This window comes from Triturus cristatus, chromosome 1_2 (genome assembly GCF_964204655.1).
Source record: "Triturus cristatus chromosome 1_2, aTriCri1.1, whole genome shotgun sequence".
Classification (NCBI taxonomy): domain Eukaryota; kingdom Metazoa; phylum Chordata; class Amphibia; order Caudata; family Salamandridae; genus Triturus; species Triturus cristatus.
In genome coordinates, this window is record NC_140580.1 from 52,657,675 (window position 1) to 52,801,853 (window position 144,179).

The 144,179-nt window shown below is 42.6% G+C and overlaps 1 protein-coding gene across 2 annotated transcripts; it reads right to left on the reverse strand.

The window, feature by feature from the left end:
• Positions 1–7,291: 7,291 nt before the first annotated feature.
• LOC146866754 (uncharacterized) lies at positions 7,292–110,203 on the reverse strand. 2 transcript variants are annotated; one of them, XM_085601193.1, is made up of 8 exons: positions 110,041–110,203; positions 100,659–100,785; positions 78,541–78,651; positions 48,864–48,977; positions 38,480–38,569; positions 38,098–38,208; positions 29,360–29,455; positions 7,292–8,075 (listed from the first exon to the last, which is right to left on the reverse strand). In XM_085601193.1, the coding sequence occupies exons 1-8, from the start codon at positions 110,062–110,064 to the stop codon at positions 7,450–7,452; spliced, it is 1,299 nt and encodes a 432-aa protein (XP_085457319.1). In that variant the 5' UTR covers positions 110,065–110,203; the 3' UTR covers positions 7,292–7,449. The 2 variants fall into 2 exon arrangements, with proteins under 2 accessions (XP_085457319.1, XP_085457325.1); XM_085601199.1 differs by having other exon boundaries at positions 29,360–29,452; positions 110,041–110,189.
• Between the last annotated feature and the right edge of the window lie 33,976 nt (positions 110,204–144,179).

Here is a 144,179-nt window from a genome sequence, read left to right on the forward strand (position 1 = left end):
CTGTTGCGCCCACTGGCATTAAGTCCCCACCTTACTTCAGGAAACACAGCACACCTACTGCATCCTCTTTTGAGTAGGAAATCGCTGGGATGAGGAATACCCATGGATCAGCAATGAGACCACCACCAAAACAGAAGCAGATGACTCTCAGCAGTGCTGTGACTACAGTCATGGCTGAGAGCAGTAAATCCCAAACTGAAATCTCCACGTGGAAACTCAACAACCACTCAATTCTGCAGCACCTGAACTTCTGGAGGTAGGAATAGAGCAGAAGGTTGAACTTGCAGCAGGAGAGCAGGATGTCATAACTGCTGTTCCATTGGACATATTGTTTTCACTAACTCCTCCGAGGAAAAGAAGGAGTACTCCTCAAAGTCCCTCCTCCGATGATTAGGACATGGATTGGACCTCTAACCCTTGCCATGGGAGACAAGGTAAAAGGAAGGTTACCTAAAGCCTTGGAAGTGAGGAAAATGCACCAGTGATTGTTCATGTGAATTGATGTACAGAGGAAGTGCAGATCACCTCTATTCAAAGAGCTCCAATTCATATCGTACCACCAACACTATATTGCAAGACTCAACCACTAAAGAGATAGTGAATTTTCTCCAGCCTGTCAGCGAAAAAGACTTTGAGGGTAAATCCAGTTCTCAACAGTAAGGTGTTTATTACTATTCCAGAGGCTCAGAATCCCCCTAGCCAATAAAATTGCCTTTCTTACAAAGAATTTCTGATACCAAGAAAGTGTTTCTATATTCTCATCTAGACTAAGAATAATAATTTTTAGAGGTCAGACACATGCAGCTAAAATAAGAATTGCTTTACAAGTTTATAGTCTGAAGAATTCATGTTTATTAAGGTGCTTCTGGTGCTTATATATTGAGAACATTTCTACTTTGAAACCTATGTTATTCATTGAAGACTATTTACATGCTGTCTGGATTTCTTTTTCATAACTTCACTGGTAAAAGGCAAAAAATTAACAGACACTAAATAATAATTTGAAAAGATTTGACGATGACTGCTTCTTGATAATTTTGAATGATGGAATATTATATTTTAGTTCTGAGCTTTCAAGTTGCTTTTCAAAAGATACTTTAAAGACAAGGGATTATTGAGAAGTTGAAGATATTCACTCATCATTGAGTGAGCTATACTCAGGGTGGCTAAAAAGACTGCTCTGAGCCATTCATTTACCTATGCCCTGATCTCCTTTTCGGCTTCTAATCTTCCCACCCCTCCTTTTTCTTACTATATGCTTGCTGGGACATCTAAATTTGTTAAACCCCAGTTAAAAATGTAAAAACTAAGTATATACAGTTTACCTCCAGCTAAATTACCTGTTAATAAATTGCCCAGGAACCATTCCAAATGTAGTGTGATGTTTTTCTCTGGTGGGAGGAGGAAAATGGATGTAGCCTTGACCTTCTCTGATAATAGTATAATTAGTTTAATGTTATGAATTTTGATGCGCATTGCATCAGTACTAAAAAACAGTGAATGGCTAAGTTTTGTTATAACCTAAGACACTATGATGCTTTTATTATTCCTTCATCTCGATGGTTACTCTTGTGCCATTCCAGCGCTGCCATCTTCTTTTGGTAGAGGCCGGGATGGGCTATTCATTTGGATTTTGCTCTCCTTGTATTGTAAGGCCTACATGGTTGCCATGTGTGGAAGTGCTATGCTTTTCAAATTTCGGTTCTTTAGTTCTTTTTCATTTCTATAATGATAATTTTAAGGCCTCCGATTGCTCTAATATTACATGGCTTTCAAAAATACTTTGTCTATTAAAACACTATGTACAGGGCAGAAGCATATTGCTATTTTGGCAGGTGATTTCAACATAAACCTGAGGCCTCAAATTATAATCTTGTTTCTGAGGGATGAATTTTTCCTATGGAGGTTATTTTCTTTCTATCCCTAAACAAGGGGAAACTGTACTAGACGTTTTGGCTGAGTCCAATATGTGCAACTCTTGTGATAGCTTTAACTCTAATGATAGTATTTCAACCTTTGATTCTAAGGATTGATAGAGTGTTATAGACTACATCTTTGTCACTGCTAATTTCAGGGATTGTTTTATATTTTGCTCTGTCTCAATCAATCATTTTAGAGACCATTAGCCACTGAATTTGAAATATTATGACCCTAGGAAGTGTTCTAATAAGACTACTATTATGCTCCACAAGGGCTCTATTATTGAGCATGACAATATTGAAATAGGATTTGGTAAATTGTGAAAAATTATTAATACACTTATTCCAGCCTCTATGCTCTGCTGCAGTGCTGGGACGCCTCTTTGCTGAGGCAGCTGTGCGCTATACAAAACATGCTAACATAACATTCAAGTAGTGACATAATGCCATAGGACAGTTGCTATTGATTTACAATAACTGTTCTTGTTATCTGGATGCTTTTTACAATAATTGTTCACTCATAAATGACTTCTTGTGCATGAAGAACTATAGTACATCCCCAGCGACAATGCATACATTGTTTGATAGCTTTTTTTCAAAGGCCTTGTCTAAAATTACACTCAGCATTGAAATTGACCTCTGGAAATATTGAGGCAGTTGCAGGGTGTTGAAGGAAATTATTATATGGCAATCAGGGTTAGAAAAATAGCCATTCAGGAAAAAGCTTGCAGGTACTTAGGCACTGGCAGTTTTTCAAATGACCAACGTTCTTTTCAGAATGTGGTCACTGTCACCTACTTTTGTTCTGTTGACACAATCAAACTAGACTCTTTTATTCCTGTAAAATCCTGGCCTGTTAATTTTAATGCAATCTATTGTTCCAAACCTTCTGGTCCTGGTGGAGGTTCATGGATCTTTATAAGAATAATACAGTGCTTTGGGTCCCTTTGGCCACATATTTGTTGAATGTAGCCAGTAATTTGGATTCACCAAAAAACTGAGTCGTTTATTATTTATAAAGGGAGATGGGTGGATCTGAGGTTAACTCCCAGTTTCTTTAATTGACTCAATTGTAAAGCTAGCATGTCAAGTTATTATGGAGACTACTTATTGGGTCAAAGACAAGAATGTTTTGGTGGAGAGACATATAGCTTTAGATAAGGGCTTGGTATGAAAGAACAGTGCATTGAACTTCATTTAATAATTAATGGGTATACTGTGGCTACTGTTGTATCTCTATATTAAGCATTTTTAGACTTAAGCTCAGCCTACAAATTGCATTAACCGGGCCAATCTGTGGCCCATCATAGCATTAATCAGTATTGATGGTGACATAACATACTTTCGGCAGCAACTAGCGGATCTATTTGTGAGAGCTCAATATAGGGCTAATAGGGAATGCTTTTGCACACAAGATTAGGCAAGGGGATCTTGCAGAGTTGTGTTCCCACCCCACTCCTCTTTTTACTTAATATCAATGATCTTGAGAGGCACCTAAACAAATTGAATCAGGATACTCCAAATATTTGTAATGAAAGACATTGGTATCTTACTTTATGTGGATTAAGCTGTACTTTTATCAAGGACTTCAATTGGCCTCCTGAGACTGCACTTTATGAGGTTGGGCCTTAGGAGATCTATAGAGGTTATTGTTCAGAACCAAACAATAAGCAATGTTACAGCTTTCAGTTGCTTGGTCTTATTTCCAAAAACCAGGCATTGGGGCAGAGTTTCTGAGAGAAGGAAGATTCATTTTTTGCAAACTTAAACTGTGGTCTTTAATTTTGCTAAAAATAGGCTCCAAACCGATAAAGTACCGGATTGATATTTAAAATAGTAAATGTATTGCTAAAGCTAGTTATGGTGCTCGTAATGTGGCATATTTTAATGGTAGAGGCCTTTACGTATCTTAAAATACAACATTTTTAAATTTTAAGTTAACCAAATAACATTTGTGCTCAGGGCACCTTATCTTTTACTTGTCTTAGCGAACTGGGCATCAAAGAGTTGAAAATCATTAGGGATTGTTTGAATCTTGATGGTTTCCTCAAAATTCAGTTTAAATATGCCACCGGATAGTGAGACAAGAAATATTCACACATCCTTGGACTCTTTAGCCCAAAGACAGGTCCTGGGTGAAAAGGAAACTGGAAATACACCCCCCCCCCCTGAAAAAAGAAAATGCATTGAACTTATTTAATCTTTATTTAGGGCCCATTTGTATAGAAGACTGATCCAGATTTAGACCATTATCTTAGGCATCAGCCCCTATAACCGTTGGTTATTATCTAGAGTGATGTTGAGTTCTATACATTTACTTTTTCAAATGGGTTAGATGACATTTTTTGTCATCAATCCTTGTGACTGCTCTTCTGCTTGAACACTGATGCATTTCTTAGTTTTTTGTAAATTTTATAAATGTATGCATAGGAAATACTTAGGGCCTGAATATGAGTTTGGCAGTCGGATGGACCGCTAAACCCACTGTGGCGGAGCGCCAACTGCCGCACCTGCTGTCTGACTGCTGCTTTATGACTTGGGCGGTAGGACTGCCATAGGACCGCTGCTACAGCCAGGGATCCGCGATCCCTGGCGATCTTGCAGCTGTCTAAGGCCACAATATGCTGGTGGTGCAGCTGCTGCACCGCCATGCATAGTATGAATTTCCTCACTGCCCTCCTATTCATGGCTGTGAGCCTGCCGCCATGAAAAGGGTGGTGGTTTGGAAACTAAGGCGACCCTACTGGTCCCTCTGGTGCCTCGGTGCATGGAGGGGTCACATGCTGTGCCCCCCGTCTTTCTGCATCCCCATGTCCTGCATGGCAGCTTTACAGTTCATGCTGCGGTGGAATACACTGTGGCAGTCCCACAGCGCTGCCTTTCATAGGCTTTCCTATGATTCTTTAAAAGGCAGCACCGTGGACCAGTCAATGCACGCCCATCCGCCCATATGAGAACTTGTAATCCGGAGGGCAGTCGGCAGTGGAGTTTGGCGTTGTGCCACCCCGCTCCCACACTGTCAAACTCATAATCAGACCCTTAGTCCCATTGTGGAGATCATGTGGTTTAAATAGATGCAGACCAGCATTTTTAGTCTTAGCCTTAATCGATACTCCATTTGTATGTTGCACTGCATGCCGTTTTTTAGCTGCAGATGTTAAGTACAGGAAGTCCAAAAATGTAAATGATGACTATATGTGACTATGCATCTATATTATGCTGATTTTGTTATTGCTGTTGTTTTGATTTATAGTTAAATTTTTAACCAAATAAACCTATTTCTGATCTTAACCCCTGTAAGTATTTGTTTGTAACGAATTATCATTCATACCTTTGTGAAAAAGTGTCCATGTTGACTCACTGAATTATTATTACATTCACTACATGCATATGGTTTATTTTAATGTGTCTTTAGGCGCTACCGTCTGCAGGTCAAATTGGGTTGTTAGTGTTGCAGGTAACAAGCATAGATTGGTTTCATTATGTCAGATTCTCTATTTCTCCTGGACCATGCAAATGGGTGGCAGTGCTGCAGTGGCACTGTGTCTTAGTATAAAACCATAGGATGTGAGTGCTGGTATGGAGCGGAAGACCAATAATGAAAACGTTAGTATGCATTAGTCCCTTTTTTTTTACCTGTTGCTACACTGGATCTCTGCTCTGTCAGTCAAGTTAGAGGCCTTACAGGCAATAATAAATCATACCACTTATCATGCTGCCATGGGTAGACGACACAGATGTAGGATAGGTGTTTTAGTGACCAAAAGCCCTGCTGTTGGTGGGGGGGGGGCATGCACATTACAAATTCTATTAGCATAGCACAACATAACATACACAATGCTATGAATATAACATAACATATGGCAAACTAGCAATTTTCTCACCACCAGGAGTGGAGCTGCTAAGGTCTGTGTTTTGGAGAGGTAGCTCTGATGTTTACAGTAACAAGTGGTGGGCCTCGGTAAGGTGCTGATAGTTCTGTCTTTTAAAACCTTTCTCAACTCGTTTCAGCTGACAGCTTCATCATAGTTAAGCTGCTTAAGCCTGTGACGTCTTGCAGTGGACTCTCCATACTTTTTCAGGCAAGGAGAAAAAACAGAGGGGGTTCCAGTACACCCTTCCATTCCTCCTTCCTCTCCTGTCTCCTTCTTTACTTCCTTTTACTGTGACCCCTCTTTCTATATGCTCTTCTCTCTGCAACACCCTTGCCAGAAAGAACAAATGTTTATAACTAATTTAAAGCATTGCTCTAAATGTCAATCTATATGGATGCACACCTAGGCCACACCATAAATTAATAAAACAGAGATGCGGCATTACACAACATTCACCCTTCTGAAAAATAGGAGATGATTCTGCTTGTCTAGTTTATTTTCCCTAAATAACACATGGGGAGCAGAGCCACCAATGCCACAACCTTTACTTATGTAATATTTGTTAATGTTGTCAGACAAGTCAGGTGGAGGCATTCAAATATGTGTGTATGTGACTGAGTGGCTAGCATTGCCTTTCCATTTTCATTTTCCTCACAGAGTAACAATACACCAAGTAGACGCTTGTGACCAAAACATTTAGCAAGGGGTTAAATATCTAGTGATCCCAGACCACAGCCATTTATGTACTGTTTATAAAGATCATTGTAAGGAAGCGTTCTGCTTTCTAGACTGTTGAATCACATTTTACTTTCATGTTTAGAATTTTGTGGTGTTGGAACTGCATCATCTGCCTCAACCATCAATGGAGTCGCTGCCAGCCTTGCCATTCATACATGCACTACTGTCCCCCTGAAGTACCTCCCTCACACCCTCGGTGGCTTCTATCCTCGGGTCCACCAAGAGACTTAGACTGCTTTGTGGGAGTGCATACTTGGATAGAATCGTTCCTACAGGTCTCTGCTGTGACTATGTATATAGTTATTTTTAATCTGTCATGGTACCAATTAGTTTCCTTGTGGGACTGGAGAACAAAGTTTCTTTGTATTTTATCCTAATTTTTATAGGGTACTGATATACGTCCATACCACAATAGGTTGCATGTTAGACATTCTAATCCTTGAGGATAGGCATACTCCCCCGAACCCCAGGGTGAGTATCCCTGCAAAAGCTTCCCCCAAGGCATTGCTTGGCTCTTGTCTAGTAAGGGATGTGTGACCTGCCTCTAGTTGAAGATGGCAAACAGGCCTTTGTGTCTTTCGACTTGCCATCCAGGGCAAACTGTGCAGTGTTGTAAATTAATTGGGTGTCTGCGTCAGGACATGGTAAAATAATGATATGCACTGTTAATAAAAGAATACTTATCTCTTGAAATCTCTTTCAATCACTGTACCCCTATAGCTTTTTTTAGTTTGTGCATTTGCCATCAGACAACGTAAACATGTTTCAGAATGAGCTTTAATTAAAAAGTGTGATTTATTTTTGAACTTCTGGTTCTGATACACCAAGCTATAGCACCTAGGTTGATGCTAAGTATATTTTCAGATTGTCTTAATGATGTGGCAGGCCAGTCTCTTTGACTTGCTTTGGAAAATCTTTCACAAAAAGTCCCACCTCTTGAAGGTATTCGACTCTGAATTGAGCGAGGAGACTATGTTCAATGGCTTTCTCAAATCAGAATGTAGCATATCACCTTTAGGGCTGTCTCCTTTCTCTATTCGGCATCCTATGTGTGTTCGCTGGTGATAAATTAATGCTGAAGACTGGGTGAAACACTTACCACATTCAGAACAGATATGAGGTTTCTCTCCTGTGTGCGTTCTTCTATGGATTGTAAGTGTGAATTTCCTACTAAAACTTTTTCCACATTCGGTACATGGATATGGTTTCTCTCCTGTATGAGACCTTAGATGCATGGTAAGTGTGGAGTTTTTCGTATAGGTTTTCCCACATTCCATACATGTGTATCTTCCGGTAGCTATCTGAGGTTTCTGCTGGTCAGAATACTTTTCTGACTTGAGTTCATCTCTTTCGGTGTCATTGCACTGAGGTGGTCTGTTTGCTCCTATGTTTATCGTGTTCAGGTTGGAGTCTTTGCTTCTCTTCCCTATTTCTTGTCTCTGTGAATTCTGGAGATCCTGTTCATATTCCATCTCTACTGGTTTTACAGTATCTGTGCATCTTTCCTTATTCTTCGTGGTATATTGCTCAGAGGGCTGACTACCTATTGAAATATAAAGGAGACCAAGCATTACATTCTCAATAGTACACACACTGACAGTAGAATAGACTTGTGCCGGTCCATTTACCATGGGAAGATAAGACCACTCACCATGCTTAAAACCTGGCGCACAGATGTACAAATAGTTATGCAAAAATGCCCACATATTCAAATTCCACCTGATCTAATTCACTATTCTAAGTTTGATAGGTGGATTCCCTCTTTACTAGGTCACATTAACTACTTTACTTCATCATCAAGAAATAATTAAAACAAAACAACAGATCTTTAGAGCCATAAAAATGTCCCTACACTACTACTACTACATTTCTGGATAGTATAAATATTGCAAACGTATGTATTTTAAGTTTGTGTTTGCAGAGGAATAAAGTTTTACTGTATGACCCTGCAGTCTTACTTTGCACCACTCACTGCAGCATGAACTGCCAGACGTCCAATTTCACATTTCAGAAATATAAATAAACAGTACATTTTAAAAGTCTAAACACACATTTTTCAAAGGCATAGGTTACAGAATACCAGAAGAAGGCATATTTCGAGTACAAAGTGTATCAGTTAATTGGACTTGCAAATTAGACATTTTTGCACCTTTCCCAATTAAACATTTAGGGGCAGATGTACTAGCACTTGGTGCTGCGTTTGCACCACAGAAGTGATGCAAAGTGACACAAAGTGTTGTTTTGGATTTTCTCTCTAGCACAAATCCTAATTTGTGAATGAAAGTAGCACTAAAGTAATGCAAAGTAGTGCTTTGTGCTACTTTGCATCAATGGGGTGGTCAATGGGGGGTACATGGGCCATCCCATGAAACCACCCATGGATTTTCACACAAATCCCTATTTTTTTAAAAAATAAACGGCTCCGAAAAGTTAGCTATAAAGTTTAGAAAAATATTTGTTTTCCAAAACGTCACACTTTTGCACATGTTAAACTGTACAGCACACAACGTTGAAAAAATGTTATACTATGTATAAGCATAGTATTTTGCACTTGAAGGGTTCCCTTCCAGTACAAAACCTATGCTTGGCTTCATGCACACACCCTTGCAAGGGTGAGTGCCTTGATGCAAGGTCAACCTAAAGTGTACCAGTGCAGGTGGGAAGAGAAACAGTGTCACATTTTAATAGATATGGCACTTTTCTGCTCTTTCTCTTCCACACAACACAGTGCAGCAACATTTATTGCTACACTGTCTTGCATAAAAACCTAGTAATATTCCTGTTTGGTTTACAAAGGGAAATTATATATAGACAAACACTTAGCCAGTATGTGGACTGGCGGGGCACAGCTTTTCGGTTGGGTCTGGTACCAGGGTATAACATAAGGTTTAACCAATAACCACAGCCATATATCATTCCCAGCTGTTACTTGGGAAAAGTGTGCACCAGTTATGTAATGAGAATTACACACAATTAATGGTCATGGCCATCCCCTAAGCCCAGGGTATTCGGGGCACAGATATTGGCTGTGCACCAATGGGACAGGGAGCAATGGGACTAGCCACTTGGCACAGTCAAAGGGTACTTAGCGAATGATGAGGCCAGCTGCAACACTCTGTGCCCACTGAGGCCCTCTGGCATAGCACTACTGGTACAGAGCAATGGCAATGGGTTGGGCTTTCCCAGTATTTAAATAGTTGGACAATATTCTGTAGACACAAGATACTACCGACATGTGCCAAAGAATGTAATTGAAAAACTAAAATAAATAGCGGAAACAATTTTCTTCAGCTTAGGACCATAATGCCCCATGCACTGCTCATTAACTGATATTAACATCACTAATGGCAAACAGATACATCAATGTTACAACATAGAATTTTCACATCAGTTTGCAACTAGTGCAAAAACAGCATGCTTCTAAATACAATCGATAATCGATGCTCTGACAGCAGTACATAGAAGCCTTTTACATAAAATGATGGTGAGGATACTTAACTATGCAGCATGTCTACGTATGTTAGTGAGGGTATCTACTTCCAGGCAGTGGCGCTATAACCATACATTGTTGTGTAATGTCTGTGAAGAATCATTAAGGCCATCTAGTTGCCTGCAGTACAGGTGGTACTGCAGGCTTTAATCTCAAGGTAATCTATAGGAGGACAAATGTTCAGTGAACTGCAACTTTTCCTCTATACGTCATCTCTGTGAGGTCGTCACATTGCTGACACGGATTGTCATTGTTTGAGACGTCATATAACTGATTATCTAAATTATGGTTTCATCTGTGATGGTATGTGAGCGGTCATGAGCAGTGAACTGAGAGGAATAAATGGGAGCAAGGATGCCTACCAAATGTAGGCGGTCTGTAGATTTTGTATTTCAATCTAAACCCCCTTGCGGCTCAAGTTTGTATGTAGGGAACCTATTTGCATACCTAGAGAAAATATTCAGTTGAAGGGCATGTGATGGTAATCAATCAAAACTGTAAAAAACCACAGAAATTCCCCAGTTGAAGTTGGAGTTGTTACTCTCCCATGACCTTACTGGCACCATCACTTGGTGGATTAACTGTCCCATGTACTTCTCCTACCATTCGTTGTCGTTACGCTTCTCTTTGAACCTGTACAGCACTCGGCTGCATTTTGGCTAGGTTTGTGCCATAGAAATACCATACATACATCACAGATGACATTGTAGATGGTATTATGATATGACACTTACCAGAATCACAGACTATAAGTCATCAAATATGTGGTATAGAGATGACATAATTAATTTAAGGCAGTGGTACCTCTACTTGTAACGAATCCAGAGTTGAAAGCAATTCACAACAGGCTATTCTTTACCAAGAATAAATTAATCACTTTACTTTAATAGGGTGATCTAAACATTTTGGAAGAAGGCTTAATAAAATGTATTTCAAGGGCATAAGTATATCCTTACAGATCAGAGAAATCATATTGGAAATCCTCAGATATCCCTTCTTCACGCTCAACTGTACCATTGGACTTCAAATTCTGTTGTATAGTTTGTGCTGCTTCCTTAGTCCATGATTTTCGTATGCTTCTCACCCACATCATAACATGCCATTTCATGTGGTACAATTTTGTTAATGCACCAACACTGATACACTTTGCCAAGGCTGCCCTTTATCAGTTGTAGTCTAAGCAATCAGTTTGCCATAATGAAGATTTGTTCATGTGTTAATTCAGTAACATAATCAGCAGCGGCCAGACCATTGGGGTGAAGGGGCCACGCCCATCACCTTTTGCCCCTAAGAACAGTGTATGTCAGGCTGAGCAAAGGTCAGTCTGACAGACACTGTTCATTTTCAGGTCAGGCAGCCAGGAGCTAAACATGTGTTAAATGCGAAGACTCCTGGCTGCCGAAGATGAAATTTGCTGGGCTGAGGATGTCACAGCTGCTGTAGGCATGACCTCCTCAGCTCAGCAAAGGAACTTGAGGCTGTCCCCCTCCTGAGGAGGGGAAGTGCCACTCATTGCCTCGCACCTGGGCGCTTCAGTTTTAAGCCGTGAAACGCCCAGGGTGGAGTACCAATCAGTGACACTTCATCACGGAGTGTGGTGGGGTCAGCAGTCTCACCGACCCCATCCCACTCTATGATGACGTTGGGACTCCTGCCTTCCCTTACTGGCTGACCAATGAGGAAAGGCAGCAGTCCCAAGCCTCCTGGGACCTCCAAGGCAGAGCTGCAGGTAAGTGTGATTTGTTTTTAAATTCATGTTTGGTGCGTGCGTGATTCAATATTTTGGTTGTGAGTGTTGTGAATGGATGTGTGTGTGTGAATGCATGGCTGTGAGTGCGTATGTGTGCCTATATTTCCTGTCCGCCCCCTCCCTCCTAAAATTACTGGCCGCCACTGAACATAATTAGTTTGTACTGCCCTAATAACAGATGTTTCTAGATTGAACTTAAACCTTTTTTTCCTCATTAAAAGAGTAGAAAGACTTGATTCAAATAATAACTGAAACTCCATCTATATGAAGTATTTCAAGAGATCCCAAGGATCAAAGGAAACCCTACTCTTCCCTAAAAGCCCTGACATTATAAGGTTGATATACAATTAAGACTGGTGCTAAGGAGAAAACGAGTAAATCTCAAAGTGTTTGGAGAATTTGCACTCAAGATATCAACCAGTCCCAGATTTCTCTTCAACTCCACAAAGACAAAACTATTTTTATTTCAGATTTGGGATTACCCTGTCTTCATAATAAATCTGTTAGCTGCATCTTTTGTGAGATTTAATTTCCTTTCTTAACACAGGGTCCAATTATTTTGACTAACTCTTGTTCTTGTCATGGAATCATACTATGACCATTTCAAAATATTTAGGAAGTATTTCCATGTGTTCCATAGGGGTCTGATGTAGAACCACATTTAATCAGGGCAGGTGCTCAAGCAAAATCACAGAACACATTAATCACTGATGTAAAAGCCACTGAGACTAATGAACATTTGGACTGCAGAACCTTTCTGCTAAATTAACTGAATGCATTGATCTGTCTGGTTTCTGAATTCAAAGTCAGTAGATATAATAGGTTTGGTGTGTAAGGACCAATGTAAAACAATGGAAAACTGTGCTCAATCTTTTTACAGCACCGTTCAAGACCTGTAGCTATCAATTAGTGTTCTTCACTCAGACAGCCAGAAAAGCATTACCTCCTTGTCCATCTTCTTCTCACAGTACTTCCATACGAGTTAATCTCCATTCATGAAGTACCTAATTACCAAACTTGACTTTTCTTTCCCAATCCAAGATGGCGCCCCATACTTATGAGTACAAATACATCATTTCCTGAAAGGGGTTCCTTTTTCTTTTTTTCTGCAGCTGATCACCATCTTGGTTATAGGTATGTTTTTCTATTTTTCTGACGTGCTACGGCAGCTTGTTATTGCTTTATATGGTCACACTCGTATGTGGGGCATGCAAGACCACAGGAGCATCTGTGGCCTGCTGGACAGCCTGTGATGGTCTCGGGGATATTAAGGGTTTGCTGCCTCTACACTCTGCAGTTAGTGGCGGCTCTGCAGGCTTTCCAGGGGACTGGTGTGTCTGTGGCCCCTCTGGCGGCGCACTTGCTGCACAGTTGTTTTCTGTGGCGTCCTATAGTTCATTCTGAAGGGTTTACAGGGTGCTCAGTTTGAGCCTTTGGAGTCTGCCTACTTTAAGTTTTTGTTGGCCAAGGTTGTGTTTCTGGTGGCCATTTCTTCTGGGACACGAGTGGGGGGGATTGGGCTTTGTTGTCTTCGCCTCCATGACTCAGGTTTTTCCCACACAAGGCGGTGCTGTGTCCTAGTGCTGCCTTTCTCCCTAATGTAGTTTAATCATTTTATTTAGATTCTGATATTGTTTTGTCTGCTTTTTATCCTTTTCCAGTGTCTGGGGAGGATGTGTGTTTGCATTCTCTTGATGTCCATAGGGCTCATTCTGTGCAGTTGCAGAGCACTGCCTCATTTGGCAAATCTGTTGCCTTGTTTGGCTCCCAGGTCTGGCGAAGAGGAGTCTCAAGCCTTTTCTCTCTACTTTGCCCCGCTGGATTAAGTTGGCCATTTCTCATTCTTATTCTTTGGCTGGCCAACCTGACCCAACATCTTTCCCTGGGAGGTCAACTGATAGTATCTCCTCCTGGGCAGCATTTAAAGGGGCTTCCATTTGAGACCTTTGTTTTGCAGCCACTTGGGCTCTGTCTCACACATTCATGCCCCATTAGTTTGCAGTTGGGAGGAGATGTATCCTCTGATTTTGGTACTGCTGTCCCGAGTTCTGTGGGTTCTCCTCCAGTTAATTGTTTTGTTTAATTTGTTTCTTTAAATACACCTGTTTTTGCTTATCTGTGATGTGGTTTGTTTCATACTCACATGTAAGGACTGTGAGAGGAAGACAGACGAGGAGGTAATGCCCAGTTACTTACAGGTAATTTTCATTACTCCGAGTCAATGTCTTCCTCATCACAGTTCTGAGTTCCCACCTGCCTCTTTCTGTTGTTCAACTGATTCCTTTCTATGCTTGATTGTTTCACGAAGTCCTTCGCAGGAAGTGATGTATTTGTACTCTTGAGTTTGGGGGCACTCTTGGCTTGGGAAAGAAAAGTTAAGTTTGGTAAGTATGGTTTGCCTGAATGGAGATAAACTCATAAGTAAGGACTGTGACAAGGAGTAATGAAAATTACCAGTTAGTAACCTGACAAGAGCTGCTTTAGACAGAGAGAAGACGTTGGAAAGGGCTTGCAAGACTTGCAGAAACAAGAAAGCCCATGCTCAAAAGGAGCAAAAAGCATACCATTGCAGCACCCCACTGGTGATGGAGGCGGTCCTCTATCAGAAAGGATGTCAGTCAGACAGAACAGAAGTAATGTGAGACCGAGAAGGGATTGAGATAAGATGGAAAGGGAGAGGAGTAAAGCAGGAGCAATCTCGTTGCATTTAACATTCCACAGGTAGTGTAAAACACCTGAAAGAAGAGTGTAGGTTTTATAAACTAAATTTGCATGTTTTACAAGTACTGGGTAAATCAAATATATATTTTATGAACCAGCAGGCAAAATAACAGAGAACAAGGTTGATAAATAGGGCCATGGAGTAACCATACAAATACTAAGGCATTTTCAAATAGTATTACATGTCTGCTTCCACTTTTCTCAATGCATAAAAATACTGCAAGTAAAGAACTGATGAAGAGAACAGTGGAGTAATTTACAGGCTTACCAACAACAAACCATTTTAAGGACAACTGATGTTGTAGCTTTCTTTAAAATCATCATGACGAATTAAATATACACCTGCCTTTTTGTTAGTGCTTCGTTTATCAATTCTTTTGTGAATTACATACCCTGAAATACATGGAAATTCTACGTATAACACCAACTACCGGGAAACAATCTATATTTTCAAGCAGACACTATTTGGCTACCTCTAGGCTACTGACGTGTGTTCTGGTTTCTGATTTGTGAGGAAGTGTGTAAAAAATGTTGTGGATGTATGGGGTTTGAAGGGTGCAGATGAAATGTTTCAGTAGCGGAAACGGAAAAAAAGAAGACAATCTGTATTCCTAATTATGTATGATGGAACTCTGAAGTATCCCTTTGGAGATCTTACTTGGGGGACAGATGGAGAATTTTGCTTTATGAACTTGGCCACATGTATTTACTCTTGGATTAATGTGGGCAGACTTGAAATAAGAAAAAACTCAGATATAAGGATTACTAGGCAGAACATACAGAGCAGCAGCACTAACACTTTCAGATAGCTTCTATGACTTGGCAGCAGTTTACGGCCTTAGGTTGTAATTAATCTTTTGTTGGCATTCAGAAAGGCAAGTATGGTGCCTGAAAAAAACTCCTTGTTCCTTATTTCATTCTCATTCAAATAGTTCAACAGGACTTTACACTTCAATGTAGCAAAGCCATTGAAAGTCATACATGTTTATATCACATTGATACACTTGATACCCCCACCTTACTCCATGTAGAAATTGGCAGACCATGATGTATAAAACTATCTGTGTATGTGTTTGGTATACACTCCAGATGGCTGTGTATCAGAAAGTTTTGGTGCATATTTGGAATGGAGGTTGGTGCAAATACATGTGCTTGGACATATGTGTAGATATTGGAAGGGAGGGATGAGAGGAAAGGCCCCCTTGAATATTACACATGCATTTGTTTCAATGACATAGTGCCAATACTGATCAGCAGTCTAAAGGCAGACAATTGATTATTTATCCATCCCAGTTACAATCCTAATAAAACAATCAACCAAATAGAGAGCCAAGAAGGTTAGTCAGATCAACTTGTGTCTGATTCTGCTACTGGTGTCAACTTTTGTCAGTTAGTCCTAGGCCTACAAATATCATGGAAGAGTCTTTCTCACTGCTAACAAGGATACAGACTCCAGCTTTAAAATTCTTTTATTACTGCAGTCATTCCACAAGAGGACCACACTCAGAACTACAGAATTGACAAAAACAGCTACTAAATTTGAAAATCTCTTCAGCTTTAACATCGGAGAAAGATATTACTGGACATACAAAGCTATGTGTTTAAAGTCACCATATTGAAAAATGGGAGTAATCTCAACAACTTGCCCCAGATTAGCACACGTGAATAAATAAATAACAAATCAAGTTCTCACAAAAAAATCAAAACCCTATCCCATCCTTTTCCGATCTGGTCTAGCCACGTCGTATAATGCCTCTCAGGACGGAAAATTATTAAGGCATATAAGGATAGCCCGTGGACGATTGTCAGCTTGCCCCCCTTTTTTGCGTTGATTAAAAGAAAACCAATGGGCCTTTTGCAACTCAATTTTCCAGTCCCATTGCTTGAGTTCTGGGAATGCCTCCTCAAAGAGTTCAATCACAAACTGCCGGGCGTCCGGACCCTCCATGCCCTCAGGAATGCCCAGAATCTGCAAGTTATTCCTCCTTGAGCGATTTTCAAGGTCGGTCAATTTCCAAATTGTGTCATCTTTCAGAGTTTTCATAGACTCGGTCAGAGTTTTTTGTGCAGCCAACTTATCTTCCAGCAGGGAAATTTTGGCTTCTGCTTCACCAATTCTAACTGCAAAATCAGAACAAGTCTTTGCAACCCTGCGTATAGAGTTTTGCAATTTACGACACGCACCTTGAGTGCGAGAGCTCTTCAACCTAGTCTCCTCACGATGAGCCATGATGCTCTGGTATATAGTGGAAAGTGTGATTTCTTCAGGTCCACTTGGATTTGCAGTAGTAGTTTCTGAGGGCCATCTCCATCCAATACTTCCTTCCCGTCCAATTTAGGTGAAAAAGAATAATCCCATATCATTGAACCGGCCGTACCAAAGATCTTCTCAGACATGATAGCTTGATCTTTCTGTTTGCGAACCGTTCCGTGAATGTGCGGAGTCTTATCTCCATCTTCTTCCCAGCGCAGGCTACTACCATCATTCTCTTCCTCAGCCCAATCTTTACCAAAACTATCATCACCTGAGGAGTTAGAGTGGTCCGTCATACAGTAGAATGTATCCCCTGAGTCCACCTCTTTTGTAAATCCTGAGGCTACACCCTCTTCTTGAGGTGCCTGCAGATCAACTGCCAAGCTGTCAGCCCCCTTATCGGTATTATTTTGATCCGCTGCCACTTTTTCCTGACAAGTGCTAATCAGAACTCCAGCTCCTATAATGCATATGCCTTGCTGTTTAGCTGCTATTTCATCTACTACCTCCGGAGGGCTAGCTGTGGAAATCAGGGTTTCTCGATTATCAACCTGCCCAGAGGTACTGGCAAGACTGTCTTCCCCCTCAAATTCACATTCACCCCCTCGACCAGATGCCTCCCCATTCAATTCTTTAACTGCAGTTAGTTCAATACCTTGAGTTACGTCTTCCTGAAGTGTAGGGGCTGTCTCAGGCATAGTATGAAGCATTCAAGTTTTATGGGGTGCCTTTGTACCTGCCGCCGGATCCCGCAACATCCTGTTCTTCCCACTCTGTGCTTTAAAGAGGGCAAGGACCGTCTGTCGGCCTCGAACAGAAGCGCCACTTTTGCCAGTTTGATCCCCCGCTCCTGGTAGTCCAGTCGACGTCCTCATGGCAGACCGGCGTCCTCCAACATCCGAGGACACTCCATCTCCGTCCGGGGTAGACTTCCCGGGACTACCAGAACCTGCAAGCGGCCCACGGTTCTTGGTGCCCCTGGTGGACGCCTTCGGCAGAATCTGTAAAATTGAGCAGGTTAGCGGAGCGGAAGTAGCTGTAAGAATGGAAGCCCTCGCACACGCCAATCTCGAAGGCAAAGGCAGCTCCCACAGCCAGAACCATGAGCACCAGATCATAGCAGATGCCGAGAAACGTTAACTTTTCTGCCGCGCTGCATAGCTTTGATCATAAGCGGAAGGGAGTAGGTTAGCAGGGAAGGAGTCATTCAGCCAGCTCACTCGGCCGATGTTGCGACAGTTAAGAAAAGGTAGCAACTTCGCCAATTAATTTCTCTGTTTCAGGCAAAGGGAGCTTTTCTTGCTCTACACTGCTAAAGTGAAGGGGGTGTCTCAGGGGCAAACGCATTTCTAAAGTTCAAGCAAAAGAGTTTATGCTATCATTGTAGGTGATGAAAGGATATGGGAACTGAAGGCTTTAGTATTCCTCCTTCCTTACTGGATGGTTTTGGGATGTCTAATCTATGGTTATCTGATCCCTGAGGCGGCTTTTCTTCTTTTTCTTTTCTTCGTTTTCTTGCCTATTTTCGACGGCTCTTTTTTGCTTTAGCATCGGGTTTTATAGTAAGCTTGATATTCTATAGGAAGGGGAGGTTAGCTTTGAGGAAGGGGTGGTGGCCAAGCTCTTCATCACCAGGGACCGTCGGTCCCTATGCCTCATGTGGTGGGTGGGGGTGTTTGGGTGGGATCAGGATGGAGGGATGGGGGTGGGGGGGTCACGGGGGTAAGGGTTGTTGGGGGGTGCACAATTGTCGCTTTACATGCAGTGTTTAATGGCAGTCGTTTGTATGTCAAAATGAAAGCATTTAACAGAGTTTCTTGTAAAGCTTATTTGAATTGTTTGTATTATTCTGTTAAGGTTTTGTATTTCACAAGGATGATGGATAGAAAGGGTAAAACTCGCATCTGTTCCAGAAATATTTGTGTTCTCAATGACAGGAAACTCGTCAAGGCACTACTACACGGGGGTAGCTATCTTAGTAAAGCATGTAGCTATAATATATAAATGCACCAAGGAGGATAAATCAATGGAACTCCGCTCTCAATTAGTTCTCTGTATGGGTCGCATATGGATGACCCAGAAGTGTTGAACTATTTAAGTATAGAACTGGCCTTATGGCCATCTCTGTTAGTCCTTTGCGATGATTTTAATATTCATCTAGATAGCAGTTTTAATCTTCTCAGTAATCTCCTGTATCAGGGAAGAAAGGGTAGGACTTTTAAGGAGTTACAGGGACTAGTTAGGGAACAAGGATTGTCTGATGTCTGGCACAGGGGATCCTGGTGTTACTTTCTTTTCGGCTCCCCATAAAATATTAGTCCGTTTGGACTATTTTTTTGTCATGTCAAACTGCCGAGAAAGTTAGCATCGAGCTCCCCCCTAGGATAATCTCAGATCACAATCCGTTAATAGTGGAATTATCGTTAAGTGGCTCCCTAGACCCCAGACAACATGAAACTGTTATTAAATCATTGTGTGCACATGGCTAAATGGATTATGGAATTCTTTAATATAAATAGAGGCACTGCCTCTGAAATTATAGTGTGGGACGCGCTTAAAGCGGCTGTACGGGGTGAGCTTTTCTTTATATCGTCAGATGATGGTACAGGAAAAGATCAGAGGGCGGGTTGAACAGCTTAGGCTGGCTGAGGTGGAACTCATGAGGAGAATAGGAGAGGCTCAAAAAACAGATGTGTGTCAGTAGCTCATAGCGATCACAAAAGTCAGGATACATTAACATTTTGGGGAAGAGCTTGCTATTAAATATGTACAGTACAGGGCTGATATATATGAACTGGGGGAAAATACGGGGAGGCTTTTAGCCAAACGTACACAACAGAGGGGAGTGTTGAATAGAATCTGTAGGATCAAGGATTAATTTGATCAGATCCAGGATTCTCCGGCAGAGGTTTTGGACGTATTCCAGAATTTCTACCAGCAACTACATACAGTGGAAGGTGATGTGGCCGCGGAATCTTTAGAAGTATGTTTTAGTGATCAGAAAACAGCGAAGGTCACATCCGAACAAAACAAGATTCTTGCGAATCTTGTGATCGGTCACATGGGATGAGATCGAGAATACAATAACCTAAACGCCAGTAAGGCTGTGGGTCCAGATGGGATACCTTTAGAATTCTTTAGGACATTCTGGCAAGCACTTCGAAGTGAGCTGGTGTCTTTATTTTAACTAGCCCAAAAGGGTCAAACGCCCAAAGTCTTGGCGGAAGACTACCATAGTAGTATTCGAGAAAAAAGAGAAACCCGAACTTAGCCCATCATCATATGGATCTATTTCTCTTATTAGTACATAACGGATCACGTTAGGCGAGTTATCCCCCTTTTTGACTGGGCTCAGGCCACTTGGGCTGATCCTGTTAGACGCAGAGAAAGCGTTTGACAGGGTCTCCTGGAGGTTTCTGTGGTCTGTCCTGCAATGGAAGGGATCATCTATTGAATTTGTCCAAGCAGTATAGGCACTCTATATACTACCTGAAGCTCAAATTCGTATATCTGGACAAGAATCGAAATCATTTGGTATAAGCAGAGGCACTAGGCAAGGGTGCCCTTGCTCTCCATTGCTATTTTCGCCATACATTGATCCTTTCCTTAATAAATTGGATGCGAATATGAATATTAAAGCTGTAAAGGCGCACAATATTGAAATAAATCATTGGCGTATGCCGATGACATTGCAAAACTTACGAGTGATATAAGATCAGCTCTCCCAGTAGTGAAGGATTTGACTGAACAATTTGGCAATGTCTCAGGGTATAAATTAAATATCGATAAGACTCAGATCTTGCATTCGGATACCCTGTTCCCGGTAGATATCCCAACCGTTCTAGAAGCTACCTATCTGGGGGTTAAGATCAGAGCAGCAGTGGATCGTATTCCGGAGTTAAATATCTTGTCAGTGATCGATACTGTCAATAAGACATTGGAGAAATTAGATCATTTACATCTTTCATTGCATGGACGAAGCAATGTTATTAAAATGTCGATTTTCCCCAAAATTTTATATCTGTTCCGGACTATACCTCTGGAATTTCCGGCATTTTGCATTGCAAAAGCTGAAAGCGCATGTTTTAGATTTTTATGGGGTATCGTAGATCTAGAAGGGCAATTAAATGGATGATTCTTCCAAGATTGAGGGGAGGGATGGGGTGTACCTAGTCTTCTCTTGTATCACTGGGCAGCACTCTTGCAACATATAGGGATACTTGTGCTAGGGGCATATGAAATAGCGCTCGGGGACGATGCTAGCCAATGCCTTGTCAAAATATTAGAACCCAGTTACTATAAAAATACCAGATTCAAAATAATTCAGTAAGTTTATTCGATTTGGAGAAAGATACGACGTAGATTTAGGATTTCAAATATAAATGCATATACCCCATTCTCGGCTCGTGTCCTTTTACCGCCAATATTCCAAGACCAAATCACTTTTAGCTGGGGGAATGTAGGAATTAATGCTCTGGGGGATGTATGTAGCGATGGTCAAATAGTCTCCTTTACGTATTTATAAGACAAGTTTGGTCTCTCTAGGAGAGATTTCTTTAAGTTTTTGCAGATTAGGAGGTTCCTGGGCAAAATCATACAAGGGCTGAATGTAAATCTGGGGAAAATTGCTCTGGTGGAAACAATACGAAATAGATCTCGTATTGGGAAAATATATCAAATATTATTGGAAGTTCTCCCTGATGATAAAAGTATCCAGAATGCTAGATGGGAGAGAAAGTTCAGGAAGATTTTAATAACAGGTAGCTTGTGGACCCAACATTTTATGTCCGTTTTTGATTTATATTACACTCCTGTAAAGGTATCTATATGGGGGTGCTCACGGGGTAGCTTATGTAGCAGATGTGGGATATGGGCTGCTGATACCATACATATGTTCTATGCTTGCCCTAGTTTAGCTAAATTTCTACAGGACATCGAATCCTTTCTGAACTCGATCCTTGTCATTCCGGTAATATTAACATCAGATTTAATCATTTTGCGTGTAGTTGCATTTTGTTTTGTGACCTAATAAAGTCTGTTTAAAAAAAATATATATCATTTTGGGTGTAGAATGTATTGAGGAGGGTAATGCTCGGACAAGATCTGAGATCGGATTTGTATATATAGCCATGGCCATTGTGAGACTATGTATAACCTCCCAGTGGGTCAGCCTGGATTCTCCCACGTTTATCAATTGGCGGTCTAGGATATTAGCTATACATAATATTGAATCTTCAGTATACTGGCTGAGAGGGTGTAGGAGACGAGAATTAGGACAAAATATATGGGCTCCTATTACTAGATGGATAGAGTAAACCGAATAAGGCAAATGGTTAAAGTCTATTAATGGTGTTCCCTCCTCTTTCATTTTCTATTTTTTCTTTTCTTACTCTTTTTCTCCTTTTTTGATTTTGCGGTCAGTTGTCAGGAATTGTATTATGCATTGACATGACTTCTGTCTCCTTTTTCTTGGTTCTTTTATAATGATTTGTTGAGACAATACAAAACTTGAATGTATTATTTGATGATGAATTTGCCATGACTTGTTGACACAATCAATACAAATGTATACAGAATAAAAATAAAAATAAAGTTATTTCTATTCATTTAAACTGCCAGTGGCAAAAAATAACCTTCCCAACACTGGCTAAATCATAGGGCCCACAATTATTTGGCTTGTGAAAGACAAATCTTAAAAGTACATCAACTAGCTGCAACAAGAGAAAGCTTAATTTCTCTAATTTCTCTTACAGTTTTATTCAAGTACTATTCCCCTAATGCAGCTGCTTCTAGGATTTTTCAGGTAGTTGAACAATGCAAATCCCTGTTTTCTTACTGTGTGTGATCACCGAGAAAATTTAAACTATGGAATCTCATTTTGGTGAAGCTTTTAGAACAAGCTTAATTCTGCAATTTTTTCCTAATGAATAATTTATCCAAATTAACATGGCGAATGCCTTTCATGTTTTCAGATCTCAATACTTTTTAAACAGCCCATAATGATCTTTCGTCCCTTTCTCCGTTGTGCGTACTAGAGCAACTAATACAATTTTTGTGTCTACATATCCACAACTATGGCCTATTTTCTGGGCTTCTGTTGTCCCCAGTCTCCTCTTCCACTTTCCCGACTCTTTTTTCAAACTGAATTTCCCTATAGATTTGCTTTCTGAATGTCCTCTCCTTCTGCACAACCCTTCATCCTTCCTCCCTCCCCATCTGTCTTTTTATCCCTGTTCCTCCGCTCTGGTTTAATTTATTTTTACATTCATCCTCCCCTTTCAAAAATATTTTATCCCCAGACCTTTTTTAGGTCTTGCCTGAGACTGCACATTTGCTTTCGCGTGCGAGACATTTTGTTAGCTTATGGTGGCTTAGAGCCCACCCATTGGTTGGCTTCATCATCACTTTCACTTCCTTGCTTTTCTTTGGTCGGCGCTTGCTGGTTTCACTTCCCCTTTGTGTATTTATCCCTCCTGTGGAGAATGGCTCAAGTACAGTTTCCTTTCCAAGTATCCATCCTTGTGCCACCTGCACTTTCAAGGCAAAGCTACGTGTTTCTTTTTGTGCAACTACTCATAAAACTAATTTGTTTGGCGGCTGTTTCCTTCTGTAGTACTGCTACTCCTGCCTTCATCACACATCCCAACTCTGCATCTTTCTTTGTATAGAGCAGTATCGGCCTGAGGGCGCAGGAGCATTTTACATGACCAATGGATAAAGTTACACAAGGTCAAATGCGTTTTTTTAGGTTGAATTGTTGCTTGTCACCTTCCTCTCCCACGTTATTGCTTGCCCGGCTACCCTGATTGTTACTTACCCACTTTGTGTTGCTTCTAAGTCATTGCACCATTTTGATCTTTCTGTTTGCGAACCGTTCCGTGAATGTGAGGACCTTTTGGAATCGATACGATTCCAGCGTGCACGCGGGGAGATAAACGAGACAAAAGATGTGCACGCGGGTATTGGCCCCTTTACTGGCGGCGTGATACCCTGTGGACTTTTTTTCCCGCCGCCAGTAAAAGCAGTTCCCGCGTGCACATCTTCTGTCCCCTCCCCCTGTTTTACGAGGCGACTTCCGACTCGCGCGAGTGTGTCATGGACGCGCGCGCATGATTAAAAACATCCTTCATTCTCTGAGAATGCGAGAAAGCTCCTTACAAGTGAGTCTAAGCGTACAAGTGAGTCTAAGCGTTCTCAGGCCATTTACCGTCTAAGTGAGCTGGCCAGAGCAATGCGAGCCTCAGTCTGGTTTGAGCCGCGCGGGGTCAGAGGTGAAACCACTCCATCTCGCCCCGATGTCTCGAGATGTTGTGGAGGAATAGCATGCGGAAGGCATGGCTCCTAATGAGGATAAACTACTGGTCGGAGCTCGCTCTCACACCTCATTAAATGGCGGGCCCGTAGAAGAACTTCAGCAGTGCTGGTTGTGCTAGCCTTTTAATCTATTAAGCTTCTGGGTCACCAAGTACCTTAAGGTCAAGGAAGGGAGAGAGAATTGACAGCATGGACAACTGTACAAACAAATGAAGTAGCGATTTTCATAGTGGCAAGACAGAAGGCGCCCAATGTGCTTTAAGTCTGTTCCTTGCCCCTCCGGCACTAGAACGAAACCTGACGCTTTGGCGAAAAAGCACATTTATTTGCTAATGTATTTGTTTTCTTCCGTAGCCCTGTACTGCTGATCAGCAAAGCCCCTGGGCGCATTGGCTAATATTCAATCAATGTTATTACACAAGGTCGGCGCAGGTCAGGTCACTATTCAGACTTGATGCTGTTCCTGGCCAACGTAGCTTCATGACTGCTGGACCTCAGGAGGCGCTTATTATTAATTTTCAATGTCCGTCCGAGCCCAGGGAGCTGCAGCCTACCTGCCAATTACTTCCACCTCACTGAATGGTGTGCAAACATTTAATTGCCTGTGCTTTGCTGTTTGCATGGAGCAAAACATGTCAGATTGGTTTTCAGTACGCGGTCGCTTGGTGAGTTTTTTGTCATTTTATATCTAGGTTTTCCTTTCTTTTGCTTTAGTTTTTGTAAATCGGCACCATTAGCCTTATTTCAGGCAACCGACTTTTTCTTGTAGTCTTTACATCGAAGTGTGTGGATCCCCTTTTCATGCTCCCATTAAAAGCGATGAGTCTTGGTGAGAGAAATAAATGCGCACTTGTTGAGAAGTGTCAAGAGTATCCCAAATAAAGTATTGGGGCTCAACGGGAAGTATGGGTATAGTCAGGGGTCAGGGCTTTAAGTGCGATGAAAAAACTGGGGGGGGGGGAGAGAGGGTCTCTCAAAGGGGCGTGGTCGATGTAATTAAGGGCGTGGCTTAAACACATAAGCTAAAAATCTTTGCTTGGCATAGTGCCAAGGAATTGTGTTGCTTCTGTCATAGCATCCAGATATATAAAACAGCAAGTAACATTACAACTACAGCAAGAGGTTGTGGCATTATGACTAAAGCTACTGACTCTGAAGCTGAGGAAGCAGCTTTGAGTCTTAACTTCCTCTCAATATCGTGTGATTCTAGTCAAATCACTCAAACACCCGTAATCTACCAACAAAAAACATAAAATGAATATGTACCTGGTGCTCATGTAATGTGATCTTTCACCAGTTCGCGCAATATAAAACTGCAAAAATGGAGGGCCCCATTGGCACCCATCTCAGCACCTGCTTTTTAGAACTGCCGGTGATGAGCACTGGCAGGACCCGGCCCACTTAAAGCCCTGGGTATAGTTACAAATTAAAGTGTAGGGGCCTTCAAAATAAGCGATTTTACTGTCTCATTGAAAGTACTGAGGGTTTGATGAGGAGAGCAGTGAACACACTGGAGACGTAATGTACACTAAAGGCAATGTCGCACTGAACTATGTTTTGTATTTGTTTTTTAATGCTGGTACTGTCCGAATTAGGTTATTGCACCCTTTTTGAGAATTGCCAGTGTTGTCCCTCTAAAATAAACAAAAGATGTGCTGCATTCAGAGCCACTCAACACATCTTTACCATCAGCTTTTTTTGGCAAAATATTACAGAGGGACAAAATATTTAATCCTGACAGGGATCTCCAAGTCCACGGGCATTCCCTTGTCCCTGTACTTCCCTATCTGCCCCCAATAACAAAGGCAAACAGTGTACACGCTGCTGGCTTCGCCCAGTGTGCTGTGGCTAGACTATGTCCTCATCTCCCAAGTATTGCAAAGATCAGACATGCTAGCGCTTTGACTCTTCTCTTCTGTCCTGCAGTGCAGCGTGGTACGTAGCACTCTCATCAGCACCTGGTGAAACTGCATATGATATTATTTTATATAGCGCTCAATATTGTGATTGAGCGGCTTTAAGTGCTTTTGAATTAGACAGATAGAGAACAGAAATACTAAATAATGGTTCAAGATCACACTACTTCCGTTAAGAGAGCAAGCGAAGATTAGACGCAGGTTATCACTTCCCACGTCGTGGGATTCGTGACAGCCTGGGATACAAGCCCCCCCCTTCATACTTTCAGACACCCAGCTGAATTATAACAAAAAAAAGCATTTGCAATGCAATAGGTCTCGCATTTGCGAGATTTTGAGCTATTGGCATTGTAAATGCCAGTGCCTTTTGTTTATGTGTTTTAAAAAAACCTGCAATATAAAAGGCAATGCCGATCGCTCAAAATTTTGCAAATGCGAGACCTATTGCATTGCAAACGCTTGCTGTTTAATAATATTTGTTCCAATAATAAGAGTTTCCTATAAGAGCTCTACGTTTGAAAGGGTGAAAAACCCCTTCGATGGTTAGAGGATGAAGTGAAACATAGCTGGGGCAAGGGGCAGTGGTAGCAGACTGCTCTCCATCGGGTGGAAACGATGCCGAGAAGGGGAACTGAGTAAATGCAAGTACGTTTCATGACCTGTATTCCAAGATCTTAAGCAATCCCTTTATTGGCTGAAAAGAACTGTTCACACGGAGGAAGAATGCATTCTATTACAAAATGCAGGCACGTGCACAGAAAGATTTTTCACCTACAGCAAAGTGCAGTCGACTGGACCGGTGCCCTGCCGTGTCCCTCCTGGTAACATTCTCGGTCAGCAGGTAGATTTCCGGACAAAGGACCAGGGACTTGTGAAAAAGATTCCTTCGGCTCTGCCTTGCATGGTTGACTGCATCTCATGTTTTAAGAACAGGGGGGTATATTTACAAGGACGGCGATAAATAAACGCAAAGCGTGCTTAGCGCTTTTCTATTTATCGCCGTCTATCGTCTGGAGCGATGTTCCCTGCAAAACGGCGATAACCTTGCTGATACGACCCTGTGGTCGTATCAGCACAATCCACCCCCATATTAGGTATGCCTAAGTCTGCATTTTAGCAGATGTTAGTTTTCGGCGAAAAGAGCGGTTTTTGCCCAAAACTAACGTCTGCTAAAATGCATTGGCAGCCTTGTTAATATAGCTAAGTGCACATCAGCGATATTTACAAGGTTGTACTGTCCAGTGACGCCCACTTTGCATCACATTAGAGATGCAAAGGGAGGCGTCGGGTAAAAGGGTGCTAACATGCATTAGCTTGTTAATAGGGCGATCGTTTTATCTCCACTTTTTTGGCTTTAAAAGCCAAAAAAGCGGAGATAAAGCCCTTGGAAATATGCCCCTATTTTTATCTCACTAATTATCAAGTCATAAAGAATTTAGCCTGTTGCCACCTTTAGGGTATTTGGGGACGGCTGGGGTGAGAGGAGAGACATACAGCTGCTCTGTTTCTTTCTCATTTTCTGATACCATACCCCCCCTCTCCGCCCCCCCCACACTCCCTCCAACGCCTGTGGGTTGGCCAGTGTAGAATGAAAGCATTGGCTTGGAATTTTCTTTAACACTTATTTGTATTATATTTCAGGGTTTTATAACCAGAGTGTTAAAAACAGTGTTGTTATTCAGAAGTATATTAATACCTTATTTTAAACAAGCATTGAAAATGCAATAGGTCTCGCCTTTTATTAAGTTAAAGCCATTTGCTTTGCTATACAATACCATTAGGAAAGCAAATGGCTTTAACTTAATAAAAGGCGAGACCTATTGCATTTTCAATGCTTACTAAATTGCAAGCGGTAGGGTTGGGCAGGAGGCAACTACACCCTCAATGTTGCACGCATTAAAATGCAATAGGACGTGGCCAGCGCTGGCTGCGTCATCGCTTTGCAACATAACTAAAACTATTTACAAAGCCAATATCTCACATAGGCCAAACTTATTGGCTTTGACATTGCTTGTTTACTGATGGTCCTTCCCTTTCTTGTCCTGTTTTTACCTGTTTCTGACCTCTTTTTGCCTTCCTTCATGTATCACAGCAGCTAGAGAAACACAAAATACAAAATCCTATTTTGAATCCCAAATTCTCTTCTCCTTGATTTTTTCAATGTATTAATCATTCAATTCTTAAAAGGTTGTATTGAAACTAGGATTTGTTAACAGGTCCAATATTTTCTTTTGGAGAAAAACATCAGATTTTGAAGCAAAAAGATTTTTCTTCATTTTAGCCATTCGCCACATTTGAGGTCCGGCTGTTTGGTATCATCAGACTTGTTTTCTACAATTTGGAAAACTGGTTCACTAGATACAACAATGTACCTCTCTCAACAACCCCCAAACCCATTTTAAAAAATACACTCGCCAATATACCAGTCAACCACCTTACGTCACCAGATTCAAAAGTTAATTTTTTTTTATTTCTTCAACTCGTCACTAGCAGCGGCCCATCTTGTTCAACTTATGATCAGGCACTGCAATGATTCAAATGCATCACCTGATCAGCAAGACATTTGCTAACTGATTAGTGATTCCCTGCTGTTTGGAGAAGTGCCATCCACACTTAAAGAGATTAACTAGTCAAATAGTACTCTTTCATGGTCTGGCAGTACCCAGGAGCAATACCTCTGACTGCAATTTGTCTTGTTCTTTACCTCCCTCTCTCTCTCTTGCTTTTCCTCTACAATTGATAAGTTTTTATTCATATATTAATGGATTAAGTATTTTTTTTAAGAGACGATACTTTGTTTCTAAAGTTCATATAAAAGTGAGGGATGTCTACCATTTCAGACCCGTATATGGGTCTACCCAGCAGCCTTTACCGCTAGAGTAAATTCTATGCAAACCTTTAATCGCTAGAGTAAATTCTATGCAAACTCTTTCACATAACACTTAATCTCACAATAGCTCTTCCAGCTGCATACAGCCACATAGGGGAATGCCAGAACGCTTGTTGTGCCAGCGCAGTCCTGTTCATTTACAACCTATGCAGCTTAGCACAGAACCCATTCTACTGATTCCGGTCACCCAGAATTCAGATACGATAATACGATTCTCTTTCGTCCATTCAGTGAAGACCAAAATAGGAATATGATGAGGTAATGAATTATCTCTATCTTGTTGCTCAATGATTTAAAGTAGACATAATGCAGATTCACAATCTACATGTGGAATACTTACCACTTAGCCAATTACTTCATGCCAGCTTACGTCAGTCTTGGTATCTGAATCCATGCCATAACTTGTAGCCTTACCTACAGTGCTCATCTTCAAATGTTGCAGAAGTCTACTCTGCACTCAAGCCTTTTACTGTGGCCATGGTGCTCCCTTACCTGTAGTTATTACTCTCGATTCTGGCTTTGTTTTTAAAGCGGACTTGTCTTTGCTGCAATGCCCGGGGAAAAACCTAGATGGGACATCTGGACCTGCTGGAAGTACAAACAAGCACTGGTAAATGCATTAGGTTTCGCTAATGTGATCAATAATAAGCCGCTTTTTGTTGCAAGTTGTAGCTGGCTGAGTAGTTGTACAATATTAGTTACAGAAAGTCTGTTAAATTGTTATGACTTGTGTAGGTACAAAAAGGCAATCTATTGTGCTGTTACTACAGGTATAGTGCGGGTAATAGCAACATTTTGAAAAATGAAATGAAAGGAGGAAAATAATACATTAATTGATAGAATAGCAATATTATGCGTTTAGAGGAGTTCTGACAACTTTTGGACCCGGTGCCACTCCACCTGCTGCACCATTCAAATCATGCCTCTAGTGCTAGCAAGATAACTGCAATTGTGACTGCCTGTTTAGTAGTAAAATATTGCAATATTTGGTGCTTAGAGAGGTTCCTAGAGCTTTGAGCCCCAGTGTCACTGCACCATTGAAACATGACCCTAGTGCCTGCAAGGTAAATGCACTTGTGACTGCTTATTTCGTAGTTAAATATAGCAATATGTGGGTTTTTAGAGGAGTTCTGACAACTGCTGGCCCCAGTGCCACTGCACCTGCAGAACCACTGGACTCATGACCCTAGTGCCTGCTAGATAACTGCAGTTGTAACTGCCTGTTTAGTAGTAAAAGTTAGCAATATTTTTAGTTTAGTAGGTCCCTGGAGCTATTCTCCCCGGTGCCACTGCACTTCCTGGCCCATTCATATCAAGCCCATTTTAACTGCAAGATAAATGCACTTGTGACTGTCTTGTTTAGTAGTAACATTTAGCAACAACCTAGGTTTAGTGAGGTCGCTAAAGCTTTTAACCCCATAGCCACTGCATCTGCTGCACCATTCAAATCAAGTCCCTTTTAACTGCAAGGTAACTGCAATTGTGACTGCCTATTTAGTAGTAAAATGCAGCAATGTTGTGGGTAGATGAGTTCTGACAACTTTTGGGCCTGTGCTACTGCACCTGCTGCACATTCAAATAATGACCCTGTTGCCTGCAATATCACTGCACTTGTGACTGCCTGTTTAGTAGTAAAATATAGCAATATTTGGTGTTTCGTGGAGTTATGACAACGTGTGTCCCCGGTGCCACTACACCTGCTGCACCATTTAAATCCAGCCCCTTTCACCTGCAAGGTAACTGCAATTGTGACTGATTAGTAGTCAAATATAGCGATATTATGTGTTTAGAGGAGTTCTCACAAATGTTGGGTCCGGTGCTACTGCACCTGCTACACCATTCAAATCATGACCCTATAGTTGACAACGTTTTGCCCGGTGCCACTGCATCATTCAAACCATGACCCTATTACCTGAAAGATGGCTGCACTTGTGACTGCCTGTTTAGTTGTAAAATATAGCACTAATCGTTGTTTAGTGGGGTGCCCGGAGATATTGGTCTTGTGCCACTGCACCTGTGCACAATTGAAATCCTGACCCTGTTTTCTGCAAGGTAACTGCACTTGTGACTGCCTGTTTAGTAGTTAAATATAGCAATCTTAGGTTTTTGGTGGGGTGCTTAGAGCTTTTGGTCCTGGTGCCACAGCACAAGCAGCACCACTGTAATCATGACTCTGTTGTCTGCAAGCTAATTGCACTTGTGATTGTCAGTTTAGTTTTTCATTTTAACAATAATCGGGGATTAGCTGGGTCCATAGATCTGTTGGCCCCGGTGCCACCACACCCGCTGCACCATTCAAATCAAGTCCCTTTTAACTGCATGGTAACCGCAATTGTGACTGCCTGTTTAGCAGTCAAATATAGCAATATTATGTGTTTAGAGGAGTTCTGACAACTTTTGGGCCCGGTGCTACTGCACCTGCTGCACCATTCAAATCATGACCCTGTTGTCTGCAATATGACTGCACTTGTGACTGCCTGTTTAGTAGTCAAATATAGCAATATTATGTGTTTAGAGGAGTTCTGACAACTTTTGGGCCCGGTGATACTGCACCTGCTGCACCATTCAAATCATGACCCTGTTGTCTGCAATTTAACTGCACTTGTGACTGGCTGTCTGGCTGTTCAGCAGTAAAATATACCATAGCAATGTTTATTACAAAATTTAGAATTCGATCATAATGACCAAATAGTTAAAAAATCTATCTGATAATGCCTACAAAGCGCAAAGAAAAGTACGGAGACATGAACAGAAAATGCAACAAATGTTCTAAGGCTAAAGTCTCTGCTTTACACAATAAAGTAATAAAAAGCAAGCATTCCAGCATACTGTTAGACGCTGTCTGCCTTTTACATGGAAAGAGATCTTATTTCGACAGTGAATAGCATTTGAGACAGTGTGAACAGTTTTAGCAGAAGTATCGTAAATGTGTGCAGCCAGAGGAAGTTACCAAAAAAAGTTCCACACAAAAGCGAATGAACACAGTAATTCAGCTATGGAAACTGATCAGAGCCCCCTTTCAAGATATAATAAATACAAGAGATTTCACAAGCACAGCGCGTACAGACGAAACCTAAAAAGAGGTCTGCCTTTAAGTTTCACATAAAGTATTATATGATAACCTTGATTTGTGGATGCAGCAAAGATCATTAATCTGGTATAAAGTCTTCACCTTCTATGCTACAGATTCATATCTGGACAAAGAACAGTATGAACTTCTGACGTTTCTAATAAACTAGTGCTCAACTGTCAGTTTGAAGCTCTTGGAATATTGCCAAGAAATGGGCACGGCTGGGGCAAATAAACAGAGAGCAATATGGGACCCGGATATAAGTTGAAACATAAACTTGTTAACTAGCCATTTCACTAGGGCCAGGTGAAATCTTAATTATGAAAGTGTAATTGGCCTAATTTCTGGCATTTTGCGTTACGCTTTTAAAGTGAAATTACACAAAATTATGTCATTGTGCCAAATGGGTAGTTTGAGTTTGTTTAGGTAACAACACAAACGAAGAAAAGACAAGCGCCTCTTGTTTGCAGTACTTGTGCTTAAGTGTGCTATTTTTTTTTACAATTAATTCCTCCTGCCAAGATCCACTTGATACCTCCCTAATTTATTGACTTGTGGGGGCAGGTATTGCATCAGCCTTTTTGGCTGAATCTCTGCCACAGTCGTTGGGTCAGTTCACCCTGAGAGGGCAATCCCCACGACTCCCACGGGTCCAGAAAGAACAGGCAAGAGTGCCTGACAGAACGATACCTTGGATTTAACATTTGTTTGGGGTGAGAGAAATACCTGTGAATACCTAATCGCACTGTTACAATTGTAGGAGCATAGTGGTAAACAGGAACTCCTGAGGCTGGGAGAAGTGGGAAAACCACACAAACCATGGCAGCCAAAAGCTGTGCAATTGAGTTGGCTCCCACCTCACACCACCATGTTGATGTCCACAACTACCAAACCATAGTAGTGCTGGCACATAAATCAAGAGGAATGTCCATCACAGCCAGCAGTTGGGAGAGGGGGACTTTTGCCAGAGGTGATGTCTGTGTCTAAATTCCAATCAGGGCATTTACGAACTATAGGACTTATAGTGAATAGACTTGCACTTAACATCATTCCTTGCCCCAACAACATTGGACACACATTGGATGTAGTCTATCAACAGAACATCTAAGGGTGCAACCTGGAGGTACAATATTAATCGTAGTTAGATAATTCCATGATCCCTTCCATTTGGCTACCACAGTCTACATCCTTCGTCTAGAAAACAAAGGCCTTCCAAATCCAATCCATCCCTTTGCAATGTTATCCAGAAAACCGTCCACAATGAATAAAATAGTTCAATGTGTGCACCTTTATTTGTTCCCCAAATATCACCAAAACATTAAAGATAACAGCAACTGTAGATGCAAACATTTCAAGTGCAACTGGTTTGGCCTTACAAAGTCTGCAACTTTTATGATTTGAGCATAGTTTATTAGCCAAATAACACCTAAAAATGTAATATTACCAGAGGTAGGTCTTAACATCATGACCTGGAATATAGCTGGTCTAAGTTCAAAGTTAAATACTCCATTCTGGAATGGCTTTATTACACAAGGGTTCGACATTATTTGCCTTCAAGAGACTTGGTATAAGGAGGCAATCCATGTGGAAGGCTATATTACATATTGGGCACCGGCTGTGAATTCGGCAGCAGGAAGGGCTAAAGCCGGACTCTTAATTATGGTTTCAACTAAATTAACTCAGTTCAAACCTAACACTTACCATGAGGTGTCTTCTTATGCCCAGTATTTACGACTGGAGCATGTTGCAGGCAAGGATTTAATTATTATTAATTATTATAATAATACCTTTGATGCACGTAGGGGTCCTATTGTTTATGAAATAGGTTGTGAGATAGATAAGTTGTTGGCTGGTTCCAGGAACCAATCAATCTTATTGTGGGCAGGAGATTTTAATATACAGGCCTGTCAATATGTTGATCAAAGGATTTGTGGCTTTCTGGGGGAAATGGGTAATAATGTTGACTTTTCACATACCCATTTCCCTCATGATGATTATGGAAACTCCCTTAATAATTTGATAGCTAAATTGGATTTAGAGTTGCTCGACTGTTCACTGAAAAAGGGCAATATTAAATGCCCAACTTTTACAGGCAGGGGTGCCCACTCTAATATTGACCACATACTTCTCTCCTGCAATACTGCCTATACTGATTTATGGGTAACAGAGCAAGCAGTAAGTGATCATAACAGTATCTCTGTAACTTTGTTGACGTGGGGTAATGTACATCCAGATACCACCACTTTTATTGGAGATATTGTTGCAGTGAGACCAAATGGGCCAAGAATTAAGTGGACCAATATTAATCCGGTCAAACTTCTGGGTGAAGTTATTATTAAATGCAAAACAGAAATTGACTACTGCCTAAGTAACGAAACAGCACCTGCCATATTGCTATCCAAATTCCATCAAATTATTTCTGTTATCGCTGGCTTATTGACAGGGAGGAGTAGGCCACCAAAAAACAGGTCTGTTGGCTGGTTCGACAATAACTGTATACAGGCTCTGTCGAGTTTAAAAGCTGCATTGGATATTAAACCCAGGGATAATACCCTTATTAAAGCTGAACGACTCAAATATAAGACCTCCCTGAAAGTCCGTAAAAAAGAAATACAGGAAGAGCTATGGCATAAATTAAATTTAGCTGCTAACACAAATAATAATGCTCTATTTTGGGAGACAATTAATTGCCCTTTTCTTAAGAATGATACCATTCCCGAAATAACATCTTATGTAAATTGCAATGATTGGATTGATCATTTTTCTAAAATTTTTAATCCCGATAGGTTGGTTTTAGATTTGCTAGACAATCACAACTCTGTATGGCCATCGTCACCCCTATCCATTAGTTTGGAGGAGGTCTATCTGGGGCTGACAAAAAGTAAAGGGGGCAAAGCCCCAGGACCAGACGCTGTCCCCGTGGATTTATATAAACAAGAGATGGATCTTTGGGCACCTATTTTAACTCGCATTTTTAATGCTGCTATCGAAGGCAAACTTCCATTGACCTGGGGTCAATCTATTATAGTCCCCCTATTTAAGAAGGGTTCTAGGTCGGAGGCACGAAATTATCGCCCTATCTCCCTCCTGGACTCATCGATTAAAATTTTGAGTAGGATACTCCTAAATAGACTGGAGATATGGGCAGAAGAAAATACCATTTTATCACCAGTGCAGTATGGATTCAGGAGGGGAATGGGTACAATGGAGCAGTGCCTGAACCTCGACCTTATAATAAGTAAATATGTCACGGTTAAAAAGGGGAATTTGTTTTTATGTTTCGCCGATCTTAGTAGTGCCTTCGATCTGGTCGAACACTCTATTTTGTGGCCAATACTACTGGAAATGGGCGCCCCAGTAGATATCGTGCACTTTTTGGCCAGATTATATGAAAGGCTCTCGTGCAAGGTTCGTTTTGGACCGGACGGGGAATCCACCCCCTTTTTTAGAGTGACCCGAGGTATCAGGCAGGGCTGTGTTCTGGCCCCACTGCTTTTTTCTTTATTTATCAACCAAATTGACTCAATTCTTAGGCAAGTTCCTGCAGATGCTCCCAGAGTAGATGGCGACTTCATCCCAATATTGTTATATGCGGATGACGCCGTCCTCTTGTCACGTACTCAAATAGGCCTTCAACGTTTAATTAATTGCTTCTGTAGGTTTATTGAGGATAGGAAACTGTTAATTAACAAAGAAAAAACTTATGTAATGACCTGCGGGAGCAAGAAAGGTGCTAAAAAGACGTTCTTCCTGGATGAGAATAAAATTCAACTCGTGACCAGTTTTTGTTACCTCGGTATCACATTTTCTGGTGATGGAAAATGGGACAAGGAATGTGAAAATGTGCGCCTTAAAATGGTAAAGAACACTAATGGAGTGTTTAGATTTGCCTCCAAGCTTGGGAACAGTAGAATTAACGACATGATTTCAATTTATAAAGCTAGATGTATCTCCTCTGCTTTATATGGTGCTGGAGTTTGGGGGCACCATACCCTTAGTGGTAAACATATCCAACTTGATGAGAACTCATTTTTGAGACGTCTACTGTGTACCCCCACATCAGCTTCCACAGAATTAATTCACAGAGAGGTGGGGCTAGACTATATTGAAGATCTTGCAGCCCTTCGCCCTCTGATTTTATGGCGTTCCATCTGGTCTAAAACCGAAACCTTATTCACACAAAGAGTAATAAGAGATTGTCTAAGGCTGGACCATTGTCTGTATATACCTTGGCTCAGACATATCTATTACTGGTTCAAGCTCCTTTTTAATCAAGATCCCTTTTTAATTCCCGAGGAAGCTGCCAGTATATCTAAATTAGATCTCAAGGTGTCCTTCTTACGATATACGAGACAATCTAGAGATTCTGTCCATCTTAACCAGCGTACTTACGCCTTTTATGGTGAATACAATTTAAATGAAGGTTTCCAGCCATATTTGACCGAAGTCACAAGAAGATCCCATCGTTTTGTTCTCACTCGGCTAAGGCTTGGAATAGTACACCATCTTGTGTCCTTTCCTATCACCAGGCAGCCTAGTAATATTTTATGCCCATGTGATGATTTATCCAAACAGAGTTGTTGCCATTTTATGCTTTTTTGTAAATTTTATGTATTTTTAAGACGTCACTTTTTAAAACCTATCTTTTTAAAATACAATGTCCGGACTACAAAGAATGCAATGCAGTTACTGTTTAATCTGGAGAGTGCAGATATATGTTTTTTTACAGCTACTTATATTCTGAATTGTATGTGTGCCAGGAAATCTATTATCATGTAATTTTCTTGGCCTTTTATTAGTTGCATTGTCACTTTAGCGAGTGAGCAATATAAGCGACTCTTTGCACATGTCCAGAATTGTGATTTGCACTTTATTTGGCATTTTTTTGCTGTATCCTTGCTGCTATGTTTGTTGTTTGACCATATAAATTGAAAGTCTATTGAACATTTTATTTGTTTTATATTGCTCATCCCATCATGCACTTGCACTTTATACGGGGATGGTAACTTGAACAACCCTTGGGGTAATTGGCCTGTATCCTGTTATTTTTTTAAAGCTTTATTGTATGATGTTGTGTGTTATTTTATGTCTGCTATGTGGCTGTTTAAACATGCCGAATAAAGCATTTTGAACTGAACTGAACTGCATAGTTTATTTATGATTTGTTGTGGCAAAAGTCCTTAATGTAATTGATATGGATGCAATATGTGTTTGGTGGTGCAGTTGGCCAGGAGTAAATTGTGCTCCAGGACTATGCACATGGTGGTATTTCCTCCACTATAAATCTGTGCTGCTGCTGTGTGCTTAGTGCTGCAGCTCATGTACAAGCTGTGCTATGCACTTGGTGTTCTTGTCTTCGTTAAGAACCCATACTGTTGTTATGTACTTGGTGGTGCTGCAGGCCACGTGCATATTGTGGAGGTGCTGGAGGTCAGGAATAGATTGTGTCCTATCAGTGTTCACTTGGGGATACTGTGTCCATTGTTCCCTGTACCAACAGTTATGTGATGAAAGGTATGATTGACTTGAAATTACTTGCAGCTGGATTCCACTCCATTCGTCTTTGCCCATTAATCCACTCAAGGCAGAGACGAGCCATATGGAGATCAGCCCAGGTCCTGCTACAATAGGAACAGTCAAATCAGAACTGCCAGACCAGGTCCCTTCCAGATGGAACACGGTTTTGGCTTACTAGAGATGCAGTTAACTACTTATGGAACTTCCTGTTACCTATTAAGGTAAGTTTGAAGTAGTCGCATTTTACGAAAGATATTTTCTGTGAATGGACCATTGGCAGCAAAGATGAATATGTTGGAAAGACCTGCAGGTCTGGAGTATGATGATAAAGGAGAGTGGTCAGTCATAACCGATGAGTGACCAGAGACTTTACAAATTGTACAGATCACAGGGGAGAAAAAGGTTTTAGGGGATTAACCAGGACATGGCAGTGTTTGGAAGCTTACTCCTGTCACAACAGAGTGGCCTTTTCACACTATTGCTGTGTCTGTGGTCGAATGTCATGCGATGGACTTCATGGAAGCCAGGCACGCAGCGTCTTAGGGTCATTTTGGCAGGTCAGATTTCCAAAAAAAATGTAACTCTAGGTATTTATTTCAGCCTGTAATCCTGTTGTCCTTTCACGTAACCACTACTTACGAACCCGTAGGAATACTGACAGCTCCTTTCATCCCAGAGCCCTGATTTTCTATGGAACAGGTTTCTTCTTCACTCGTACTGTTGAATGGAACACTTTGGGCAAGAGCTTCCTTTTCTGCCAAAATTAAGGAAAAGGTAACAATTTAACACTATTAGGTAAAGTACATTAAAGTCACCTACTATAAAGTCTACTAAACATACAAAGCCAAAAAAAGTCAGGTTTTGGAATGAAATGGGGGAAGAGAAACATGAGCTTAAATGTACCCATCTTCATTCCTTTCGATGTAACAACTAAGGGCCAAGTTTGATATACCGGACAACACACATGGATCACTCATGGCGATGGATCAGAAATTAAATAATGTTTACAGTGTAAATTACAGTACCTGAGGTGAGCACTGGGCTACGTTCTCGGACACCTCTAGAATTTGGATGCAAAGTATTATCCTCTGACTCGGAACAGACCGAAGGATATCCTGCCGGAAAAAATTGATAAATAATGGGTGGTATCTGTAATGAAAACCAGAATAAATTCAGAAAAGAGAATGATAATTACCACCTTTACTGATTTGATAAATAAAACCTTTCTTTCCATAGGAAATATGTATCCAAGAAATGTGGATTCTAATGGCAGAGCGAACAGCCAGTGCTTGACTTGTAAAAGAATAAGTGCTGAGCCCCAAAGATTTTTTTCAGACGCTCCGGCTGCAGCTGCCAAGTGTCGGGTTTGCCAAATGCCCAGGCTGCCTTGCTTTGATTCCACCTCTTTCATCAACCACCGGTAAATACCTGACCATTTACCTTACTCTTGAAGGTTCTTTTTGTTCCCTAATTACTCACTTTGTCACTGTTTTTTGTACCTCCTCAGTTTTTACGGTAGCTACGGTGGGCTAAGAATTGAGAGTTGAATTGTGCCTGCAGAACTTACAACCTGATATAAGTAAGAGGGAACTTAGGATATTAAGGAAAGGAATATCATTATCATGAGATCATGATCAACAGTATTTGGAAGAAAAAAGATCTGTGCGTTTAAATGAATGGCAGAATTATCACCAGTTCCCATATATAGATATATTACCCAATCGTTGGCTTAGAAAATAATTACTAAAGGTACAATTCGGAATTAATCTGGGTTATGCTAACGAAGGGATAAAAACGGCTATGATAGACTCTGAAGGGAAGTGCACCTGCAACCTAGGTACAAAATGATATTTTGCACATTCTATTTGACTGTCTAAAAGTTTTCAATGCTTGAAAATGTTTTTTCCGTCCAATCTTTTAAAAATATGATGTCAGAAACCGTGCACAGGAAGCACCCCTGTTGACAAAAAGTCACTTTATGGATACAGCATGTTCAATCGGGAGATTTATGCTTGAGGTTAAAAAAGATTTTAAGAATGTATAGAATTGGAGTTTTTGTCCTCATAGTCTATGATGAAATGTATATCGCTCAGAAAAATCGTTTTACTCATGAAATTAGAATTTTATGTTGTTTTTATACATATTATATTTTGAGATGTTTTTTATGGAAGATTGATATGTTTGTATATGTTTAAAGACCAATGCTCAAAATAAACAGTCTTTTTGACTGACTGACTGACACTGTTTTTCATCATTCTCTTTCTCCTTCTTAACACCCTATTGCCATGCCCTCTCTCTTTTTCTGGGTCAAATGCTAATGATGAAAAAATGCAGTGCTGCTCTGTAAAAATGAGAGTCATCGGCCCCACCTGCAACGCCCCGGCTCAATTTAAGCACTGCAAAAAGCTTTTAAATTATTTAGGAGAGAACAGTCTGGTTATGAAAACTTGGGGCAGGGTGCCATCCAAATCAAAACACTAACTAAACAGAAAGGTAATCAGAAGCCAAAAATGGTAACAAGAGGAGCTGCTGAGAACCAGCTCTTGGATTTGTCACTTTAGAAAGGAAGGGTGACGGGGGGACGGCGGAGGCAGCAAGACAAAATGACCGCTCCTTAGAGCTGCTCCGTGACACCGAGGAACGACCGCTCCTGAAGGGACCTTTTCGAAGCGGCAGTGCGGCAGCTCATGAGCAAATACGTCGGAAGCACCTGGGAATGCAGAGGCAGGTTTTTAGACCTGTAAACGGTCTACTTAAGCGCAGCTTACTTTTTTCCCTCTGACCCCAGGGCATCCTGCATTATGGAAAACCAAAGGAAATGATGGACGGAGTGTTGAACATTGCAAGCACTCACCCCCAATCAACTGATCTGGGTTTAATCCACCATCGTTCTTTAGCCCACTTTGCCACCCTAGTTCAGACATGGCCATATGCAAATCAGTCTGACCCTGTGCCTCTGAACTGGGGTGGCAGAGTGGGCAAAAGAACGGTGATGGATTAAACCCAGATCAGTTGACTGGGGGTGAGTGCTTGCAATGTTCAACACTCCGTCCATCATTTCCTTTGGTTTTTGCTTTGTTCGCCATAAGTTGGCAGGGTATGCTCAGACGTGAGTCCCTTGCTCACTTTGCCACTGGATTCAAGCAAGCCTGGCTGAAGACGGCTGAAATGCCAGAAACCGGTCCTAGGAAGCTTGTTTCCGGTCCAGGGAAGACATGGCTTGGCAGTTCGGGCTGGACTGTTCCCATGAGGCACAGGGTCAGACTGATTTGCATATGGCCATGTCTGAACTGGGGTGGCAGAGTGGGCTAAAGAACGGTGGTGGATTAAACCCAGATCAGTTGACTGGGGGTGAGTGCTTGCAATGTTCAACACTCCGTCCATCATTTCCTTTGGTTTTTGCATCCTGCATTATGGCCACCATTTTGTAAGCTTTGCTCTCACATTTTCTTCAGACGTCTACGCATCTGAAATGCTCTTTTGGTCGATGGTTCTTGGCCGTTAGAGCTATTTTCACCACAGAAATGCCTACTTTCCTCAAAATGTACAATTTATAACAGAACAATTCTTCTTTTATTGCTGAATGCTGTTAACTTCTCCTAAAGTGTGATGGATACCATTCATGCAGAAAAATATAGTTATTATCCTCACTTTGAATGAACAGCACAACTTTTAGTTCTAAAGCAGTGTTTGTGGATCGTGCCCCCTGGAATCTGAGAGGCAAGTTCTTTGCACCTAAATATATCTATTTGCCTGCTGGGTACACCATCCTCTTTGCGCTTTCTTCATTTTGGTTGCCATTTTGTGAGCCTTGCATTTGTTCTTGTCTCAGGAAACCACGCATATTTTTTTCATTTTGTGGAATACGCCCCACTTCCATAACACTGAAGTAAAAAAAAATTATGAGCTTTGGGAAAGACTTATTTACTCCTGTGTAAACACACTGCTTCTCTTCAGAGTTATCTCTCCCTCACAATATTCCTTCTCTGAAATAATAATTCAAAAATTCATCAGCCTGCTTTAAACATGGATTCCATGCATTCAAACAAGCCTCAAGGTTCTTCAGGCTCTAATACTAACGGTTGCAAAGACTCTGTCGGCAATACCAACAAACAAGTCAAAAAAGATTAGTCCTCCCCAACTAAATCACCTCTTCCTCTGACCTTAGAGGACATTAAGGATGAACTGAGAAATATTCGACCATTCATGATGTATACCGCTGCGATGCTTCAAAGAATTAAAGAGAAATGGTCTGGGCTCAAGACTTACTGATGTAAAACAAAAGATCAGTGACGCACAAGATGTGTTTGCTAAAGTGGACATTTTATCGAGAGGTTGCTCAACTGAAGAAAACAACAGAAGATTTGGAAAATAGGAACAGACGCAACAACCTAAGAGTGTATGGAATCCTGTGAGGTTCCCACATGATCTCTTTCTAGAAGACACATATTCCACAGATTGTTGGTTTGCCGAGTCTGGTGGTTCAGTGGACTAATGCATCTGCGATGTCGATAAAATGAGTACCATTGAGTTGGGTAACAATAAACATCTGTTATTCAGCACCAAGATACCTACGGGTGAACGTGCGCTTTACAAATACACATGATCTGTTATGTGTGCCGAAATCTACAGATCTAAATATTCAAAGGGCTCACAGGATTGGCCCCCCTCAATGCAGCAACCCCAAACAGACCTCGTGAATTATTGCCTACTTTCTTTTATAGTCTGATTTAATTATGATTCTTAATGCTGCTAAACGACGTAAACAGATGCTTTGGTCTGGTCTGGTCTCAAAAATTCTTCAGTCTCTAAGCCCACTGCCAACCGCCAAAAAGAGTTTCTAGACCTCAGACCCACGCTGTGTTCCATGAATGCCCGATATGGTCTTATTCATCCCTGCTTTTTCAAACTAACATACAAAGACAGAACTTTCACTTTTGAGGATCCTGCAGAGCTCAATAAATGTATTCACGTGCACAAAGGAGAAGATATGGAATTGAGTAAAACCTATTTGTTCTCTCGCATGTTCACTCCCTTTAATCCCACAGGTCCCTAACCATATCTTGTTGGACGCTGATGTCCTTTTTGGCGTTGTCCATCACTGTTGTTGTCCATGCTTCACCCCGTCGCGTTGTCTCCCTAAATGTTCGGTAAGTTCCCTTCCATTGTGTTGATTATGTTTTCTTTTCAATATTATAGTTCTCCGATTATTTGTTGACATTACATCTACTTTTTCTCGGTGTCCCTCTTTGGAGCGGCTTCTGTCCTCTCGCCCATCTCTTACATCAATGTTCTTTTTCATTTGTGACTGTTATGGCTAAAGTCTTTTGGCTTTTTGTCATCTTCTCTACAGATATGCTTCAAGGGAGACTGTATTCTCCTTTTTACCTCCTGCCCATTTCTCATATTCTATTCTTTTTCTACTAATCTTTCCTATCCTCCTTGTTCTACAATATAATACAGTTTCTATTTCTACTTACAAACTTGTTCTCGTGGTTCTTATTATTCTTCACTTTGCATGTATGGTCCTGTACATAACGTTGATTGCTTTTTCTCCTTTTATAACTCTAATTTCTTATTTTCTCAAATTCTCTGGTCTCTTTTTGTTTTTGTCAGTATGCTTTTCCCTTTAGACTTGTATCACTATCCATCATTCTGGTCTTTGTTGATCAATAATCTTACTTTTTTTTAAGTTTCATGCATATTTTTGTATAACTTTTTATATTTCTTTGATGAGTGGTCTACACATTATCTAATGGGAATGTCAAGGGTATTCATAACCCTGTTAAAAAACAACATGTATTATTGTTAATATCCTGAGCAATAAATGTCCAATGTAGTGAGAACAGTCCACAATTGTAGTTGTCACAGAATTCTTCGTTTTTTTATTTTCATTTGATATAGTTCAACAAAGATGTGGATTCTAGCCAACATGTGTTTCGTCTATTTGGAGCAAACCATAAACTTCTTCAGGGCAAACTGAAGTAAAGGTTGTCAAGTACGAAGTATAAGAAATGAAGGTGCAATATTTATATGAGTTACTCCAATTATGTTTGGAAAGCGCAATAGAAAACGCAATTGTACATCAAGAAAGCGAGAAACCTCCACTAGCAAGGTGCTAAACTTTAAATTTTGAATCACAGGTCACAGAACGATATCTGAAATGAATCTCAGTCATCGTGGAGAGTGCTCCGCGGGAAAGACTGCGACACCGTAGGGAGCAACATTCACTCTCCTTACGTAAACTATGGGTTGGGAATGTTTTTTGTTCTCCAGCAGTTAATAACAAGAAAGGTGTAGTAATCTTGTTTCACAAATCGTTAAATGTTCTTTTGCTACATGAGGTTAAAGATAACAAAGGTAGATGGGTGTTACTGAATATTAAAGTAAACAATACTCAATTTTCCATAGTAATGTCTATGGTCTTAATGGTATAGATTTAGTATTTTGGAATGATTTTTCCACTCTCCTTTCTTCTCACTTTTCAGACCATCTGATAGTGGGAGGTGAATGCAACCAACTTATAAACGCCTTCTTAGATCGGAAATCCCAAACCAAATTTATCCAAATAAAATGCAAAAGATTTTCCACAAAGCTATTATTTCCAGAGGGCTGTTCGATGCTTAGTGAATTTCTCATCCTGATGTCCTGGAGTTCTCCTTCTTCTCCCATCTTCATAGGTCTCATTCCCAAATAGACCACATATTTATCACTTATTCAACTCTTCAATTCATGACACATGCTGAGATTGGCTCTATTCTCATCTCTGATCACGCCCCTGTCATTTTGGATCTGGATTATCCCACTTCCATGCCTACCTCACGCAGATGGCGATTTAATAATGCCACTCAATTTACTGAACAATTTCCATTGTTTTTACAAGGATTTTTCAGGAATAATCTTCCCTCAGACTCACAGTTTAATTTTATTTCGGATGCTTTTAAAGCAACCACCAGGGGATTTATATTAGATTTTGTTTACCGAGAAAAAATGAAGGCATTTAAAGATGCGACACTAATTTTAAAACAAATTAAGACTTTAGAAAATGAATATTTTACCTCAAATTGTCCCGATAAAATCTCTATATAATAAACAATCCTGGGATAATGCTTGCGGTAGTCTGCTCAAATGTAATGCTAAAATGTACGGCGTTCGTAATAAAGGTAACTACCTTAAAATTAAAAAACAGAAATCCAAGATTGTTGCCATTCAATTAGCACAGGGGTTAGACATATCAGTGACTCCAAGATCCTAGATTGCTTTACTGGATATTACACTTCTCTATATAATCCTGAGTCTTCCCCTTCGCCTGATCAAATAGATTCATATTTTCAAGCCATTCCCAAGTCTTCCGAAAACCACATTGACCTGACATCCCTCGATAGTCCAATATTAGAACAAGAAATCACCAACGCTATCAATCAACTTCCCAAAGATAAAACCCCTGGACCGGATGGTTTTACTGTGTGCTTCTTTCTTTCTTTTAAGCAATTACTTGTATCTCGGCTGCTATTTCTCATAAATCATTTTTTAGCTACTGGAAAAGCGCAAGCTATGCTATGCTTGATCCCCAAAAAGGAGAAGGACCCCTCTTACTGTAAGAATTATAGACCTATTTCCCCAATCAATACGGATTGTAAGATCTTTGCCAAGTTATTAGCTCTTCGCATATATCAGATCATTACGGATTTACTCAATATATATCAATCTGGGTTCGTAAAGGACCGATCGATTACATATAATTCCAGGGCCTTCCTCAACATAATTCATTTAGCCTCCAACGCTGATTCACCAGTCACTGCAATTACTTTAGATCCCGAAAAGGCTTTTGACAGAGTAAATTGGGAATTCATTTTCAGAGCACTAAAATGGTACTGCTTCAGTCCGCACATCATTCGTTATATCAAGCTGCTATACTGTACGCCATCCACCTCCATCTGGGTTAATGGTTGTCAATCCAACTACTTTTCACTTATTAGAGGAACTAGCCAAGGGTGCCCTTTATCCCCACTTTTATTTATTCTTGCCCTAGAACCTTTTTTGTAAAAGAAATTTGTTTTCCACAGTTCAGTGGCTTCCAAATTAAACATATTGACATTAAGTTTACTACATATGCGGACAACATCTTATCTTATCTCTAACCCCACTACTTCTTTGCCGGCGTTTTTCTCTTTGTTAAAGGAGTACGCCATAGTTTCTGCATACAAACTCAACATCGACAAATCTGAGGTTTTGTCCTTAAAAAACATTGCCTCCCTGATATGTTTAAAGATAAGGGGTTCAAATGGAATTCAAAAAGTATTAAATGTTTAAGCATCTTACATACAAATAACATTAAAGAAACTATTAAAATTAACCTTGCTGATATAGTTAAAAAACTCACGGCACTGATAGACAGGTGGTCCCCATTATTTTTGTCATGGTGGGGCAGATTAGTCACAATTAAAATGATGTTGCTTCCGATAATTTTAATCTGTCCATGCTCCCAATTACTCTTTCACACTCATTCTTTAAAACCATCAATCGTTCCTTGATCAAATTCTTTGGAATAATTGCAAGACTAGAATTTCATTAAATTCGAATTCAACAACCCAAAGACTTAGGAGGAATCAATTTTCCTAATCGTAGACGTTACCATTCTGCATTTACCGTGAAACAAGAATGGGTTTTTCTTTCAGACAACCCACATACACCATTAACTATAGGGAGCTTACTAGAACAGACCCAATATAAACCATTCTCGTTCTTCTATCTCAGCCCCCTAGACACTTTTTATCTCCTACCTCACCTATTCTACTGCTGTTGCCACCTATTTGTTTACTGTCCATTTCTATCAAACAGATATTTTTGCACAGACTCCTACTTGGTATAACAAACACCTAAAATTCAATAACAGAGCCCTATTTTGGAAAGAATGGATTGACAAAGGCATTATTACTTTTGAGCATTTGATGACTGATGGGTCTCCTATAGATTTTACTGAGATTCAGGAAAAATAAGATTTATTATGCTGTTCTGCTTATTACACGTTTCTTATGCTCCCCCCTCCCCTTATTTCCCATTCTGACAGTTATTTTAAAATGCTAAATTGCATATAATGTATTATGTTCAAATTGATTTTGATCCTGCACTTACTAATATTGCTGACACCGCTTTGTTTTCCCTTATTTATTCACTGTACTTAACTAGAAGTTATGGAAGTGTTTGAAAAATACATGTTTACTTTGTACTTATGTTTTACCTTGAATATGATCTCAATAAAGCATTCTAAACTTAAAAAGAAGGTAAGGGCGGTGGTGTTACAGATAACTGAAGGATTGTACTGAAGGCAGGATGAAAATAGACCAGAGCATCTGCTCCAGTATACATCGTCATTTGTGAATGTAGTTGGGGACCAGAGACTTTACTAAATAAGACAGACAAGCCACCGGCTCATTTATTACTAGGCGGGAGGGCTGCAGCAGCCCTGTTATTACCAGGCTGCTTGTTATGTATGGGGAAGAGGGCAGCAATATCTACCTTGTACAACAGAACTAGCTTCACAAGGGCTGGAGACGACCAAACAATGTGCGAGAGAAAGAGGCGTATGTACGTGTCATATGAGAAACATGACAAACTAGATGTACTTTGGTGGTCATGAAATACCGAATGTTATGGCTGCCCAAAAACGAATACAAATAAATATATTCATTGTATTCATAGGACTAAGATATTCTTTGATGAACTTACACTATGGAAAAAGACAACACGTGTCCCATTATTATTATTCTTAAAATGATGCCCGTGTAAGCCTGAGAGTACACACGGTCTTGCACACGGCCTGTATAATGTGAGATTCCATAAAGATCAAGGGAGTCCACTCCTACACCCAATCATGCATTCCCCTAACATTCTCGGACTACTGTCTCGCATGAAGGCGTATAGTCCCTATATACCTTCACTTTTTCTTGTTACAGAGGCAAACTATAGAAATTCCACATATATACATGGATTCTTCCTTCTCCACTGGGTTTAACTCCTGGGGCACCATGCGCTAGCTGCATACAATGTACTGCTGAGCACCCACATAGAGATTCCTGGCAATCAACTTCAACTTACAGTCCTGCTGTGAGGAGTTAATGCATCAGTGAGAATTAAGAAACTAAGTAAGGCTGGGCTAATATTGGGATGAGAGATGCACCCTGCTCACACAAACCAGACAACACACTCGGGGGTATTTCAGTGTGTAGGTTTATATAAGTAGAGAACGCAGACTAGCATTACCCCATGATCGATGTCTGTCCATCTATCTATCTATCTATCTATCTATCTATCTATCTATCTATCTATCTATCTATCTATCTATCTGCCTATATATCAGTCTACAACCAGCATTCTCCTTCAGCATAAGATCTCTTTGAGCTGAAGAAGCAAGGAAAGGAATCTGAGAGAAAAAAGGACAGTCTCTAAATGCCAAATATCCGTTTAGATTTTTTCCTGAACCGGATAAAATGAGTTTACTCCTTAATTGTTTAGTGAGGAGACTTCAACAGCATGGCACCTTGAAAAGTGAAAGATATGCCACCCATTTGAATTTCTTCATACATATGCCCTCATGCTGAGTTGCCCAGATTACCATCGCTGAGAGGATACAGCTCCAGGCAACTATAAGCTTTGTGGTGTCTTTGGGAACATAATTATCAGGTACTAAAACTCCAGACCTGATAATTATGGGCCAGGATACTCCCAACCCATAACCATCTGTTGAGATTCCCAGGTTGCATTAAGCTGCAGTTTACATACACACCCGCCTGCACGATTCATGAAGGGGGGTAGAAGAATAAAGGGAATGCCTTACCGGTCGTGGGACCCCAGTGCCCTTCGGTCCGGCCACGGACAAGAGAAAAAAACGACACGGAGCGTTTACTACCTGCTCCAAGCAGGTATTAAAGGTTCACAGTTTTGGGCCTGTTATTTCCACAGTTAGGGGGAAAACAAGTACCGGGTCTGCATTTTATTCCCTATTCTGTGGCAAAATGATTCATAAGCCCCGTAAACTCACAGGGAAACACTGTCCAGAACTATTAAGGTAAGTAATAGTTCAGAGTTCAGCTGGACTCCAAAGTTACAAACAATATTCAGTGGTCGAAGACTAATCTTCCAGCTAGATGGAAAATTTCCTGTACTCAAGATCTAACTTTTACTGTTAAATCTGCACTGCCAAGGACTTTAACTTTCTTTCATTTCTCCTTTCGTCTGTCTTAGATTCCCTAACTATTATATTGAAAATATGTGTCTTTATTAGGTTTTAGATGACTTTATTTGTGCTACGACACCTCTGTATTTTTTCCTGTTGGAAATTTACAGAATGATTGTGGATATGACTTCAATTTATAAATTTGATTTCACAATTAGGAAAAATGCACTCACCTGAGAGAACAGTGATGTTGTCTTCTCTCCCGGTGTTCTCCTGTTCCATGGAATAACTATCTACCTCCTCTTTAACGGTGAAAGAAACAGTCTGTGTGATGGCAAAATCTTCAACTTTAAAAAAAAAAAAAGTACGAACATTAGAATTAAATTTAGTCCTTCCAGTAAAAATCTGGAGACATTGGTCATTCCATATAAAGATTATGTCTGCTGGGAACTTGGTGAAAGACACAGTGGAATAGACTTTCCCTTTCATGATTGTGCTACATGATGGGTACTCGCAAACATTTTCCCAGGGGCCAGAAAGTTTGGTCTGTAGTGTGACCAGGAACAGCACTGATGCCAGCAGGGGGTGGTTTGGGGGGCACACATGGGAGTAGGGGAAGCAAAGCATGTACATCTAGTGGCTGAACTGATATGCGCAATGTGAAACCAAAAAAACACTGAGTGAATTGAATTATATCGCACTCTTCACACAACCTTTTTTAGATTCCACAGTCCTTTTTTTGCACTGCACTTCTACTTTGTTTGCTGGTCACAGTTTTTCAGGTGTCTTCTTGACGCATTTCCATCAGCCCAAGGGAGCAATAGAGCCTTTAACTAGTGAGGCAGTCTCTACGATCGAGAGACATACCTCTGTTCTAGTTGGATACCATATGATATAAACTATCATGAGAGGTGTCTTTGCTCTCACTATTTATCTCATTGGATGAGAAAGGTTGATGGTAATCCATGCTCTGCTCTGATAACGCATGGGCTTGATTGATTCTACACACCTACTCCTTTCTTACCCTTTGTGCTGTCTGCCATTAGACCCCCTATTCTCTTATGTGTGTATAGTCTAGTTATGGGGATTAGAATTTGGGCAGGTCTTTAAAATTTTTCCCTTAGACCCTTCTTTTAGGTGGTAGTGTTGATGTCCAATTATTATTCCCACTCCAACCTGAGCATCAGTAGGGAAATGATGGACTTTGGAGGCATGAGAATTACTAATTTCACTCCAACACAAGCAACAGTAGGAGATGCTGGCTTTGAAGGGGTCACAATTACCTTTCCCAATCCACCCTGGGCAAGAGGAGGGAAAGTGTTGGATTTTGGAGTGGTCATAATAAGGGCCTGATTCTGTTGAGTTTAGGAAGGCCTCCTAACGGCATTTGCTCCTTCCAAATCGGGAATGTGTCATTTCGACCAACTTGGAAAGGTTTCCAACCGAACGAGTAAGATGCGAGTTTGGCGTTAGAAATATCCCAATTACAACGGCATTTGGAATCATACATCTCTACGGAATGCTGGATTTGGACAGCCTATCTGAATCGTGATGTCCGACTCAATCAGCAGTTGGGATCAGACTTTGGGGGCCCCCTTGCACCCAGAGCCTTCCCAATCGGGCCCGTGGGGGTACCCATGGGTCCCCCCTTACCAGCCATGCACAGCCATGTACAGTGCGGCAGTCACCAGGGGGTGCCTGCCACAGGGTGCCTGTTTTTCCCCAGCCACCCCTTTCTTCAATGGGAGCCTATGCATTCAGTCGGAACAAAGGCTCCCATTGAAGTCAATGGGAGTACAACCAAATCGTATCTGGATGCATCCATATGCAACGTACTCGGTCGGTGGGACTCTCCTGATCCCATTCAGTAGGAAACCATTCCCAAACCTATTTGGTTGAAGCCGCATCAGAATCGGGCCCTGAGTGTTTCCAGTGCAACTGAGTAACAGCAAGGAAAAAAATTGAACTTTGAAAGGATGACACTGACTCTTCTAAATCCAATCTAAACGGCACCAGAAAACATTTAGGAATTTAGACAAAATCCCATTTACTATCCTCAAACCTAAGCACCGGATACGAAATTAAAATTAAAAAAAATCCCACAATTAAAAGTTACAAAAAGAAAGATTAAACATTTACTGCCAGTAAAATCATATTGAACACATTATATAAATGTAATTAAACATATATTTATTATTAAAACAAAATAACATTCACAATATACTGATGCAAATTATAAGAATAAATATTAATGAAAAACACCTAAATAGAAATAATTATATAAAAACTAAGCATTCAAGTTCTTAATTTGAAAAGATGTACATAAAAAACTGTACCCAAATAGACAAAATATATTACTTCAATATTTAAACATATAACCTACAACATTATCAAAAAATGTCATCAATTAATAATGAATGAGAATGTATAAGTTCTAAAAATGTACTTATTACATTAGCAACCCTACTTCCATACAAACAGATAATACCTTAAAAAAGACAACAGAACTTTTTTGAGATGTTCAAACATAATAAACAGAAAAAGTATATAATGAAAACATAAATTTTAAGAAACCAAATATTCATAGTATAGTAAAACATTAATTTTAAATATATATATATATATATATATATATATAGGTCCAAACATAAAAAGATAACGCACTCTCAGAAATCAGCTCGCTTGAACTATAAGTCTTTGATTCCTCAAAAACCGCTACGCATTTCGACACCAAATGTGTCTTGCTCACACGATATTCTAGCTTTGCAAAGACGTGCATAAGTAAATATTAAACATAGAAGAAGCACTTCTGTTTGGCAATCCCCGCATTTTGTGTTTACAATGGCGGCCATTTTAAAGCAGGTACAGAGATATACAAATTAATAGTTTCAATACATCCACAATGCCAATAGTTATCTGCAGCACAAATCTGCCTCATTGGTCCTTCATATTTTTTAAATAATTACCACAAATTAACGTGAAGATTTAAACATTCAGTTTTCTAGTGCATTCTTATTGAATAAACAACGTCATTCTAGTACCTCGTAGACAAGTGCCCCGATTGCACTGAAACACAAGAATACATGTGCAGCAAACTTGTATTAACGCAATATGATTAGCGTATTCCTATACAAGTAAAATATGAACAAATGTTCCTTTTTCTCCAAAATTGGGGACTGATGGCAAGCGTTCAGTGAATTGAAATATCCATGTGAACTAGTGCCTGTTAGTATCTCATGCCAGGGAACTACAATGTTGTGGAATGTATGTATATGCCAAGTGGCAGTGAATTTTAGCAAGTGTTTGTTCGTAAAAAAAAAAAGTGACAAGAGAACTAACCTACAGAAAGTTATATAAATATGGCATATTGTGATTAAGTGTTTTAAAAGTCATAATTCTTATCTTATTGAAAAGTGCAGATGGCAGTCCTGGTGAAGAAAAGGGTAGGGAACCCGTGAAGTTTCTTGAAAAGTGATGGGTCCCTTCCTTTCGTCCTAGACAATAAGAAAAGAAAATAATTAAAATCAATATACAACGCAAACAGTAGTTAACATTGCATTACTGTTAACAATTTCAGAGAAGTATATAAAGTCAAATAGAACATCAAACTGGAGATAAAACAATTCAATCATCATGTAAATGCATTGCAAATTCCTCATCGAGGTTGTGTCCTCCCGGGAATCTTGTTTCCAAATCAATTATCCATTTGGACTCTTTTTTTCTAAGGGCTAATTCCCTATTCCCTCCCCTCTTACCTAGATTAACCTGCTCAATGACAAAAAAGCTTAGAATGGCGTTATTTGATTGATGTTTCTCCTGAAAGTGTCGTGCGATGGGGTAATGCAGGTCTACATTAGTGATAGCTCTCAAATGTTCTTGGATGCGTTTCTTAACCATACAGGTTGTGCTCCCTACATATCTGAGTCTGCACGGACATTGAAGAACATAGATGACACAGTTGGTATTGCATGTTAGGATCTGTGTAATGATCTTATTACTTTGAGAAGGTCAGAGTATGGATGAGGTATATCGACGACCTTTTCATTATATGGAAGGGGAGCGAAAGTGAAGCAACTAATTTTGTCAGCAAATTGAATAACAATATTTACAATATACAGTTAACATCCAACATGAGTAAAGTCAGAATTGAATTTCTCGATACCCTGATCACAATACAAGATGGTATTATGGTATCAAGCTTACATCGGAAGGAAACTGCAGGAAACAGTTTGCTTCATGCCCTCAGTGCTCATCCTGAGACACTCAAGTGGAGTATTCCATATGGAGAGTTACTGAGGGCACGAAGAAACTGTAGTACGGATGAGATATACATCCAGGAGCAAGAAACCATCCTAGTCAGGTTTAGAGAGCGAGGTTACCTGGAGTGGGTACTCAAAAAAGCTATGGATAAAATAAAAGAAACTAGCAGATCTAAAGCTCTGGAGTATACTGGGAAAGACAACATTGATGAAACACAGACTAGAGTGATAACTACATTCAACAATCACAGATCCAAGCATGTTCATAAGATCTTAGCTGATAATTGGAAAATCTTAAAATCTGATACTATCATAGGTGGTAGCATAAGTGATAGACCAATGATTACATACAGGAGGGACAGAAGCCTTAAAGACATTCTGGTCAAAGGTGACATCACAGAAATCCACAATAGAAACTTACATAATCTTAAAGGTTTCTATCCTTGTGGACACTGTGGGGCATGTAAATCTAGCCATATGGTTAAGGAATTTGAGTTATTGGGGTCAAAAAATAATAAGATCATTACACAGATCCTAACATGCATTACCAACTATGTCATCTATTTTCTTGAATGTCCGTGCAGACTCAGATATGTAGGGAGCACAACCTGTATGGTTAAGATACGCATCCAAGAACATTTGAGAGCTATCACTAATGTAGACCTGCATTACCCCATCGCACAACACTTTCAGGAGAAACATCAATCAAATAACTCCCTTCTAAGATTTTTTGCCATTGTGCAGGTTAATCTAGGTAAGAGGGGAGGGAATAGGGAATTAGCCCTTAGAAAAAAAGAGTCCAAATGGATAATTGATTTGGAAATAAGATTCCCGGGAGGACACAACCTCGATGAGGAATTAGCAACGCATTTACATGATGATTGAATTGTTTTATCTCCAGTTTGATGTTCTATTTGACTGTATATACTTCTCTGAAATTGTTAACAGTAATGCAATGTTAACTTCTGTTTGAGTTGTATATTGATTTTAATTATTTTATTTTCTTATTGTCTAGGAGGAAAGGAAGGGACCCATCACTTTTCAAGACACTTCACAGGTTCCCTACCCTTTTCTTCACCAGGACTGCCATCTGCATTTTTCAATGAGATAAGAATTATGACTTTTAAAACACTTAATCACAATATGCCATATTTATATAACTTTCTGTAGTTTAGTTCTATCGTCACTTTTTTTTTTTTACGATCAAACACTTGCTAAAATTCACTGCCACTTGGCATGTACATAAATTCCCCAACGTTGTAGTGCCCTGGCATGAGATACTAACAGGCAATAGTTCGCATGGATATTTCAATTCACTGAACGCTTGCCATCAATCCCCAATTTTGGAGAGAAAGGAACATTTGTTCATATTTTACTTGTATAGGAATACGCTAATCATATTGCGTTAATACAAGTTTGCTGCACATGTATTATTGTGTTTCCGTGCAATCGGGGCACTTGTCTACGAGGTGCTAGAATGACATTGTTTATTCAATAAGAATGCACTAGAAAACTGAATGTGTAAATCTTCATGTTAATTTGTGGTCATTATTTCAAAAATATGAAGGACCAATGAGGCAGATTTGTGCTGCAGATAGCTATTGGCATTGTGGATGTATTGAAATTATTAATTTGTATATCTCTGTACCTGCTTTAAAATGGCCGCCATTGTAAACACAAAATGCGGGGGATTGCCAAACAGAAGTGCTTCTTCTATGTTTATTATTTACTTATGCATGTCTTTGCAAAGCTAGAATATCGTGTGAGCAAGACACATTTGGTGTCGAAACGCGTAGTGGTTTTTGAGGAATAAAAGACTTATAGTTCAAGTGAGCGGACTTCTGAGAGTGTGTTATCTTTTTATGTTTGGACATTAAAACAGAACCGGCTTTGGGTTTTGCCGGTGAACGCACCACCTGACTAAGGGACTGATCCCGGAAGGACCCGACTTATATATATATTCCAAATGAAGTTGCTCTCGCAAGTGAAGACAACGTTCGTTGTCAACTTTTTATTCGGGAGACAGCAGCCGGCAGAGACAGGCCCTCTCAACGCAAGTAGACGCCTTCAATGCCATACGCGTTTTGGAAGACTTTCCTTTATCTGTGGCTTAGCATATGAGCAGGAAAGAGATTGTGCACTTAATTTATCCAGATGATACTGCAGTTCTTAGTCCCGCCCCACTGGGCGTGTGCTCGCTATGCACTCTGGTTAAAGTATTTGTTAGCATAATAATTTTCCATAATAGATGTCGCTTTCTCTCTCCTTCCGCAATTTTCATCCCGTTGGGTCGTTAACATGACCTCTCCTGCCTGCTGCTATGCTTGTGCTCTTCCAAACAGGTACGTTGTTCCGCTGGCGTGCCCTGTAAATGCGGGGGATTGCCAAACAGAAGTGCTTCTTCTATGTTTAATATTTACTTATGCATGTCTTTGCAAAGCTATATATATATTGGTAATGTATTTAACCAGGAATTTTCCAATAGTTGATCACACACCACAGAGACATAATATTACAGAAAAAAGGCAAGTATAGCAGTCTAGGATGCTTGAAAGTGGGAAAATCAATAGATTTTATAATACTGTCCTCACACACCCGAGAGTGTCATGCTTCATCATTGGGCCGCATCATACACCAAGGTGCAGACCAACACCTTTGGTGGAGCGCAATTTTTTAGAATGAATGATGAAAGCCGGTGGTGAGGGTAAAGTATAAAGACAGAACAGTCAGAATAAACACAAAATTGTGCTTCTAAGAGAAAAGGACAGCAAATAGTCTCTCAAAGTAAAGGGACCAAAGGAAAAGCAGAAAACAAATCTAAAACTGTCTAGGGGTTGACCCTCACACTTTTATTCTTGTCAACCTCTGGCAGGGTTAAAATAAAGGAAATGGGGTATCCAGGGCAGGTAACGACCCTATAATCCCCCTGCTAAAACCAACATGTTTCTGCCAGCTATTTACGTGCCCAGCCGGGTCACTCTGGCATTCATCAGGGTGTTGGTCCCTTTGATGTGGTCTGTACCCCTTGTCGGGTATTTATTACCTTATTCGCTCGGGGCAGTATCCCCGCTTCACTCTTTTGAAATTTCCAAGAGGATGAACATATCTATAAAAAGAAGAGGAAAACAGTGGATGATCATTCCCACTCAACCTCTTCTTCCAATTACGCAAAATCATCATTGAATATCCCACGCATCCTTCTTACGTGAACCATATTCTCTCAATGCAGCCTATCTTCCAGCACACCCAGTGCCCCAATTTGAGGGAACCTCTAGCAACCGTCACCCTCACCACAGGTGAACAGGTTTCTGAGTTACCTCTGTGCGTATATATACAGACAGTGATCCGAATAAAATAGCCAGCCTATCGGTAAAAACGTGTCCTGTTCAGAGCGATTTCTGTGTCACACCACGTGTTAATAATGTCTATCGCCACTACATGTGCCCATCTAAACACTTAACAATATAATACTCACAAGAGTTTACGAAAAAATGCTCTAAACCCGGGACAGCGGGGGAGGGTGCTCTTGTCGTCACACTCTGTATGAAAAATGGTCAATGACATAAAAAGACTCGTTTGTATGGCACATAGACACTCGCGTTGGAATTAGTCCCCTAGCCAAAAAACCTTCTTTACTTTGGTTCCTTGACTACCACCCACTAAGGTATTCCGTGCACTGGTAAAATTCGCAAAGCGGCTGCCTGATGGTCGCGATGCCAGAAGTTTACTCACATCCACTCAGTCTCTCCACTCAAGGCATCCTTACACCCAACTACGTGAATTAATCACACTCCCGCATATAAATCAAGTGCTTACTACTCCAAAGAGGCACTCTATCCTCTTTCCCCTCGTCTGTCCTCCGCCGATACGGATAACTCCCCTCGAGTCCCTTTTTGAAGAGGAGCTGTTTTCGTGTACGCGGGGTCCTCCACGCCCACTCTGTGTATTACCCAGCACACTCCCTGTTTCACCGAAATAGAAAGAGGCCTTCTAGATGCTATCAGGCCAAATTATATTCGAGGTGGCCATCTTTGAATTCCTGCCGGTTAACGATGATTTCATTCTTATAAACCAGAGGTATTCATCTCGGTTGTGGGGAAAGAACGGGGGGGTCTAAATGTACTCGTATTTTATCATTCTACCGAGTATTAAATTAATGTATCGGGTCACTGGCATGTACAAGAGAGCAGTGCGCTCTAATAAATGGAATCTTTAGTTTAACCTCTCTTCAAATACATATCGGTCATATTTCCATTTGCCAATTCCTATTGTGTGATTCCATATAACTGGAACCATGGGATTCCATCGTTTAGTCCTATGGTATGGCTTTTCACACGCTCTACCCATCTCTGTTCTCTCAGTAGTAGGAAGCTGGAGGTGTCATTTACGTTCTGCGGAATAAAGGGTTTATCCACCACTAGCCACCTCAAGTCCTTCTCATCATGTTTTTTCTCCAAAAAGTGAGCAGTAAGTTTCGTGTTAGATTTACCACAGCGTATTGTGCTCATGTGTTCTAAAATCCGGACTTTTACTTTTCGTGTGGTCATGCCCACATATAATAAATTACACGGGAACCTCAGAATGTAAATGACGTTTTCAGTATTACATGTGGTGTGTTGTCTAAGTTCCCACGGGCTCCTCAGACCAATGTCAATGTTTTTCCCATTAATTGACAGGGGGCAGGCTCTACAAGATCCGCAGGCATAATGTCCGACCACTGGGGGTAAAAAATGTGGGCCAGAACCCAAGTGATCCACATCTCTAGTTAGTCTCGGGCGAGTATTCACAATGATGTACTTGCACTCTTCTTAAATGCAAATAAGGGGACAGGTTGGTTCAGTCCATTTGAATTAAGAATCTGCCACTTCTTCTGAATGATTTTCCTAAGGTTGTTCGAAGCTGTGTTATATGTGGTCACACAGATACTCCTGTCCGTAGTCTCTCTCTGATTGGTCTCAAGGAGGACATCCCTATTGCAATTCCTTGCTCTTTTCTGGGCACTTTTAATTACACCCTCAGGATAGTCTCTGCTTCTTAACTTCTCACTTATGATCGTTGCTTCCTTTTTATAGTCCTCCACATGTGAACAGTTCCTGCGAAGACGCAGAAACTGTCCATAGGGAAGATTTTCCCACAGAGTCCGTGGGTGGAAGCTCAGAAAAGATAGTAAATTGTTCCTATCCGTTTCTTTGTGGAACACACTGCTAGTCAGACCCCCTCCCTCGGCTTTGATATTCAAGTCGTGGAATGGGAGGGTATTGTTCGTGATTGATCCAGTGAAGAACAGGAAAGGATTCCTCAAGTTAAGCCAAGTTAGGAAGGTCTCAGCCGAGGCCCTATCCCCCCGCCAAACAATAAGAACATCGTCTATGTACCGGGGAGGGGGAGACAGAGAGCACAGAGAACACAGAGAGTGCAGTGGGACGTTCTGAACCAGAGGATCACACGCAGCATGGCCTGGGAAGGGGAACCAAGCACAAGCAGGGAGTAAGTCTGGTTATGAATTTGAGCAAACTAACCCTCACACCTACACAGGAGAGAGTATTAGCCAAAGGATTAGGTTTCGTACCCACTAATCAACCCGATAATTTCAAACTCAAGTGTGAATTAGCTGGGTTCTTTCGAAACATCCGTTTGAAAGTTTTTTTCGAGGGGAAAGAAGCTGTTAATACTGGGGGTGACACTGGATTCAGAAATAAGTCGACTTTTGTCCCTACCCTCAATCAGTTGCCGCCCGAAGTAGGGGTGTTTGAACAGGCAGTATTGAGAGAGGTGGATCAACTGGACGTAAGAGGAGTAAGGAGACCATTCTTTAATCTTATCAAAATGGAAAACGAGGCCCTACAAGAACTCAAAGATGATAAATCAATAGTAATAAAACCAGCGGATAAGGGCGGGGCGATAATTATCCAAGACCTAGATACCTATAACGCCCAATGTCTCCTCCTCCTAAATGATAGGAGGAACTACACTATACTTGAGAGGGATCCCACAGAAAATTTGAGGACTCAAATTGCCTCTTTGTTGGAGGAAGCCCTGTCGAATGATTGGATAAGCCAGAAGGAGGCCTCTTTTCTATGTAATAATCAGCCAACGGTACCTTACTTTTACACCTTGCCCAAGGTACATAAACCAACACGACCACCCCCGGGGCGGCCGATCGTGTCAGGTGTGAATTCAATTCTGGAACCCTTGTCCAAGTTTTGTGATTTCTACTTACGCCCAATTGTACAAAAGATGCCGGCCTATCTAAAAGACACCAGAGAAGTACGTAATCTCATTAAAGACCTTGAGTTTGATGTAGATAAAGACCTATTGATTGGGTTGGATATAGAATCTCTTTATACCAACATCCCCCAACAAGAGACTCTGAGGGTGATTGAAAACATATTGTTCTCAGAGAATTGGATTTTCCAGACACCAAGGGCTTTTATTCTCTGCCTGTTGGAAATGGTACTCACTAAGAACTTCTTTAAGTTTGAAGATAAGTTCTATCTACAGACCCACGGAACATCCATGGGGAGCTCGTGTGCCCCCAGTGTGGCATGTCTGTATGTCTCAAAGTTTGAGGAAGAGGTAATCTTTCAACCGTCCACCCCCTTTTTGAACAACATAAGGGATTGGCATCGGTACATAGACGATGTTCTTATTGTTTGGCGGGAGGATAGGGCCTCGGCTGAGACCTTCCTAACTTGGCTTAACTTGAGGAATCCTTTCCTGTTCTTCACTGGATCAATCACGAACAATACCCTCCCATTCCTCGACTTGAATATCAAAGCCGAGGGAGGGGGTCTGACTAGCAGTGTGTTCCGCAAAGAAACGGATAGGAACAATTTACTATCTTTTCTGAGCTTCCACCCACGGACTCTGATGGAAACTCTTCCCTATGGACAGTTTCTGCGTCTTCGCAGGAACTGTTCACATGTGGAGGACTATAAAAAGGAAGCAACGATCCTAAGTGAGAAGTTAAGAAGCAGAGACTATCCTGAGGGTGTAATTAAAAGTGCCCAGAAAAGAGCAAGGAATTGCAATAGGGATGTCCTCCTTGAGACCAATCAGAGAGAGACTACGGACAGGAGTATCTGTGTGACCACATATAACACAGCTTCGAACAACCTTAGGAAAATCATTCAGAAGAAGTGGCAGATTCTTAATTCAAATGGACTGAACCAACCTGTCCCCTTATTTGCATTTAAGAAGAGTGCAAGTATTAAGAACATCATTGTGAATACTCGCCCGAGACTAACTAGAGATGTGGGTCACTTGGGTTCTGGCCCACATTTTTTACCCCCAGTGGTCGGACATTATGCCTGCGGATCTTGAAGAGCCTGCCCCCTGTCAATTAATGGGGAAAACATTGACATTGGTCTGAGGAGCCCGTGGGAACTTAGACAACACACCACATGTAATACTGAAAACTTCATTTACATTCTGAGGTTCCCGTGTAATTTATTATATGTGGGCATGACCACACGAAAAGTAAAAGTCCGGATTTTAGAACACATGAGCACAATACGCTGTGGTAAATCTAACACGAAACTTACTGCTCACTTTTTGGAGAAAAAACATGATGAGAAAGACTTGAGGTGGCTAGTGGTGGACAAACCCTTTATTCCGCAGAACGTAAATGACACCTCCAGCTTCCTACTACTGAGAGAACAGAGATGGGTAGAGCTTGTGAAAAGCCATACCATAGGACTAAACGATGGAATCCCATGGTTCCAGTTATATGGAATCACACAATAGGAATTGGCAAATGGAAATATGACCGATATGTATTTGAAGAGAGGTTAAACTGAAGATTCCATTTATTAGAGCGCACTGCTCTCTTGTACATGCCAGTGACACGATACATTAATTTAATACTCGGTAGAATGATAAAATACGAGTACATTTAGACCCCCCCGTTCTTTCCCCACAACCGAGATGAATACCTCTGGTTTATAAGAATGAAATCATCGTTAACTGGCAGGAATTCAAAGATGGCCACCTCGAATATAATTTGGCCTGATAGCATCTAGAAGGCCTCTTTCTATTTCAGTGAAACAGGGAGTGTGCTGGGTAATACACAGAATGGGCGTGGAGGACCCCGCGTACACGAAAACAGCTCCTCTTCAAAAAGGGACTCGAGGGGAGTTATCCGTATTGGCGGAGGACAGACGAGGGGAAAGAGGATAGAGGTGCCTCTTTGGAGTAGTAAGCACTTGATTTATATGCGGGAGTGTGATTAATTCACTCGGAGCATGAATGCTCTTTGGCCACGTAGTTGGGTGTAAGGATGCCTTGAGTGGAGAGACTGAGTGGATGTGAGTAAACTTCTGGCATCGCGACCATCAGGCAGCCGCTTTGCGAATTTTACCAGTGCATGGAATACCTTAGTGGGTGGTAGTCAAGGAACCAAAGTAAAGAAGGTTTTTTGGCTAGGGGACTAATTCCAACGCGAGTGTCTATGTGCCATACAAACGAGTCTTTTTATGTCATTGACCATTTTTCATACAGAGTGTGACGACAAGAGCACCCTCCCCCGCTGTCCCGGGTTTAGAGCATTTTTTCGTAAACTCTTGTGAGTATTATATTGTTAAGTGTTTAGATGGGCACATGTAGTGGCGATAGAGATTATTAACAGGTGGTGTGACACAGAAATCGCTCTGAACAGGACACGTTTTTACCGATAGGCTGGCTATTTTATACGGATCACTGTCTGTATATATACGCACAGAGGTAACTCAGAAACCTGTTCACCTGTGGTGAGGGTGACGGTTGCTAGATGTTCCCTCAAATTGGGGCACTGGGTGTGCTGGAAGATAGGCTGCATTGAGAGAATATGGTTCACGTAAGAAGGATGCGTGGGATATTCAATGATGATTTTGCCTAATTGGAAGAAGTGGTTGAGTGGGAATGATCATCCACTGTTTTCCTCTTCTTTTTATAGATATGTCCATCCTCTTGGAAATTTCAAAAGAGTGAAGCGGGGATACTGCCCCGAGCGAATAAGGTAATAAATACCCGACAAGGGGTACAGACCACATCAAAGGGACCAACACCCTGATGAATGCCAGAGTGACCCGGCTGGGCACGTAAATAGCTGGCAGAAACAGGTTGGTTTTAGCAGGGGGATTATAGGGTCGTTACCTGCCCTGGATACCCCATTTCCTTTATTTTAACCCTGCCAGAGGTTGACAAGAATAAAAGTGTGAGGGTCAACCCCTAGACAGTTTTAGATTTTTTTCTGCTTTTCCTTTGGTCCCTTTACTTTGAGAGACTATTTGCTGTCCTTTTCTCTTAGAAGCACAATTTTGTGTTTATTCTGACTGTTCTGTCTTTATACTTTACCCTCACCACCGGCTTTCATCATTCATTCTAAAAAATTGCGCTCCACCAAAGGTGTTGGTCTGCACCTTGGTGTATGATGCGGCCCAATGATGAAGCATGACACTCTCGGGTGTGTGAGGGCAGTATTATAAAATCTATTGATTTTCCCACTTTCAAGCATCCTAGACTGCTATACTTGCCTTTTTTCTGTTATATTATGTCTCTGTTGTGTGTGATCAAGTGTGTATGAGGGAGTCAGAGACAGTTCTATCCCTCGTCTCTTCTACTTTGTGGGTTGATGATTGAGCACGGCCGCTGAGCCGTAGAGACAATAAGGGGCATTTACCCGCAACATTAAGGTGGTTCCCCTATAAGATTCAAATAGGATCTGGAATGGAGGAACAAGGCCTCTCGTATGGAGATGAGGCAGCAGCCCGTATTTTAGCTTGTCCGTCCCTGTTGGGGGACACTGCACTTACACAGGCACTTACACAGGTGGAGGGGTGGGATGCACTTACCGAGTTAAAAGGAACACAAGTAAAAACGATTTTACATGGTGCAATCCTCACGAAGTACCTGAGAGCGAATGCAGCCCCTGGGGGTCTCCTAGTAGTCAACGAACCATTGATCTTCTTGGAAGACTCTACCTTTAGGAAAAATTGGTCGTTGATAGCGTGGAGATGCTCCCGGGATTGGCTGATATTGATCATAGAGACAGCTAAAAAGATCTCAGACGAACTGTTGATCCAAATACAAGCGAGTGAAGATAATCTAAAAACATCGATCCAAATCTCTGTGTTCAAAAAGAAATTAGAGGAGACAAACAAAGTAGTCAATGAATATAAAGACTACTTGGTCAATTCCAAAGTCCAAAAACTTCAGAAAGACCTGAAGAAATTTTCAAGGGAAAAGGTCTACCCCTACACTAACGACGAGTGTATTAAGAACAAAGAAAATATAGCGAAACAAAAAAACCAGACTCGTCCGGCTACAGATGGGTCCTCCACAATTCTTCCAGAAAGAATATCCGCCTTTTTTAGAGAGAGGCAGGGGGAGACAGAGAGCACAGAGAACACAGAGAGTGCAGTGGGACGATCTGAACCAGAGGATCACACGCAGCATGGCCCGGGAAGGGGAACCAAGCACAAGCAGGGAGTAAGTCTGGTTATGAATTTGAGCAAACTAACCCTCACACCTACACAGGAAAGAGTATTAGCCAAAGGATTAGGTTTCGTACCCACTAATCAACCCGATAATTTCAAACTCAAGTGTGAATTAGCTGGGTTCTTTCGAGACATCCGTTTGAAAGTTTATTTCGAGGGGAAAGAAGCTGTTAATACTGGGGGTGACACTGGATTCAGAAATAAGTCGACTTTTGTCCCTACCCTCAATCAGTTGCCGCCCGAAGTAGGGGTGTTTGAACAGGCAGTATTGAGAGAGGTGGATCAACTGGACGTAAGAGGAGTAAGGAGACCATTCTTTAATCTTTCCAAAATGGAAAACGAGGCCCTACAAGAACTCAAAGATGATAAATCAATAGTAATAAAACCAGCGGATAAGGGCGGGGCGATAATTATCCAAGACCTAGATACCTATAACGCCCAATGTCTCCTCCTCCTAAATGATAGGAGGAACTACACTATACTTGAGAGGGATCCCACAGAAAATTTGAGGACTCAAATTGCCTCTTTGTTGGAGGAAGCCCTGTCGAATGATTGGATAAGTCAGAAGGAGGCCTCTTTTCTATGTAATAATCAGCCAACGGTACCTTACTTTTACACCTTGCCCAAGGTACATAAACCAACACGACCACCCCCGGGGCGGCCGATCGTGTCAGGTGTGAATTCAATTCTGGAACCCTTGTCCAAGTTTTGTGATTTCTACTTACGCCCAATTGTACAAAAGATGCCGGCCTATCTAAAAGACACCAGAGAAGTACTTAATCTCATTAAAGACCTTGAGTTTGATGTAGATAAAGACCTATTGATTGGGTTGGATATAGAATCTCTTTATACCAACATCCCCCAACAAGAGACTCTGAGGGTGATTGAAAACATATTGTTCTCAGAGAATTGGATTTTCCAGACACCAAGGGCTTTTATTCTCTGCCTGTTGGAAATGGTACTCACTAAGAACTTCTTTAAGTTTGAAGATAAGTTCTATCTACAGACCCACGGAACATCCATGGGGAGCTCGTGTGCCCCCAGTGTGGCATGTCTGTATGTCTCAAAGTTTGAGGAAGAGGTAATCTTTCAACCGTCCACCCCCTTTTTGAACAACATAAGGGATTGGCATCGGTACATAGACGATGTTCTTATTGTTTGGCGGGAGGATAGGGCCTCGGCTGAGACCTTCCTAACTTGGCTTAACTTGAGGAATCCTTTCCTGTTCTTCACTGGATCAATCACGAACAATACCCTCCCATTCCTCGACTTGAATATCAAAGCCGAGGGAGGGGGTCTGACTAGCAGTGTGTTCCGCAAAGAAACGGATAGGAACAATTTACTATCTTTTCTGAGCTTCCACCCACGGACTCTGATGGAAAATCTTCCCTATGGACAGTTTCTGCGTCTTCGCAGGAACTGTTCACATGTGGAGGACTATAAAAAGGAAGCAACGATCCTAAGTGAGAAGTTAAGAAGCAGAGACTATCCTGAGGGTGTAATTAAAAGTGCCCAGAAAAGAGCAAGGAATTGCAATAGGGATGTCCTCCTTGAGACCAATCAGAGAGAGACTACGGACAGGAGTATCTGTGTGACCACATATAACACAGCTTCGAACAACCTTAGGAAAATCATTCAGAAGAAGTGGCAGATTCTTAATTCAAATGGACTGAACCAACCTGTCCCCTTATTTGCATTTAAGAAGAGTGCAAGTATTAAGAACATCATTGTGAATACTCGCCCGAGACTAACTAGAGATGTGGGTCACTTGGGTTCTGGCCCACATTTTTTACCCCCAGTGGTCGGACATTATGCCTGCGGATCTTGAAGAGCCTGCCCCCTGTCAATTAATGGGGAAAACATTGACATTGGTCTGAGGAGCCCGTGGGAACTTAGACAACACACCACATGTAATACTGAAAACTTCATTTACATTCTGAGGTTCCCGTGTAATTTATTATATGTGGGCATGACCACACGAAAAGTAAAAGTCCGGATTTTAGAACACATGAGCACAATACGCTGTGGTAAATCTAACACGAAACTTACTGCTCACTTTTTGGAGAAAAAACATGATGAGAAAGACTTGAGGTGGCTAGTGGTGGACAAACCCTTTATTCCGCAGAACGTAAATGACACCTCCAGCTTCCTACTACTGAGAGAACAGAGATGGGTAGAGCTTGTGAAAAGCCATACCATAGGACTAAACGATGGAATCCCATGGTTCCAGTTATATGGAATCACACAATAGGAATTGGCAAATGGAAATATGACCGATATGTATTTGAAGAGAGGTTAAACTAAAGATTCCATTTATTAGAGCGCACTGCTCTCTTGTACATGCCAGTGACACGATACATTAATTTAATACTCGGTAGAATGATAAAATACGAGTACATTTAGACCCCCCCGTTCTTTCCCCACAACCGAGATGAATACCTCTGGTTTATAAGAATGAAATCATCGTTAACTGGCAGGAATTCAAAGATGGCCACCTCGAATATAATTTGGCCTGATAGCATCTAGAAGGCCTCTTTCTATTTCAGTGAAACAGGGAGTGTGCTGGGTAATACACAGAATGGGTGTGGAGGACCCCGCGTACACGAAAACAGCTCCTCTTCAAAAAGGGACTCGAGGGGAGTTATCCGTATTGGCGGAGGACAGACGAGGGGAAAGAGGATAGAGGTGCCTCTTTGGAGTAGTAAGCACTTGATTTATATGCGGGAGTGTGATTAATTCACTCGGAGCATGAATGCTCTTTGGCCACGTAGTTGGGTGTAAGGATGCCTTGAGTGGAGAGACTGAGTGGATGTGAGTAAACTTCTGGCATCGCGACCATCAGGCAGCCGCTTTGCGAATTTTACCAGTGCATGGAATACCTTAGTGGGTGGTAGTCAAGGAACCAAAGTAAAGAAGGTTTTTTGGCTAGGGGACTAATTCCAACGCGAGTGTCTATGTGCCATACAAACGAGTCTTTTTATGTCATTGACCATTTTTCATACAGAGTGTGACGACAAGAGCACCCTCCCCCGCTGTCCCGGGTTTAGAGCATTTTTTCGTAAACTCTTGTGAGTATTATATTGTTAAGTGTTTAGATGGGCACATGTAGTGGCGATAGAGATTATTAACAGGTGGTGTGACACAGAAATCGCTCTGAACAGGACACGTTTTTACCGATAGGCTGGCTATTTTATACGGATCACTGTCTGTATATATACGCACAGAGGTAACTCAGAAACCTGTTCACCTGTGGTGAGGGTGACGGTTGCTAGATGTTCCCTCAAATTGGGGCACTGGGTGTGCTGGAAGATAGGCTGCATTGAGAGAATATGGTTCACGTAAGAAGGATGCGTGGGATATTCAATGATGATTTTGCCTAATTGGAAGAAGTGGTTGAGTGGGAATGATCATCCACTGTTTTCCTCTTCTTTTTATAGATATGTCCATCCTCTTGGAAATTTCAAAAGAGTGAAGCGGGGATACTGCCCCGAGCGAATAAGGTAATAAATACCCGACAAGGGGTACAGACCACATCAAAGGGACCAACACCCTGATGAATGCCAGAGTGACCCGGCTGGGCACGTAAATAGCTGGCAGAAACAGGTTGGTTTTAGCAGGGGGATTATAGGGTCGTTACCTGCCCTGGATACCCCATTTCCTTTATTTTAACCCTGCCAGAGGTTGACAAGAATAAAAGTGTGAGGGTCAACCCCTAGACAGTTTTAGATTTTTTCCTGCTTTTCCTTTGGTCCCTTTACTTTGAGAGACTATTTGCTGTCCTTTTCTCTTAGAAGCACAATTTTGTGTTTATTCTGACTGTTCTGTCTTTATACTTTACCCTCACCACCGGCTTTCATCATTCATTCTAAAAAATTGCGCTCCACCAAAGGTGTTGGTCTGCACCTTGGTGTATGATGCGGCCCAATGATGAAGCATGACACTCTCGGGTGTGTGAGGGCAGTATTATAAAATCTATTGATTTTCCCACTTTCAAGCATCCTAGACTGCTATACTTGCCTTTTTTCTGTTATATTATGTCTCTGTTGTGTGTGATCAAGTGTGTATGAGGGAGTCAGAGACAGTTCTATCCCTCGTCTCTTCTACTTTGTGGGTTGATGATTGAGCACGGCCGCTGAGCCGTAGAGACAATAAGGGGCATTTCCCCGCAACATTAAGGTGGTTCCCCTATAAGATTCAAATAGGATCTGGAATAGAGGAACAAGGCCTCTCGTATGGAGATGAGGCAGCAGCCCGTATTTTAGCTTGTCCGTCCCTGTTGGGGGACACTGCACTTACACAGGCACTTACACAGGTGGAGGGGTGGGATGCACTTACCGAGTTAAAAGGAACACAAGTAAAAACGATTTTACATGGTGCAATCCTCACGAAGTACCTGAGAGCGAATGCAGCCCCTGGGGGTCTCCTAGTAGTCAACGAACCATTGATCTTCTTGGAAGACTCTACCTTTAGGAAAAATTGGTCGTTGATAGCGTGGAGATGCTCCCGGGATTGGCTGATATTGATCATAGAGACAGCTAAAAAGATCTCAGACGAACTGTTGATCCAAATACAAGCGAGTGAAGATAATCTAAAAACATCGATCCAAATCTCTGTGTTCAAAAAGAAATTAGAGGAGACAAACAAAGTAGTCAATGAATATAAAGACTACTTGGTCAATTCCAAAGTCCAAAAACTTCAGAAAGACCTGAAGAAATTTTCAAGGGAAAAGGTCTACCCCTACACTAACGACGAGTGTATTAAGAACAAAGAAAATATAGCGAAACAAAAAAACCAGACTCGTCCGGCTACAGATGGGTCCTCCACAATTCTTCCAGAAAGAATATCCGCCTTTTTTAGAGAGAGGCAGGGGGAGACAGAGAGCACAGAGAACACAGAGAGTGCAGTGGGACGATCTGAACCAGAGGATCACACGCAGCATGGCCCGGGAAGGGGAACCAAGCACAAGCAGGGAGTAAGTCTGGTTATGAATTTGAGCAAACTAACCCTCACACCTACACAGGAAAGAGTATTAGCCAAAGGATTAGGTTTCGTACCCACTAATCAACCCGATAATTTCAAACTCAAGTGTGAATTAGCTGGGTTCTTTCGAGACATCCGTTTGAAAGTTTATTTCGAGGGGAAAGAAGCTGTTAATACTGGGGGTGACACTGGATTCAGAAATAAGTCGACTTTTGTCCCTACCCTCAATCAGTTGCCGCCCGAAGTAGGGGTGTTTGAACAGGCAGTATTGAGAGAGGTGGATCAACTGGACGTAAGAGGAGTAAGGAGACCATTCTTTAATCTTTCCAAAATGGAAAACGAGGCCCTACAAGAACTCAAAGATGATAAATCAATAGTAATAAAACCAGCGGATAAGGGCGGGGCGATAATTATCCAAGACCTAGATACCTATAACGCCCAATGTCTCCTCCTCCTAAATGATAGGAGGAACTACACTATACTTGAGAGGGATCCCACAGAAAATTTGAGGACTCAAATTGCCTCTTTGTTGGAGGAAGCCCTGTCGAATGATTGGATAAGCCAGAATGAGGCCTCTTTTCTAAGTAATGATAAGCCAACGGTACCTTACTTTTACACCTTGCCCAAGGTACATAAACCAACACGACCACCCCCGGGGCGGCCGATCGTGTCAGGTGTGAATTCAATTCTGGAACCCTTGTCCAAGTTTTGTGATTTCTACTTACGCCCAATTGTACAAAAGATGCCGGCCTATCTAAAAGACACCAGAGAAGTACTTAATCTCATTAAAGACCTTGAGTTTGATGTAGATAAAGACCTATTGATTGGGTTGGATATAGAATCTCTTTATACCAACATCCCCCAACAAGAGACTCTGAGGGTGATTGAAAACATATTGTTCTCAGAGAATTGGATTTTCCAGACACCAAGGGCTTTTACTCTCTGCCTGTTGGAAATGGTACTCACTAAGAACTTCTTTAAGTTTGAAGATAAGTTCTATCTACAGACCCACGGAACATCCATGGGGAGCTCGTGTGCCCCCAGTGTGGCATGTCTGTATGTCTCAAAGTTTGAGGAAGAGGTAATCTTTCAACCGTCCAACCCCTTTTTGAACAACATAAGGGATTGGCATCGGTACATAGACGATGTTCTTATTGTTTGGCGGGGGATAGGGCCTCGGCTGAGACCTTCCTAACTTGGCTTAACTTGAGGAATCCTTTCCTGTTCTTCACTGGATCAATCACGAACAATACCCTCCCATTCCTCAACTTGAATATCAAAGCCGAGGGAGGGGGTCTGACTAGCAGTGTGTTCCACAAAGAAACGGATAGGAACAATTTACTATCTTTTCTGAGCTTCCACCCACGGACTCTGAGGGAAAATCTTCCCTATGGACAGTTTCTGCGTCTTCGCAGGAACTGTTCACATGTGGAGGACTATAAAAAGGAAGCAACGATCCTAAGTGAGAAGTTAAGAAGCAGAGACTATCCTGAGGGTGTAATTAAAAGTGCCCAGAAAAGAGCAAGGAATTGCAATAGGGATGTCCTCCTTGAGACCAATCAGAGAGAGACTACGGACAGGAGTATCTGTGTGACCACATATAACACAGTTTCGAACAACCTTAGGAAAATCATTCAGAAGAAGTGGCAGATTCTTAATTCAAATGGACTGAACCAACCTGTCCCCTTATTTGCATTTAAGAAGAGTGCAAGTATTAAGAACATCATTGTGAATACTCGCCCGAGACTAACTAGAGATGTGGGTCACTTGGGTTCTGGCCCACATTTTTTACCCCCAGTGGTCGGACATTATGCCTGCGGATCTTGAAGAGCCTGCCCCCTGTCAATTAATGGGAAAAACATTGACATTGGTCTGAGGAGCCCGTGGGAACTTAGACAACACACCACATGTAATACTGAAAACTTCATTTACATTCTGAGGTTCCCGTGTAATTTATTATATGTGGGCATGACCACACGAAAAGTAAAAGTCCGGATTTTAGAACACATGAGCACAATACGCTGTGGTAAATCTAACACGAAACTTACTGCTCACTTTTTGGAGAAAAAACATGATGAGAAAGACTTGAGGTGGCTAGTGGTGGATAAACCCTTTATTCCGCAGAACGTAAATGACACCTCCAGCTTCCTACTACTGAGAGAACAGAGATGGGTAGAGCGTGTGAAAAGCCATACCATAGGACTAAACGATGGAATCCCATGGTTCCAGTTATATGGAATCACACAATGGGAATTGGCATATGGAAATATGACCGATATGTATTTGAAGAGAGGTTAAACTAAAGATTCCATTTATTGGAGCGCACTGCTCTCTTGTACATACCAGTGACACGATACATTAATTTAATACTCGGTAGAATGATAAAATACGAGTACAATTAGACCCCCCCGTTCTTTCCCCACAACCAAGATGAATACCTCTGGTTTATAAGAATGAAATCATCGTTAACCGGCAGGAATTCAAAGATGGCCACCTCGAATATAATTTGGCCTGATAGCATCTAGAAGGCCTCTTTCTATTTCGGTGAAACAGGGAGTGTGCTGGGTAATACACAGAATGGGCGTGGAGGACCCCGCGTACACGAAAACAGCTCCTCTTCAAAAAGGGACTCGAGGGGAGTTATCCGTATCGGCGGAGGACAGACGAGGGGAAAGAGGATAGAGTGCCTCTTTGGAGTAGTAAGCACTTGATCTATATGCGGGAGTGTGATTAATTCACTCGGAGCATGAATGCTCTTTGGCCACGTAGTTGGGTGTAAGGATGCCTTGAGTGGAGAGACTGAGTGGATGTGAGTAAACTTCTGGCATCGCGACCATCAGGCAGCCGCTTTGCGAATTTTACCAGTGCACGGAATACCTTAGTGGGTGGTAGTCAAGGAACCAAAGTAAAGAAGGTTTTTTGGCTAGGAGACTAATTCCAACGCGAGTGTCTATGTGCCATACAAACGAGTCTTTTTATGTCATTGACCATTTTTCATACAGAGTGTGACGACAAGAGCACCCTCCCCCGCTGTCCCGGGTTTAGAGCATTTTTTCGTAAACTCTTGTGAGTATTATATTGTTAAGTGTTTAGATGGGCACATGTAGTGGCGATAGAGATTATTAACACGTGGTGTGACACAGAAATCGCTCTGAACAGGACACGTTTTTACCGATAGGCTGGCTATTTTATTCGGATCACTGTCTGTATATATACGCACAGAGGTAACTCAGAAACCTGTTCACCTGTGGTGAGGGTGACGGTTGCTAGAGGTTCCCTCAAATTGGGGCACTGGGTGTGCTGGAAGATAGGCTGCATTGAGAGAATATGGTTCACGTAAGAAGGATGCGTGGGATATTCAATGATGATTTTGCGTAATTGGAAGAAGAGGTTGAGTGGGAATGATCATCCACTGTTTTCCTCTTCTTTTTATAGATATGTCCATCCTCTTGGAAATTTCAAAAGAGTGAAGCAGGGATACTGCCCCGAGCGAATAAGGTAATAAATACCCGACAAGGGGTACAGGCCACATCAAAGGGACCAACACCCTGATGAATGCCAGAGTGACCCGGCTGGGCACGTAAATAGCTGGCAGAAACAGGTTGGTTTTAGCAGGGGTATTATAGGGTCGTTACCTGCCCTGGATACCCCATTTCCTTTATTTTAACCCTGCCAGAGGTTGACAAGAATAAAAGTGTGAGGGTCAACCCCTAGACAGTTTTAGATTTTTTTCTGCTTTTCCTTTGGTCCCTTTACTTTGAGAGACTATTTGCTGTCCTTTTCTCTTAGAAGCACAATTTTGTGTTTATTCTGACTGTTCTGTCTTTATACTTTACCCTCACCACCGGCTTTCATCATTCATTCTAAAAAATTGCGCTCCACCAAAGGTGTTGGTCTGCACCTTGGTGTATGATGCGGCCCAATGATGAAGCATGACACTCTCGGGTGTGTGAGGGCAGTATTATAAAATCTATTGATTTTCCCACTTTCAAGCATCCTAGACTGCTATACTTGCCTTTTTTCTGTTATATTATGTCTCTGTTGTGTGTGATCAAGTGTGTATGAGGGAGTCAGAGACAGTTCTATCCCTCGTCTCTTCTACTTTGTGGGTTGATGATTTTCCAATAGTTCCCTTGGTTCACCATTTCTTTTTTTTATTATGTAAAAACTTTTTTACTATGTATGAATCATTTGCCCCTCATTATTGTATTTATTTGCAAGAGGATCAACTAATTCGCCTGTAACATGTTTTTAAGTGGAGTATTTTGTTTATGTTTATTAAGTCACATGACACTTATAGGGTGAGGGGGCTTAAAAATGAAAAAACAGCTAAGTCTGGTCATGTGATCAAGCCCACTAGTTGGGTGAAACACGTCATCTGGCATGCCGGTCATTGTTTGTGAATAAATAGAAGAATATACCTGCACGCAAATTGGAGTCCATGTCCCGTTCTTCGGCTAAGCTGCTGTTGCTGGGAATTTGATGAAATATATATATCTATATATATATATCTATATATATATATATATATCTGTGCAGTGGCGACCAAGAAATAGGGCAGTGAAATAAGAGTGCTATAGCCCTAGCTGCTGGACGGAATTACACCAAATTAGAAAATTAGAAAAGTAAATGTTTCACAGATTGCGATTTTTGCTATTTCGAGCAAATCGGTTCAGTAGTTCTTGAGAAATCAAATCCGAACAGTATAATGATATCTCTTGTCGTGGCTTTTTTGTTAAAGATTTGCTGTGATCATGATTAAATTGAAAGAAGTTTGTGGTAAACGATGAAAGCGCACACCAACGGAGATTCTCTGATTTCCTGGAAGTAACATTAACAGAAAGTTGCGGCTGACATTTTATGTATTATTCCGGGGGCTGAAATGTATTTTAAAAAGTGACACAAGGGGTCAGGGTAGTGGTACTCTGGCCTCATGTTTGACAAATGGAGGTATTAGTGACACAAGATATGTGCCCAAAACTGATTTTTTTAATCAATCATGCACGATATTTGTGATGCTGCCGTGACCGCCAGCATGGCCCCCCACTGTGTACCATCGTGGGTATCGACGTATTTGTGATGCCTGGCGTCACTGCCAAAACGGAAGATTAATTTTAAAGATTAATTTTATGCAAACTACCTTGACAAATATGAATTTAAACAGTGTACTAATAAACCCCTATTAGAATGGCGGGCGGATCGCCCGGGTCGGCGGTAGCCACCGCCGGCTCAGCGGGGGTGATCCACCCGCCATCCATGCCTGAATGACCCCCCGCCATATTAGGATGGCGGGGGGGTCCGCAGCGGACGGGAAGTCCATCTGCCGCTTTCCCGCCCATCGACGGTCCCCTTTGCCGTTGCGGTGGCCATCGTAATTGACCCCCTAGTGTCTAAAATACTGTAAAATGTGTGGTTTTATGTGTTTTACACTTTATTTTTTTAAAAGGCATGATCATTGCTGTTACTGACGTCTTTGCGATACTCAGAATTCTCGTGAAGATGGAACATTGGTTTAAAAGATTGTTTTTGTACAGATTCAACCATACAAAAATGACTTTAAACAGTGCAGTAATAAACCTTAGTGTCTACAATACTGTAAAATGTGTGCATATATGTATTTTACACCTCTTAAAAAATAGGCAAGATTGTTGCTGTTACCAAGGTCATCATGACACTCGGAGTAATGATGAAGACAGGAAGTAGGGTTCAAACACAGTTTTTAAACAGTTACTACAAAAATATGTGTACAAACATGTTCTTTAAGTTAGTGATGTGTATATTGTAATAGTTAGAATGAATTTTTTAAGTTAAAATATTTGAATTTGGTGGTGGTCGTAGAATGTCAGCTTTTGTTTTGTGATTTTGCAACATGATCACGATCAGCACGACATCGTCTCAAGTACAAAAATTCTTTAATATATATATATTTTACTAAAACATTAACAACATTTTGGGCTCTTGGGTGAGTCTGTCAAGACTGTATGCAGAGTTTCTGGTTGCATAGGAACACCCTTTTTCCTTCGTCTGTAAAGTGAACTCCTTCACTTCAATACATTCCATGAATGTCAAAACATAAATTGTTGCTGTAGATAGAGCCCATGTTATGATATCTGAGGAAAGCTGAATTTCTCAGTTCTCAGATTTGTCCATCTGTGGACAAAATTGATTTGACCACTTCCATTTCTGTCTTTGGCATATTTTTGAGTACACCAAACAGTATGAGCAAAAAGCGACATCAGTTCATCAAGGGTATCCTTCATTAGGATTTCCAGCCCTATCCCAGTCAATTTGTGTCAACTGATGAAACTCTGCGCCTCTCTGTGCAAACCAACTAATCTCCACATTTGGCAAACCCAGGTACCTTTCAATATCTCTCTTTTTTGAAGTCTTGTTAGGATAGTAGTCATAGCTGTGGCCCTCAAACCACACTCTAGGCATTTTGAACTTAAGGAGCAATAGCAGTCAGGAGGACATTGGAGCTGAATGGAGTAGTTTTCCAAATGAAAAGCAGTTAAAGTGGCGGTTTAAAAATATATATATATATTTAATTGGATGCTGTTTAGCATGTAAGTGAATACAATTAGGTAGTGTGTTGGATGCATTGGCAAGAAGTTCTATTATTGGCTGTTGTTTAAAAAAAGAAATACAGGCATGGATATACTTTTGAATCTGTGGAGTAAACCACTTCTGTTGTATCTCTTTTTAAAGCTGTGAACATGTAACCTACTGGTTCACTGGGTTGCTAGGTACACTGAGCTAAGATTGTATTGGAGGAAGAAGGGTGTTAAAGAGACAGATTCTTTTTTTTTTTTTTAAGTTGAGGAGTTTAGACACAATTTAAGTAATGGTAAACTTTAATTTGCAACTCAAGGCTACATAATAAACTGTTGTGCAGTATTTAAATTAAAACAAACTGAAACTAAATATTGGTTTGGACCCCTATTCTATTTGGCGATTTCTCCTCGATCATTGCGAACACGCGGAGACAGGAACCTCGTTTTGAAAGAGAGGGAAATGGTGAACAGAGGCTAACCATTCACAAGTGGAGACACCGTAGTCTAAAGTGAAAGACATGATTTCATTTGCTGCCTTTCTCATGATCGTAGAGTGGAAAGTTGAAGAAGTTGCCATTTTATAGTTGCTTTTACAGCTGGTATTTTCTTCTGATATGGTGTCTAAGTGGCTGCATGGTTTGGTGAGTGGGTACATGAGTGGCTCTATGGGTGGTTGACTGGTTGTCTGAGTACTTGTATGGGTGTCTGACTCTGTGTGGGTGAGTGAGAGGATGTGTGAATGCCTGCATGGACAAGTGAGTGGGTGAGTCTCTAGCTGTATGGGTTAGTGAGTGTGTAAGTGAGAGGCTGTATAGGTGACTGAGTGTGTTTATGGCTGGGTTGGTGAGTGAATGGATGCATCAGTAGTATATGGGTGAGTAACTATATATGTGAAAGGCAGTATAGGTAAGTGTATGTGTGAGAGAGAGATTGTGATAGAGGCTGTATGGGTGAGTGTGTGCTTGTGTCAGATATTGTATAGGTGAGTAAGTACATGGTAATATCTGCATGAATAAGTGAGTCTGTTTGTATCTGTATGGTTAAGTGGCTGTGTGATTGACTATATATGGGTGAGTGAGTAGATGTGTGAATAGCTCTAGGAGTGTGTGAGTGGCTGTATGGGTGAATTAGTGGATAGATCAGCAGCTGTATGAGTGAGCGAGTGGAAGTGTGTGCAGACCTATGACTTATCGAGTGGGTGTGTAAGTACTAGTATGGGTGTGTCAATGTTTTTGACAATGGTAGTGTGGAAGTTGGGAGTGGGTGTATTAATGGTTATATTGGGGGGTAAGAGGGTGCATCATCAGTGACGTCACTAACCATGTCATGAGTGATGTAATGAGTAAGGTCGTAAGCAGTGCATTGTGGGAGCACCAGTTATAGTTAGCTCAGCTAACTAGAACTGCTGAATTTCTCTGGTTTTGTATGAGTGAAATGTCAGCCTAACTATAACCTCCCAGTAACCTTTGGTTCTTCCAGTGAATTCAGTAAGAACCTTAGAAATATAGCAGTAATGTCATAAATTATGTTATAGAACATGTCATGAGTGATGTAATATGTGTGGCCACGAGCAGTGCATGGTGGGGTGCAAGTTATAGGTAGCACTGCTGACTATAGCTGGTGAATTTCTATGTTTTTTTTAAGTTCAAAACGTTAATGTTGTAACTGACATATTCACCTAACTATAACGTTACTTAAACCTCTGTTTTTTTTCAGTGAATTTCCAGTTTTTATTAACATAAAGTAATATTTTATTACTATGCATAAATACTACCATCCACCCTGCATGGACCGGACGTGCGGCAAACCACCAGACAACCAACCACACGCTGCGCACAGCCCTCAGCAGGAAGTTGGATACAGGGCCTGGCCAGTATCCAACCTGCGTGGAGGCTGTCGGCCCCCACCACCCCACACACAGCCAACCCCATGCCATGCACAGCATTTGGTAGAGCATGGCATGAGGTTAGCCGAAGGGTCTGGCTGCAAGACAGTCTTACATCCAGGTCCTGCTTCCAACTTCCCGCAGGCAAGCAACCCCACACTGAGCACAGCCTTAGGCCGTGCACTGCAGGGATTGGCCACAGGTTGACTTTCCGCCAGACCCTGTGATTAAACCCTCAGCAGGATGTCAACCTTACACAGTGCACAGCCTTTGGCGTATGTAGCATAGAGTTGGCCTTCGGGTCCGGGAGACCCCACCCTCTGGAGCCAAAACATATATAAACATATATATTAAAGGCGGGGGTGCAGCCAACTCCTCGACCCTTAATTGGTCCCGGGGACCCTATCCACTGGGTCTAATTCCAATAAAAAGAGGAGCGAGAGCACTTCCCCAAGTCTTAATAGGTCCTGGGGAAACCATCCCTTGGGGCCAAACACATTCAAAAAAGGGGTGAGAGCCATGCGGGCCCAGTCCCCGAGCCTTCTTCTACCCTGGAGATCCCATCCCCTGTGGCCTTAAAATCTAAGGGGGGTATGCAGCCCCCCACCCTAAGCCTTAATAAGCCCTGGGGACCCTGCAATTGAGCCGACCCCGTGTGATGGGGTCCCTGGAGCCATTAAGGGCTTACGGAGGCAGCCCGCACTGCCCCTTCTCCTTATTTAATGAATTGGGCCCAAAGAGGGAGGCTGCATTCCCCTTTCCCTAAATAATTTAATTGGCCCCCTGGGATGAGTTTCCTGGATTTAAATACGGTTTGGGGAGTGGGGCCACACACCCCACTCCCCTTAAGAAATGCATTGGGTCCCAGGAGATTGGGCCCCCAGGGCAAAACACAGCTTGGGGAGGAGGAGGGGGGCCAAGTGCCGCCCTCCCCTTAAGAAATGCATTGGGCCCCGGGGGATGGGATCTCTAGGGCCGCAAACGCCTCAGGGAGAGGGGCTGTGTGTCCCCTCCCCTTAAATATACATGCCCCAGACAGCCATTTTTATTTTTGCAGTAATACCACAATTTTCTCTCCATTTTGGCCCCAGAGGAAGGGGGGTCCCTCTGGGACCCCACATGGGATCTAAGGTGCAGAGTATCCCTACCATGACCCCTTATATCATTTTTTTTTTTAACTTAAGGACAGAAGACTAAGTCCCGAGTCCTGTAATTGCTTCCAGCATATTTTTCTCATGTTGCTGACAGCCAATCAGAGTGTCCGCTCCTGTGAAAGTCTTACTCCCACGGGAGCGAGATGGCCAGAAGTAAAAAAAAAAAAACAATTATGGGCTAATCAGAACGAGCTATTTCTAAATTGGCGCTCCCGCAAGACTACTGCAGGACTCGCTCGGAGGATCCAGATATACAAGTATTTTTGTTCCTTTATTTCTCAAAAACTACTCAACGGATTGACACCAAACCACAAAAAGCACAATCTGCGGGCCAAGATCTAGCTTCCCAACAAATTTGGTGTAATTCTGTTCAGTACTAAAGCAGTCTATGGGAAATGCATAGGGATTTTGGGGCTCCCCTTTAGTCTCGGCCTTGCTAGACAAAAGAGAGCACTTTTTGGGAAAGTTTCGTGAAAATTCATCAAACGGTGCCAAAGTTATTAGCAACACAAAAAACACATTCAGTATGGAAACGATTACCTAGTTAGAACTACCCAGTGTAAAAAAAATATAGAGATCTCTGCTTAAGTTCTGCTCACTTACTTGTGGACTGATGGCTACCACACCCTCTCCTGGAGTATTGATGGCTCCGGCAGCACACATTTTGCTTTTCATTGCCTCTCAAAGAAAAGATAGAGCTGGCAATCAGAGGACCTGTATTAAAAGCAAAAATAAAAGGAGGATGACTCTCCAGTTACCTGTAGAATGACGAAAAAACCCAGATGTTTTCTTGCAGTAGAACTCAATGAGTGGGCACGGCTCGGGGATATGTGCAGAAGAGTGCACTGTCCCCCTGCTAAATGCTTCAAGTACTAGGGAAACGGAAGAGCAGTAAATGTGAAATTAACAAAGCTCATAAGAGTCAATACCCAAAGGTGGCTGAGTACCTACGAAGGCTGGTCAGATAGTGCCCAACAAGGAATTTCGTCCTTTAAATGTCAATAAATTTAGTTCCAATGAGTTAGACAGCAACACATTACTTACGTGCCAAGGCTCTGTTCTCAAAGCATGTTATGCACCCGTGTCCATAATGAAGAATTCATATTAACTCTGTAAAATGGGTAAACTCAATTTCTGCTCCATAATTCTTGCATACCCCCTCCGTTTGCTGATTGCAAAGCCAGCGGTTCCACTTGTCAGACCTTCGCCCATCCTTGTGATTACAAAAGACATGGGATGAATGAATTCCATCGGTCACTGGTCATTCACTTCTCCACAGCACAAACAAGATGATTCCGGCAAAAGGTTCTGCCTGCATTTCAATGCAGTCTCAGTGAAACCTCTATTCGCTGCAGTGGAATTACATTGATGCATTTCATGCAAATATGCTTTATCATATTGCAGTGCTTGACAGAAAATGTGGAAGTTGATGTGTCCAGAAGTGATGCTATGAGTGGCACTGGCAAAGTACAACGAAGGAAGAAGCTTGCCGCTTCTCAATCTCCTCATAACAATTCTGCCCCCTTTCTACACCATTGTTCCTTCTACCCCTTCATAGTGGATAGAAGAAGGTATAAAGGCTACCGTATGAGTATGTGTGGTCATGTATATCCGGCGCGGTGCTGCCTGTGCTAGCTTGCCTGTTTCGTGTGCCATTGTGGGAAACGCTGGTGGTTTCATCTCGTTAGGAGAGAGGTAAGGCAGTGCCAATCAGATCCACAACTGACCTTTCTGTTCTACTGATCGGCCACTTCGAATGTAGCCAATCAGTAGAACAGAGGGGTCACTTGCCACCTCCCTGAGTTAGGCACTTAGGCATGTTTGTTTCGCAGCAGGATGGCACCACCACAGAATGTAAAGGGTATGTCACTGCTGCCGACAGCTCAAGATGGACCAGCGTCTAACTGGGACTGAGGGCCACATAATTTCTCTTGAACCAAAACACCCTTGCATCAAAGAGTGTCGCCAGACCTTACATGTGTGGGGCATTTTAGCAGCGTCTGGCCAGTCCTTATTTTAGTCCCCCTGCAATTGTACATGGGTGCCATCTTGCCTTATTTTTTAAATGATCAATGAGATGCGAGGGGGCCTGCGTACAGCCCATTGGAAAAGCTCAAACTGGCACTTTGTAATAGCTGTAAACAAAACCAAAAACACGTTTTGCTGTCTTTTATTAATTTAGCTCTATGAATCAGACTCCCGCCCTACACATCAAAGCCCAATGACGTGATCTATGGAGTAGCTCAAGGATCATATCTCTGCCCCACTCTGTTCAACATGTACATGGCACCACTCGCTAACATTATCAGAACCCACGGCATCTCTATTATTTCCTACACCAATGGCACCCAGCTCATTCTCTCCTCAATGTCTGACAAGTCCTCCACAACCAGATCCATCTTCATCAAATGCATGGTCTTGCGTAGCGGAACAGATGAAAAACAACTGCCTGAAACTCAATTTGGAGAAGACTGAAGTGCTAATTTCCGGGAACAATAACTCCCTCTGGGACTTCGCCTGGTGGCCATCAGAGCTTGGTCCCACCCCTATACCATTTAATCACGAAAGAAATCTGGGAACCATCTTAGACGATAAAATCAACATGGCCTCAGAGGTGAATGCAGTTAGCTCCTCCTGCTTTCACATACTACGCATCCTCAGGAAAATATTCACATGGATCCTCAAGGACAACAGACGTACAGTCACTCAAGCCCTAGCCACAAGCAGACTAGACTACAGAAATACACTCTAAGCTGGAATCTCCATCCAGAACACCACAGCTAGGCTCGTTCTGGGTCTTCAACGTCGCACACAGATCACGCCACACTGCAAAGAATTCCACTAGCTGCTGATCTACAAAAGCTGACAATTCAAACTCCTCATATTCATCACAAAAGAGCTGCTCCTAGTGTGATAACCCAAACGAGTTACAAGAACGTCGTAAGTGTGGGCATCTCACAAAAAGATACGGACTGGTCTCACACACCACCTGGTGTCATGCTTCATCATTGACCAGTCCTCGCCCTCCAAAACCTTCGTTTGATAGAGGGCGGGCATACACTTGACGACAAGGATGCACTTCTAAGTTCATTTTATTTGTGCTTTTATGGTCATCGACCGAAATAAAGCTATCAAAGGATTGAGTGGGGGCCCGTGACTATGTGAGTGAGGTTAAAAATCATTATAGTAATCAGTAGCAATTCTTTAATGTGAAATGAAAACTATATGATATTAAAATACAAGTGTGACGGTGATTGGGACGGTTATTGTTCCCAACCGTCTAGTGAATGGTCTAGTGGATGGTCGACATGTTTCTGCCTGGATGGCCCCGAAGGGTCCGTGGCATTCATCAGGACCTAGATAAGAAGAATAAAGGGCTCCGTTCTTACCAAATTTGGTAATGTGTAACCACTGCGGGAGTGTGGCATAAGTCACACTTCACCGTCTTAGAACTGCTTCCAATAGTGAAGCCCTAGTAATTTGGACAACTTGTCCCATGGGGGAAGGGGCGGAGGAGAAACCACAGTTGTGTTTCCTTGTAACTTGTGATCAATGCGTCCCGAAACCTATACGTCCGCTCCCGTCCAATCTATCCTATGCCGCAGATTGCTCTGCCAGCACCCACAGGCCTGCACAACACTGGCTCAAACGTTCAAAAGCAAGCCCATCCACAGGGTATCAAGTACCAAGGAACTTTTTGAAAGTTTCTTAGTAACGACACAATCTATTTTGAATCAAAAAAAGTTAAAAAATGTAGCGAATGCGTTTTTGGAAGTAGAACTAGCAAAGTATAATTATATTATTTATTTATTGTTCTCGGCATTTGCCATAAAACATACATTAAAATTCATACAGAAGCGGTTATAAACATAATATAACACCTCGTACATATTTAAAACATTACAAGGTATTCATAACGCTATACAATTAAAATCGATTACAGTCCCATTTCCCAACCACAATCCAAGTGCTCTAAATGAACATTGAAACTACATAGTAAATCTCTGGCTGCTCAGCTCTGTAACAGAGAGCTAGTGTCCATTTTGTTGGAAACGTTACCAGTGTTAAATAAAGGTGTAATGTGAAAACAGAATGCAAAAAAATATTTTGCCGAAATATAGACTTCCAATTATTTAAATATCTTAAATCAAATAAATCGAACTGCAGCGTATCCTACCATCAAGCACTTGGCCCCAAGTATGCTGGAGCTAAAGTTAAAGTTAGAATAATTAAATACTATTTTTCAAAGTTTATAACAGAACTATTAATAGCACTAATATTACTTAAGTCCTGACAAAAGAGAAAAGGATGAGTCAGGGAGTGATCAAGTGGTTTGTTTGCTGCCCACAGGATATATATGAAGCCAATGACATATCGTACAAGAAGCTGAAAGGGAAGATGTTTAAATATGCACGGTCTTTAATTTTGCCTTCTGTATAGTGAAATTAGTTTAACCAAGGTTTCTATAACATAGCACAGGCAGCGAATATGCAGCAGAAGTACAAGCCTCCTCAACACACACAAACAAACTAACAACACAGCCAGCAGGTGCCAGTGCAGCTCAACCTTGTGGGCGTTGGGACCGCCCTCCATATTTGTGGCCTATTTTATACCAATTGTGAATAATACTTAATTTTTCTCTAATAATATAATTTCATAAAAAAGGCTGACCCTCCCTAAAAGCAGCCTGGGGCACTGAATTCTATGGCTGGTGCAGGTGCATGGAGGTGTCTGCACCAGTCATCAGACAGATTTTCGAGGTGATGTCTTAGTCCTGGACTCAAGGCCCCAACATGCTCAGGTGCCACCTATTTAGTGACACACTGAAAGCTCACATGTAAATGTAGACCTTGGTGCGTTAAGCTTATGCACTGCGGTGCCTGAGGCTACACTTCAATCGGGCTGTCACCTCACCCTCTTCCATTTTATCACGTGGTGGGCGTGGTCAGAATTCTCATTCATCTCACCCCGCCCTATGTAGTGTTGGGAAGGGATTAGCTTAAAAAGCAAGAGGTTGAAGACTTGAGTCTGCACAGTGCATCAGGTTGGGTGGTGTGCAGCACAGGCACAAGCGTTCAGATTCTCGCTTAAGTGCTGATGGTGGGAAGGAGTGGTGTTCCTGCTGTTAGTCTATTCAGTAGCCAGAGGCTGAGAAGCAGCGCAGACACCTGAAGTAAGTTAAGAACATGTCTCTCGTTTATTTATTTTTATTTATTTAATGCGATTTTATGTAGCGCAAACTTTACCCAAATGTGTCTGAGCACTTTACAAAAGGACCAGTTACATTACATAAGGACTTCGGAGTACATGAGTTACATAAAAGATACAAACAGAAAAACTCTAAATTCACAAAAGAATGGTAGTAAATACATACTTCCACTACAGATACTAGTGGTTAGACTTGCATATATACAAGTTGAAAATTCACTCAAGAAAAAGATACAAACAGAAAAACTCTAAATTCACGTAAGAATGGTAGTAAGTACATACGTCTAACTACAGATACTAGTGGTTAGAGTTACATATATACAAGTTGCAAATCACTCAAGATTATATTTTAAAAAGAGATTAGGGTCGGACAATTACATATTACATATTTACAGAGCATGACATTCTTGCTGTCGTTCAGCCAGGCGTTCAGGTGGTGTTGCACTTAGGGGCGGTGGTCTTGGGTCCTTAGGGATCCCCGAGGTGGAGATGCCGTAGGAGTAGAAGGCTGGGTGGTGGTGGGCAGAAGCAGCATGCTGGATTCCCGGGCTGATGTTGAGGTCATGCTGGGCTCCATCTTGTGGAAGGAGGAGGACGCCCAGGGCAGGCAGATCTGTTCCATGAAGTCAGGTCTCCCGCCTGGCTCAAGCACCCGCAGTGAGGCCCCGGCAGGCCCAGCGCCCCAACTCCGCATTCAGGCCTCAGGGCTACCAGTCGGCTGCCAGGCTTGCTCCGACAGATCAAGGCCCCTCTAGGCCCACTAAAGTCCCCTCCCTCTCAGGCACGAGGGTGATCAGGCGGCCAAGAAGCCCCACCACGCTCAGCGCCTCGCAGGCAGACAATCCGGCGCCCGCATGGAAGTAGGCACTCCGGGACTTTTGCGTGTGTTGCCACGGCCAGAAAACACATCTCGGCTTCTGCCCGGCTGCTGCCCCTCCACGCCGTGAGTAAGATTCCCACACCAGCCAGCAGAATAAAGGTGGCCCGATAGCGTCCAGGAATGCAGGGTAATGTCTACAGGAGCACAGGATGGTGACGGATTTCACTAGGTGGAGGCCGGAGCTCAGGTGGACACGTCCACTCCGGCCTCCATGCTTCAACACACTTAAAGCCCTGGCATGTGGGTAGTAGTCGCTATACCAGGACCAAAGGACAATACAGTGTCACCAGACCACTCGTACTCCGATTAACAACATTCCCAGGACCGTAAAGGGCACTGGGCAACTCATAGCACCTTGAGGCCACTCTCATGTTTGGTGTGCTTGCGGATGAGAGTGCGTGAGTGGAAGCGAGTGAGCAGGGAAATGTATTTAAGAATAAGTCTGAGTGGAGGACAGTAAGTGTAACTAAGCCTGAGTGAGAGCGAGAGCGAGACAGATAATTAGTGAATGCAAGTGAGAGACAGTGAGAATGAGCGTGAGAGTGAATCTAAGTAAGCATGAATGAGTGAGTGTGTGTGTGTATGTTAGCTTGTGTGTCTACTGCTGGCCATAGCACACTGGCATAGTTCTTGGCTTACAGAGGCACTCATGTCAAATTGCTACCATACTGGAGGTATTCCATGGTGTTACAGGCACCCATGTCAAAATGCTGGCAATGGCACACTAGATGTAATTTTTGGCATAAGGGGTATCCATCGAAAAATGCTGTCAGCTTGGAGGTAATATCTGGCATAAAAGTAATCAATGGAAAAATTCTGTCTCTGGTGCATACTACAGATAATTCTTGGCATAAGGAGCACCCATGGCAAAATGCTAGCACGGGCATACTAGAGGTAGTTCATGGCATAAGAGTCATCCACGGCAAAATTCTGATAGTGGCAAATACTGGTATATTAGAGTTAATTTTTGCCCCTATGCGGTGCCCATGCCAGAATGCTGGTGCTAGCACATAAGAGTTCATTTTTGGCACATAGGGGGCAAAATGCTGGCTCTGACAGACTAATGGTAGTTTTTAGGTCTCGCCTTGCTATCGCGTAAGCGATCGCAAAGCGAGACTATTGTAAGGGGCTCCCAAAAGTGCTCCGAAAAGCGGATTGCATGGCGAGCACGCGCACAATCACGCGCATCGTGCCGCCATGCAATCCGTTTGGCATCGCACTTCAAAGGGTCCGCTCCCCCGCCTGGAATGCGCTCCCCCGCCCCCGCCAAGCTCGCGCGCCACGCTCCGCCGGGCTTGTCTTGTTTTTCCTTCTTTTTGTAATACTGCTTATTACAAGCCTGCTTCGCCTTCTAACTCTGCACCATAAATTGTTGTTTATGTACAAATGCTTTTCTCAACTCCCTTGCTCATTGCACTCCCAACTCCCCTCTCTGCATGCCTTGTTTTTAATTTTCTTTTTGCGTGCGTGCGCACACAACTCTCGGTGGCGGCCGCACGTCTTGCTCGCGATCACTTTCGCGTGCACCATTTGCTTGTTGTGAAAGTTCCTAGATTTCGGTAACAAATGACCCTGTTTGTAATACACATATTCAGAGAGTCACATTAATTTTTAACTCGAGAGGCTCTTTGAGCAGCAGAAGTTCTATCTGTTTATGCGGCCAGCATCGGCACATTAATCTCACGAAGCATTGAACTTTATTAATGGCGCCATGATATACCCGCATTATAACACACACGCACAAAGTCTTCATGATCCTGTAGGAATGCACGAGTCCTCAGTAATACTTATTTCAATTTTTGTTTAGTGCCAACTCGCCCTAAATACATTGGAGCGCTTTACATGAGCACCAGTTACGTTTCACAGGGATACATTCATTTTGGGTGGGCAGGGGGAGATTAAGTGATTTACCCAGGATCACAGGATGTTTTTTTGCCGGTTTATGACCCAAAGCTATTGGAGCTCTTTACATGAGCATCAGGTACGTTACACAAGGACAGATGTTGCGCAGGCGTTATTTCTACCCTTCCCCCAGTGCTCCCACATTGCAATCATTGTGCTTGTGCTTATTATGTTACAAATGACCAAGGTAAGGCTGACATTCTCCTTGCATGCAAAAGATCTCGTCTGACAGCCTTTTTTTCACTAATCAAGGAGCTTTGTGAAATCTCCACTTATGAAGATCCTCCGGCACAATTAAAATCACAACCAGTAGCTGTGAAGGGAAACACAAAACAAAAGGCATTACTAAACACTTTAACGTACAAGATATATGTGCACGCAAAATATGTTTTATAATATTCGCTTGTAAGCAGAGAACAGTTCGATTTATACCATGGACACTTCTCAACCAACACCAGGCACAGAAGATTACCTTTTGTTACCACGGCTGCCATCTGGACGGCGAAATGTCCAGATTTCTTAAATCGAGAGAAATTCGAAGTTTATGCAGCTGATCAATGTATGGAAACAACCGTTTGTTCCATAAGAGAAAGCATTATTTCCAGTTTGGAGTTTTGGCAGTGCCCATGATACACAGAAGGCATTCTTTGTTGTAGTTGTTCTTTAACCGCGGCTTAGCTTGAATGTTATCCAATTAAAGAAACCACGTGTAGAGTTTAAAGGGTTGGGACGGGAGGTGCCTCATGTCTCCTGTTACGCTGCAAAAGAACATGAATTGGGCTACTGCTGGCACCAGCAGCAAAGGCTAGATAGAACGTCTGTTCTGTTGCCATAATGCATACTAAGCACGGTTTAGCTTTTGTGCTTCAGATTAGCCATGCCAGGCAAGTAGAACATTATACCGGCACCAGGAAGGAGAGGAGGGTTAAGTAATGGAACAATTCACACTTTGCCTGTTGAAGAACCTGTTTTTATTATTATCGCGTTTCCACTGACGTGGTTTCATTTTATCTACTTTTCACGTCCAATCTTTTCTAGACTGCTGTAGTTACTTACCAAATTTAAACAAGCATTGACATAGCCAATAGGTGTCGCTTTTGGGACCTTATAAGTGTTTAGCCATGCAACAGTTGATGTTGTTGCACAAAGGATATTGTGCGGGATAACTAAACACTTATAAGGTCCCAAAAGCGAGACTTATTGGCTATGCCAATGCTTGTTTTAATGGAAGTCTCTCATTGTACACATATAACATTAATAGCAAAATGATTGCACTGGCATATTTTATGTAAATGTAGGCAGTGACTCACATGGTGCATGGGGGTACACCATGACCAAATGTTGCCCCTGGTAGAATGGAGGCAATTATTACCATATAGGTGGTACCTCCTGCACTTTTTCAATTAATGGGGCCAACTCCTGGGGAGCATCGGGCTTCATTCGGAAGGCACACACAGAAAATACCTTTTTTTGTGAAATTTGTGCTTTTAAATGCACTACTTCATACATTTCTTTCCAAGATTTCATCAGGAGGAGAACCCCGCATCCCCCCCAAACCCAACACCCAAACCCTCTTTTTGGGTTACATGCTGCACCTCACCACTTTCAAAGATCAACAGCTGCCTCCTGCAGGAGTGCACAGTTCTCATAGGTACAGAATAGGGAGCAGCAGTAAAAGCTTCCCTTACAGCGTGTGCGATTGTCTGGGTGGGATGGCGTTATGGTGTTTATTTTGTGAGACAGTTTATTGTGATGGCTTGTGTGAGTGTGATGTGTGTGCCAGTGTGCCCTTTCAAAGATCTGTGTGTGTGTCTGGGGGGGGGGGGTTAAAGGTGGTCCTCCAGGCTAGCATTCCCTTCAATAATTGCATTCAGCAGATGGATTCAATGAGCCTTCTTCATGTGGTTGTATGCCTGTAAACAGAATTATTCAAAATCAGCGCTGAGACACAACTGACTGAAAACAAATAACTCTTTACCAAGGTTTACAATGATCACCTATACAGAAAAAAAAGAAGTACAACATGGAAGCGACAGTGACAGAAAAGCACACAACCATAAGTTCAAGTGAATGGAATATTTTGAAAACTGCTGTTTTTACTGACATGAACTGATCTACGGAGATGAGCACATCACCTTCACTAGAAGGAGATTATTGAAAATTGATTGACAGGAAAAATGACTTCCTCCCTACTCTGCAGAGGAACACCATGAATGTGTCTAAAGAGACAACGACTCTGATTAGACTTCGCTGAGAATGCTGAAGATGAGTGGTTCTTAACCTTATGAGTCGTGTGGATCCCCACGTAATCATTGTTGCAATGATGGGATCCCCACTGAGTCATTACTTGAAGCCGGGGACCCTGGGCTAAACATTTTTTATGATCTTTAATTTTCTAACCAGTTGCAGATTCCCTGAGTAGGCTTTGCGGATCCCCAGGAGCCCGCAGACCACAGGTTAAGAACCACTGCTGTAGTCCAATCATAGAAGACAAGAGTGCCGCTCGGGCCTACAGAATACCACTCACTGATCAGACAAGAAAAGTATTACAGCTGCATCTTCTTGAAAGTACTGTAAAGTGATCAGAGGAGACAACCATTTATCTTCAGCATGCAAAAATACCGCTTATTGAACAGAGCAAACAATCACCTTGCCCTCCTCTGCAAAACACAACTGATTAATAAGAGGAGAAAATCAAGTCTACTTGCAACTGCAAGATAATACCATATCACTCACAGAAGAAAATCGCTTATCACTGGCCCGCGTAGGGAACATCACAAATTGATCAGAAAATACAATCACTTCACAATGGTCTGCAAGTGAACACCAAATATTAGAAGGAGGAAACCACTCATCTGATCTGTAGATGAATACTTTAAAATAATTAGAGGAGACAACCGCTCTCCTGACATACAGGAAAATACTACATATTGATCAGATGTAGCAATCAGTTTGTGTCCTGTAAAGAACATTACAAATTCATTAGGGATACTCAAAGTATAATGGCCTGGGGAGGTGCATCACATATTGATCAATATGACAATCACTGAACTATGGCATGACTACAGCACAAATTGTATAGAGCAGACAATCACGACACTCAACCAGCAGAGGTAATGGGGTTGAGAAGCAGGTTTTGGTCTAAGGTAGTCCATATATTCACCACACAGTTCTGTTCTGTTAGTAGAGCAGAAGGGCTATCATGTCATTGAAGGGTGTTTTGAAAGGTCCTGAGAGAACTCAGCCTGTCACTCAACAGTGTTGATTGGAGAACGGAGCTCTAAGCAGGGGGAGCCCAGTACGATAACCAGGGAGGCCGAAGAAAAATCTTGTCCAATACCGGGCTACTTTTGTAATCCGAAAGTGAAATAGATCAATCTGTTTTCAAAGGTAGTTGAACAGAGAGTTGACCTGAGCCTGAGGGAGAAGGTATTGCTCTTTAAAGGAGGCTAGGAATGGGATAGGCCTCAGGGAGCACATCCTGTCCTACTGGAATGGTGAGGGCAGATGCTGTACACGGACCGAGGGAGCTCAACCTATCACAGGAGGGTGCAGATGAGGGAGAGCACATAGTTTCAATCGTTCAGTCCATCACCTGGGAGTAATTGACTGAGAGCATCACATGGCCAAATGGAGTCCAGCATGTCATCACAGAATGGAGATAGGATAGCGGCAGGAGGGCTTGGTCTAGCAAAGTTCAGATTGATACCTGAAAGAGGTGATGCAAGATAATGCACATAGCCTAATAAAGCTCAGCCTGTCACCCAAAGGTGCCAATAAGACAGCACAGAGACTGAGTGATCTCAGCCCATCACTCAATTGTATTGCTAATTAAAGCACAGAGCAAAAAGGAACTCGGCATGCCACCAAACCGAAGCCACCAGATGCTTTTTGTTTTGATGGGAGGCAAGATGGCGACACCCTAGTGCGACTCTGCTGACCTTGAGCCTTTATCCAGCATTTAATCCAACATTCAGCCCCTATACCTTTTGCAAAAGAACACCCAGGCATGTCAGAAACCTATTCAATAATGCTGGCTGAGAAATCAGCTGCTGAAACTAAGAACTAAACTAAATAGAGCCCGCAACTGATGTGCTGAGCGTGAGGCCGCCAAGCCCAAAATGGCGAGCGGGTGAGGCGATGCAGCGACTATCGGACTCCCGTAACCCTGCCACACCGACATTAAGTAACCTTAGTAAGCACATCTATGATAAGCACTGCTAACCGACAAATGCGCAAATGCCAGGGGCAGGAAAGGCACCAGTCACTACCCGAGTGGGTGAGGTAACTGTGAAGCCGCGGTGCTCCTGCTAACCTTGAGCAACATCGCCTCTCTGTCAGAGCAGTCTGGTGCGACCCAAACGACCCCAACCTGCAAAAACCTGTGGCCAGCTGAGAATACATCGCGCTAACGATATGCCATCCAGGGCAACAGATTCCCTATTAGGTGTGCAGCAGAGCTATTCGGCAAGAGCAATTGGAAACCATTATCAGGCCCAAGAACCCCTGGTGAGAAGCAATGCACAAGAGCGGAGGTCACGGCTGCAGAGTGGGCCCTTGGGGGCCCGTGAAGACCATGAGAATGCAGGCTTGTGGCAGAGGAGATGCCCTTTGCCCCCCCGCTTTACCCTCCTGTATGTGGGCAGTGTTGGAAGCCCTTCCTGCACCTTAAATTGTTGAAGGAACTGCGACGGATGCATACGGGAGCACTTGATGATCATAGTACCAGTATCCTAGCCTAGCCAAAATAGCAGGATCTACTAAACTGTTAAAATATGGGGTCGGAATGATTGTATTAACAACATGAATAATGTACCATAACTGAGATGTGTTTTGCTACATGTGGAAATTGATGGCATTTTAGCATGTGGTGCCCAAGAGCCGCGACCAGCCCTCGTTCACAGAAATGGTAAGCCGCTCCTTGCTAATGCTCAAAATAGGGACCACTGCTCACACCTGCGACTGGCCTGAGGAATGCCCGTGAACGTGCTCAGTAAGGACTCGAGATAGGTGCTCTTATCGAGGCACAGTGCAGGCAGTGTCCCGAAAGCTTCTCCCACACCCAACGACTGTCCAGCCTGCCAACCGCTCTTGCGGCTGGGCAATAGACTGACTACGGCAGTAGATGACATATAGCAGGGAGACAATAAAGCAGGTGAGTGCGCCTATCTAGACCCTGCCCTGGCTGCACCTTGATAGCAGTCCCCGGTCCCATGGACTTAGCAGGAGGCTGACGCCCTACTCACCACCACTCCAGATCATAATTGCCGCTCCGCCAGCCCATATGCACAGAGGCGTCACTGGCCCCCAAAGCGGTACTGGCCAGCTGCATGTGCACATCAGCGAGAGCCGCCCTGCACAACGTTCGACAGCCTCCAGCGCTGAACCCGTCACTTTTTGTCCCACCCACATTGCTGGCAATCACGTTGCTTCTATCTGTCGCCACGTAGGCCGATGCCAATTCTCAGCGGCGGGAGCACTCTTCTCTAGGAAGGTTTTGCCTGACAGGGACCTGCTTTCCATTTTGAGATACCTCCCGCCTTCCTTGACATAAGGGATCTCTTCACAAAATGGCACCAGCAGTGAAACAAATCACAGCCTCAATGAAAGAAAAGAAGGACTTCCCACTCAATATGAAAGCTGGATATACCAAGCATTGAATAAGAACAGCCATCTTGCAATGGCCCAAGTACTATTTCAAGCCAACCTCCGCCACTCGCCTCTACTATGAGGAACCCTCCCTATCATAATTAATAAAAGGTGGAACTACACTCTCCTTACCCCATAGCCCCTACAAAGGCAGTTAACTAACATCTACCACAATTTCAAGATGCGCTGGACGTCTGTGGTCAACCATTAATCCTAATTTACCATATTCTGCTTGACACCCCCTGACCATGCTGTGATGCCTTACTACGATACGCCACCGCACTGCACCCCTGACCAAACTAAGATGCCTTACCACACAACACTGCGGTCCTGCTCCCCTCTACACCTCCTGCCCTCCTGGAAACTCACAGTCCATACTCCTTCTCCATCACCCTCCCCCCAAACTTTCTACCACAGCAGCCAAAAACGTCAAACATAAACTGATTAAGCAACACCCTGAAGTACTCATCACGGACTTCTACCACAATGCTAATAAAGGAGCTGAGAGAATGGACCTCATCTTTTTCACTACCCGTCCTGCGCAATGGACAGCAACCCTAGCATAATACCTGCACATTATTGAAGCCATTAACACCTCACCTTAGACGTAAATTAACATTCTCTAACTCACCCATGTTTAAAAGCAAAGCCACCGCAACCATCTTCAAAAATGGGAATCATATTACAAGCCAATAACGACACCTTACGCACTTCTGAATCTATATTCCCTGTGAGAATCTTGGCCTGATATATACTGTCCACTAGTTATAGTGGGCACCTTGTATTAGTCCAAACAACCCCTTATTGGTTATAGGGTAAAGACATCTTTTATTGAAAGCTATCCTAGTGGTAGCTATGGAGAGCAGCCTTCAGGCTAAGTCTTGAAGGAATGTAAAGCAGCTTGTTTAACCAGTCTATAATCTCTTGAGTCACCAAATGAAAGATATCCACACCAGGTATATATATAAAATATATGTATTTATTATTAAACACACCCTCCTAGTCTCTTTATCAGACTAGAGGTCAAAACACATTAGTTACACTTCAATAATCACAGTAAAATAGCACAAATACACGTCAGGCCCTAGGGGGAGCCAAACCATATACTAAAATAGTGGTATAAGAACCACGACTTAACTAGACACAAGGCCTAGAGCCTGTAGAATCACTGGGACCCCAAGGAACCACCCAAAGTAGTGTCACAGGGGACCCACGGGGGCCGAGTGAAGTGTGTGAACACAGCCGCGAGCTCCCATTAGCTTTTATAGGGAAAGTCGCAGTTAGATTTTTAAAGATTAGGGACACTTAGATATGAGCCAGGACCAAACCCTTTTGGACTTAGGAAGTTCTAGGCCTAGCACCCACGGAAGCACCGGAGTACTCGAGTTACCTCACCCAGGGAAGCCAGGTGCATAAGTGTAGGGTCACGTCGTCGATTTCAATGGGAGCTGATAAAGGATGCTGCTGCCGTGAAGATGCGAAGTGGCCGAAGAGATCCAAGCCTGCATCGAAGAGGAGAAGAAACTGAAAGCAGAGGGGACAGAGTCTGGATCACTAGCCAGTGACCAGGAAGGCGATGGACAGATGCCCACCGATGTCAGGTGATTTCAGGTGAAAGAGGTGAAGCTTGACTCTTCAGCCACGAGGACCAGGAGGCGTCGAGGATGACCAGGAGCTTGATTCGAGCTGACCCACGAAGGATGTCGAGTGCTGCGGCGTCAGTGCCCGGATTGGACACAACAAGCCTTGGCAACAGCAACCCACGCAGAAACGAGAAAGATGCTTCGGTGCAGTCCAGCAAGGTCTGTGGGACTCACCACTTGGTAGGGAGTCGGGGCACGTCTGGAGCAACCAGGGAAGCCCATGGAAATTCAAAGTTGCCCCCTCAGGGACCCACCAGTCAACGGACCAGGGATCACGAAGGGACCTTGAGACGAAACACAAAATGGAGGCCCACGGGTCACTCGGAATGACAATCTTCGGTGGATTCAGTGCTCGAGGTGAGGGCTACAAGTCAGCCCAAGCACGACTTCAAGAGAAGTCAATGCGCTTGCAGAAATGCACGGTGACCAGGAGTTCCGGTTCCACGCTACTCACGAGGGCTGCGGGTCACACCTCCCTGTGACAGGAAACCTATTGCCCAGGCCTCCCCTGCTGGAGTTTCGGTCAGCAGTAGGAGGTCAGACTTGTGTCTGTGGCTGCAGCATCCCTTTTGTGATGCCTGGGCTCTATTAAGTTTCTACCGGGTATACCAGTGCTGTCATGTCTCTCCCTCTAGAAGGGTGGGATCATACTCCCACACCAGTTACTGGTATGGGGGTATGATTCCAAGGTGTTTGACACCAAGCACAACAAGTTTCTGTGCAGCCAGTCCAAGTTAGCATTTACCGTTGGGTTATAATGCACTTAAGAGTATATGGTCAGGCTGCACTACTGACAACCCTGGAGAAGAGATTCCGAAGGCTGCAGAGGGGCTCAGCTCATGCCTGGGCACCCCCTCACATATAATCCAGCACCCTGCCTTTAGGATTGATAAGGCCTGCCATAGAGGTGACTGATAGGTTTGTATGTGCAGTATATGGTGAGATATAGTGAACCTATATCTCTGTAAGGGGTGCATGCACCACCTTACCCAGGCTGCAGTAGCAGACCTGTGGTGTCATTTTGGGTGGCTTTCCAGGGGTGGCATAATACATGCTTCAGCCCCTGGTAGGCCTCTGGGGTACCTATGCCCTGGGTACATAGTATACCATATACTAGGGACTTATAAGGGCACCTCAAATCCAATCTGAACTGTACCTAAAGTACATGGAATCATTTTAGAGAGGAAGCAGCTAGGCTGGGGCCTTGAATAGCAGGGTCCCAGCCAGACTTAAGTCGAAAAACAGTGAAACACCAGCAAAAGGTGGGGGTAAACATGTGAAGCAGATCCTACTCTCCTACATTCCCATGCTAAAAAATGTCATCTCAAGGCTGCAAATCTACTCCCCCTTTAGCCACTCTCCCCCACAGAACACAAAACAAAATAAAACATTCCTGAGTCACACCACGAACCCCACTCTCTGCCCTGCCACTCACTCTCACCTCACTGAAACATTCACGTCTCACACCACAAATTCTGCTCACTCCCTCACTGTACACCTTACCCCCACCCCAATAAGGATAGAACCCAATAGAACAGGGAAGTCACTGATACGCATGACTACCTCTAGTAAATATGATGGACCCACCAACTAGCTCTTATCACAACACCAGCTTAGGTCAGGTCACCTCCGTTAATCCCCCCTCCCAACCCTCCCCAAACTCTAACCCACTCCCCCTCGCAGTCCTCAGTCCCTCTCTCTCAGACGTCTCAGGATGTAAACAAAGCTGCCCATGACCCCAACCCTCACTGCCTACCCTCTGCACACACCAATACATTGAGGACACGGTCCCAAACGGACAGACCTGATTCACGCACCAGCCCCACTTCTATTAAAAAAGAACTAAGCAACACCTCTAACTGCTACCCCATTGAGTGCCTGACTACAGTTTACACAGGCATGCACTCAAGGACTCGGATCAACCCCACCTCCCACAAAATAAAGCAACTCTCCGATTCAGGGACACAAACTAGAGACAGCCCCCTGCACAACAAGAAACAACCCACCTGCACTTCCTCCACGCAAAAGCCAATGTTCATGCACAAACTAAATGAGCGACTAAAGTGCATAGAGAACCAACTAGAAAGACTACTACAAGAGCTCAACCTAATCACAAAAAACCTAAACATGGGTTTAATTCCCACTCAGCACCCTCACTGTCCCTTACACGCAACAGCACACAAATCTTTAGCAGAGCGGAGACACAACCAGGCAGCTGGACCACAACACCCCTCAACAGCAAAGCCCTGAGGCCTAAAAGAACAAGACCCATCCTGTCACTGAGGGAGGTGGAGGAGCTAGCCAAATCCTACAGGCCGACATATAATAGGCACAACACCTCATCAAAAATCCAGGTTATCATGGGACTAGGAAGAAACCCCACACCAAAATCAACCACTAGATTGCCAGAGCATCTTGTCAATGTCCCACTGACCTCTTCCCCCCCAAAATCTAACTGACCTCAGAGCGAACAAATGCATGCTCATAAACTGCAGATCATCAACCAGATATGCAAGAGAAATAGCAGAAACAATCTAAAATCACAAAGTTGATATTGCATTCATTACATAAACATGGCTAAATGATTCCTCCTATCCGATCATAGACATGCTAGTTCCATCAGGATTCTCATTCATCAGGAAAGACAGAAAGGAGGTGGAAGCATCGCCATTATTTATATAACAAAGAAATGGCATCAATGTGAGTGCAGCAGACACCATCTTCAACAGTACATTCGAACATTTCAGCTTCCACATAAGGATGAAAGGCAACATAACAATGAACTATCACCTCCTCTACCACCCACCGGTTGACACACTATCGTTTGGCGAATACCTAGCAGATTTGATTGCACACTGCTCATTCTCAAATTCCAACAACATCATCCTAGATGACCACAACCTTCACTGGAATGATCAAACCAACACCCTAATCCAATCCCTCAACCACCTATTACTCAGTAACAACCTGTCACCGCATTGCAAAGGTAGCACCCACATTAAAGGCGCAGCCCTGGACGTCATCATAGCTCAGTAAGATGTACTAACTATTGACAACATCCTCCCTGTCGACTGGTCAGATCATCACCTCCTCTTTTTTCACATCATGGCATCTCCCCTTCCAGCTCGAACGCAAAAAACCCTCCAATGGAAGAAAAACATTAGACAAGTTCCGCTACAAGACCTTAAAGAAGAAATGGCGTCTCTACTGCCCCCCTCCTCAGAAAACCTCTCAACAGCTGAACTCACCACCCACTACAACTCACTAATGTCCTTCATCCTGGACCAAGGAGCACCACTGAAACTGAAAAAGGTGAGAAACACTCCCTCGAGAGCCTGGTTCAACAAATACCTAAACACTGAAAAAAGACAGCTCAAAGAAGCCAAAAGACTCTGACGAACAAATCTATCCACAGCACACCTGGACCAGCTCAGGAGGGAATGCAAAAACTAAAAAAAAACACATTATGAATGAAAAAGCCTCCTTCTTGCGCAACTCTCTCGATAAGGGCAAAAACCACCCAAAAGAGCTCTTTAATATCATCAATCAACAAACCTCCAAGCCCGTCATTAAAAACCTCCCCTCTCACTCCTCACCCTCCTTAGCAACGATCACCCCTCAGGGCAACATCAAAAGCATCCAAACCCCAGGGTCCCACATAAACCAGAGAAGCTGGAAGATTTTCAACCCACTCACGGAGGAAGACATATTTTCTCTGCAGGCTACATGCAAACCCTCCTCCAACTTTGAGGACCCACTCCCAGCCTCCATGGCCAAAACCAAGCCCTAACACCTCTCTGGACTAAGATAATAAACAGCTCCCTGAAAATTCGAGTAATGCCAGTCTGCTTCAAACTCTGTCAAGTCACGCCAAGAATCAAATAACGGGAGCAGACCCGAACTACCTCAATAAGTTCAGACCAGTTTCCAATCTCCCCTTCCTAGCCAAAACTCTAGAGAGATGCGTTCTCACAGAGCTTGACCAACACATCAAAAACAACAATCTCCTGGACCTCCACCAATCGGGCTTCAGAAAAGGATGCAGCACGGAAGCAGCCATTCTGAAAATAGTAGATGACCTTTACAGCCCCTGCCTGTTTATTCTCCTAGACCTATTGGCGGCCTTCGACACAGTCGACCACAAGCTCTTCTTGGATTCCCTTAAAAAAAGTCATTGGTGCGGTTGGAGTGGTTTTACACTGGTTTGCATCCTTTATACATAACTACGATCAAAACTTTTAAAAAGACAATCAGACCTCGGATAATACTGCAATAATCCCAGGGGTCCCCTAAGGCTCTGTCCTCTTACATGGAACCTCTCACCGCCATCCTCAACCAAGCTAAAATCCCCTTCCATTTAGAAGTGGATGACACCCAGCTCTACATGGGAATCTCCTCATTTGAAGACATTCACTGATTAAATGCCACCCTCAAAGAAGTCCAACACTGGTTATCTCGCAACCACCTAAAGCTCAACCAAGACAAGACAGAAATTCTACTCATATCACATACAGAGCAGCCCGCCCAGATGCTAGAACGGATAAAATCCATTGACGCTCTCACTAGCCGACTCTGTCAAATCTCCAGGGTTCACTCTGTACATCAAACTGACCATGAAAGTTCATATTAAGTACAATGCGAAGGGTGCCTTCTACAACCTGAAACTTCTGAACAAAATCAAACCCTACCTACCGTAGGAAGATCTAAAATCTGCCTCACAAGCGCTGATGCTGTTGTGGTTAGACTACCGGAATGCCAGTCTCACAAATCCCACTTTGCGCCCTTCAGAACCACTCTCAACGCAGCAGCCAGAATGGTCAGAAGAATCGAAAAATCCAACCGCATCTCCCCAGCCTTGAAAGACCTGAGATGGCTCCTGATTGAAGCTCAATGCAGCTTTAAAACAACCTGTCTTACCCACAAAGCCCTACACACCAGAAAACCAGCCTACCTCACCTCCAAGCTCAAAAGGGCAGGACAGAAAATAAACCTCAGAAGCTCAAACACCATGCTCCTCATCCCGCCCAAAGCCCACAAACAAAAAACTCTGGCTCACTCTTTTTCAAGCAATGCCCCAAAAATCTGGAACTACATACCAATAAATATCAGGACCAACTCCTCCTTCCCATGCTTCAAGAGACAGTTAAAAAGAGCTCTTAATGAACTGGCATCTCAAATAGTTGATCATTAACCGCTCAATGAAACAACATCTCCACGTTCAGATCTCCTTGAACCTCCCCCACAACTTCTCCTCTCCTGTACTCAACCACTGACTTGACTTGATGTGATCTGAGTTGATTTATCTCGTTACCTTGAGGTTAAACATTCACAGAGTTGTTATATCTTGTTACCTTGATGTAAAGATTTTGCGCTCTGAAACCTTTGGTCCTGCTAGCGCTATATAAAACTTGTAAAATAAATAAATAAAAGCTGATAGGAGGTCAGCTTGTCATATGGGTGTGGGTGCTGATGGATGACCTTGATGTCAGGACAGTGATTCCCAGAGGGTTAATATGGGAAGCAAGATTGTGCCAGAGTGTGATGAGGCTGTCTCTCAGAGGGGCTGATGGGACGAAGCTTGGAGAAACTCAGCCTGTCACATAAAGTGCCTAAAGGAGAAGTGGACAGAATCTCATAGACATGATAACTCATTTGGTTAGTTCTGTCTTTTTAGCTCATAACACTTTGCACACCAAGGTTTTTGATTCCATGCCTGCAATTTTAAAAGAGAAACTATAGTCCTAGAATGGAAGAAATTGTTGGTTAAAATGCCAGGGAAAGGTATTGTGGTTGCTATGTGGCTGCCTGGCAGCTATGTGAGTATAGGCTTTAGATAAGAAGTCGAAGGGTGATAGCTCTATATTTATGTGGTAAGATTGACGCAGTAAAATATGGGGTAAGAGGTTAGTTAGTGTTGTAGGGTAGAGGTTGTCCTTTGATGATAACTTAACCAACAGGTGGGTGATCCAGCAACAGTAGGCTGACATTTACAATTCTAAAACATTGAGGGTTTCTAAAGCAAGCAGAAATGTGAACTCAACTGTTTTGGGGAGTATTAACAGCTAATAATTTCCACTCTGTACAAAAAGGGTGCCAGCAACACATGCCATGGGGGAAGAGGGGGGAGGGTAGCTACAGAGAAGCTTTAGCCCTGGGGGGATGGGTGACAGGGGGATGTGGCGGGCACTAGTGTCAAGCACCGCTGCTGCATCTGTTACGTGGGGCCGACCCTGAACATACCTACACTGCTAGCAAGCTGTTTGTACAGAGTGCCCAGTTCTGTACCTCAAATTAAGTTTAGAGATCACAAGGTAGCAATGATGACATTTTTACAGGGCATATTTGGAGCCAGTCTTTTTAGAGTCTGGGATTGTGACCTTATGCATTGTAAGAAATACTGCGTACTGATCATTACTGTAACTAAGGAAGTCGTTTTGTTCACTGCTTTGTATATAAGATGTGGCATGTCCCATTCGATAAACTGTACGTAAAAATCGCATATACATTGGAGTCAGGATGGTTGCAGTCAGTGGTTCTGGAACAATTTTCCGAGTGGGGTTGCTGCCATGAATGTTACATCACTGAACTCATAGGGATTCTGAAACATCCAGAATCACACAAAGAACAAGTGTTGCAAATGAGCCACGCCAATTCAGCAAGAGAGTGATAAGGGTGTAGTATGTAGCTGGTGTTGCTTTTAGGAGCACACTGTCATACATTTAGTACTAAAGCATGGTGTGGTAGCACACAGTCATTTACAGACAGCAAATTTTTCCATTGAATGCACCAAAACATTTGCACAAGCATGCCATTTTACTGCTAAAACTATATAATGCACAAACAATAAAGTGTAGAAGTTAGGTTTCAGTGAATATTTGTCATCTGTACATCACCAAGTAAACTATCTTGATTTGTTCTAATCCAAATAAAATCTTATTGTCTGTCATACTCCAGAATGAGAAAATCTTGCTTCATTTTTGCTTGTCTAACTGTTTATTTTGAAATATTTGTACAGTTCATTTATTGGTATTTAAATTTTGTTGTGTGTTAGAAGGAAACAACATCCTTCATTTCACACCAGCAAGATTGTCACAGTAAGAGAAAGAGTAAGATTGCAGTAAGAGAAAGAAAAGTAAACACACACCACTCTCCATGTTAAAGGAAGCAGCAGTCATAACACTATACTGACATTTCATTTCTGACTTTGAACACACAGCAAATCGGACAAGATAAAAATTGTTTAAAGACATATTAAATCGTAATTCACCTTCAGGACTACAGCTCCAGCACCTATAGTTGCAATGTTCTTATAATGATACTCAGACTGGAATTGTAGTGACCTTCGATTCTTGTTGACAAACCACACATATTATCAAAGTAGCTCCAATGAAGTGAAACTGGAATCATGCCCAATATTTTACAAGTCAGCGTAAGCTTACCAAGAGGACTCAAGGCTTGGTGGATTCTCTTCATCACGCTGTTGTAAAGATCCTTCTGCCAGTCGTTTAAAAGCTTCCACTCCTCTTCAGTGAAACAGGCAACAACGTCCTGGAACGTGACTGGGGTCTGTAACGGCAAAGGACACATTACCACTTCATTCTATGAGTCAGCTATTTTTCTCCCATCCTTTTTCTTTTTCACTTGCCCCCTTCATTTTCAGTTGTGCTAATTTATTTATTTATTTATTTATTTAGCGATTTGTAAAGCGCCTGGTGACCCGAGGGCATCCCCGCGCTATGTTGTTTGTGGAAACCAGAGGAGATAAGAGGAAAAAGGAGGGGACTTTATTTTGGGAATAGGAGCGTTTTCAGTTTTTTCCTGAAAATCCGATAGCTGGGTTCCAGCCTCAGGGTGCGAGGGAGTGAGTTCCACCCGGCGGATGCCTTCACGGAGAAGCGCCGGCCACCGGTACATGTCTTCCTGTATCTGGGAATATTGGCCAGATGCTCATTCTCCGAGCGAAGGGACCTAGGGGCCTTGTAGGGAGTGACCAGGTCACTCAGGATAGCAGGGCCGCAACCATTCAGCAGTTTATGTGCAGTACACAGGGTCTTAAATTCGACCCTTTGACGAACTGGGAGACAGTGTAAGGCCTTAATTGCTGGTTTGGCTGATACTCTGGAGGGGAGGTTCATCAGTAGTCGGGCGGCTGCATTCTGTGTGCGTTGGAGTTTAGCCATGGTAGCCTCTGGAGCTCCCAGGTATACCATGTTGCTGTAGTCCAACCGCGCAAGGATCAGACCTTGGACTAGGAGTTTCCTAGATAGGGGCGGAAGTAGTGGGAAGATCCTGCGAATGGTGCGCAAAAGACCGAAGCAGGTACCTGCTGTTTTGGATGCTTGGGTTTTCATCGATAGCTCGGGGTCTAGCCAGACTCCTAAGGTCTTAATTTCTTGTTTCGGGGTGGGGATTTCCCCGAACACTTCTGGCCATACCGATGAGGGGATGGTAGCCCATTGCTTACCCATGAGCATGACTTCGGTCTTTGACCCGTTTAATTTAAGCGATGACTCGCACATCCAGTTGTGAATTTCCGTGAGGCAGTTTGACAGATTATCCGGGTGGTTGTCCAGTTGGGAGAGTGAGACGACCAACTGCGTGTCGTCCGCGTAGCTCACTATTTTAATCCCGAAGGGAGTAACCACATCTTCGAGAGGGGCCATATAAGCATTAAACAGCGTAGGGCTTAGTGACGACCCCTGGGGGACTCCGCTCGTAAGGGGGAGGGTGGTAGAGTGGTAATTGCCATCCCATACCTGGAACGAGCGCCCTGAGAGGAAGGACTCTATCCACCTGATTAAAAGTTGTGATGGCGGTTTTTCACTATGACTAGAGCTATCGAGACGTTCTCCATACTGACCACACTGTGCCCCTCCTACGGTGTTTCATCACGATATTGGTTCCCAGCACCCATTCCCCTTATGGGTTTTACTGCACTCCTGCCTTAAGCCATTCTTAATCACCTTGGAGGTATTCTTTGTAGAGTCTCATTAACGCAATATGAGCAGTAATACAGCAGCATATCGAATATGGAGCGGGTTCCATTGTCTTGTTAAATTTCTTAGCAACATACCCATGTTGTTATAAAGCATGATTTGAGTTTGTTCAGAAGCACTTTGGTGGGAGTAGATGACTGCACTGAACGCGCACAGTTTGCATCAAGTATTGCGGTACTGCCTAGTCCCATGTGATTTTTATAATTTATTTTTCAGTTGGGCGCTTCTGGATGTACCCAGTGGCTTGAGGGTAGATATCACTTGCTCTGTAAATAGGGAAGATATCCAAAATATTAAGTATCAAACCAACCATGCAACAATAAGGACAAACATCTTTGTGATTGTCAACTTTTGTGACAACAGAGGCGTATGACATAGATGATAATGGACAACAGCATATAATGTATGGAAATGTGCACTTGAAATTCTATAAGTAATGTGTATATAGATGACTTGCAATTTTGATCTTTTTCCTTTTTTCTTTCTTTGATTTCCGAAAACGACGGTGGACCCTCAACACACACGGGCCATCATTGTTGTGGTCACCTTGATCTCTGGCTGGCCACTATATTTTGTATTTATAACACTGCAAACAGAGTGACATATTTTGGTTCCTGATGAATGCCCTGGAACCCCTTCTGGGGACCACTCACGGGCAGAAACATGCTGACCATTGAGATGAGTATATATGGTTTATAACCCCGGTCCTCTTTTTAGATCTATCCCAGTGGACCTAAGGAATAAGGTTATTATGGCCCTCTGGAGGTAGTTTTAACTATCACCACACTGTATATTCACTTGCACACTGTCCCTCACGGACCACATTCCATCGCTCATCAAAACACCTCTGCTCCTCCCAACTAGGGGAGTTGTAGCTCACACCATGGACTTCACAGTCCGGGTGTGAGGAGGGGACTCGATGATAATGCATATCCCCATCGGGTAAGTAAGGGTTTTGACCTAAAGATGGATTTCTTCCTTTTGAGCAGGTCCATCACATACAAGTTCATCAACATACAACACAATTTTTGGCTATAAACTAGCTGTTAGCCCGATTTTGGTGACAATTCCAGGCGTACGTCAGTGTGAGTTGTAATCTTAGTTTCCTCCCTCATCTAACACTAAAATCTCGTTTGAAGGAGGCACTGTACCGACAGCAAGCCTGGAGACAGAAGTCTGGTAGGACAAAAGCAGAGTCCTTCAACAGACAGGCATGGAATCCACATAAATTGTCTAGGCATCCTGCTCTGTCCATTTCAAGTGCACCCTGTAAAGAAATATCTCTTTTTGCATTATCGCCCCCAAAGTTTTGTTTGAAGAGACACTGCTGGTTTTCCTCTCTGAGACTGCACTGAGGTCTGCTAACCAGAACTCAGTGCTGGTGCTGTGACCCAAACAGCATTTATTTGATAGGCGTATATCTAATTGGCATATATTAACCTACTTATGAGTACTTCGTATATGGTACCTGGGGTACCCAGGGACTGTAGGTTAAAGTGTCTCCCCCAGGGTTGCAACACTTTGTGTGCCATACTGAGTGTGACAAAGTAAACTGCTAACTCAACTTTGCTATTTAAACTAATGGCAATGCCCAAACCTCCCTTTTAAATATATATGTCACCCCTACAGCAGACCTATCACATTGTAAGACTGGGTGCTGTATATTAAAAAGTAGCAAATATTTGTAAATGCCCTAACAGTAAAAACCTCACATTGTTGTTTTTACTGTCGACAGGCCAGTAGTCTCTTTGGTGAGTTCAGGGTTAAAAGCAGTGCAAAATTCAGAATGGGACTACTAATGTAAATACCAAGGTATCAAGATAATAATCACATTAAACCCTACTTGATGCCGAAGTTGAATTTAATGTAACTTTTAAGTACATGCAAAATTTAGAAAGTTTTACGGTGGCCATTTGCAGATGCTGGACACAGACAACCACCTGCCCTCCAGGAGAGGGAAAAATAGAGGCCTGCAGTTGGAAGAGATGTCAACTGTCCCTGGCAGGAAACCACACAGGGTGTGAACCCAAAAGGCGTGCTTCAAAGGGGAAGCTACTGGTGAAGGGCAAATGGTGGATACAGAAAAGAGGGGCTACATTTTGTTTAGGTAAACAGGTTGACGGTAAGGACAGAGAAGGGAGAACATCTGTCAAACCATTTTTTGCCGTGAGCATGTAGCCCAACCTCTAGGGTGGGCTACCAAGCTTCACACAGCAGAAGAAGGGTTCAGCTATATTGGGAGTGGGCAAAATAGTGCACTCTGGCATTGCCAGAAGCCAGACATTACAAGAAATCGTTATCAGGTGGGAAGGGATCTTGTAGCCCATTGCCTAGTAACCGACCATTCCATGAGGACAATTTCTGGGCATAAATTTGACCCCTGGCACAAGACCTTAGATCACATCTGTACTGGAGAGAGGGCAATTGAAGAACTATCTTGCTGTTCTCCGGACCTGGCAAAAGAGGCTGCACCAACCACTGGACTGCACCTGCTGATCCTTTGGCTAGCAGAGAAAGGACTGTGCCTGTGGTGCCTGACTTCTGGAAAAGTAATTCCCGAGTCCCAGACAGAAGAGGTGATTTCCAAGAAGCTGACTTCCTGTTACAGCACCAGGGCCACATATGCTGAAGAGGCCCATCCTGGCTAGTCAGTAGCCACAATCAATTGACCACCACTGACTTGCAGCTAGGGAGACCAAGTCCCAATTCCTGATAGTGAAAAATTCTTAAAATCGTTTTTCACTATTGCAAGGCCTACCTCTCCTATATGATTACATTGGAGTTACCTTATTACATTTATAAAGGATAACTTCCAAATGGAAACAGGTGATTGGCTCATGTTTAGAGTCTTTGGAATAGTAATGAAAAACCTTTTTTTAGGATAAATTTGGATTTTGACATACCATTTTGAAAATGCTACTTTTAGAAAGTTGCTATTTTCCTGCCTTAGCCATTTAGTGCCTTTAGCCTGTCTCTGGGTCACATGACTAGGTGTAGTTGGCAGTTGGACTTTGGATATTCCTCCTAGACAGCTAGACAATAGAGAGCTTAGGTGTGCCTGGGTCATCACCGGTAGAATGGAAGTGCAGTGTTATGAACAGACTAACTTGCAACTGAATAGGCTGTGCTCTGCCATCACACAAAGGACTTGTCACCCCTGCATTGTTCATGCAGTCAGTTTGGGACCAGAACAGAGAAGTCAAGAATCTTCAAGCATTTCAAAGGGAACTCCCTAGAAACTTCTCCTACTTCAAAGAAGGTACAGGTATAAAAATGGGAGCTTCAGACCCACTCTTCACTTTCTGGAACCAAAGAAGGACTCTCAGAGGACTGCCTGCTGCTATGACCTGCTGTTCCACAATACTTCTTTGCCGCACCTGGAAGGACTAATTGCTGCCTGCAGCTTGCCTTGAACCGTCAGAGGCCTACCCTCCTGTCTGAGCCCCGTTTCATCATTTGAACCCAGGACTACCAGACTGACTCCAAACGTTAGTTGGCTGGACTCCTGATCACAGACTCAGGGACAGAAAAGACTCCAACCATCTTGAATCGACACCTGAGCTCACCCTGAGTGAGTCGTAACCCTCCAAGTGTGACCCTCCTGTCCTGGATCCTTGGTGGTGGTGCAAAAGGGCCTCAGATACACAAAATAAAAACTGCTCTGAGAACCAGAGAGAAGATTGGGACCAACCTGCTCATCTGTCCACCCAAGGTGCATTGCTGGTAGGCCTGACTTCGCGGCAGGTCCCGCTACGTTCTTTCCCCCTGCAGTAAATCCTATGGGTCCCCACAAAAAAAGTTACCAAGAATAAATCTGATGACTTATGCCTCTGTGCTTACTTGTGGTCCCTACAGTTGAACATCCACATTGATTGTCATCCTTCCCCAAGATGCTGGACTTATAGGCAAATGTGGCTCTGCTACGGTTTTCGTGACCATTGATTTACAGGCAGTTTATCACCAGATTGAGGTAGACTGTGACTCCTGTTTAGATACCATTCTTGTGACTACTAATAGCGCTTACAGATATTTAAGAATGCCTTTTTGGATTGGACTTAGGTTTTCAAAAGTTAATGGATGCACTCTTCAGAAGGTTCCCATGGTACCAGTATTTCAAGTGCATATTTTGATTTATGCCACTGTTGAAGCACACAAAAAAGCATTTGAAGATATAACTCATATTATTGTGAAAAGAGGAATGACTGTGCGAACCGAGTAAGATACATTTGTAGCCAGGGAAGTAGTAGTACAATGAAAGTTCATTTAAACCATGATCTAATTACACCACCCAGGAGTAAAAGTGCACAGAGTCCTAATGACAACAAAACGAGTTCAGGAAAAACAAGAAAGTGAATGAAAGAGTGTGGGGGAGTATCACATCAAGGATGTCAGGACTAACAGAACTCTTTACCGAGCTCTGCATAGTGACTAACAATTCCTAGGAGTAACTGATGCAGTAGGAAGAAATCTAACAACAGGGAAGACCTCCTCTGATGATAGGAAGAGCTGCTTTGTGCACTTTAGTGCTACGCTACGCTGCTTTTCTAGACCAAGTGTCTACTTTTTTTAAGTTTTCATGCTATATTATTCTTTCAACATTTACTTTGATTTTTTTTATCATCTCATCGAATTTTTTTTTGTTTCAGTTTTATATAGCGCAAACTCGAACCAAAGGTATCAGAGCGCTGTACATGAGCACCATTTGCATTACAGACGGACACATTTATTTTTAGGCACAGGAAGATTAAGTGATTTGCCCAGAATCACAGAATGTTTGTGCCTCCTGCCAGACTGGAACCTGGTTCCCCAGCTTCAAAGTCAGCCAGCCTAGCCATTAAGCCACATCCTCTCCCCACGTCTACCGCGGTCATTGGCATCAAATTAGTAATTTCTTCTATTGTTAGTGGTTTCAAAAATACATTTCAAAGGGGAAAAATGCCAGTTTTTACTGATTTTCCAAAGTTTTCACTGGCATTGACATTGTTCGACCAAGTTCCAGAACCACATGGAAGGCAGGGGATACTGCGCCTCAACCTTGGTGGATGAGGTATTTTGCCGGTGAAGTCCTGTGGTCTGGCCTCCTATGACTCAGCAAAATTTGCTAAATACAATCCTTTCTAAATCTACTATTAGAGTGGCAAGCCAGGCAGCCAAAGGCTTCTGAGGGCGGTATTTGGGGTCACAAGAGCTTGGAACTCAACATTTACCCAGCAGACACAATAATGTATTGTCCAGCCCAGTGCTTATCTTTTTATAAAATAAAGTACCATAATCTCTCAGCAAAATAGAATACTACACAATTAAATAGGAACTCCACATACAGGGTTGTAATCTCAGTTATGATCTGGCACTATATCCCTATCTGTATCCGCTCCCCAGTTCTAGTATCATCCTACTTTCCTCCAGGATGATGGAGGCATTGGCATTAATCAAGCATAGGTGTAGATCACACCTATTTACCCAACTGGTGAGATGTGCAACTCAATTCAACAGTCCTCACCCCAAGCAAATAGTCTTTAGTCCTCACACCAGATTCCTCAACGTGTGTTTATCCACAGACCAAGCACCGCTTGACCTGCTTGGTGGTTGTTGTAGATTTAGTGATGCAGCAGATGCAGTTAGCTTACACATTCTTCACAGCAGAGTTTCTCATCGAGGGTGCTTCAGCAGCGACCTGCCTTCTGAACAGGAGTTGATGGACAAGTCTGGGCATTATGTCCTGTGCCGCGGTAGGAGATACAAGTGCAGAATTTGTATCCAGGCAGAGCGGCTGCAGTCTCTGGGCCAATTTGTCAGCGATTATGGGTCTTCAGCAGTTGCAGACTTCCAGTCCAATTGAGCTGCACTTCAGCGGGGATGTAGTTCCTTTTCTCCAGTGGGCATCTGGATAACATGGTGGTGCTCATATTTGCAAAGTTTGGGTGCACTTTAGAAGGGAACTACTCAGAGAGGTCATGGACAACCTCACAGCACAGGTCGCTTTTAGCTTTGCTTTCTGGGTGTTCCACGTAACAGGAAATGATGAGCTCCTACCGGACAGTTTGTCTTCCTGCAGGGCAAGATACTCTTCTCCCCCGTCTCAGCCGCCAGACAATCTTCTAGGTACTAGGCAGACCCTCAGCTCCTCCAAAAGACTGAAGTGAATATTTGAGGTGTTGCCCCTTCACCTGTTGAACAGTAGCTGTCAATGCAGACACTATCCCTGGTCACTCCTTAGAGCACTCTGTTCCTTGGTCATGAAGAACGTGGACTGGAACATACTGAGGGGTTTAGATCCCCCTTTTATACACATTTCTCTGACAGTGGATCTGGTACTGTCTAATGCTTCAGAACTGATTTAGAGTGGTTCCCCTTCCAAATGTCATTTTACGTCTGTCCCTCGGATTCAGTCTTTGTGCAATGGGCCGGCACTAAGAAGGAGTACCCACAATGGAGTGTGAGATCTCTGCACCTGGCTGCCATCACCCTTCCTGAAGCAGTAAATAAGGACTGGCAAAAAGGCAGGTCTGCCTAGAAATGTAGGTCACCCCTACCAAATGGCCGTGCTCAGGATGAACTAAACAGAATGCTTTTGCTAATAATGTCCTCACTGAATTTCTAAAGGTAGCTGGTTCTCCAGTCTTCTTCCTTCAATGTCTGGAACTGCATCCACCAGCCACAAGCAATACACTTCAACTGTCTGGGGTAGCCATGTCCAGCCTCCATATTGAGCCATGCTAAACCAAGGACATTCAAAATGGATCCCTCTGATCCTAGTACTCGGACTCTCACAAAAAACCGAGATCTACTACCATAGATATGCTATACACTCACTGCACACACATGCACTCGGCTCACACAGACAATGTCAGAGCAGGGTTGGGTTTCATGTAAGAGCGGAAATTGACATGAGAGGTCTTGCTTCTCCCTTAAAAAGGTCTGGTCATACTACTGAGGCACAAACCATGCTATACAGCCACCACCTCTTTATGTGACGCAACCAGGGCATGGACAGTCATGCCATTCCCACTGTGAGGTTAAGAGTGTTGCACCTCTGCAGCTGACAGAACAAATCCTGGACCTAACATCACCAGATGCAGGCATAGGCGTCTGCACACGCGCTAGATTAGTGTCACAATAGGGCCATACTCAAAGTCAGGTCACCATGGCTGCATCACCAAGTTGGCATGAAGTTGGCCACTCAGGGTATGGGTACATGTTGCTTTACCACCTGTGCCAACAGACCTATAAATACAGGCCAAGCTGGTCAAATACTCGTCAGGTGGTAATCCTAAACCGAACGGATGTTCCTCAGTTCGTTCGAGTGACACTACTTACTTTCACCTTTAGGAACCAGTTACCTTTCAGTAAAAAATGGTATGTTTTCCTTTGACTCTTTACAGCCCTCCGCTTCCTTCGCGCTATGCTAGTATCAAAAACAGACATACATACTCCAAATGTACTTTTTAGCCCATAGCTGGATACTTGTAAATAGTTGATAACTGTTAATGCTGTGCATCTTGATGTTGACTACTGTTAGAGTTGTGAAGAAGGCGGTATAGTGTGTCTGTCTGTCCCCGCACGTGGCTCTTATAGTAGAACTATATAATCAGGTAGATGCACATGTAGAATAGCGCAGTGTGAACTATGGACATTGGAAATAGGCAAACGCTTTCCCCTTTATTGGTACACAAACTTAAATCAAACCATGCATAATTAGGAACCGCGCAGGTTGCCTAATTACAGAATTGCTACACTCTGTGGCCCTTGTATACAGATGCGACTGTTCTACACACACAAATATTGTGAAAATTCCCAGCTTGTGTACAGGACAACCAAGACTCGCCTTTTTTGGATCCTGCGGATACATGTTTCTCCTGGGATCGTATTGTGACGGTCACACTAGGTGCTACAACCGATCAGCATGCGAAATCCAACCTCAGACCCACAGCTCCCTTCCTGTGTCCGGAGCCGTCAATAGGATGAAATGAAATCATGTTTGTTGCTGCAGGCGCGCATATATAACACACTAATCTCCTGGGCATGCGCATACTGAGCGCTGTAGGAGACACTGATCAGTCGCAAGTTACAGGAGCTTTGCGCACCATCTGACAGCCTGTCTCTTCCCGATCTTTGTAGTGCTAGAGTTGGAGTACTAAAGTAACCAATCCAGGCACACGCGGGGGAAGTGTTTGCAACATAGCCATGCACTTCCTTTTGCGAGAAAAGAAGCACAGACTCACTGGTAACCAGGGCTTTAAGTCAAGTGGGGTGAAAACACTGGGGGGGGGGGGGGCCTAAAGGGGCGTGTGCCAATGTAATAAAGTGCGTGGCTTAAAAACTGGTAAACTAAAAATCTGTGCTTACCATAGTGTGCCGCCCGACTTGTATTTTGCTGTTTCTATCACTGCATCAAGATATATGATACAACAAGTAACATCATACCTACAGGAATTCAGGACTGTTGGGTTTGTCAATGGTTGTTAGTTGCATAAGATAAATGAGCAGCAACTATGGCTTGTATATAACATTGAAAAAGCTTCCACTTAAAGCCCTGGTGACCCCAAGACAATGTTGCTGCTCCTGCGTTTCAAAAAGAGAAGGGAAATCCAGAGTGAAAATGACTCTCTTTAAAGGATTTCCCTTCCCCCACAAGGCTCACCACCTGACAGGAGGTCATGCCGAAACTTCTCCACTCGTGAGAAGTGAGCAGTGTAAACACACGCACATCGATGTGCCTGCTGTCACTGCAGTCCGGGGATAAAAACTGACCGACTGTTCCAGGGCACAAAACATAGCCGATAGAGACCCATTTCGAGGCCCCTATAAAAACAAGCATTGGCATAGCCAATAGGTCTCGCCTTTGGGACCTCATACGTGTTTAGCCATGCAACACTTGATGTTGTTGCAACAAGAATATTGTGCTGGATAACTAAACACTTATAAGGTCCCAAAGACGAGACCTATTGGCTATGCCTTTGCTTGTTTTATTTTTGTCCACAGTAAGCACAGTTTATTCAACTTCTCATTCTTAGCTTTTGTTAGGTAGGCTGCAGGTGTGCTGTTCAGAAACAAGTCCCACAGTCACTCTCACAGTGGAGGAAAAGCCAATGGAAGAAGTGGGCTGACCATTTGCATCCTGTTGAATGCTGTGAGGAGGGCAGCACATTTGTGAATGGCACTTGAACAGACCAATGGATGAAGAGGGCTGACCGAAAGGCCCTGTATGTATGTATTAGTGGCTATTTTAAGTATGATTGTTTATGATTTATGAAAATAAGTGGCTGGCGAGACAGATTAAGTTGTCCCTAGGAAATACGTAAAAGCTAAAAAACAAATGAGGCACGCTTGTTAAATCATCCGAGACAGGGATGCTTAGTACAAGTTGACCAATCTTAGCCTTGCATCTAATGAACAGTCCGTAGAAAATGCAGCCATTCCATGTGTGTTTCGAGCTGCCCCTTCAGATGAACACATTTTCTCCTATTTATACAGAGGTGTAAAAAGCATGGCACACTCTGGGGAGCCGGAACAGTCACAGGGCCCTTGGGGTATATTTTCACGTTGGTTACACAATGACAGTGTTGGCTCTGTGTCAGCCTGTGTTTTTGGTAATTAACGTTAGCTAATCTCGCGCACATGCTATTTACTAGGGGAGACAACAGATGAGGTTAAGTGTTCGAGGCCTGCTCCCTCCCCTACTGAGCCCCTTCCATCGGGATAAGCCACACCCAGTAGACAGCCGTTTGCTTAATATCTAATTGAGCAAATCAGTGATTGAAACAGGGACAGTTGCGCTATACAAAAGCCGCATGACACAGCAAATGCAATGTATATTTCTGCCACGATTATGTGGGTTCATCACACAAAAAACATGGCAAAATAGAAGAATACAGCCAGCTCGGTGGGAAGAAACATTGCAGAGCGAAGCCTTCGAGCTAAGACTGCAGAAGAGAAACAGAGATGGGCTGCAACAGTCACGGAGAGACGGCATGAAATAAACAATCAAAAGTGATGCGGCCGCCCGTGAAATCGAAACTGATCGCGATCATGAACAAAGGGAGGCGGGAAGATGGGGAAAAGGAAAATTAAACTGACGAGGAGGGAATGCGTGGGGGAAGGGGAGCAACACGATGGGTGGAGGGCTGCTAAAATGCGGATCGCTTAAGCACGCGTAAACAACAAGCAGGAAGTGGGATAAGGGAGGGGGGTAGGCGGAGAGAGGCACGCAGGCTGACAAATGGTGTGCACTTTCGCGGCCGCTTTGATGTTCTCAGTGGCCGCGCTGCTCACTGAGAACATCAAAGCGGCCGCAAAAGTGATGTGGTATGTGTATAACTGTACAGGTGAGTAAATGAAAGTGTGATTGATTATTTCCAATACTGACTAGGTGTGAGAATACCTCTACGAATGAGAGGCGGTGTGTAGATGTAGGGTGTTTAGGAGTTTTCTTTCCACAGGTTCAATGCTGGTGGAGTATTTGAGTGTATGTTAGTGAAATGGGCCCTAGTGTATGGTGAGTGTATGTGCGTGTAACTGTGAAATTACTCTATCCGTGGAAGTAGGGAGATTTTGTACACCCCAATCTGCATCAAGTTCCTGGTAGCAGAGTGATGATGGTTATTGATGATTGTCTTGATCTGATTAGATTGCTTGTACATTAGCTTATTGATTATTGATTATTGATTGATTTTGGTATATGTACTAATACTATATGTTGGAGTTGTCATGTTGAGTTATATGTAGTGCTTCTGGAACTTGGGAGCTAGTAGCAGTTCCGTAGTAGGGCAGAGGGAAGTATATGCTGCTCTCGGGAAAGACGGGATTGTTGGTCCTGTATGTATGCAGGAAAAAGAAAACGTGTGACAATCGAAGTTGCGCGTCACATTGTCTGGATTCGGAATCAGTGACATTGTTGTATGTTACTATTAGAGATATTTCTGGTATATAAGGAGTGCGTATGGTAGTGAAGGTTATCTGTGAAACTCTGGTTTTAAGTCCCAGGGATCCGTAAGGTTCGCCGTTAAAGCTTATCGCGGGAGAAGTAATAGGTATTCTCTGAGCTTGTTTGAGAAACTGGGTAGAAGTAAGTTGCTTGGTTAATGTGTGTTATAATTCTGTAGTAGAGCAGATTGTTCGCTGTTCTCGGGAAAAGCAGGATTCTGTGTGTATGTACTATATTTTCTTGTATGAATGTGCGTGAATGCTTATACATTTAGTTGATTGTAAGACTCTTTGGACAAGTCCTAGAGGAAGCAGTTAAGGAATGTATGAAAGAATCCCGTTGATTCTTGTGAAATAGATTTTCTTTACTATTCTGTGGTTAGCGAGGCAGACAATCGAGATGTTTATATGTTGTAACTAATAGATTTTGTAGAAATTTGACACGGAGTCTACTGAGAAATTTTGTAAAGGAGGGGTAGACGAGTGACAAGAGAAAGGAGACAGAAGCGACTGCAGCGACTGCTGACGTCAAACAGACCGCGCTCTGATTGGATGTTAGATCAGAATAGTGCTCGCGCTGAGATTGGTGCGTTGGTGTGAGCCGCGCAAGGATTGGTAGAGCTATTCTAGTGACGTAACGTTCCAGGATTGGTGCGTTAGTGTGAGTCGCGCTGTTATTGGTTGAAAAAATCATATTGTGCAGTAGTATTACGGAAGGGATTAGAAAGTTTTGGTAAGCGTTAAAATGTATTACCAAGAGGAGAAAAAGAAAAAATCTTTGTTCAGAAAGATTATAAATTGGTTCGACAAGGATAAAGATGTTAAAACGAGAGAGGGTGAATTGTTACCGCCATCGAAAACGCCTGCATCCTTCATGGCTGCGAGATATGGGTATCATACCTGTATATGATTGGAGAATTGGGTTAGGTATACCAAAGAAGATGGAGTTTTAGCATTTCCAGAACATGGTTCATTTAATCTGGCCGTGTTGAAAAATTTACGGGAAAAGATGTTATGTCTTGACCCAAGACCAAGGCCGACACAGTTCGAGGCTTTAGTGGAATGGGAAGAGGAAGTACATGAGCGAGAGAAACAGAGGTCTGGAGGCAACTATAGGTATATGTTCGGGAGGAGACATGGTCGTGAAACTCATCATGATCGAATGACGAGATGGCAAGATGCTAGTATGTCAGAGGGATTATATCCTATGAGAACAGTTGAAGAGGGAACAGAAAGGGTTCCTGAGGCAGAAGTGAGAAGATATGGAGTTAATGAATATGAGGATGAGGTCTTGAATGACATGATTTACAAAAGACCACCTCCATATAGACCGGAACCAGAAGAGAGTACACCAGTTGTTTCTCCGATAAGAGATACAGTGCGTATCATTGAGACAGAAAATGTGACACCTGAGTTAAGAAGTGGTAATCCTTTCAGGGAAAGAGAGAATAGAAGCAGTGGCGAAAATACAAGAGAATTAGCCAGAACTACATCGGAGTTGACTGAAAAGATCAAAGAACTGACAAAGAATCTAGACGCTGTTACGGTACCCGTAACCATAGGTCCGGTTATGCCTGTTTTTGATAAGCAGAGGACGGGTGAGAATGGTTTGGTTATTCCATATGTTGGGAATAGATTAACAAGTTTGGCTGGTCCTTCAGGAGATTCAGGAAAAAGGGCAGGAAAATTCAGACATGACACATGTAGTGAAGGATTAGAGGTACAGTCTAATTCAGGACTGGATGCTGGTGAAGCTAGTTGTTCAGGGATGCCGATTTTAGAACCGCAGAAGAAAGTGGTTCCAGTGAGAAAATCTACTGAAATAACAGCTGAAGATTTGAATGAATGGATGAAAGTTCTTCAAAAGAGGGATAAAGATTCACAAGCAATTGATGTTGCTAGGTTACGTGTAGAATTAGAAGAGCTTGTTGCAGGGACAGTTCCAACAGAAATTCTAAAAAATCATCATGATGGTGAATTATTGTTTATGTGTAAAAATATCACCTGGAGAGCGAGAAATACACATGACAGATTAAGAGCAATAGCAAATGACTATGGAGTTGACATTGATAAAGTGAAAGTTTTGCAGAAGTCTTACAGGATGGATTTCACAGATAAAGATATTGAGAATTTGAATGGAACTGGTAGAACAGGACAGATTAAAGAGATGATCGCTTTATTGCGAAAATGGGGTGATGTTGAGAAGTGGAAGGATAGGTGGTACAAAAAGAGAGAAGAATCAGGGGATAGGACTTATTCAGCATTTCCTGTGAGAGAAAAGGAAAAAACAGTGGATACTTATCCTATGAGAGAAATACCTGGAGGAGGATATGTACATGTTCCATGGACCAGACAGGATATTTTATCATTTACGAATGATTTCCCTCGATTGAGAGAAAAGCCCGTCGAGTGGTATAGGCAGGTAGACAGGTTTGTGAAATTGTCAAAAGTGCTGTGGATTGACCTGAATAGTCTGTTTGATATAATTGTTCCAGCAGACTTGTGGGCTGAGTGTAAAATAGTTGTGAGTTGGCCTACTGAGGAATATCCAAGAGATCAGAGAACAGGAGCACCAGATCCAGAAGTAATGAGAAAATATGAGCAGGTGATTGTATACCTGAAAAATAAAGTACCTCCAAAAGAAACAGACTGGGTTAAAATAGATCGAACACATCAGGAAGCAAAAGAATCAGTTCATGCTTTTTACGAGAGGCTGATACTGGCATTTAAACAATTCAGTGGAGATGAACACCTGGGTGACAAGGATTTGAGTCATTTTGTATACAGATTTGTATATGGCCTGAGACCTGAGATTAGTGAAAGAATTTGTGAGCATACTGTGGATTGGCAGAGTAAGAAAATAGATGAGATTCTGAGACATGCAAAATACTTCAGTGATGAGATTGAAGCAAAACAGAGAAAGCTGAAAGAGAAAGCAATGTGGGCACAAGTGAAAGTTGCGGAAAGACAGGAAGCACAGTTGGTGGAACAGGCGAATAATGCAGGAAATAATGCAGGGAATAGACCTAGGTATGCAGGGAAAGGAAAGGGGAATCTTGAGGAAGCTAAAAAAAAGTTCCCATGTCACAACTGTGGCCAACTGGGACATTGGAGATCTGAGTGTACCAATCCACCATTAGTGAATAATGAGGGAAAATCCTTAAATCAACAGGTGCAGAACGAGGGGAATAATCAACAGCAGCAACAACAGAAAGTTGTGAGACAGCAGAGTCAAGAGCCAAAACCGCCCTTGCCGCAGAATAGAGGATCACAAAAGTATAATCCGGATTCGGGATTCTACAATGATGAGCAGGTAAACAAACCAAAGCGTTCTAACCAGGTACAACAGTACTTGTTAAAGAATGAAGGGAGTGAGTCTGAGGGTGATTATTGACGGTGCCGAAGAGAGGAGGAAGAGTGCATACTTGGTGCAACTCTAGAAATAGACCAGGCAGGACCATTTGTGGATGGAAAAATAAATGAAGAAGGTGTTACTTTTTTAGTAGACACAGGTGCGACAAGATCAACTGTCAGGTCAATAGATATTAGAAATCTTCCTCTCTCGGATGAAGCAATCCAAGTAGTTGGTGTAGCCAATACACAAATCAGAACACGTCTTACTGAACCAGTAAGAGTACAAATAGGGAAATTTTCAGACATGCACAGATTTATCGTCTGTGACACAAGTCCAGTGAACCTGTTAGGTAGGGATCTACTCTGTAAAATGAATTGTACAATTTTTTGTACACCAGATGGAATAGCTTTGAAACACCAGATGAGGATGTTTTGTACCGAATGACTCTAGAAAATAGAGAGAGTGGGTTAATTGGTGCATATGCTGTGTTTGATCCGGAGGATTTGCCTCAAGAGCTGAGAGACACAGTGAAAAGGACAGTTTGGGATTTTACTGGAGAGGATGTGGGATTGATGAATAATGTAGATCCTGTGAAAATTTCAGTGAAAGAGGGAATTACTTATCCTAACATTCCTCAGTACAAAATGACACCAGAAATAATTGAGGGAATAACTCCTATAATTGACAAAATGATTCAGCAGGGAGTTCTGAGAGAACTACTGAGTAGTCCGTGTAATTCACCGATAATGGGGCTAAAAAAACCTAATGGGAAGTTCAGGATTGTACAGGATTTGAGAAAAGTTAATCAAATTGTGGTGGCATGTTGTCCTATTGTGCCAAATCCATCAGTGATTTTATATCAGATTCCACATGATGCTGAGTGGTATACAGTGATTGATTTGTGTCATGCTTTCTTTTCAATTCCATTGCATCATGACAGCCAGCCGATTTTTGCATTTAGATTTGGCCAGCGTATTTTAGCATGGTGTCGTATCCCACAGGGGTATACAGAGAGTCCTTCAATATTCAATCAGTTATTGAAAAAGTCATTGGAGAGTTTGATCATGCCTGAAAACTCAGTATTAGTGCAGTATATTGATGACCTACTTGTGGCATCAAAGACACGTGAAGCTTGTGAAGTAGATACTATAGCTTTACTGAATCATCTGGCAGATGGAGGGTTAAAAGTATCTCCAGCCAAATTGCAATTCTGCAAGAAAGAGGTACATTATCTTGGACACAATATTGAGAAAGGTCTGAGAAAAGTGACTGATGACAGGATCAAAATTATCAGGGAAATGAAGGCCCCAAAGACCCAGAGGGAAGTGAGAATGTTCCTGGGAATGGTGGGTTATTGTCGTCAGTGGATAATTAATTTTTCGTTGATAGCAAAGCCACTGATTAAGCTGACAAAAAGTGAGATGACAGACCCATTGGAACTAGATGGAGAACAAATGGCAGCATTTGAAGAGTTAAAAAGCAGAATGTGCGAAGCCCCTGCTTTGGGTATGCCAGATTATGAAAAAGAATTTGAATTGTACTGCAGTGAGAGAAATGGATGTGCACTTTCAGTGTTAATTCAGAAGCATGGATTACTGAGAAGGCCTATTGCGTACTTCTCATCGACACTTGACCCTGTAGCTGTGGGTTTACCAGGTTGTCTGAAATCTGTGGCTGCAACATGCAGAAGCCTAGAACAGAGTGAGGGAATCATAATGGGATATCCTGTAAGGGTATTCGTACCTCATAATGTGGCAATTCTTTTGACAAGAAGCAGAACTCAGTACATGTCACATAGTCGGTTGACTAAATATGAGAAAGTCATTCTGGGAGCATCAAATGTGACTCTTGAGAGATGTGTGAATGTGAATCCAGCGACATTGTTGCCGGATATTGAAAATGTGGGTGTGAAAACAGAAGATGATCACAATTGTTTGGATGTGCTTGATTACTGTACAAAACCGAGACCAGACATAAGGGATCTTCCCTTGCATGAGAGTGATCATGTGTTGTTTGTGGATGGATCATGCTTGAGGAATGATGAGGGTGTGCTATGTGCAGCATATGCAGTGTGTAAGGTTTCAGAAGTAATGGAAGCATCATCATTGAAAGGAGTGAAATCTGCGCAAGTTGCTGAATTAGTGGCATTGACAAAAGCTTGTGAAATTGGGAAAGATTTGAGAACGACTGTGATGACTGATAGTCAGTATGGATTTGGAGTTGTGCATGATTTTGGCCAACTTTGGCTACAAAGAGGTTTCTTGACGTCGAGTGGGACTCCAATAAAGAATGCTGAAGTGATTGGGAAATTACTTGAGGCGATACAGCTGCCTAAAGAATTAGCAGTTGTAAAATGTGCTGCTCATGGACAAGGAGATGATTTTGTGACAGTGGGCAACCGTTATGCAAATGACATTGCTCAATATTGCGCCAAGAATAACCAGTCCATTAATCGGGAACGAGAAAGTGAAATGTCTTTTTGTTCTGTGATGTTTACTAATGTCTTAGAGATGTGGGATGAAGTGAAACAGTTGCAGGATGAGGCAGAGGAGGAAGAAAAGAAAGATTGGATTAAGGCAGGTTGTGCCCCAAGAGAGACAGACCATGTTTGGGTCTATAGAGATGGCAGACCAGTAATGCCGAACTCCATGCTGTCAGCAATGGCAAGGATGTATCATGGCCAGGGACATTTGGGAAGGGATTCGATGATTAGGTATTTTAAGCAAACCTGGTACAATGCAAAGTTCAGGACAATTGCAGAAAGTATCTGTCAAAGATGTTTGATTTGCCAGCAATTTAACACTGGGAAAAATACAGTGGTGAGTCTGGGAACAATAGGCAGAGAAGGAGGTCCTTTTACAAGAATGCAGATTGATTTCATTGAAATGCCCCAAGTGAACAGACTGAGGTATGTACTAGTGGTAGTCTGTTTGTTTTCAAGATGGGTTGAGGCCTATCCGACTAGGAGAAATGATGGAGTAACAGTGGCAAAGTTACTGTTAAGAGAGTTGATTCCTAGGTACGGATTTCCGGTAACGATTGAGTCTGATAGAGGTGGACACTTCTATAATGAACTCATGAGTTTGATTTGTGAAGCATTGAGCATACAGCAGAAGCTACATTGTGCATACAGACCAGAGGCTTCTGGTGTTGTTGAGCAGATAAATGGCACAATCAAGAACAGGATTGGTAAGATGTGTTTAGCCACTGGCATGAAATGGCCGGATGTCTTGCCTCTAGTACTAATGACTGTTAGATCTACTCCAGATAGAACTACTGGTTTAAGTCCGCACGAAATCATAATGGGACGTGCAATGCGACATGCATATGTACCTGTCAATAAGTTGATGACAATAACTGATGACATGATTTTGGATTACTGTAAAGGCCTGGCTGACGCAGTTCATTCTGTGTTTCACCAGATTGGAGAAGAAGCTACTACACTTGAGAAGAAGCAAGCTCATGATCTGAGTCCAGGAGACTGGGTGAGGATTAAAGTTCACAGAAGAAGAAATTGCTTGGTTCCGAGGTGGGGAAGACCTAGACAAGTCATTCTAACTACGACGACTGCAGTGAAGTGTGCTGGTGTGAAAAACTGGGTGCATGCGAGTCATACTCTAAGAGTTCCAAACCCAAAGGATGGGACTGGTAGAGAGTATTTTGAAGAGTCAGATTCCAGTGATGATGAAGACTCAGAACCAGTGAGAAAAATCAAGGTTCAGGAAAAGAAGCAGAAAAGGCTTCAAGAGAACCATTGAGAATCTCAGAAAGGAGATCAGATTCTGAAAGAGAGCCTGAAGTTCCAAAAAGCAGTGGAGGAAAAAGAAAAGAAAAGAGCAGTTCCACAGAAATTACTCCTGAATCAGAAGAGGAGGAGATTGAAGAACCACTTGAGATTATATCTGAAGAAGTAGGGTCAGAAGAAGATAGAGAGGGACAGATTGCGGAAGACCCCCGAGGAGGTGTAGGGAACACTTCTAATAAGCTAGGTGAAGGGACAAGTAGACAGCAAGAAGATTGCGTGTCGGAGACCCGAGGAGGGAAAGAAGTAGGGAAGTCTCAAATAGTGGTGAAAAAGACTGTGGAGCGAAAGAAAACTGCTGAAGAACAAGAGGCATTTGAAACAGAATCGGATGAAAGTGAGAATGGAAAATCAGAGGGACGAGTTCTGAGAAAGAGAACTTGGATTGGAGAAAGAAATAATACAGAAACAAGACCGAAAAAGGTCGTAAGAGGAGATTTTTGGCCTAACAACAGAGTAAAGAGGCTGAGATACAGACTGATAAGAGGGAAAACATCGAAAGCTGAACAAGTGAATGAAGTGTCGAGTCAAGACGAAGTAAAAAGGAAGGAGCAAAAGGAATCAAGAGAACCTGAGGAAATAAAAAGAATTAGAAGACCCAACCAAAAGTACAGATCACCGGAATGGTCTTATGTGGCACTGTCTGAAGAAGGAGAAGAAGAAACAGTGAATCGAGACAATCCGGAGGGGATCTTGAGAAAAGTGGTTGAGGAAAAGGAAGAATCTGTTGGAATCTTAAAAGTTATCCTGACTGACATTGGAGAAGAGTCAGATGCACAGGATGTTGTTGATGATCTGATACAATTTGATGTTGCTGAAGAAGGAGGAGTGAAAAGTGATGAATATCCAAATTGAGTGAACTGAAGAAATCACTTGGAGAAAGTGAAAAGGAGGAAGTCTGAAATTCAGCTGTCTGAAGTAATCCAAAGTTTGAGAAATTACAGTAGTGGAGTAGTAGAGGCTAAGTCAAAAGACAAGGTCAAAGTAGTAAAATGGCTAACATAGAGAATGATCAAAGTAGATGTGCCTTCTTAAGAAGATGGTGTAGAATGTGCTGCTGCTGTACTGGATTATTAATGCTACTATGGGGTATTTTAGCTTTATTAGTTACATTTAGAGTTTCAATAGGTACATTTGAGATACATACTGAGAATGAGACACATGTAGAAAAGAATTTGCAAAAAGTAGTTCCAACTAGAATTAGTAATACTTACATGCATAAAGATAGGTCAATTAATGATTTTTCTAGTAATGTTTTTTCAAAATTGTTATACGAATATGTGAAAACAATGGAAGTAAGGGATTGCTACGTTTGTATGCAATTACCTGCATCCGTTTCAGAGGGTGTTACTTATCACCATTTACCAGCTACGTATGGAATTTCTTGTAGTGTATTAAGTAGTGTTTTTTATCTGTTAGGGAAAATAGATTATAAGATGTCTAACAAAGATAGTATTTTTGGGCACTTGCCAATGAACAAAGAGCTGAATCCAGCTAAAGAAGCTAACATTTTTGGTGAGATTTTTATTGAGAAAGAAGAATTAACATTAGATTACATTTTTAAGAATAATTTAACTTGTAGTTTGGAAGAAGAGGAGAAAGCTTTCCTGAACATGGTGGAGGAAAGGAGATTGAGTATGCATGAAAAGGCAGGGAAATATAAAGTGAGTGAGACAATTTGGGACATTGAGATGGGAAAAGAATTGAGAAATGGAGCTAGTCCAACTTTAGCTTTAGATGCACCACAGAAGGGTAAGCTGTGCATTACAAGAGGGAAATCCCAATATGATACATATTTTGTTGGGACTAGTGAATGTCATGATACATACTTCATTGCAACAGGAAGGGGTTTCAGAGGTGGAGAAGATACAATTTTTCCAGGAGTGTATTATGTTTGTGGGAACAAGGCTTATTACAAGTTGCCTGACCATTGGTATGGCACGTGTTATGTGGGCCTGGTTTTTCCAAAGATCTTTCATATAGATAGAATAGAAGATGTAGAACATATTAATTTACTAATGCGCTTCAAGAGGGAAACTTGGTCTGAAATAGTGGGTGACATTTTTGGAGCTTTAATTCCAGCAGTGGGAATTTCTTTAAATGCTTATGGGATTCGGAAACTGTCAACAGTGGTGGATTGCTTATCGACAAATACCGCTGGAGGGTTTCTTTTGGTGAATACGGAACTAATTGCCGTACGTGCCATGTCTATGCAAAATAGACTTGCTCTTGATATTCTATTGGCTAAGGAGGGTGGAGTTTGTGGAATGCTGAAAGTTCAACATCGTTGCACTTACATTCCAGACGAAAGCAAAGACCTGAAGGTCTATATCAAAAATATTACTGATTTGCATGAAGAATTAGTACCACTTGAAGCTGAAAGTATCTGGACTAAATTAGCTAATAAGGTGATAGCTGTTAAGAGTTTTATTGCAAAAATAGGTAGTACTATTATAGGTAAGATATTGTTTCCTTTAACTTATATAATTGTTGCTTTATTGATATTGAGATTGGTGTGTTTGTGTTGTAAAAACAGGGGAGGGAAAAAGAAATTAATTAAAAGAAATAATGAAAAGAGAAATAAAAGGTTGAAAAGAGAACCACAAGAAATTGAATTAGAAGAATTAAGGGAGAGTGTCTACTTAGAAACAAAGAGGGATGATGAAAGAGTGTCTGGTGTGTAGTGTTGTGTAAGGAGGGAAAAGACATTTCCAATTTCTCCTAAAATGGGACTAAATTTCACAAATTTTTTTTTTTTGGGTTATTTGGTGATAAAATCACCAAAGGGGGGATTGCTGGAGCAGGATTTTCTGATGAAAATCTATAGGGTTTTTAAGCTCTGGTTTGTCTATTTGTCATAATTAACATTAATAATCATTAATTATTAATTATTTGTTTTGTGTAAGTGTTTTTACTTATCAACATGTACGTATTAACAAGAGAGAACTACACGTGGGAACGCGTATGTGTTGCCTATTGACAATGTGCATGTTTTATTAAATAAACGTTGCTGAGTGCTGTTTATTTTAAAGCACGAAACGCTTTTGAATTAATGCTTTTCTGTGTTGCAAAAGCTAGATAATTACATACACATAAGGGTATTAGTGGGGTTAACACTGTTTAATCATTATGCTGTGGTAACGTTGTTTTTGTCTCTTTTAATTAAGATGGTCTATTTTGGCCTAGAAAAACATGGCCGCCGTTTGCAGCCTGGCCTCAAGTGAAAGAATTGTGATGAGAGGACCTTGCTGAATATGGTCACGAGACATCTGACCACAGTCCTTGCCTGGTTAAAACTTTCCGTGAGGACAGCAGCAGTTCTGGGCGAGTTTCCAGATGTATCGGACAGCCTTGGAGGACAAAGGAGCTGTAAAGAAAGAACTCTGAGCTCATTGTGTCATCGCTGAGGAAATGTGGATGTTAAAAGTTACTTTTTATTTTTGGTTCCTGTTCTGTCTTTTTATTTTTGTGATTTCCTGAGCGGAGATTTTCCAAATGTAGCGATGCTACATCCTTTCCTGCTCGCTCTGCTCAGCGGTTCGGCGGACGTGTAGAACATTTAATGTTTCTTTAATATTGCAAGTTTCATTATAAATATTGTTAGCCTAGAGAGGGTCGAGGCCACTTTGCCATTTTCTTCCCAAACCTGCGTTGGTGAGGATCGATGCTGTGAGGACGGTGACTCGGGAGATTTCTACTGAGAGACTTGTCCTGATGACCCATTCTGACATTTAGCTAGAATAGGTAATTATGAGAAAATTATTTATTCTGATTAATTTCTTTTGACTAATTTTAGATAAAGAATCATAATTTTAAATACGGTGTTGGTGATTATTTCTTGTCAATTATTGAGTACTCTATTTGATTATTGATGTATAGATTGTTTAGATTATGACAATTGCAATAATTAGGTCTTATCGACCTCAGTGTAGATGTGGGGTGTTTAGGAGTTTTCTTTCCACAGGTTCAATGCCGGTGGAGTATTTGAGTGTATGTTAGTGAAATGGGCCCTAGTGTGTGGTGAGTGTATGTGCGTGTAACTGTGAAATTACTCTATCCGTGGAAGTAGGGAGATTTTGTACACCCCAATCTGCATCATGTGAGTGTCTGTATAGATATGTGACTGGATATGATAATGCTGTATTGATGGCTGACTGTATGTATGAGTGACTGTATGGGTGAATGAATGGATGTGTGTGTAGACCTAGGAATTAGTGAGTGGATATGTGCTAACTGGTATTGGTGTGTTCATAGTTTTGAATATTATAGTCTATTTTAGAGTGGGTGTATCAAGTGTTATATTAGGGTCTCATAAGGTGCATAAGATTTTGACTTGCATGATGGAGCCGCTTCGCCCTTTGAGCTGCTGTTGGACCCTGCTGAGTGCTACGAGGGACTCGAAGTCCCAGGATCCTCCTTGGATACTCTCATTTCCCTCACCTGTGCCGGGGGCTACTTTAGGACCTCGCCGCTCCCGCTGCGCGGGACGTTGCGCGGGCGCGCCTCGGGCAAAACCCGGGCCAAGGGCGGGCCCGTCTGAGCCCGTCAGAGGCCGAAGGAGGTCGGGTTGGGCCTCCCCTCCAACGCCGGCATGGTGACCTGGTAGTGTCCCTATTAGCTGAAAGTCATTATTCGTATTTTGTTCCTTTATTTTTGTATTCATTGTTTCTCTCTACTTATTTCATTGTATTTTGCTTTTGCAGAGATCTGTTTTATAATGATTAGGAGGGATACCAAAAAGGTTGCTCCGTCTTCGGGGGGAGGGGTGGTGGGTACCCTCGACCAATTTATAATAAGAGCAACCTCAGTGCTGGATAAAGAGATTGCTAACACGGAGCGACGGTTATCTCTGGAACCTTTGCTGAACAAGAGATCTTCCCTGGGTCCACTAGCTGTATCTCGCTCCCCCGACCACGTTTCCTCACATGCTTTGCAGATGGAGGTTATTGAAACATCGGGCACCCAATTCCACAGCATTAGTGAGGCAGAGGAGAACCCCTCCAACTCTCCCTCTCCCGTGCAGGTAGTGGTTCGTAGTAAAAAGAAAAGAGCCCCTGCCAGAGCTGCCGCTGCTAATAAGACCAAGCCCTCCGATGTTATTTCTGACACTACAGTTAAAAGGAAGAGGGGTGGTGGCCCACAAAGACCCTCTGTTGCTAAAGTCCCGAGGCTTAACACCCAAGCCAATCCTGCAACACTAAATCTGGGTAATGGACAGGTCCTCCCCTCTACTGTAATTCCCGATCCGAACTCTCCAGTTATTGGAGATTTTAGCCTTCGATGTGGAGAAGATATGTGGCGTAGACTAGAGAATCTTATGTCTACTTTATTAACCCCTATTATCTATAGATTGAACAAAATAGAGGAAAACCTCATTCAGTTTTCTAAGATAGCTAACCCTGAAAACAAGGAGTCCTTTGTTAAAGACGGCCAACAGGCCACTCTACAGACCCTTACTAATCTTAGTAACGATAGGTATGATAGTATTCCTCTATCCCAGACCACAATAGACCCCTTAAGATCACCTGCTAGGGATCCAAGAATAAGGGGGGAGGGCATCGTCAAGCCCCCAGCTATAATTAACAGGCCTTCTTCGCCTCCTAGGAATTTGGTCGACCAGGGTAACACGTCAGGTGAATTTGCACAAACATCTGTGTGCTCCCTCGTGGAGCTCAAATCGACCGCAGTTAACAAGATTAATGGCCAACCACATGACAGCAGAAGTGGTTCAAATAGTAATCCCCAAATTAGGGTAAGAACCCCCTCACAAGCTCATACGGATGGTGATAGGGGTAAACAAGGACAAGGATAGTAGATCCCTCCATCTACCGCCGGCTGCAGCACCCTTAGTGGTTATTTTGAGCAATGTGCCCCAGAGTCAGAATAGACACCATGAATCCACTGGGCAACTTCTTTCCAAAACCAGACACTGGCTTAATTCTAAATTAAAGGGAGCCGGATTTTGGGATGAAGATATCCTTAATCATATGATCATGGCCAGACGTACTTTGTGGGTAGGCCACCTAAGGAAGGAACTGACGGGTGACTGCGTGTTAGTCAATTTTGATAACATACAGTCTCCCAGAGTAATACTGGATATCTTGGGTGGGCCATTAAGGCCTAATGACGACTCAATAGCGGTCTTACCACTTGGGTTTTTTTATAAGCAAGGTCCTCAATTATCTTATTCTCGGAACTTCATATGGGGTATGGACCACTGAGAGCAAATTTGAGACCAGCCCCTAGACTATTTGAGGCCCCTGCTCATAATAGGTTTGCACCACTATCTGACTTAGATGCTTGCAATTGACCATCACAATGTACCCTTCCTGTCATGGACTCCATCGAGGAGTGTGGAAAGGGCCATAGCCATCAGATATTTTCCCCAGTAGCTCCAAAATTTGATCAAGGATCTAAATTATTAAGAGTACAGCTGACTCCTTCTGCTATGGAAACACAGGATTTGAATGAGAATACACTCCGTGGGAATCTTTCTCTGATGTCCTGGAATGTTGCCGGATTGTCCTCCAAACTTCCATCTACTGACTGGTCGAATTTGGTGGACAGCCATGATTTTATTGTGCTACAAGAGACTTGGTTGATGACCATTATTCATCGCCCGGGCTATCTGGCTTACGGGAAAGTGGCTACCACTAAAGGGAAAGGCCGACCTAGTGGGGGATTATTAACCTGGGTCAGGCAGCACTCATCCCTTCATATTAGGGAAATGCCCATGGATGATATGGACACTATGGCCTTAAAAGTAATGAGGGAAGGTGAGCTAGCTTTTATTTTAATTAACATCTATTCGCGAGGGCTAGTGGGGGGTAGACCATCTCCTATTATTCAGCATTTGGACTCTTTCATTAACAAGTTAGTAGGCCCCAAACCACTGGTGATTATGGGTGATTTCAATTGTACTTTTGAGCCCCTAGGGTTCGAAGATGGTAATCTTAGTGCAAAAGAGGACTCTAACTGGGGTGTTCCATCTCTGTCCATAGCTCCTATTAAAAAGTGGACTGAGGCGGCCCTCCAACTCAAAAGTTTTTCTTTGGGGTGGGGCTTGAGAGCCGCAAATGGGAGAACTTTATCAGATAGTAATGGTAGTAACATCTTCTCTAATGGGAAGAGTGGCAGCAGGATTGATTACATTTTTGTTAGTTTGGATTTATGGTCTCCTTTGCTGGATATGGTTGTGATCAATAGACCAGAAAGTGACCATGATCCTCTATCTATGAGGTTAGCAATGAAGCCATCTGTGAGTATTAGTCCTCCTCGGGAAATGCTGGAAGGAGACATTGTGTTAACAAGTGATCTTCGTCGATTGAAGTGGGCTCTAATATCTGAAAATGCAAGTACCCAAAGTCTGCTTTGAAAGACTCTTGAGGAAACACTTATGACCCTCTCAGCTTTTAATTTCCTAGAAGAACCTCCTCAGTGTCTAATGGGAGAACATGAGGCTCTTTTTGTCAAATTGAAATTATTACTCACTACTAAAAGGAAGGAAAGCAGACCTACCTTATCTAAATCAGCCAAATGGTACGACCAAGATTGTTCAGCAGCTTTCAAACTGCTTTCCCTAGCGATCAAATCAAATGATATTCAGGCGATTAAAACAGCTAGGGTTACGTATAAAAGTGTGCTCTTTAAGGCAAAGCAGAGCTTTGATGAGGATAGATGGGAGGAGTTAACCAAAGCTTCCCAAGAGAAGAACTGGTTGAAATTCTGGCATTTAATAAAATGGGGTAGTGGGGCGTCTGAGCCTACTCCCCATAATAATGTCCCTCCTGATAAATGGGTTTCTCACTATCAAGCCCAGTTCACATGCCCCTTAACCCCTGTGTCTGGCTACAATGATATAGCAACTACGGAGGTTTTAACCTTCGGCCTGGCGGAGATCGAGGCAGCCATAGAAGCAGCACCGGTAGGCCGGGCACCCGAACTGGATTGTATTCCTACGGATCTTTTTAAATCAGATAAAAAAAACTGGGCTAATTAAATTTTTATTTTAATAAATGCCTTGGCACGGGGTGCACCAATGCCTGCCTCCTGGCAAGGTGCGGAAATTATCCCTATTTTTAAAAAGGGAGATCGTTCTTGTCCCTGTAATTATAGACCTATCAGTCTAATTGACTCTCTACAAAAAGTTGTGGCTAGGACCATATTATTTAGAGTTAATGAATGGATTGATGAGTTTGAGGTACTATCTATCTATCAAGCTGGCTTTCGGTCACATGTAAGCACAATTGACCAGGTATTTAGGTTTACAATGATTTATTGGAGAATGGTCATTTCATCAGGGGGGACTTTGTTTGCAGCTTTTGTAGATTTAAAATCTGCTTTTGATTTAGTCCCCCGTAGCAAGTTGTGGGATTCTCTCAAGGAGGCAGGTATGCCTCTGGCGCTCCTATCCCTTATTGTCAAACTCCACACCTCCAACTCCGCACAAGTTAGATGGGGACAACAGGGCGAGTTAACTGACAAATTCCCTGTAAATAGGGGTGTAAGGCAGGGGTGTGTTTTAGCGCCACACTGTTTTCTTTGTTTATAAACAGGGTTATTTCCTACTTCGCAAATTACCCAACCGACGCTCCTTCATTAGATGGCTCTAAGGTCCCACTCCTCATGTTTGCAGACGATACGCTTATATTGTCCAAAACACAATCAGGTTTGCAGCGGGCCTTAGATAGATTTATGGTCTTTTGCAACAATCATGATCTGGCTATTAATGTTGATAAGACTAAGTACATGGTGTTGCACAAAAACAAAATAATTAAGAGTAAAGTGTCAATGAATGATATACCCCTAGAACAAACTGACACATTTACATATTTGGGGATCACTATGGGCAGAAGGTTGACCTGGAAGTCACAAATAGAATTACTTGTACTCAAACATAACCAATTAGCTGGTGCCTTACTGAAAGAACATAGAGCTTCGTACACAAAACCGGTGGGGCCTGCCATTGCCCTGTATAAAGGGAAAATAAGAGCATCAATTATATACGGGGCGGAGATGTGGGGTTTTGATAACTTATCCCCCCTAGTCATAGCCGAAAACAAGTTTTTGCGCTCATTGACCGCCCTCCCCCAGTCAACACCCATTCAGCCTTTATTGTTAGACTTGGGCTGTAGGGCGTTCGACGACGACGCTGGATTTAGACCTCTTTCCTACTGGAGAAGGTTGTGGACTACACCTGAGCTACTATCTTATGCTAATGCAATCTGCTACATTAAGGACCTAGATAAGCACAGGAGAATAGTCTGGCTCAAACATATTAAAAGTGGTTTGTATGACATGGGGTTGGGCCACCTGCGGTTAGATCCTAGGGGCAACCAATTTCCTAACAAATCAGATTTCAAAGCCCTATATTGGGAATCCAGGTTCAGGAAATCATGATCAGTGACAAATAGCAGTTCACTATCTGGCCTCTTTATGGATCACAAGTATATAAGTAGTTTCGAACCTTACTGGAATTTTATTTCCAGACCAGATGACCGCAAACTATACCATCAATTTAGAGTGGGGACCCTACCTCTCAATTTTTATAGGTACAAATGGAAGGGTGGTTATGACAGGTTCTGTCCTACTTGTATAACACAGGAAGAGTCAACCACTCACGTTCTGTTTGTGTGTCCTGCCTTTGCTTACCCTAGGCACAAATGGCTTAAGCCAATATGCTCTAACCTAGGTACTAGATCGCATAAAATAGCTTTGCGTATCTTGAGAACCAACACTCGAGAGGATATAGTCATCGCAATGGCCAAATTTCTTAGCTGGTCATGGGCCATACGCAGATCCATCGAGAAGAGGACTATTCCTCCAGAACTTTCTACTTTTGATATTTAATTGTATAAGTGGCCCTGTTTATGTTTTTAGTTTTCATCATTTTTATCATGCTATGGAAAGACCGTTATGTTGGTTTATTTCTGTTTTAGTAGTGTTCTCTTGGGCTGGACCCAGTTAGAGATATTTAATATTTACAAGAACTTTAGACTCTGTGTCTTCTCCATATTAATTTGTATTCTTTTTTATTTTTCTTCTTACTTTGTTGTAGTGTATCTTTCAAGATGTAATAATCGAATAAAGATTTCTTGATGATGATGATGACTTGCATGATGTCATCAGTGATATCATTTGAGATGTCATCAGTGATGTCATCAGTGATGTCACTGACCATGTCATGAATGATGTAATATGTGACGTCATCAGCAGTGCACTGCGGGGGCGCGAGTTATAGTTAGCTCAACTAACTATAACAGGGGAACTTCTATGGTTTTCTATGAGTGAAATGCCCAACTAACTATAACATCCCTGAAACCTATGTTTTTTTTCAGTGAATTTGAAAGGTTTTTTAAATGCTAATTTCTAACTATAAAGTGCCTGAAACCTATGGTTTTTTCTGTGAATTTCTAAGGTTTTTTAAATGCTAATTTCTAACTATAACGTGCCTGAAACCTATGTTTTTTTCTGTAAATTTCAAAGGTTTTTTAAATGCTAATTTCTAATTATAATGTTCCTTAAACCTATCTTTTTTTCTGTGTTTTTTAATTTTCAACCCATTCTCAACTTGGTGAAAACTGCAAATCTAACCACTCGCCACAAACGAGAGCCACAACTAACGCTAATGAAATGCAAAGTAGGTGTTCCCGTGCAAAAAAAACACCACTGCCTCATATTTTCAACAACCAGCCAAATCTGCAATGCGATCCAATAAGCAGGCGATAAGCCGAGTTAGCAGTAACAAATTAACATCAACCTTTAACTGGTGTAAGGAGGTCGACTATCTACTCCGTGAATTGGACCCAACTCACAGCCACATCTAAAGACCAACACGTGATAGAGCTACTGATCATACAGGTCCGACACGCAACAAGACCACAACACCCAGCGCTACCACCACCACCAGAACCTCCCCCCCGCACCACCCCCCCACTACCACCAAGGCAGCGCAAATAAAACACCATGCCCCTCAGCCACACAATAGCTGAATTTTGGGAGATGTGGCAACCAACTATATATGAAGGAGGCAAGTCACCCTTCAACAATAAAGCACACAATGCCCAGTGTAATGCTGATGTGCTGCACAGACCCCACTATGCAAAGCACAAACATCTCCATGTGGAGATATACTGTTGATACTTGTAGTGTAGTGCACAGTGGACGCAACCATGTTACCTCAGGCAGTGGGGAAAATCTCGTCATGTAGCTGTGTTGTCCCCCCCTGGAAGCGGAAGCGGAGTGGGCTGCTCCAACGTACACCACTCCAGCGCAGTATGAATAAATAGGTCAGGCCCTAGGCGTGTTTCATTTGAGGGAAGACCAACAAGTCTGTCACAGCGGCAGCCGTCCCTCTGGCACGTGGCTGCCGCCATAACCACGGGCCTCCTCGACACAGGCCCCCTGTGAACCCAGAAGCACAGCACCGCAGACTTATGTCTGTACCTACTACTGCCTTCGATCTACACTGCGGACAGCAGCGCTCACAATTCAGATGCAGTGGCAATTGCAGATGTCGCAGTCCAGTTCGCAAGACACTTTGCTTCCAGTGCGGCCTGCCCAGACCACGCATCATCGCACGGTGCGCACACGCTGTGTGCTTCAGGTGCTACTAACTCACTGCACCATAAATCATCGCCACGTAGCTGTGCGCCCATCTTGACCGCTGCCTCTGCCCTACACTGGGGTTACATGGTTCACAATTCAAGATTAGTAGCGACGCAAATTGTGTAAGACACTATAATGGGTTAAGAAGACCACATGCTCCCAATCTGTGCAGCTCAAGTCAACGTCACCTGCCTGTGGGCCTTTCCTGACCGCTGCCTCCGGCCTGCACTGTGGAAGACCGACACGACGTGGTGCCAACTAACCCTGTTCAACACCAGCCGATCCCACATGTTTAAGTGTGTCCTGAGTCCTGAATTGCAGCGACCACAGCACCAGACTCCCTTCGATCAGTGAAGGGTATTTCCATATGGAAGGCTGGCAACACGTGGTGCCACTGAACCTGCACTAGGCAGGCCGGTAGGGCCACCAACGTATGCACATGGTTGTGGGCCCTTGCTCACCGCTACCTCTGGCCTACACTGTGGAAGACCGGCGACAAATGGTGCCACTAACCGTCTTCAACACAAGCCGATCCCACATTTGGAACTGTGCCCTAAGTCCTGAATGGTAGTGACCCTAACTCCGTGAGACAACCACAGCACCAGACTCCCTTCGATCAGTGAGGCATATTTCCATATGCAACGGCGGTGACACATGGTGCCAATAACTCTGTTCAACACAAACCAATCCCACACGTGTAACTGTGTCCTGAGTCCTGAATGGCAGTCACCCCAAGTCCGTGGCAGCGACCACAGCAGCATACTCCCTCTGATTAGTTAGGCATATTTCCATATGCAACGGCGGCGACATGTGGTGCTAATAACTCTGTTCAACACAAGCGGAACAATTCCACATGTGGAACTGTGTCCTGAGTCCTGAATGGCAGTGACCCCAAGTCCATGGCAGCGACCACAGCACCAGACTCCCTTCGATCAGTGAGGCATATTTCAATATGCAAGGCCGGCAACACGTAGTCCCACTAACCCTCTTTAACACAAGCCGATCCCACATGTGTAACTGTGTCCTGAATAGCAGTCACCCCAAGTCTGTAGCAGCGACCACAGCACCACACTCCCTTTGATCAATGAGGGGTATTTCCATTTGCAACTACAGACTCCAGTAGGCAACTAACTATCACAGTCCTACACCCTACATATTATCCTTTTAGTATCCTTGCTTCAAGATTTTTTTTTTTTTAATCAGTTATAGCTTTACTACAATTACCAAATTAATCTTCAAATGCAAACTAACATGAATAGCAGTCTACACTACAAGCAGTACAGCTCGTAATTCAAATTTTAAATGCTAATTTCTAACAAGATTGTACTCAGAAAATACAACACTTCGTCAATGTATTCTATACTTATTTAATCTTTTCATCATACGCCTACACTGCACTCAGTAGGGCTCACAATTAAAATGATTTCTTCATTCATTAACTACAGAGTCCACTAGGCAAGTAACTAATACAGGCCTCAAATCTACATAATATCCTTTTAGTATCCTTTCTTCTTGAATTTTTTTTATATCAGTTATAGCTTTAGAACAATGACCAAATTCATTTTCAAGTACAAATGAACACTAAGCAGTCTACACTGCGGGCAGCAGACCTCACAATTTGAATTTTGGACACGTGGTGCCAACTAACACTGTCCAACACAAGCCGATCCCACATGTGTAACTGTGTCCTGAGTCCTGAATGACAGTGACCCCAAGACCATGGCAGCGACCACAGCACCAGACTCCCTTCGATCAGGGAGGCATATTTCGATATGCAAGGCCGGCTACACGTAGTCCCACTAACCCTCTTTAACACAAGCCGATCCCACATGTGTAACTGTGTCCTGAGTCCTGAACGTCAGTGACCCGAACTTCGTAACAGAGACCACAGCACCACACTCCCTTCGATTAATGAGGGGTATTTGCATATGGAAGGCCGGCGACACGTGGTGCCAGTGAACCTCCACTACGCAGGCCGGTGGGGCCACCAACGTATGGATGTGGCTGTGGGCCCTTACTCACCGCTACCTCTGGCCTACACTATGGTCAGCACTCCTCACAATTCAGATAGAGTCCTGATTCCACATGACGCAGTCCAGTAGCCAAGACGCATTGCTCCCAGTGTGGCCCGTCCACATCAAGCATCATCACAGGCTCATACAGTCTCATTACTTCCGGTGCAACTAACACTCTTTAACACAAGCCGATCCCACATGTGTAACTGTGTCCTGAATGGCAGTGACCCCAAGTCTGTGGCACCGACCACAGCACCACACTCCCTTCGATCAGTGAGGCATATTTAGATATGCAAGGCCGGCGACACGTAGTCCCACTAACCCTCTTTAACACAAGCCAATCCCACATATGTAACTGTGTCCTGAGTCCTGAATGGCAGTGACCCCAATTTCGTGACAGCGACCACAGCACCAGACTCCCTTCAGCCTTATTTGTTGTTCTTTTCTTAAACTTTTTTTTTTATATGTAAATCTATACATGACTAAGATTCTTCTTTGTCCAACCGCACAGGGACACTTCCAGGCCCAAGAAGGTTGTTGAGGGTATGATGGTAATGTGGGAAGAGGATGCGTTACCTGCTGATGTGGGGAGAGGCAGCGTCAAAGGGGTATCTATCACAGAAAGAACTCCGATATGTTTTCACAAATGCTTCAGACAAATGCCAGCTGATGGACTGAATCACAAAATGGTTTTTCAATGCTTATGTAGTGTGAGTTATAAACAGTTCGCACCCAGGCTCGCAGAGGGCCAGCTGCGGCCCGTCCGCTCGACTCACAGACGCAGTACTACGAGCCGTCCATGTTATTGTAGCTATCCCTGCCCTGTTTCGTCATACGCCACGCTACTGCGATTACGTTCCGACATTGGCCCCACATAGCTACTTGTCGCAGGCGTACTCGCTGTTGGTGTGCAGGTCAGTGGTCTAGTTCTCAACCTCTCATGGGCACTCCCTCAGGGCAGGTTTGCACACACACCACACCCATCCGGCACATGCGTCACAGTCCATGTGACCACGCAAATATAATAGATCGACGTCACATCCGTTATTTCCGGTGCTGACTAGATGGCGGACACTCCACGTGTCTCAACCATAAAGAGTCTTTGAAAAGTTGCGCAGAAGGTTAGTCGCACCCTGATCTGTATAGCCATCAGGGGCCTACCACCCCCTTGGCACGGACTTCAGATGCACAGGGTTAGTGCCACCCGAAGCTCATATGGCCATCAGGGGCCTACCACCACGTGGCACGAACTTAACTTCCACAGGCTTAGCAGCCCCAAAAGCTGCTGTGGAATCCGACATTGATGAATCAGGACTCAGCGACATGTGTGAGATCTGCCGGGCCGTGGAGAAGACGATGCGGTCTCCGCCATTCATGACTCAGCGACATCCGTGCGATCCGCCAAACACCTGATATGGTCTCTGCAATTCATTACTCAGGACTCAAGACATATCTGGGATGAGTTTTGACGGGCACGTGAAGTGCCCACTGCTGCACACTCCGGTGGCACCAGGTCAGTATTTGCTCATGGATGCACTGTCGGCAGTGTCTGTCTCTCTCTCTCTCTCTTCCTTCTTTTCCTTCTATCTCTCCAACTCTCTCTCTTCCTTCTCCCTTTCTCACTACCTTTCTTTCTTTCCCTCTCTTTTTCTCTCTGGCTTTTTTCTCCTTCTCTGTTTCTCTGTGCCTTTCTCCTTTGATAAGCCCATTACACACGTCCTTATTTTGCGCTTTATTTTCCAGGCTCTGTCGTCGACATCCATGGTCCCCACAGGAGGGATCTGCCTTCTTGTTTTCTATTATTTATGTTACATTTCATTTATTAGTTTATCATTTATATATATGTTAATAAAAAAATACATTTTGCAAATAGTTTTTCGTTTATCGTTTACATATATATTTATACAAAAATAAAGTTAAAAAAAATAATAATATCGTTTTTGGTTGTTCTCTTCACTGCTGTGTGACTCTTTCTTGTTCTTATTACTGTTATTTGATGGAGTCCACCATGGTGTTAAATTTTGGGGCACTGATAATGAAAAGCAGACTAGCCGTTCCCGTTCAAAAAGACACGAGGTGCACCTTTGCGATTTATTCTAAATACTAAAATCCTGTATTGAATTGCACTGAGGTAGTGGCTGCACTTACAGTGAACACACAAAATCAATTAAGAACTCTCATTGTATTTATATTTATTGGGAATAGTGCGTCAAATGCTGGATCTTGACGAGATACACTGCTCAGTTTGTATATTGTTCTGCACACGAAAAAAATCACATCACAACTTTCACACAAACTGCAATGTGAAACAAATCCTGGCGATAAGCCACGTTAGCACCAGGTATTTTACACCTGCTTTTTGCTGGTGTTAAGCAGGACGACTACCTGCACCATGAAACAGAACACAGCCAAGAGCCACACCAGAACACCCACAGGTGCCATAGAATCAATGAGCATGATGCAGGGATACCCATGAGGGCCAAAAGACTCATCGCAACAACTACAAGACCGCCAACGCCCCCCAAACCCGCATCTGAGCAAGTGTGTCCTTGTGGTCATTGTCTTAGCATGATAGGCACGAGCCCTGCATCATCAAATTGTGCTGTCACCTCAGCGTTGGCAGTGAGCCTGGACATGTAGCTAAGCACACATCCTCCTGCATGCACAACCGGCATGTGCTGGTCCGGAGTACACAGGTCAGCGCAGGGGTGTGCCTATCTGGCAAGGGGAACAGGGTGTCTCGGACATGTCCGTGTACAGGAAGTGCTGTAAGTGTGTCTCTGTGTTCTGGTGTGGCCTGCCACAGCACTCGATGTTGTAAAGTGCTATGCACCACCTCCAAACGGCACTGTGATGGTGTAGTTTGAATGTAGCAGGACATGCGTGAATAGGCATTACAATGGTGTGCCGTACGAGTGCACGAGATACAACAGCGCACCGTAGAAAACTGTGGGGGCTTGCGGGAGGGAGAAGTAGCTGTTTGGCAATGTAACACACAGTGAACTCGCCCATGTGCCACGTGCTGGGTATCTCATCCATGATAACCACGGTCGCAGACATCCCACAACACCAACGACCGGCCTTTGTACACATCCTGTATGAAGGCAGCGTGGTTTTCACTTCTATGCTCGTTCAGTGGTGTGATGTTGGCAGGTTGTGTGACTCGTGCTCCTTGTTGGTGTGTTTCATTTTGGCCATTATTTGTCTATACTTGTGCTGTACTTAATTGTGCATGTGTGCCATTCTGCCCATCTCCTCCCCGTCCCCCCACTCCCTGCTTCTTCCTCTTCCTGGTGCTGTTGTGTCTATAATTTTGTTGCTCCAAACATAAACACATGTAAAGAACAAATTAGAATAGTTCCTTGATTCTTTTAGGTTTCAAAACTTCTCACTATTGGTTTCTTTTTAATTTTCCACATAAACCGTTTTTTTTAATATTCAACAACACATAGAAGTCAGAAGTGCAACGTATTCTATCAACACATTTTCTAGAACATTCTACAACACGTGCAGGTTAAAAGTTCATACATTTTTTAAAACTTAACGATATTTTTTTGCAACAGTTTCTCGAACATTTAACGGCACGTGCAGGTTAAAAGTTCACGATTGTTTTAAGTTTGAAAGTTCCTTCCAAATGCAAGTAGCAGCTGTGGTTCAGTTGAGCAAATTTTATCCTATTATATGTACTCCACGTTGAAACTGCTTTTTCTTAACCAATCACAAAGATGCTTTTCCACAAAACGAATGTGCACCCTACTTTTAAAAAAGAATGCTTTTCAACTCCCAATCACGTATCGTTTTGTATGGCAAAAAAAAATACTTCCCCATCTTTAAACATATCTCTTATTCTACCAAGGAACTGCATGAGCTACAGACATCTTTCCATACCTTCCAACCATACCTTCAAAATGCTAGTGTGGATCGTAGGACATAGCTATATTTTCAGGTGCAAGAGGTATGCAGAACACAGACGTATTGACTTAGACCTAGGTTTACAAAATGTGGACATTAAATGGTTTACACAGAGAAGATTGAAGTTGCACCAATTGCTACCTTTGGTTAAAACCTCTTTGCATCTTCCACACCCTGACCTCATGATTGTGCATAGTGGTGGAAATGACCTAGGCACATTGACTGGGGTAGGTTTGGAAATGCTTATGAAGGACACCTTTGGACACCTCAGCTCAGCACCATGTGACTCTGGGCAATAGCTCACATAATTTCCACGCCGGCCTCGAGGGCCTTCAGACCCATAGGGGTGAGTAGTTTGCACTTTACAAATACCGTATTGATTTGATACGCTCAAATTTACCTTCGCACTCCCTGTATAACACCCCCTAAGCACCATACACAGGTTACAATGTTCAAAACAAAAGTTCCTCCGAGTAGGTATAACTACATGCTGACACTACTTGACAGATGTGGCACAGCAGCCAGAGCACATGACTTCACAGCATATGACACACAGTTTGGACTCACGCTTTCATCCCTGACTCCGGCAGCACCTCAGCTTAGCACCATGAGACTCTAGACAATACCTCACATATTTTCCATACTCCAGGGCTTTCAAACCAGTAGGAGTCAGTAGTTCGTCCTAGTAGGTATAAACACATGCTGACACTACTTCCACAGGTGTGCTGCAGCGGCTAGGGTACATGACTTTCCACCTTAAGACACACAGTTTAGGCTCATGCTTTCATCCCTGACTCCCGCAGCAGCTCTCCTTAGCAGCGTCAGACCATGCGATACCTCACTTAATTTCCGTACCCAGCACTTTCAGACCGGTAGGTATGAGTAGTTCGGTTTGCACCCCCTCTATAGCACACCCTAAACACCCCACAGAGGTTACAGTGCTCCTACCCTCCTCTTTCCCACATTTTTTGCCCTTTTTCCCCCTTACTCGCTTCAATGGAATCACAAAATGGCGGCCAACACTTCCTAGTTGCAAGCGCTCGCAGCCAATCAGCAGCAAGCTCGTGCTCGTAACGCCTCAGCCAATCAGATGGCAGAATTCCCAAATATCTATATCTGTAAATTTCGATATTTTTCAAAAACTACTGAACGGATTTACACCAAATAAACAAAAGCGTGCTTTCTTGACTAAGACCCTGCTCCCTGCCAAATTTGGGGTAATTCCGTTCACCCGTTCCACCTGTAGCCTTGTCTAAAGCTTCCTATGGAAATTAACATTGAAAAAACATGTTTTGGGACCACCCTTGTTTCTCGGCCCCCCCTTCGACGAATCACCCCCAAACTTTCAACATAGGAGCTGATCTCAACAAAGAATTTGTTTTGAAAATTTCACGAGATTCATCAATCAGCGCCAAAGTTATTGCGAATAAAATGTTGCCATTTTCCTATAGTAACTAGGTCTTAACTATAACTACCTACTGGCGACCGCCAGTAGGATATATATCTATATATATATATACACATATATATATGGGTTTTCATTGGTTCACTGCTGGAGCAATCCCCATGCCTGCGACGCTGGTGCCGTCAGTGGTAGCAGTAACCACTCTTAAATAATTGCGGTTCTTTCTTCCAAGCGTAAATTCAGAGAGAGAAGAGACAGCACACCAGGAAACGGCACAAACAAACTTTATTTGTGCGCTAGCTTAATTCAGGACGACGCGTTTCGGCGTTAGCCTTTGTCAAGTAACTTCCTGTATTCCAACAACCGTAGAAATACATGCACAAGGTTGATGAACATAGAAGAAATACTGCTATTATCGTGCATAGCATATATAACGTGTGTGAATTTGGACAAAAATCATAATCTGTGATTAAATCAACATGTCAATAATAATAGGCATCTTATCAAGAATTCATAAAATGATACAATAATAATCAAAGCAATAGCAATCCATTGTCGTGACTTAATACGATAGCATGGGAAATAGACAGGGTATTACATTCCATATAATGAACAAAATGTATATGTACACATATAGCAAGTGATTTCATTAGTAGTCCATAGACATCCACAGAGTAAATAATTGCAACAAAGTTGCATTTAAATAGTATGCCCACTGTGTCGAATGATTGCGTCAGAAATAGATGAACAATAAAGTTGCAAAATTCAAACGTACTCAGTTTCGACATATCTTTCTTTTGCCGTTTTCTTATACATAGGGCAACATGAAAAAATTATTATTGTTATTATCATTTACGAGTAATCCGGAGACAACCAATTTGAATCTCCAGTAAACAACATAATATTAGCGCAATTGCGCAATTACAATGATAATATTGATTTTCATGTGGTTCTGTCATTACCTTTCATATAGGCAATTTCATGTGGGCAAATTTTCTGTAGTGGTGTCGTGTGGGATACAGGAAGTGGCCTTAGATAAGTGCTAGGTGCGGGAGTGTGGGAAAAAGGTGTATTATTACAAGTGAGACAAAGAGGGGTATTAGGACATATAGGGGACAGATTACATCTACCACAATTGTGGTCGACCCCTATTGGGGCATGTGAGACCATCCATGGATGTCAAATAGCTCCGTCTAAATAAAATGTGAAGTCTAAAAAAATATAATACCATAACCATTAAAATCCCAGCCTAAATATGTTGGGAAAGAAAACACTGCTTATTCCATAAATGCAGATTGTGGCGAAAAATGGCAGACTATAGCCCTATGTGGGTTGCAAGTTCCTCCCCACTGTTGAATCCCTTGGGTGCCTTGCAGTCCAAATCTATAATAAATTTGGACTCAAGTATTCGCAAGTATTTTTCCCGATCACCACCCCGTGTGTGCTTCGGAATTCTTTCCACTCCAAAGAACCGTAAACTGCTGTTGTCACTGCTGTGGCATTCTGAGTAATGCCGTGCCACAGGATAATTGTGATCGCGGTTGGTGATTGCACGTAAATGCTGTAAAATTCTTAATTTTAAAGGCAACTTTGTGCTGCCTACATACCGGAGGCCACAAGGGCATTCCAGTACGTAGACAGCAAAATCGCTGGTACAGTTAATCGTTTGTTTGATTGGACGTATTTGCATAGAGCCTGTGGTGTATTCTTTACAATTTTTTCCATTGCGATCAGCTTTACACATGCCACACGTGGTGAAGCCATTAGGCATTTTTAGCCACTGTGATCTCGTGTCATCATCCTGAAAGCTGTGAACTAATCTGTCTCTTAGTGATCTTGCCTTTCTATAGGTTATCTGTGGTCTTAATCCCACGCGATCACCAACGATTGGATCTGCAGTTAATAGATTCCAATGTCTCTTTAAGATTTTTTCCAATGTCCATGCACCTCTACTATACTGGGTTATCATTCTGGGTGTATTGGATTTAATTTCTTCACCCTCTTCCCTCCTAGTACTAGTTTTAGAGGGTTTGAATAATAGGTCATGCTGTTTTAGATTTTTGTCCTTATTTTTGGCTGTCGTTAAGGTTTGTTCCTTATACCCCCTTACTTTGAAGCGTGTCAACATGGTTCGTTGCTCTTTCAAAAAATCCTCATCTGTATTACATGTGCGGCGAGCTCTCAATAGCTCCCCATAGGGTATGCTAGATTTCAATGGTGCTGGGTGGTGACTTGCAGCATGTAACAATGTATTGCCGGCGGTTTGTTTGCGGAAAAGACGGGTGGTAATTTGTTTTTCCCTTATTTCTACTGCGATGTCTAGAAATTCGCAATATGATGTACTCATAGTATATGTGAATTGTAGATTTAGATCATTGTTTTCCAGTTGTTCAATGAATTCCTTGGCTAGATGTTTTGAGCCATTCCATATAAGGAACAGGTCATCTATATATCTGATCCATACTAGTATGTGGTCAGTATACTCCTGTAGATGTTGCGTCCATACCACTTGCTCCTCCCACCAACCCAGAAATAGATTTGCCAGACTGGGGGCAAAGCAAGTGCCCATTGCGGTACCAGACCGCTGTCGATATAATGACTTTTCAAATAGGAAGATGTTGTTTTGGAGACAGAAAAGCATCATTGCTTCTAACATTCTGTTGTGCTCACAGTGATCAATGTGTCTACTTTTCAAAAAATACATGCAGGCCGCTACCCCTTTGTGCTGGTCAATACACGTGTAGAGGGAGCAGACATCCAAACTGATCATCATGTATCCCTCTTCCCATTGTACATCATGCAGTCTACGCAAAAAGTCAGAGCTATCTTTACAATATGACATTAGATTCAACACATATTTAGACAGGTATGAGTCAAGGAAAATAGATGTATTTTCTAGGAGTCCCCCATTGGATGAGACGATTGGACGCCCTGGTGGTGAAGTGGCATTTTTGTGTATTTTTGGCAGAAAATACACACAAGGTACACGTGGTTTCTCAGTTCTTAAGAAATTCAATTCATCACAGTTAATGAGGCCCTGAAAGTACCAGTTGCTTAGAAGTCTATGGTAGTCTGAGATGGTCTGTTTGTATCGGCCCCAGTCGATGAGTTCATAACAAGTTTCATCCATAAGTTGCCTCATTGCCTCTGATCTATAATCTTCAACATTCATTACTACAACGTTGCCCCCTTTGTCAGAGGGCTTGATGATAATTGTTGAGTCTGATTCCAAAGTCTTGAGCGCATTTCTTTGTGCCCTTGTCAAATTATCCCACTTGGAATTTTGAAATGTATTCCTTGCCCTCTTTAGCTCAAAGATAACAGCAGAACTGTATGCTTCAATGTTGTCATAGGGAACATTGGGATTGAATTTCGATTTGCTTTTTAATCCACTGTGCTTACTTGAGGCTCCATATATTTGCAGTAGGTCATGTTCACTTTTGTCACCATTGCCTCCCATTTCCAAGTCATACATGACTTTCAGTAGTTCCATATCTTGGGCTTGTAAATTATACGATTCAGGACTGCCTGATATAGATGGTGTCCGTTTCGCCTTTGTTTTCAGACGTGTCTCAAACATTTTCATAAGTTTGAGTTTGCGAATGTATAGAAATAGATCAATCCTGGTGTTTGTATAGTTTAAATTACTATTTGGGCAGAACGACATGCCTAGCTGTAATACTGAGACTTCTGTTGGATTAAGATTTCTGGTAGATAGGTTTACGACTGACTTGTTGGTTGTTGGATCCTCCATACAGGAAGTTAGCCTGAGTGAGGTTCTATATTTGTTCTTCTTTAATCTTTTTCTTTTGTTGTCCCTCGTCCTCTTCCTCTTCTTTGCCCCCTTCCTCTTGTTTGTCCTCTCGTTTGGGGCTTGTTCACCTGATTCTGTTCCTTTTTCTGTTTTAGTATTTGGAATTCGTGAAGAAAAGTGAGAGGACGTGAGACTAAAGGGATCGCTGTATTGCGGTCTTCTGAGTCGGTGCTTATATCGTAGCTGGAGCCTGTTGACAGTAATTCGGTTGTGCGTTCAATGGTGGTGACTTTCAGATTTCTCTGGGCCCAATCGTATTTTTTCGCATATGTCAGAATGCGCCCTTCTGCATAATCTCGTTTGTCCCTGAGAAATTTGCGTTGTTTCTTTTGTTTTATTGCATCCTCGTACTCCTTTAATTTTTTAGGGAGTGTTTTCATGAACTCCACCGAGGTACTTTCATCGATGTATTTCTCTAGGTCAGCTTTAAGTGTTGCCAATTCCTTTCTTGTTGTGTCGAGATCTATCTGAGCGTATTTGATAAGCATCTCCAGCATGCCTTTACATGTTTTTGCCATAAACTGGGCCCATTCTGTAAGTAACTCCTGGTTTGGATTGTCGTAAGTTGGTACAATTGTGATCCTTAAGCCTCTGGGTACACGGCCAACCTCCACGTAGTTTGTTAGAGAGGCCACTTCCCACCACTTGTTAATTTCACGTTTGCTTAATTTTTCCAATAAGAGTAATTTTTGTTTGAGAGAAGAATCCACTCCCACGGGGGCTGAACTGGTTGCGGATTTAGTTATTGGCTCGTCTTGCTCCTCGTTGAATAGTGAGATCTATATGAAAGGTAATGACAGAACCACATGAAAATCAATATTATCATTGTAATTGCGCAATTGCGCTAATATTATGTTGTTTACTGGAGATTCAAATTGGTTGTCTCCGGATTACTCGTAAATGATAATAACAATAATAATTTTTTCATTTTTTCATGTTGCCCTATGTATAAGAAAACGGCAAAAGAAAGATATGTCGAAACTGAGTACGTTTGAATTTTGCAACTTTATTGTTCATCTATTTCTGATGCAATCATTCGACACAGTGGGCATACTATTTAAATGCAACTTTGTTGCAATTATTTACTCTGTGGATGTCTATGGACTACTAATGAAATCACTTGCTATATGT

Bases quoted from the DNA above. Each gene is read 5' to 3' on its own strand.
- LOC146866754 (XM_085601193.1), bottom strand. From the start codon at position 110,064: ATGTATCCGCAGGATCCAAAAAAG. The intron at 29,456-38,097 runs GTTCGTAAGTAG...TTGTACTTCCAG, and splicing joins AGCTGTCAGTATTCCTACGG to CAGGTCCAGATGTCCCATCT. The intron at 8,076-29,359 runs GTAAGGGAGCAC...ATATTTCAATAG, and splicing joins ATCGAGAGTAATAACTACAG to GTAGTCAGCCCTCTGAGCAA.